The 144,179-nt window shown below is 35.7% G+C and overlaps 6 protein-coding genes and 2 long non-coding RNA genes across 17 annotated transcripts; 4 read left to right on the top strand and 4 right to left on the bottom strand.

Annotated features, from left to right (window-relative positions):
• Nucleotides 1-58,815: 58,815 nt before the first annotated feature.
• On the top strand, nt 58,816-61,073 carry LOC120628276 (adenosine deaminase 2-like). The gene has a single exon (XM_039896569.1). It carries the CDS (start codon nt 58,899-58,901, stop codon nt 60,408-60,410), a length of 1,512 nt encoding a protein of 503 aa, XP_039752503.1. The 5' UTR covers nt 58,816-58,898; the 3' UTR covers nt 60,411-61,073.
• Nucleotides 61,074-66,409: 5,336 nt separating this feature from the next.
• LOC120628127 (adenosine deaminase 2-like) lies at nt 66,410-68,445 on the bottom strand. The gene has a single exon (XM_039896352.1). It carries the CDS (start codon nt 68,373-68,375, stop codon nt 66,861-66,863), a length of 1,515 nt encoding a protein of 504 aa, XP_039752286.1. The 5' UTR covers nt 68,376-68,445; the 3' UTR covers nt 66,410-66,860.
• A 4,130-nt stretch (nt 68,446-72,575) lies between these two features.
• On the top strand, nt 72,576-74,297 carry LOC120628336 (adenosine deaminase 2-like). Its single transcript, XM_039896659.1, has one exon. It carries the CDS (start codon nt 72,617-72,619, stop codon nt 74,114-74,116), a length of 1,500 nt encoding a protein of 499 aa, XP_039752593.1. The 5' UTR covers nt 72,576-72,616; the 3' UTR covers nt 74,117-74,297.
• A 10,377-nt stretch (nt 74,298-84,674) lies between these two features.
• On the bottom strand, nt 84,675-87,227 carry LOC120628425 (trafficking protein particle complex subunit 3). Its single transcript, XM_039896787.1, has 4 exons — nt 87,016-87,227; nt 86,719-86,924; nt 86,014-86,212; nt 84,675-85,508 (listed from the first exon to the last, which is right to left on the bottom strand). Exons 1-4 carry the CDS (start codon nt 87,052-87,054, stop codon nt 85,422-85,424), a joined length of 531 nt encoding a protein of 176 aa, XP_039752721.1. The 5' UTR covers nt 87,055-87,227; the 3' UTR covers nt 84,675-85,421.
• A 143-nt stretch (nt 87,228-87,370) lies between these two features.
• On the top strand, nt 87,371-97,019 carry LOC120627979. 2 transcript variants are annotated; one of them, XR_005658946.1, is made up of 6 exons: nt 87,371-87,787; nt 89,003-89,126; nt 89,327-93,707; nt 93,795-93,895; nt 94,978-95,111; nt 96,459-96,537. XR_005658946.1 is itself a non-coding variant. In XM_039896129.1 (6 exons), the coding sequence occupies exons 1-6, from the start codon at nt 87,485-87,487 to the stop codon at nt 96,844-96,846; spliced, it is 5,160 nt and encodes a 1,719-aa protein (XP_039752063.1). In that variant the 5' UTR covers nt 87,371-87,484; the 3' UTR covers nt 96,847-97,019. The 2 variants fall into 2 exon arrangements, 1 of the variants encoding a protein (XP_039752063.1); XM_039896129.1 differs by lacking the exon at nt 93,795-93,895 and adding an exon at nt 96,778-97,019 and having other exon boundaries at nt 96,459-96,607.
• Nucleotides 97,020-97,939: 920 nt separating this feature from the next.
• Nucleotides 97,940-143,781, top strand: LOC120627836 (phosphatidylinositol 4-kinase alpha). 9 transcript variants are annotated; one of them, XM_039895911.1, is made up of 40 exons: nt 97,940-98,102; nt 99,428-99,638; nt 110,499-111,220; nt 111,546-111,659; nt 112,000-112,017; nt 114,633-114,810; nt 115,432-115,485; nt 115,956-116,056; nt 116,860-117,010; nt 117,521-117,716; nt 118,109-118,219; nt 118,580-118,753; nt 119,145-119,355; nt 119,801-119,912; nt 120,698-120,709; nt 122,324-122,597; nt 123,544-123,645; nt 124,164-124,365; nt 125,158-125,295; nt 125,461-125,565; nt 126,384-126,575; nt 127,859-128,069; nt 128,693-128,893; nt 129,574-129,706; nt 129,835-129,909; nt 130,445-130,674; nt 131,210-131,337; nt 131,913-132,059; nt 132,582-132,763; nt 133,275-133,404; nt 133,907-134,086; nt 134,694-134,814; nt 135,369-135,556; nt 136,066-136,132; nt 136,911-137,032; nt 138,831-139,019; nt 139,577-139,699; nt 140,631-140,754; nt 142,611-142,770; nt 143,052-143,781. In XM_039895911.1, the coding sequence occupies exons 1-40, from the start codon at nt 98,019-98,021 to the stop codon at nt 143,275-143,277; spliced, it is 6,399 nt and encodes a 2,132-aa protein (XP_039751845.1). In that variant the 5' UTR covers nt 97,940-98,018; the 3' UTR covers nt 143,278-143,781. The 9 variants fall into 9 exon arrangements, with proteins under 9 accessions (XP_039751845.1, XP_039751846.1, XP_039751849.1 ...); XM_039895912.1 differs by having other exon boundaries at nt 117,527-117,716; nt 143,052-143,277; XM_039895915.1 differs by lacking the exon at nt 112,000-112,017 and having other exon boundaries at nt 117,527-117,716; nt 143,052-143,277.
• LOC120627838 lies at nt 101,403-102,452 on the bottom strand. The gene is made up of 2 exons (XR_005658944.1): nt 102,369-102,452; nt 101,403-101,509 (listed from the first exon to the last, which is right to left on the bottom strand). It is a non-coding gene; the product is annotated as an uncharacterized LOC120627838 (long non-coding RNA).
• On the bottom strand, nt 104,362-108,403 carry LOC120627837. The gene is made up of 5 exons (XR_005658943.1): nt 108,326-108,403; nt 107,476-107,503; nt 105,459-105,482; nt 105,314-105,334; nt 104,362-104,398 (listed from the first exon to the last, which is right to left on the bottom strand). It is a non-coding gene; the product is annotated as an uncharacterized LOC120627837 (long non-coding RNA).
• Nucleotides 143,782-144,179: the final 398 nt, after the last annotated feature.

Below are 144,179 nucleotides of genomic sequence, written 5' to 3'. Positions count from 1 at the left end.
ACCACCAGGTCAAATTACAATAAATTGTAATGGCATAATTGATAAAAAACATGAATATTCACAGATCTTGTATGCCTTCTGAGGGCACTTGCTAGAAGGATTGATTGTCCGTACCTGTGCCATTACTGCATGGTACATTTGCTTTCCAATCGGGCATGCCAGAAGGGTTTTATATAAACTATTTCCTTAGGCTTAGTTTACTAACATTATCTTAGTATTTTACTAACCAATTATATCCAAGTCGGTAGAAATAAATGTTTTTTTTTTTTTTTTTTAAACAGGAGTCAAAATTCATAATGTTCGTATATTTTAGTAAATATTTCATTGCCATAGACAAATATATGAATAAAAAAAAACAGTTGAAAAACCAGTTACCAATATTGCTCAACAAGGAAGTAGCAAAGCTAAAGAAGCAATACGTAATGGGTGGGACCAATAGCTCGGATAATTGTGACCCCGAACCAGTAAACACAGCGTTGGTAGACCCAAACTAGGTATACGGACCACATCAAACGCTTCGCTTGGACTTGCTAGACGCCAGCGGCACAAAAACCGTGTAAATTGGAACTTCTATCAAAAACCCCATACGAAGCAGTGAACGTCCATCAATTGATACGATCAAGAGACCTCAGTATACCGCAGTCTCATTACTTTACCTATCGTGTAGAATTCTAACTTAGCCTACGTGCAATGACACTTCTTTTTTACAAAACCACATGACTTATTCATAAAACGCGTTGTACTGGTCGGATGCTGGGCAAAAACTCGCGTTTATCGTATTAAACTCTTGATTCAGTGCCTTGCAATTATCTCGTGAGAGATTCAGGTTGAGATAAGCCTGTTAGGAGCGGAGCTAATGCGTTTAACGAGACTTTAAAACGACAGGATTTACACTACATATTAAATTGCCCAGCGGGGCTCCCAGTTAGTAATTATCCATTATTATTATATAATAAGAATTATAACAGTTATTTAATACAAAATACTTATTATGAATACATAAGTGTGTTTGTTTACTCATCCACTACTCATGTAAACTACGCTTAGCCTATAGAGACGTTATAAGATAATTAGTTTTACTGAAATTCTCGTCTAATCTCATAGAAATAGAAGGAAACATTTTTATATTAAATTATTTTTTGGCATGCATGTTAGCCTACTGGAGTATAGAATATTCTTATCCCGGTATCATCGTTATAAAACCATTCCGGCGAACAGACCATTGGTCTCCTCTCAGAATAGGAAGAGTTTAGGCCACCACGCTGGCCAAGTAGACTTCACGCGCCTTTGCAAAATTTATGAAGAACTCTCACGAGTGTAGGCTTCCAGAAATTTATATTTAATTGCAATAAATGTAAAACGCACATATCTCTGAAAAGATAGACGTGCGGAAAATAATTTAATATAAAAATGTTTCCTTCTATTTCTATGAGATTAGACGAGAATTTCAGTAAAACTAATTATCTCATAACGTCTTGGCACTATACGCTAAGCGTAGTTTACATGAGTAGTGGATGAGTAAACAAACATACTTATGTATTCATTATCGAACTCGATTCCTATCACCGATTATTCGGAATCAATCAGGAATTAAAACACGAAAAATTTGATTTCATATCTATGAACAACTAAATTTATTCAGACGATGCTTTACATTGAGATAAATCCATCTGGAGAAGCATACATAGCATATTTTTCATCTGGAAAATGAAACGGTTGCCTCGAGAGCCATTTAAAATGAAAAAAGCGAACAAAGTGGCGGGAACGGCTCGTAGATACTATACCCACCTATAAAAAGCTGTCACTGTATTGAGTCACTAGAAGGTATCTAGATGGGCTATGTGACATGCCGTACTAAGTTTTTATTGGATTATTTTAATGAATTCTCTGGCCAGGTGGATTTAATGCATACACGTTTTATTATTTTTCAGACACATAGTAAACTACAATTTACATAAACTGTCATTTATTATTTTTTTCTTATTTTCGCATTCATGCCTAAACATAGTCAGTCACGGTGAAGCAATATAGAAAGTTTAACCCCTCAAACTTCCAATTTACTCATATATGTCAATAATTGTTGATGGTTAAAATAAATGTACAAGTCTAGAGTCAACATCATATCGACCCATTACCGGCCCACTACAGGGCACGGGTCTCCTCCCACAATGAGAAGGGGTAAAGGCTGTAGTCCACCACGCTGGCCCAGTGCGGATTGGTGGACTCCACATACCTTTGAGAACATTATGTAGAACTCTCAGGCAAGCAGGTTTCCTCACGATGTATCCCTTCGCTTTTTAATTACTTAAAACGCACGGAACTTAGAAAAGTTAGAGGTGCGTGCTGGGATTCGAACTCAGCCCCCCCGAAAGTAAAGTCGAGCTCTTACCCACTTCGCTATCATCGTTTCTAGTCGCTATTAAAATATAGTCAAGTTTATGAGCCCAAATTAATTATAATAATACATAATTGTTTAGTCAATTGGTATGTACAATATTATGAATTAGATGAAAAAATTAAGACCGAAGCGACATGATACTTAATAGGGCTTCAAAAAAGATTGAATACTTCCCTACTAATATTATAAATGTCAATGTAAGTTTGTTTTTTAAATATGAACTCTTCGCTAGGGTTTAAGGCTTTTATAAGCTTTTGAGGTCACTGTGTGGTAGGTCTACTGTGCAATTATTAAATTTCTAAATAACTAGGTTGCTTGGAAACAGTAGAGTCCCCTTTCATCTCTTGCACTTAGAAGATAGAATAACGATTGATAAATTGTGAAATGTTAATGGCAAAGAGCAACTGATTTTCTTGTCATCTTCTTTTTCAGTAAAATCGGACGCGTTTTGGACGCTTGACACTATTACCCTGCACCACTGGTAATGTAAAAGGTATCCATAACTCCTTAACACTACTAAGATAATTCACGGTCACTAAAACCAACCAGACATGACGTTTCAATTAAAATATTTATAAAGAATCATTAGCATACAATATCAATGAACTTCCACCTTTTTACGTAGGTTTTTTGTACCGAGAGTTCCGAATTCCATTGTTTAGTGCATACATCGCTCCTTGATGCGTCTCATTGATGGAAGCTCAGCATTCATTAGTCCTTAGAGCTATGTGCGACTTGTGTTAGGCTTTTGACTTCTCTCTACATAAATGCAGTCAGGTTACTGCAAACGGATTGCTGCCCAAGATTTTTCCAAATCAAGCATTAATAAGTATACATTGCTGATAATAGCTTCAAAACCTTCGTTCATAAAAATGTGCCTTTCAAATATGATAACTAAAATCTTAATGCAAATATATTATATATATGTTTGTTTATATGTACCACCTATCTCTCTTCTTTAGCTGTGTTTTACGCCACTGGTTGCCTGGAAGAGATGGCTACGTAGTGATAAGACCGCCAAGTTGTATACTGTTCTGTGTACTGTTTCAATTTTTCTATACGTTTATGTAGTGTACAATAAAAGTGTATTCAATAATTCATTCATCTTATTTTGTAGAACTAAATAAAGGTGGGTGATTCGCTGTTTTAAGGGACCGCTCCGGAAAACTCAGTGTTTGTAGTCACAAACACTGAGTTTTCCGGCGCAGGTTCACCATTCCAGCACCTTGGGACCCCAGCTTCCGTTGGTTCTGAAATATATCACCATCCATGTTCACTTTAGCTTCGCAACTTGTTGATCTATGTCGGTACTTCCACGGAAAGCGTTTTAACTTAAAACGAATTTCAATTTGAACGCGAAATTCCTAAATATCTGTGGCAGTCCCATAACTCAAGTCCCAGTGATAATTACGCGCCAAACCAGTCTCGTGGGTGGCATGATGCATAATCTATCGGTACCGATGTCGATGACTATCAAATTGCCAACTCGTGACCGCGCTCTCTAAGATAATGTCTCTCTTTGGAACTTGCGCAACTCTCCGACTGTGCTGTGATGGGATCATAGCCTTTAGATTAGATCTGTGTACCTATTTGATTATGTGGAATTACAGATGCAAAATCTATTAGCTTATAAAAAGTGTCATAGCTAAAAGGTTAAATTTTTTTTTTTAATTTTAATAAATCTAGAGTAACGCCAACGAAGTAGTCATGCCTTTTTGCCGGAAAACGGCCGGAAGAACGATACTGATAAAGTACAGCTTCCCCGCGAACTTAACCTCGAGGCTCGCAGTCGCAGGACAGGAGACATTTTTCCCCACGGAGAAAGGACACTTTTTACGAAAATTGCGCGTACGTAGACGTATGAAATTTGCTACACTTGTAGTTTATATAGAGCTCAGCACACATTTTTTTTTAAACATACATTAAAAAATATATAAATCCATAAAAAAGTCATTACAGATAAACCCGTATTTACTGTTATAAATAAAGGTTTTTCTTATTGATGGGCTTTGGTAATTGGACTTGTGGATTGTTTTTAGCAAGGACATAACTTTAAACGCGAGACTTCACATAGTTTTTTAGAGGCGTATTCGAATTTAGATTTTATATTAGGTATATGAAAATTATACATATTTTTTCGTCCAATAATAGAAAAAACATTTTAATAAAACTTTAAAATTTTATAAATGCGAAAGTGTGTTTGTTTATTTGTTTGTCTCTCCTTTACGTCCTAACTAAGATCTTAAGAAGACTTGCTTTTTGGCGTAGAGTTAGTTCAAAAGAAGGAGAGTAACTTAGGCTACCCTATATTTCATAAAAAGAAACTTAAGATAAAAAAAAACCGAAATAAACGCTAGTAATACTATAAATAAGTAACAACTGCTGATAAAGAGAGGATAATTGCTTAAGTACGGTCTAAGCTAAGTATTGAGCCAGCAATGAGCAATACTGTAATGACTAATAGTCGTGTAATTTGTGCATATAAATCACGAACACTTAGACGTAAGCGTTGATAGACGGTGCTCGCAGTAGTGGCTTAAGGCGATCAGACATTATCACCTTGGCTAAGAACAGAAAAGGAATGGCGCTGATCATACTGCAAAACTTACTGACTTTAACTTTAGACACTTTGTGAAAACGGAAACACTCGCCGCGGCAACTATTCTACGACCTGATTTATTTTTCGTTTCTTCCAAAGACGTCCTTTTCCCAAGTGGTGGGTCCAGTGGCACTCTCAATGTCACATATGGGAATACTTTCAAAAGGGCTCTAATCGCTGGTCTATCATAGTCTATGTGAATTTCACGAAGTATCATTTTGGGTATTTGAGTCTTAATCATGTAAACAAATAGGAATTTTAACTTTGTTACTGCAGATTCATACATATATGGGCACAGCACTACGGTCACATGATACAGTGGTATCGTTTAACTTTAAAATATCTTCTGTACCACTAGATGTACAGCCAGGGGTAAGGTTTGCAGTACAGACGAAATTACAGGACTCTATTATTAACGACGTCGTTAAACTAACTACATCAATTGATCTAAAAATTTTGGATTGGATTGATAATTATTTTCTTAAGTCAATTTCTCTATTTGAATTTCTATAAGTCGCAAGTTCTGCCAACTTATACTTTAGTGGGTTTATACTGCAAAGCTTATATTTAAAAGAATTTGCTATATTTAGCATGTTACAGCGAACTTTCCAAAAAATAGTAACGAGGATTCGTTGTAAGCCTTTCAGTGTAATATTATTGAAGTCTTAGAAAAAAATAGAGAAAAAGGGGAAACGTTTTCCCTTTTTGACTTTTTAAATAAAAACTAATATTTAAATTATTAGATAAAATTACATCTCCACTACTCTGTTCCACTAAACAAACTCTCGTTCGTGACTCCAATTCGGTCTCATTATCGGGTTGGGTCCGATTTAAAAAGTATAAATAATGCTCGGGCCGCGGCAAATTGACGTATAATCATAGTGTTATGGTGATTAGCCGTAAATATAGATATTATGTGTCGAGAGGGCACCGTGGGTGGCGTAATGGACCCGATGACACACTTGTTTGGATATAAGATATTACAGGTTTCGGCGGTTGAATTAGATTCTGGATTAGTGTATCCCATTTTTTTTCCTTGGCTCATTATTGTTTTTTTTTTTTTGGGCCCGTTTAATGGTTCATTCACACGAACATTTTTTTTTATTCCAGTTAGCCTTTAACTGCGATCTGGTGGTAAGTAATGATGCTGTCCAACAATGGTAACGGGCTAACCTGATAGGGTCAGTGGCGTGCATAGGGGGTATGTACAGGGTATGCAGATGACATAAAATTAGGAAAATCTCCAGTACGAGTTATAAATACTTAGGGGAAGCCTTTTTATAACTCTTACAATGCCTATCGTTAAGTTTTCTATAACTCGGACTGAAGATTTTCTTCATTTTGTATCATCTGCATACCTTGTGCGTATCCTCTATGCACGCCACTGGTTAGGGGGTACGGAAGCTAAACTAAACCTATATCCCTAATCGGTTTCTATGCAACATAGTTTCAGAACGCTACATCGCTTGTTGGCACGTCGTTGTCAATAGTGTGATAACTAGCCATGGCCAAAGCTAAGGCCAGACTAAAGAAAATTTATACATCATGTATTTCGTAATATCCCTGCTGAAGATCAAAAAGCTTACCGATGCGCTATAGAGATCGTTAGGACGATGGTATAGCTAGGACAAAATTGATGAATAGGTATTTGAAAGAACGAATGACTTAAAACTATTGCCGTCGCGTTGAGCCTGTTTTCTCCCCGTGAAGTGCGATTAAATGATTATACAGCCGATTTGATTATTTTTGAATTCTAAGAAAGATCATTCCTTCCATATTATTTCCTTGTTATTTTTGTTTTTATAGTCCTCTGAACATGGTGGAATAAAAGTGATCAATTGGTTATTTTATAGGGTCTGTATTTCAAAAGTATTTACTTGGCATGGCATGGCATGTCTACACTACACTACAGTGAATTGAAGTTATAAATTTACTGTGACTAGACATTGATTTGATGAAAAGTGTCATTGCTCTTGAAGATCTTGAAAGGAAATATTCAATACATATATATGTAATAAAATACGTTTGTATAGAGAATTCCGCCTATATGATTCTCCGCAGAAAATCCTCATTCGGCGATCATTGCATGCAGTGCATTGTGTCCAAAACAGATAAGATGCCGAGCACGTTTCACTTCACACACGGAATGTTGCTAGCTCACAAACTTTTCCCATTTTTCTCATTTTATGGTAAACGTTTAGAACATTAGAGTTTTGTTTAGTTAGAGAGAATTAAGTGTCTAACCGCAAAAAAAAATAGCATGAATTTATTGAATACGTTTGTAGGTAAATAATTATGTATTGGTAACGTCTCACGACGAGGTTTGGGGTGAAAAGAATTGTTCGTACCTACCATCCACCACGCATCGTGACCGGACCATTAGACGGCTACTGTGTGAGTAGGTACTGTACGCAAAAAAAAATATTATATGTAAGTATTTATTTTGTTTTATTTTTAAAATCCATTAAATTATTCCCTAGAATCCCTGGTCTGAATATAAATATACTATATTGGAAAAATCAACACACGCCCCAAAGTAAGCGTAGTTGGTGTTATGGGTAATAACACCAACTGACTGATGAATATTTTAATGAATAATATAGGTTACATATAAATATCCAGACATTAAGAAACATTCATGTTCACCACACAAACATTTTCTAGTTGTGGAAATAGAACCCACGGCCTTTGACTCAAAATTCAGGGTCGCTGCCCACTGCGCCAATTTACCAGCAAAATTTTAGTCAAGACTGAAATAAAACAAAACAAATAAAGAACTTTATTTACCATATCAAATAATACCTACTTGTAGGTACTACTTCATTAGCCGATTGTTTGACTTTTCCGTTTTTTTTTCATCTGTTTTTATCATATATGTATATTGTTAAATATGTTTCATTAATAGGTAATATTATATTGTATAAAGCAAATAGTTTAGGAATCTGAAATTTTACCACGTACGACTGCCAAACTTGGACTTTCGATTTTAAAGCGAGAAATAAAATCCAAACTACCAGAAGAGAATGGAAAGAAGTTGCCTAGGTATAAAATTAAAGGACAAAATTACACACAGGACAGGATATTCGCAAGAAAATAAAGGTATCAGATGCACTAACTTTTTCGCTACAAAGGAAATGGAAATGGGCAGGTCACGTGGCTAAATATAACCATGATGGATGGACAATAAGGTCAGTTACTTGGTCCGGACCAAGAGGTACTAGAGCGAGAGGCCGGCCAGGCCGGCCGGGAGATGGGTTGATGAAATAGTAGCGATAGCGGGTCGGAGATGGCTAGAATAATGACCAGTGGAATGCCTTGGAGGAGACGTTTACCCGAAGGGGGTCCATACAAGAATAACAAATAACAAATATAATACATGAAACAATTTTATCTCCAATCATAATAATTTAATAGATTCTCATTATTGTTAGTTTTAATGATCTTCAATCACTTTGTATGGATTTAAATCTAGCTTATTATTATTATTATTATATTGTAATTGGCATTTAATTCATCGTTTGTAATCCCTTTTTTAATTTTGAGCATTAAGTATAGAGTTTATCTATTTTTATGCAAACGCTACCAAACAATCGCCGCCTATTTTCACTTACATTAGTTTAGCGTAGGATAGTATAAATGAAATATGTGGACGCTCGCGTGATGTCTCCATCCCTTTGGCCACCCCACTTAGGTGATTGGATTTTTTTTATAAATTCTACTAGATGCACGCTCAGCTTGCAAACTTTGATGTTCGGAACTGCATTTCCTTTGTAACTGCTACATCTCTGTACCTTTAGCATGAGTTCTTTAGCGATATTGTAGTACTTTCGAAATCGAAACACTTTTTCACTTATTAATAAACGTTAGTATTTTGGCACAATCTAACATTTGTAAGTTAAAAAAACACTACAAGACATGGGTCTCGTCTTAGAATGAGAATACTTAAGGCCATAGTCCACCACGCCGCCAAGTGCGAATAGGTACTTAGAGATCTCACGCCTTAGAGACCATTATGGAGATCTCTCACACATGCAGGTTTCCTCACGATGTCCTCCTTCATCATCTAGCAGAAAAACCAGGCTGGCGGTACAATAAATATCTCTTTTAAATTTTGCTTGACTATTCCGAAATGCAATTAAAAATATAATTAACACTTGATAGCAATGATGAAATAAACACAATATTTTAATTTTTGCTCAATTATGTAACAACAATGAATATACAATCACTACGTTAGCAACCGGCTGATAGAATGACTTATTGATGACAAATTTACTTTGCTCTATGGACGGCTGTACGGTGATACCTTAGCATTTTTCGTATCTGAAGAATAAAGATGAAAGCGCCGAAATTTCAGATTACTTAAATCGTGGTGTTATTCAAAGATTCGTTTTTCTTGTCTGTCATTTAGCACAACCAGAATGGTAACTTTTGAAGGTCATGACGAGTCAAATTAGTCCTTTAGGTAAGAGAATGCTACTGGAAAATATCTCACTATTATGTTTTTACAGCAAATGTCAGAGACTCATTGGTACTTCATGGACTGCGTCTCTAGTAAGCAGATTTGTAAACGTAGGTAAAGTTATCTACAAAATTTCCAAAACAATTTTCTTTTCATGTTACTTATTACAAACGTTTTCGTTCCCACAACTGTCGTCACTTATTATTTCATTTGTCAAATTGTCCCATCAACGAAGTCTCCCAACACATCTCCGTTTGTGTAGCATAGCTTCCCTTCTAAACAAATCTATTTAAATAAAATTTATTTCGTGTCGTCCAAATATTTATTGTATTTCACGTAACCTACCGATCTCTGAAAGGGTGTCTTGACACGTGCATGGAAAGTTAGGGTGGCGAACTACCATTTCAATAAGACCCTTCCCCTCCCCCTGGCTCCTATAAATCATGGGATAAAGCGGAGGTAATAAAAGAGCATAAGGAGTCCTAGATAAATTTGCCAAGTTACAGTAACAAAGGATCCGATTTAATACGTTTAAAATTTATTATATTTACTTCTGTTTATTTGTGGGTCAAATTTGATTTGGGATGTTATGAAGTGGTCTTTTATATTCAAGTGATAAAGTTTATGATGCCATTAATGGTCATAAACTTAGAACTATCATTATTTCTAAAACACAAAATGAGATTAGATTAGCGAAGAGAAAATCGAAGTAGCCATAAAATACGTATAATTTTAATGATTGAATTTATTGGAAGAAACCGTAGCTACCTTACCTATAAATTCAAGTATTTAGAGTATATCCAATTTTATCACTTTTTATCAGTTAGACGGCTGATTGGCGCAGTGCGAAGCGACCCTGCTCTCTGAGTCAAGGTTGTGGGTTCGATTCACGCGTAGAAAATGTTTGTGTTATGAACACGATTGTTTCCAGTGTCTGGGTGTTTATCTGTATATTATAAGTATTTATGTATATTATCCCATAACACAAGCTATGCTTACTGAAGTCTTTTGTGAGGATATCCTAATTGGACGCCATTATGCCTTCGATCAGGGACTCTTTTGATATCATCTGTGCGGTTTGGGGTAGGTATATTATTTATTTATTTATTTATACTCTTTATTTGAAAACCACATAATTCGGAAAAACAAAAAAAAAAAAAACACTTCCAGAATGTAATAGGATACCAAAGGTGTCCTTAGCGCTAAGTAGCGATCTCTGCCAGGCAACTTTAGGATTAGGAAAACTAAAAAGGAAAAAGAGAAGGTCGGGCACACTGTTTAAAACATACATACGAATAACTACATAGGTACTCATACACTCTAAAAAAAGAAAGCCAACTAAGAGAGATTTTCTCTTAGTTGACGTTATATAAATTATAAAAATTATGATAATAAACATAACAACAAAAGCTGATTAGTTATAGCAGCAAGTTCATTATAGGTTGAGCTAACAATGTAGGTATGTTCATTGATTCTAACAAATAAATACGTTGTTTCTATTATTATTTACTTCTTTGTATGATTAAATCATTTTTAATTATTTAGCTTAAACAAGTACGTAAATTGAATCAGTTAAGAATATGCCTTAGTTAAGTAACAATAATAGGAGCAATACAGTTGCCCAGTCCATTGAATTATGATAAACAATCATTATCATCTTATTTGATGTATCTATGTTCTTGTTAGGCTCGTATGGAATCAAGATGCTTGATCACAACAATCACTATCTTGTTAGGAATAACCAATTTTTTTTTAGAGTGTACATAAAGGTATTATTCTGCGGGAAAACCATTCCAGCTGCTCGAGACCCAAGCTTTGAGCAGCTGGCAGCACAAGTACCTTGTGAGCAAAGCGCGTTGTCATAATAATACATACTTAGATAAATACGTTTATATCGTTATTTACATAGTAAATGATAAATGTTGTGGAGCTCCAAGTAAGCATCAAAATACAGGAGGCCACACTTTCTATAGCAACAAAAGACAAGATAAAAAAACAAAAAAAAAAACAATTCAGTAGTGCGTTTTGGTGTGTACCTATAGTATGTTTTAGATAGCTATATATAACTTTTGCACCCATTTGGCAAAGCGGTAAACTGACTTGGACAGGTATATTTAGGTAAAGGTTTTGACCCTAGCGCAAAGCTCGGTCTTTGCTTATCTGTGCAACTCATTTTGTTACATTGATTTCGACATAGACCTCCACTTTATTCCAATATTCATGTCCTCGTCGAGTTCATAGTGGGTCAGGATAAGAATGAGATACAAAATTAAGTGAGTGACAGGTAGTGGGCTTTTCAAGTACGGAAAAAATATAGGCCCTCATTCCAAATTTTGTTGTCGAAAATCATTAACAAACTTAATAGATCTTCACAATAATTCAAGATTCAGATTTAAGTAAATCTACGTGTGTTTAAAAAGTAAAACCTATCTATACCTTGTATTATTTCCGTGCAGGTACCTATTTATTTTAACATTTACTCATGTTAATGCTCACGCAAATATCCCCTTAAAACCTCGTTGTTCAAGCAATTCGAACCAAAAATCAAAACTTTACGTTCTTCATAATTTTATCAAACAAATTTTGTGCAAACCGAAATTATTTTATTGTCGCCAAATGCAAAGGGTCTCACCCTCTTTTGCGAAGACAAATTATTAATTTCATAACATCATCCCGACTATTACAAGTCGGCAACGACGCGTGTCCCTAGACTATTAGAGGACGCATTTTATGATTTTGCCAGTTTTTTTCTGCGCGTCCTTCTATCTCCATTGTCAAAGATCGACTGGGGATATCGGAAGTTGTAAAGTAGTGATTTGTAACGCACGCGCCGCAACGGCCGACGTCACTTCCGCCTAGCGCCATAATGACGTAGAGCAGGGTTGTGGAACACTTTTTTTAATAAATCTTTTTCTATAATCTTCAGACAAGACTTGAGGTGCTTTTTAACATAATAATGATGTTTCTTTGAAACGGGTTTCATTACCATAACAAACTTAGTGCACACAAACATCAAAATATACATAGGTAAAATAAAAGAATATGAAAATTGTAGGCATGCAAAGGCGGCCTTATGGTCTTATAGGCAACCTCTGGCAGTAAGGACCAGCTGCAAAAGAGCGGGATAGTGCAAATATATGTGCATACATATATATTTGAAAATATATAAACGTATATAAACATAAATATAAATTTTAATAAAAAACTGACTCACTGACTAATTCAAACTGACACAGCAATGGATTTTTATTATAACTGAAAAGGCTTTTCCCATTTTATAGCATCTACTTACTGAAATGATGATGCAGTTTAAGATGGCAGCGGCTTAACTGTTAGGGAGTATAGTAGTCATACCCCTAATTGGTTTCTACGCGTCATCGCACCGGAACATTAAATCGCTTAGCGGGACGTCTTTGTCTGTATGGTGGTAACTAGCCACGGCCAAGCCTCTCAACAGACCAGGCCAGAGAAAATTCAGAAGTAATAAATTCCCATATTACCTCTTCCCGGCAGGGGTAATATGGGAATTTATTAAAACCCGGGACGTCTTACTTAAATTCTTAGCGCTCACCGTTGTGCCACTGACGTCGTCTTTACTTCGTCTGACGATTAAAATATGATGACGAGTTAATGATCCTATTAACATTTAGTATAAATATTTTTGAGATAAATCTAGACATCTGTTTATTTACAAAGATTCGCCACCCCTGAAAGAGATATTTGGCACAGCTATTCTTGCTTCCCCTCTTTTATTGTATAATCGTACGGCCGAGCTTTTACTTTTATGCTCTGTTTACCTAAATTTCTCTCTCCATTTAATTACACTGGGCCCTTTTAATGCACTCGACAAATGTCAGTGATAAGGTAGCCGGTAGGTCATATACTTTTGGCTTTTAGTTTGTATAGGATGCATAGACTATAGAGGAAATTCGAGGTCACACCGTCGGATTAAGCTTCACGCTATAATCTGTGTCTTATAGTAATTGTAAATGTCAGTAGAGCCAAACTCAAATCGGTCAATGTTTCATTGATTTGAGTCAATGATTGACTTACAATGCCAATTTCCTCGCAATTCATACAAAAACAAACCGTCCATCTTAGTATAATCCATTAAACTCTTTCTAAAATCCATTTCAATCAGGCTTGCGCCAGCGCCACCACACTAGCTATCATAAATAAGATGCACTCGGTAGGCGGATAAATACGTCCCATTCCCATATCAATTTTACATTCAAAGTCATGTCGAGATTTCGCATTCCAGCTTTGCTCCTTTTTTATCGACGAGGTTTGCGCTGGACTACGATCTTCGCTGAATTATACAGTAGGTAAAGGAAACCAAAATTACTAACTTATAAACATTTACTAAACGAATAAATTTATGAATTGCCAGCATTCTGAATATAGACTTTTTAACCTGCAAAACCACCTCTTTCCTGTCCACCCTTATGCAACATTTTTTAAATAAATAAATAAATACGACAATACACACATTGCAATCCAGTTCCAAAGAAAGCGTAGCTTGTGTTATGGGTACTAATATAACTGATGAATAATTTTATGAATAATATACCTACATATATACTTATAACTAAAAAATTTGTTGATATTTAATTTGATTTTTAAAAAAAGCAGTAAAATGTCTGTAGAATCAATCTCAAATCGGTCAATGCTTCTTGTTGACTTACAATACCAATTTCCTCGCACTTCATACAAAAACAAACCATCCTCTCATCCATCTTAGAGTTATCCATTAAACTCTTTCTAAAATCCAGGCATTTTTTCATTTATAATATTGATATTTCCTCCAAGTTTAGGTAAAAACACTTATAAAATTATTCAACTCTTGTGCCGCGTGATCGACCACAAGAGTAGAACCAACGTATGTGGTTTTTAAACTAGCAACCCGTGATCCGTAGTTAAACACACAAAATACTAGACCAACGAGGCAGTTGTTTATATATCGGTGACATAAAATCGTCAAGTAGCCAACACCGAGCCAGGTTGCTTTTGGATGTGTAGACTCTTTTATCATCATCATCATATCAATCCATTACCGGTCCACTACAGCACGGGTTTCCTCCCACAATGAGAAAGGGTTAAGGCCCTAGTCCACCACGCTGGCCAGTTGGTGGACTCCACATACCTTTGAGAACATTATGTAGAACTGTCTGGCATGCAGGTTTCCTCACGATGTTTTCCTTCACCATATTATTATTCATAACTTAGAAAAGTAAGAGGTGTGTGATGGGATTCGAACTCTGCCCCCCGAAAGTGAAGTCGAGCTCCTACCTACTGCGCCTTCACAGCTTGTTCACTTTTTGCACTATGAATAAGTATTTAATGCTTACCTTTTATTTTAAATTCAATGCTTCGCCCATTAACCTTTACACACTATTATAAAGTTGAGTTTAATCAGACCCAATGAAGTGGTATTCAGAAATGCCTCTACTACGATCAATCTCCTTCCAAATATAGATCGACTTTTATAAAACGTTTAATTTGAACCCTATTTCTTGAGGAATTAGCGCACACATATAACGAGGGTTTTCCAATTATATTGAAGCTCATAACTTCTTAGTAGGCTGAAAGACTGAGTAGGTAGTTAAGTTAAAAACATCTACGTAAAAATATGCATCAAAATTTATCGAATAACAGTTTCTTTTTACCGTAGCCTTTACCCTGTACACTGTACACTGTACCCTGTAGTAGGTGCAAAAGGTAAGAATTTTAATCGTAATCAAAACATGTAAGACTCCGTCTATAAACAGTTCCCCAAAGAAACCATTTTGCTTTTGAAAACCGTATTGGATAGAAGCAGGCGTTACTTTGCGGAATTCCGTGAAATTAAGCTTAATTTGCAATACTCCGCGAAAAGCAGGAGAATCTATATGGTGTTATTTATAATTTCTTCAATACTGATACTCCACACCAAACAGATCCTATATTGAAATCTATATTTGAAAACCGTTTCAAAAAGGTTTCACATCAAAAAAAATTTTCAACGAGCTGAGGGAAACTACTCATCTGACTCTTTTTTTTATATGCCTACTTGTACCTAATGTGACATTTAGAAGGACAATCTAGAATGTACCACAGTTCAAAAGAGAGAAATAGTTGGAAACGAAGCCATTAGCGTGCAATGCGTAAAGGCCTTCCGTTGAAAGGACCTGAATTACCCCACTTTACGGCGGGGGTAAACGCGGGCAATGGGAAATCTTTTAAATGTAGGGTAAAACGGGTAAAAGAGTATGCAGCCTGCATCTACCATGCATGTGATTCATCCTTTACATAGTTTAGAAACATTAGCAGAGACTTTAATAATGAAGCACCTAATTAGGTACTTAGGATTACTTAGTAAACAAGCAATAATTTGTCTGACGGTCACTATGTCTGATTGTTAGTCCGTGTGTTCGTCCATACACCCATTAGACTGATGAAGGTCTGTCTGTCCGTCTGACTATCTGTTCACCCGTCCGTCCATTCCTTGGTCTGTTTTCAACCTCTCTGGCGCAATGGTGAGCGTTGTTGTCTTATAAGGGGAAGTCCCGGGGTTGATTCTCAACAGGAGTCAATTTGGGGATTTAAACTTTCTGAATTTTCTCTGCAAGCAGGATTTGGCCGTGGCTAGTTACAAAGAAGAATGGTTTAGCTTTCTGGTGCTATGCCACGAAGATACCGATTAGGGATATGGATTTAACATTGCATTCGCCATACCTACGCCTCACAGGTCAACGCACTACCATTTAAGACTGCATCACAACTTACCACCAGGTGAGTTCGCAGTCAAGGGCTAACTTGTGGTTAAAAAAATGCTCATCTGAGAAAATTTTAATCATAACTGGCTCTAACGGTGATAACAAAAAAATAAATTTACCCGGCTAAGTTTGTTGTGGGCTCTTCTTAGACCAGGGCGCGTTTGGAACCCTCGTAGCTTTAGATTTAAGTTGGCGAACGAAGTTATCACCATCCCGTTACAATTATGTAAACAAATATGTATGAACGCTTCATAAGTGCCTGTGATAGGCCTACATGAATAAAGAAATTTTGAATTTGAATTTTGAATTTAACGATGCCTCTATGTTAAAGACTCATCATCATCATCACATAAATCCATTTCCGGCCGACTACAGGATGGGAGTCATCTCCTACAATGAGAAGGAGGTTTAGGCCATAATACGCCACGCTGGCTTATGCAGATTGGTACACTCCATACGCCTTTTAGAACATTATTGAGAACTCTCAGGCACGCAGATTTCCTCACGATCTTTTCCATTACCATTGAAGCAACTGATATTTTTAATTGCTTAAAACACACATAACTTAGACAAGTAAGAGGTGCGTGTTGGGATTCGAACTCGGCCCCAAAAAGTGAAGCCGAAGTAAGCAGTTATAGCCTAATGTTCAGGACCATTAATTGAGCACTGCTCATACAAGTTTTTGTCCCGAGTTTCGAGAACAAATACACGTATTATGGCAAATTGAATAGAATACAATAATATCATAGGAGGGATAAAAGAAAAAAAGGCGCCCGCATCGACCGCATAAACATCTTAAGTAACAATCGCAAACAGTAGGGTTGCCCCAGTGTTTGCACACGAAACATATCTGTTGGCTCAGTTGATTGCTATCGAAACTTTACAACTGACCACTCGGAATCGGATTACCGGTTCGTTACGATCCAACATTTTTGTTTGTTTGACCGCTAACAACGCAAACAATACGGACAGTTTGGGGTAGCGTGTTTGCTCAACCCTGATATAGTTCTGTTTGCGTTGCAATTTGCGAACACAACTTTTAATTACACATATCGCAACACTGTTTCAACTGCGTTGGGAATTTGCGATTTATTGTTTGAAAGTGTAAAATTAGCTTTTTTCCCTACCGTACATCCGCCCATCTATGATTTACGTGCATTATGTAATCATAGATTAAATATGCGAAAGTGGAGTTGTCGATTAGTTCTTTTTCCTCTTGATTTTTCATAGAAGTTTAATTAAAGAGCCATAGAATGGAACAAATAACTATGTCCCAGGAAAACACATTTAAAACTAAAACAACTAAAAAATATGAAAAACACACGACGAAATTAAACTTTTGAAGCTTCTCTTTTTCGTTTATATTTATATATCTATCTAAGAACAAGCTTATGTCTTTTTTATTTATTAAAAACCACAATAAAATCTTAAATTTTCAGGAAAATAATGACATAGAAAGTACACGAAGGTATATTCCGTTGACCGTTTCCAACTTTACCGCCGGCTCATGGGAAAAATAGAAGAATAGCGAGGGGATTTATAGAAAAAGAAAAATAAAACACAAATTTCATATTACAGAATGTGTTTATTGCTTGTAGTCTTTGTCCATAATAAATAACAATGCCACTAATATTACAGTCGCAACTTCAATACTCTAACAGAGATTTCTGCTACTAGACCCAGATAGAAGGTTGAACAACGTTACGCTTTAAAACTAGGTGGAGAAGTCCCATTCTACTCTGATGTTACAGTGATTCGATACTTGAAAACGTCTCAAAGATAGCGAGCGTTGAAATATTATACATAAAGATAAGGCCAAACGAACGTGTCCACTTTAGCGTACAAATTAACGGCGAAAAGAAAGAATAAAGAGTTTCTAGATTTACCGCAAGTAAACTCGTCACTTCAAACGGTTGCTGTTTACGTTCTTTTGGTCATGCATACCGGGCTTGTCTTAGGCAACCAGCTGTTAACACTTAGCTGAGATAAGAGGTTTAACACTTGGTAACCAAAAGTTTTACTCTATTGGAGACAGGAAAGACTTTAGTCTTTAGGAAGACGCTCCTGCAGAATTTGCGGAAACTGCCAAACAAGGCTTAAAAGATTTAAAGATCTCCTATGCCTTGATGACGCGTCGACCAATCTGGTTCACAGTATATTCAATCACAAAAAATTAAAAATAAAGAGGTTCAAAACCGACCACAATACGGCAGCCGATTGACGTATCTCCGTACCTACCCACCATTAATAAAAAACAGTGACGCGTGTCCCATTGCAAATATATTCAACAAAAATCCCTATTAACTATTCATCGGAGATGGCAGCGGTACACCAAACGATCCCACGCAAAAACCAAAGAGATTGATATATCCGCCTAATTTGCCTATAATAAAATATGTCATATCATATGGCTTTTGAGCCTTGCAACGGAGACTAAAAACAGCCTTTTCAAAGAACACCGTATATCCGGTTGGGATTCATCGGACAAAAAAAAGGAAATTGGTCTTTAAGGATCCTTCCAATTAAATAAAGAGAAAGGCTTAAGTGATGGGGGCCTGGAGAGGCATAAATCAGTTTAGTGGATTTTAATTATGGTAATCAGGATGTCCTTTTCTCTTTTACTTCTTTGGCCCTTTGTTGTCCAATTTGTGTGCACTGAATATTGCGGCAATTGAAATCTAAACTCTGCTTTTTATTGGACATGCGCGGGTTCTCTTATTGTTGGGAATTCTTATGCTTTATTTTTATTTAGTGACTAGCTATGCCCGTGGCATCCTTTGCATGGATAACTACCTCTTTAATACAATAAAGAGTTAGAGTTAGTAGGCATGTGTTTTACTTATAGGTATGTTAACAGTAGCGTGCACAGGTTTCTTGAACGAAGCCTTCGAAAGAAGGAACTGTTATTGTGCATGGTTTAAGAGCGTGATCTTAGCAATGTATCATAAACTTTAACAAATGAACTGTAAAAAAAACGATTGTGTCAGCAATGTCATCCAACATAGATAGGGGGGAGAGAGGAGAGAGTACATTGTGCTAATATCATCATATTGGTAAGTTAGATCCATGCAGTGATTAGCATAGTTAATATTCTTAGATGCAGTGAGATGTTATGGGTAGCTCCAAGTCTGCTCTCTCCGTTATTTAACACAAATAAGGTTAAATCAGTGTAACAAAGTCCTGAATACTAGCCTAGGATGATAAGGGTGACTTATTAAAAGAATAGACCCCTAATGCAACCTGTGTGGTTGGATATTATGTCAACTTTTTAAACAGTTTTTCTTTGGTTCCTTCTTTTACTTTAAGTGCCAACGAAACATCTGGTGATGGTCTTAGCATGACTGTCGTCGCTCATCTCTCGACTCATCGACGCTAGCCCGGTGAGGGCTGAGACTAATCCTTACGCCACTGAGAACGTATTATTCGATCAGGAGATTTTTTGTTACCAGATGTATCGTGCTTACACCTCTAAAGGAAATGAAACATCTCGGACATTTTATTGTTTTCTTTTTCTACGCTCCAACTTTCAGACCGGAATACAGCATTGCAACAATGCTGCTTAGCGGCAGAAATAAGCATGGATAGTATCTACTCCCCGGACGAGCTCTGTCACAAAAAGCTCTACTACTAGGTACCAAGTATCAATTTCCTCCTTTTTTCTAAAAGCCCATTTATTAAACCTGGTTGGTGGATGAATAATTTAATACAAATTACTTCGCTTCCTGGTTTCTAGATTGAGTCTTTGACTGTTTTTCTAGAAGACGCATCTGTCGAGTTTTCCCTCCACTTGGATCAAAAGTGAATGGGCTAGGAAGTGATAATATAAAGCTGCATTATAACGTTAATTCTTCTTGATGTGGCTGTATAAAGTGCAAGTCAATTCACAATATTTAGAGCATCTAAATCTTAAATTATACGCTTAAAATATATTTCATATTATAGATGTTCTACGTCCGTAACAATAAAGATTATAATCAATAGAAATTAGCCGAAAGCCTGTAATTATCATCAAGTTAGCACTAAAGGAATTAATAATCTAACATTATAGCATCATTAGGGATAATTTGCTTTTGTTTTTCTAGCGATAAATTATCTACTACAGTCTGCGCTTCCACACGGAACTAATTTATTTACTCTGTGCGCGGCGTTCTTTATCTGTGGCACTTATGCTGTGGCAACAGAGTACAAAATACGAGCGATTATTCAAATTACGTTACAGTCAAAGACAAGCAGGTGACTATTATTGCTTATAAATGAATATATTATAGCTTTCACATGAGTTTTTTCAACGCATTTTCTTTAGAAGTGGGGCCATTTCAATGAATTAACTGCCCGCGTTGGGCAATTTTTCTTCGAAACGTGTTAAAATGGTCTTGTAATTGGATGATAGGTATGAATAATGGATACTAAGTGGTTTTCAGTACGCTTCAATAACCCTGGCCTTAACTTTGAATAGGTATTGGTATACTTATTGGTAGATATGTCAAGATATGCTCATTGCTCATCTTATCTATATCCATAGAAACACCATGAATACAATAATGTTATAAATTCGAAAGTAACTCTTTTTGTCAGTTACCTTTTTACGCCTACACCACTGAACAGATTTTGATAAACTTCTGGCGAAAAGAACTTTGCAAGAACTTATAACGTAATACTTTTAAGCACGATACAATAAGAATAGTTCTTTTTATACTATTAATGAATATTTAAAATGACATTTGTTAGTAATTATTAATTTATTTGTATTCTTTGACACGTGCCCATATAAACTTAATTGTAATTTATTATTTTATTAATTGTATTATGTTATTATAAGCATTGTAATTGCCAATATCTTAATTGTACTTAGTAGTAACAAATTAAAATTTTTAACACTACTCTGAAAACAATTTGCATGTCAATTTGGCGTGGTCCAGTTAAGATCGGCATATATTTTTTTCCTGTAACACCTATTTACCTGTATCAGCAAATAAATAAAATTGAATTGAATTGAAGAAAATCTATACATAAAGCTTCAAAAAGCCAAGATACCTATACTGAAATGCTAATATGCTACACTAGTTCTTCTAATACTTCTTACCATATACCTAATAAGTTGTGTGAAGATGTGAGTTTGTCTGTGAATTACTAATTTATCGATTGATATAATATAAATATAAATATATAAATAAATATAAATATACTACGACAATACACACATCGCCATCTAGTCCCAAAGTAAGCGTAGCTTGTGTTATGGGTACTAAGATGACTGATGAATATTTTTATGAATAATATACATAAATACTTATAATATACAGATAAACACCCAGACACTGAAAAACATTCATGTTCATCACACAAACATGTTCCAGTTGTGGGAATCGAACCCACGGCCATGGACTCAGAAAGCAGGGTCGCTGCCCACTGCGCCAGTCGGTCGTCAAATGTCATAATGATACGTTCTTCAGCCGTCTACCCATTATGACCAAAGACTATACACGTCATAGAGTTCTGAATAACAACCGTAGAATAATAAAATAGGTAATATGCAATAATCAAGACAATCAGGGGAGTAATCAGATCGGACCAGCATACGATTACCCATAGATTGATGTTGCCGCGTCAATCTTAATTCCCCGTCATAAGCACAATATTATTAATATTCTTTGTATTTAGTAATAGAGGGCGCGATGAGTCCATAATTATTTCGATCAGCTAATACATGATGAACATATTTTACTTTATTCATATAATAGAGTCTGTTCGTTTGTTTATTTGGTATCGGAACTCGGCTCAGACAGCTCGATCTTGATGAAATTTGGCACCTTTTGGATATATAGTTTACGTAAATACTTTTGTTACTTATGGCGGCCAGTAAGTTTTATTGTGTAATAATACTTAGGTATAACTAGTTTGGTATACCTCGCATGCAATTTACTAGTGTCTTTTATGAAAGATGCATTTGCTGTATATTCTGTATGCTTTGCTAGGAAGCAGCAAATGTCTTTAATTCAAAAATTCAAATTCAAATTCAAAATTCATTTATTTCAAGTAGGCCTTTTGACAAGCACTTTTGAAAGGTCAAGTCTGTCTGTTTGTATTGACTCAGCAAGAAACTCAGCAGTTGCTCTTTTCCAACATCAAAAATTTACATTTTACATTTTAACATTCATTTTTCTATCTTGTGAGAGCTGAAAGCGGAGCCGGATGCTTCCAAGCAACCTTGTCATTAAGAAATTCGTCAATTGTATAGTAACCTCGCTGTAATAAATGTGTTTTAACAAATTCCTTAAACTGATGCATTGGCAGGTCCAAAATCACCTTAGGAGGGATCATATTAAAAAAACGTATACTCAATCCCACAAATGACTTCTGTACCTTTCGCAGACTATATGCAGATGACACTAATTTATGACCATTTCTTGTAAAGTAATATTTAAAACAATTCCAGTAATTAACTAGTGACCTTTATGCAGGTACCTACTGTATGCTTCGTTTGGTAGAAGCAAATTCATTTTATACAAGTTTTGTGTGCTTGGAATCGGGAGAGTTCCCATAAGTTAAATATATTTTGCTTTGGAGTAACAAGTGTCTTTTATGCAAGATTGGTATGTCTCGCATGCGTGCAACAAGTGTTTTATATGCAAGTATGGTATGTCTCGCATAAAATCGCTAGTAACTTTTTTTCAAGTTCTGTATGTTTAGCTTGGAATTAAGAAGTGTCTTTCACTGTCTTTCAGTGTATTTTATGCAAGTTTTGTTTGCCTCGTTTGTGATTAGCAAGTGTCTTTTTATGCAAGTTTTCCATGCTTAGTCTAAAAATTGCTCGAGTCATTTATGCATGTTCTATATACGTCACTTTTGAGTAGCAATTGACTAGTGTCGTTTATGCAATTTCTGTATGCTTCGCTTGGGAGAAGCAAATGACTTTTATGCAAGTTCGGTATGCCTCGCACGACAGTAGAAAGTGGATTGTATGCAAGTATTAAATGGCTCGCGTGGGAGTAGCAAGTGTTTTTATGCAAGTTTTGCTTCCTCGCTTGAAAGTAGCAATTCACTTTTATGCAAGTTTTGTATGCTTTACCTACTTGCGAATCGCAAGTATATTTTATGCTTTTCTTTTGAGATACAACTATAGGCCAAGATTCAGAAGAACTACCTAATAGCTAGACCTTGGATTATTGGACACAAATAAATAACTAGAAAACCATGTTGCGAGTCAGTATCTAATAGGAAAAGCCAATTCGTTGCGTGGGAAATCTTCTAAGCCCGAATGACTATACAAATGCAAACAATAAGCAGCATCCCTCGCTATAATTTATACGAGAAATCACCCTCGGCGTCACATCCTATCCCACCGGAAGTTCGCAGCCGCCATTTTGGACGCACGCGGCAGGAAGTGAGCGCACGCGCAACGCAACGTCACTTCCGGTTTGGTTGTCGCCAGGACGCTTTAGAGAAAATATTTTGTAGGATTTCGTGATTTCAAACGCTTGATTTGGTGTTGAAATTTATTGCGCTTTGAAGTTAGGGGTTAGCTTTGAAGTGTCACAATGTTGGGGCATTTTGATGTATTACAAAGGTTCTTTTTTTTCTACTACAAATTAGCCCTTAACTGCAATATCACCTGATGGTAAGTGGTGATGCAGTCTTAGATCGTAACGGGCTAACGTCCTAGGGATATGGCAGTTATATTAAACCCATACACCTAATCGGTTTCTACGTGAAAGCAAACCGCAACGCTAAATTAAATAAATAAAATTTCCAAAAAAAAGTTACACGTCACATAAACCGTAATATCCATTAAAGAGTTTAAAAGTTTTCATAATGAAATAACCGGCGGTAAGTTTACCTAAAGAAACGGATATTTTCATAATTAATACCTATTCAAAAATGGACTTCATTTTTGTAAAAGCCACTTTATATAGGTATTTTATTGAAAGCCATATTCTAATCCCTAACGTGCTATAGAAACCCAATCCCATAATATCTACTTAATACTGTTATCGTAAAAATATAATTTGTGGAAGCGGCGACGCTTAGTGAGTCTACTCTTTGATATTAACTTTAGTGTTTTAATAAAGTAGGTTGGTAGTTTTGAGGAAAATTTAATGCTTTGACACACTTTAATTCAATTTTAGAATACATATTTATAGAGTATTTTCAATTATGTTAACTTATTAGAACGAATTTTTTTTACTAGGTATACAACCAAACCAAAAACCAAAAGAGAAAACGTGCCCCCTTCTGAGCATGCATTGTTATAACTATTGAGTTGTCCAAATTATTGTTAATGCGTGAAGTGTCGAGCTCTGCGAAATTCATTGCCCAAAATCAGGACATTGAACAGACTAATAGCGTGACGATATGTTAATAATTTTACAAAAAGGTCAATTTTTAAGAAATTCTTCACGTAACTTTTTCTTATCAGTATTGTAAATATTAAATATTAAAAGCTTTAAGACTGCATACACCTTAGCCTTACCGATACATCTTTCGATTGTATCCGATTTGATCGGATGTGTGCGGAGCTCATTAGTTTCTAATCTGCCCATTATAAATTAGATTTACAAACCTAACTTGGTACTAATAAATACTCCTTATCTACTATAAATATGCTACATAGTAAAAACCCTAGTCATTGCCTATGTAAAACATGCGTGAAACCTCTTTTCAAATGCGCTATTTTATCTGTGCACATACACACAAAACCTCCATTCAAACACGGTAGTTTATCTGTATCTATATCCACAAATTGCCGCGCAATAGCACCGGCCGTCGATATAAATCTTCTATTGAAACAGGCCTCTCTCAACCATTCACGAGGATCTTTTCAACGCGGAAAAACAGACAGACGCGGTACTAAACAAACACTCCTGCGGGCCAGAGATCAAAGAGCGATATGATACATACGCGGTTTAATTTGGCGCCAACTGAACTGACAGGACGCCATTTTGTAAGTTTTCGCGGTATTGAGTCGCTTTTTCCAGTGAACACCTAGGGATGTGAACTATTGGCTTTTGTAGTAATTTTTTAGGTGCTATGATGAAATAAACCTAACATAATCTCATGCCAATAAATCGTTTATCATCACAGATTGGCTGTCTAGTTTTCCTTAGTGGTGCTAGGTACCGGACCAAATAAAGGCTTTCTCACTAGCGTATATTAATGCTGTAGCTGCGCTGGCTATCCTTATACAAATGATAGCTTAAATTTTGTCTACAATTAAAGCTCCTATACCGAATACCTAAATGTATCTACTTTTCAGGCAGTTCCTATCCCGCTTGTTAGTATATAAGTATTATAGAACAAAGAGAACATTCAGTTTTAGTTTACCCGTGTTAGGTTGTGGGATTCTTCTTAGACAGGGAAAGTTTGGAATCATTTTATTCTTATTGTACAGAGTTTAATCATATATTTAAAAAAACAGATTACAGCGCCTTCTCTTTTCGTCCATTCACATCTCTATCATTCCCCGCCGAGTTCCTTTTTCAAATACATATTCTATCAAAACCAACTCGTACCAATATTCCGGTTTTTCTTTTTTATTAATACACTTTACATCTAGATTCCTGACATTTTAAATTCCTACTCGAACGTTTGTAATATAGATCACAGACTATATAATTCTTCAGACTATTCAGAAATAAGATCTAATTTGTTTATATAAACACTAGATATGCCATGCGGCTTCGCCCGCGTAAATTTCGAATGCAGCGTACTGCTACATCGTCATCGTAATACATGAGATTTTTGACAAACATTTTTTTATCTTTCGTAATAAATATATATTTTTTATAAAAAGTATCACAATTAAAAAAAAACAGTATTATTATTCGCCAATAGATGTCAGGAAGTCATATTTTTCTGTTTAAATTGGGACTACCCAAACGCCACCTTTTTGTTATTTTTCTTCCAATGAAAAGAACACAAATAAAATGACATTTTCTAAAAATGAATCCTAGCTAGATCGATTTATCGCCCCCGAAACCCCCTGTATATTAAATTTCATGAAAATCGTTGGAGATTCCAATTATATATATATATATATATATATATATTATATAGCAATTCTTGTATATATATATATATATATATATATATACAAGAATTGCTCGTTTAAAGATATAAGATACCGACAGGCAAAGGTATCTAGCTAAACTAGGTTTTGTACGAAACGTAGACTTATCGATGTTTAACCCTGCAATGGGGTGCAACCTTTCGAGTTACACGGTCTTACTCGAGTTGGTAGAGTGTTTATGAGGTTTCATTATTCATGCACTGCAACGGGGCGCATTCTCGGGGGCTGTAAATACGTGTCCGAGATGTGGACTGTTTATTTATTTAGGACTTTTCACGCACGGTTTTTACACGCGCAGCAAAACGAGGGTTACGAGGGTTTAAAAAAGTCGGTTTTTTGATGACTATTTCAGTTATTCAGTAGACAGAGATTCAAAAGCTCAACAAGTACAAATGTATACATTATCTAGAACTGCCGAAACTTACGGGAAATTTATTAAGTTTTTTGTATCAGTTTCTCTTACCGACCGACATTAATTCCCTAACATGTCATACCAAAAATGATTATATTAAGAAATCCCGAAAAATCTCTAACACTTGGTGATAACTTTCCCCCTGTTTGTCATAGTTGCCAAGTTTTTAGGAGTGATTCTCTATTGACATGTTCACGAATCTTTTAGAAAAAAAAAACAAGAAATCAGTCTTCCGAAATAAGCCGTTTTCACATAATTATTGACATTGTTGATTATGAATTAGGTTCACTACCTATTCCGATCACTGTTAATCATTAACAGATAGACAAGTTACCAAAATTAGGGTCTGTGACAGAAATGATTTGACGGTAGAAAAAAGGGACGTGATGCAATATTTCTACTAATACCGACTTTCAGATTTATAAAAGGTAGGTTATAATTCTATATACTTATATAAAAGAGAAAGTGTGTGGGTATGTTACGTGTAGGCTCCGAAACGGCTGGACCGATTCCAATGAAACTTTCAGGGAATCTCCGGATTGACTTGTTGAGTAATCCTGTAAAGTTTGGTGACGAGCACTCCTATTTTTGAACTGTCAAACTGTCAAATACAGCTTTTATTAAAAATTTAATGATGTAAGTTCATTGTTTAAATGAAATAAAGTAAAATCTAGCACGGCAAAGCGGGCTGGGTACGCTAGTATATATATATATATATACATATGAATATAACTCACAAATAATAATCGCAAGTATGTAATATTTCGTATGAATGATTACTGAATATGTATGTGCTGTGCTGTAGTATGAATGATTGGTTATATTTATAAAATATCCATATTTAGGCTCTATGAACATTAACTGGAGGTGTAGGTTTTGGGCCTCATGTGCATGTAACTTGCACCGGCACCCAGACTGGAACACATCTACGCTGATTGGCGGCAGAAATAAGCATGGTAGTACTACCGCCGGACGAGCTATCACAAAGAGCTGTCAAACTACTTACTACCTACTTCCTTTCTAAAGGTAAAAGTTGTATATAGTCAATAGTCATCCCTACTAATGTTATAAATGTCAATGTAAGTTTGTTTGTTACGCTTTCACGCAAAAACTTCTCAACCGATCCTCATGAAACTTTGTACACATATTCTTGGAAGTGTTAGAAGTAATATAGGATACTTTTTATCCCGACATTATTCTCGGTTCCTTGGGAGAGTGGATGAAAGTGTTTGACGATTTTACACCATAACTTCTACAAATTATAACCGATTTAAATAATTATTTTTGTACTATAGAGGTTGTAATATGTGTTTAATTTTGCCCAATCTTTGTGTTTATCTGATGATTGTGGTTGGATATAGAGTACAGAACTCCTCAGCGGACCGCAGCAAACCACTCATTAAAGGCTTAGCGATACTGAATCCTTTAAATTATTTTAGAACTACAACTAAATTGAATGCCACATCAAAAAACAAAATAAAACGCAGACGAAGTCGCGGGCAACAGCTAGTTTATTCATAAATGTTAATATTATACGTCACATAGTAATTATTAAATAAAAAATTATAACATGCAAATGTATATGAATTCATTTATATATAATAATAACAAATAAGTAAAGTCAATCTTCACAATATTTTAATTACCAAGAATTCATTATAACTGTAGAAAGCCTTCTCGACAAGCCAAGTCTTCAGTTTTTTTCTGAATAAATTAAATTAAACTATTTATTCAGAATCACTCAGCGGGCGATGGAAAGAGCAATGTCGGGAGTATCTCTACGTGATCAAATCAGAAATGAGGAGATCCGTAGAAGAACCAGAGTTACCTACATAGCTCAGCGAGTTGCTAAGCTGAAGTGGAAATGGGCGGGCATATAGCTCGGAGAATCGATGGACTTTGGGGTTCCAAGGTGTTGGAATGGCGACTCCGCACAGGTAAACTCAGTGTTGGTCGGCCCCCAACAAGGTGGACAGACGACATCAAACGAGTCGCTCGGAGCCGCTGGAAACAAGCGGCCCAGGACCGTGGATTTTGGAATTCTCTACAAAAGACCTATGTCCAGCAGTGGACTCGGTTGAAGTGATGAATCTATTTATGATATACACATGAATATATTTTTGGTTATATACCTGGTTACATAAAACAAGTTGAAATTTGTAACCTAGTGTAATTAATAAGGCCTACCAACTTTTTCTTGATATTTCGTACACCATATAAATTGTGTCAGGCATTTCCACAGATACATAATATTTTATAGCCGTTTAAAGTACCTGCTTAATGCATCGACTTACGACTTTAATGGTGGGTAATGGCACTAATTGCGTGTTGCAGGAATGTTCACAAGCCTGGGTGTGCGAGGTGTGTGGCATAGGACCTACATTGGGAGAACCCCTACTATTATTCGTCTATGATACAGGATAAAATACCAAGTAAACAAGGCAAGGAAATGTTCTGTGACTTTTGTAACGGAATAAAAATCATAGACACATAGATGCAATTACTATTTTATATACGCGAGAACGAGACAAATATGGTGTGATTTATAATTAATTTATTGTATTAAAGAAGCAGCGTATTGTATGATTGTATTTATTCAAACATGATCATAAATTAATTAATCATAAAGATCTTCTAAATTAATAGCAATTAAGAGTTTTAACCTTTCTAAAGTTTTTTTCGTTGTGACGTAAAGATCTGGGGACTTACTATACCATCGCTTAAAGCATTAATATTTATTTACAGTCTTTATTTGTAAACCACATCATTCAGAAAAACAAAAAAAGAACACAACACTTCAAGAATGTAACTTCTTGTATACTTCTAAGTAGCGATTAATAATATTAATCAGATCGATAATATATTAATTTTATTGACGGAGTTGTTTCAGAAATAATTCTTATTTTAAAGGAAATAACGCTGTTATTTTAGTACAATACTGCTTAAAGCCAAGATAGTAAGCGTCCTGAGGAAAGGAGAGCGCAGGTATGTAGAGAGCGTATTGTATAAAGATATGGAATGGTAATGCATACAAATAATAAATAAATTAGAAATAAGATCTGTAGGACTGTCGAAGATTATAGCAATTTAAACTATATTATTCATAGTAAGAGAAATTAATAAAGGGGGTAAGTAGTGATTATATATAAGGTAGAATTTGGTACAACGCGATTTAATTAACAAGACAAACATATAAGGGCAGTAGGTAGGTACGCTCACGTAAAAGGACAGCAAAGTCACCGTGACTTTTTTTGTATTTTCCTACGTATTTTTACAGCAGTTAGGTACATACGTAAATATCCAATTAATAAATGGTGCAAGGTAATGCTTTGATTTGGCTTTTATTATAAGGGTGATAGAGTTGGTTATATAATTGATATTTGATGATAAATGATGTATGACGCCCACCAGCGCTTTCTAGATGTTCTTGGAAAAGTTTTTGCCGATTTCCGAGCGAGAACGAGTTTTCGTAGTAGGAGGGGTTTATTCCCAAATTAATTATGGCGTCAGGAATCAGAAAACTGGAACCTTTTGTGGGCCAAGTTAAGTAGCTACAAGTTGAGAAGCGGTGATAGCGTAGTGGGTAAGGCTTTAGCCTCACTTTCGGGTGTACTGAGTTCGAATCCCGGCACGCACCTGTAACGTTTTGGAGTTAATCATCATCAACACATCAGCCGATTACCGGCCCACTACACGGGTCTCCTCCCACAATGAGAAGGGGTTAAGGCCGTAGTCCACCACGCTGGCCCAGTGCGGATTGGTGGATTCCACACACCTTTGAGTACATTACCGAGAACTCTTAGGCACGCAGGTTTCCTCACGATGTTTTCCTTCACCGGTGAAACAAGTGATATTTTCATGCTTAAAACGCACTGCAAGAAAAGTAACAGGGCGCTGGGATCCAAACTCGGGCCTTCGAAAATGAAGTCGAACTCCTACCCACTGGGCTATCATCGCTTCTTTTTCAAAGTTATGTGCGTTATAATATCACTTGCTAGGAAATCATCGTAAGGTTACCTGCATGCCTGAGAGATAGATAGATAAATACGCTTTATTGCACAAAAATTCGTCAAAAACAATACAATAATAAATTTACACAAACATTGGTATGCAAAGGCGGATTTATTGCTCGAGCAATATCTTCCAGACACCCTTTGAGGAAGTAATCTAAGATTGTTTAGGGTGCAGAGTTCTCTATAATGTTCTCAAAGGCTTGTAAAGTCTACTAATCCGCATTTGGTCAGCGCGTTGGACTACGGCGTAAACCCTTCTCATTCATTTGTGACACGTGCCCTGTAGTGGGCCTTTAATGATGTTGATAACATAGATAGGTATAAACTGCACAGTCATTAGGAACTTTTCTCATTTTCGTGTTCAATGCTTTGCTTTGCTTTACGACAGGTCTCACTATTCTATAGAAGGAAAAAAAGAAAAATATCTTTAATAATAAATTATGCCTCAAATTATAATTTGCAATACCTTGCGTGCTCATTAGTTAAATGACATTAGTGCCAGACGCTTCTATTACATAAATAACAGAAGCGCCAGGATTACGTTTGTCATATGTTGAACAACGTCTATCTCTCTCTATGCAGACGGCTTGCGATTCTAAAGCTTTGACGTCACTAACCAAATACAGGTAACGTACCCACAGAGACTCTTAGTCCCAACCTGGAGTAAGATAATTAGAATCGTGCGATGAAGTGGGACCTTTTTCAGTAAGGCATGTACCTACGCAATTAGGAGGGCCAAACAAAACGAACGAAAAAAAAATGTTATTGTAGATGGTAACATGTTATATTACTGCACTGCACAAGTTTTACCTACTCCATTTGAATAAAGAATGTTTTAAAAGTAATGATAAAGAATTATAATAAGGAGGACCTGATATAAAGTCAATAAATTACAGGTTGTTATCTTAGGGATGTATCTAAAAAATATGATAGTTTGTATTAAGTGAAAGCTAAAAGAAAAGTCCTATTATAGTTCAAAGGATTACGTAAAAGCTTGGGTGTGCTCTAACCAGGTTGATTCTTAAATATTTTCAAATGACAATGTGAGAAGGTGATAACAAATAAACACCGGGCTAAGTTTGTTGAGGGAACCTTTTTAGACAGGGTGCGTTTGGAACCCTCGTAGCTTTAGTTTTAAGTAGTTGAGACTTTACGTACGACGTAGTAGTTTTAAGAATGTAGTTATCGCCATCACTACTCACTACTACGTACACATTGTGTATGTAATCAACGCATCAAAAGTGCTATCTATGGGCCTATTTGAATAAATAAATATTTGACTTTGACTTTGATTTGAATACTAACGACCTACAACTACCTCCGATCTATACCTAGTCGAAGACAGATTTACTATTTTAGCTCGGAAGAAAAATAAAAGGAACATAATAGAAAAAAAGACTTATAAAGACGGTTACTGGTTTGTCTCTATGATTCTTTTATAGCTGAAAGAAAGAATATGAGTCGGTCAACGATATATAAACCTTGTCATTTATAAAGCGGTTTAAAAAAGCGCGATGTTTTATGGCTGTAAGGATTAGCTTGCGTGCGTGTAACGCCTACTTTTGATAAGGCAAGAACATAAATAATATTCCTACCCCACCCAGGGCGGGCGCAAACAGCTCTGAGTATACTGATTATACATTAGATTACCTAATTATACCTAATTATGAAGTAAAATATCCCTGATAAGAGGCACTTCGACAGTAAACTCTAGATAAAGACTCCTTAGGAAAAGAATGATATATTTTTCTAGAGATACTATAGCTTTATAAACATTGTAACATTTCAAGAATAGAAAGTTCATCAACTTATTAGGTAGGTATCTTATATTCTTTGTTAATGAATGGACTAAATAAGTATTATTTTTTATGTTCGTTGCCCGCTGAAAAATAGGCAGAGATACTTCGTAAAATAATAAGATAAGTAACCTAAATAATCCACTCCTTTTACACGAATAACCTGTGAAAAAGGAGTGGTTTATAAGATGACGGCTGGTAGAAGTGAATGGAAGAAAAGAAGAAGATATGATATGAAGAATAAGAATAAGGAACTTCAATATAAACTAAACAAGACCTTAATATTAATAATGTAAAAGAAATTTACTAGGAAGATGCAAATTACTTTGATGAGCGAGTTTTTGGGATACTGGCAACATAAGCATAAAAGGTGAAAAGGGAACAAGGTGGGAAAAGAAAAAACATGCGGGTTAGCACACAATACACATATAGCTTTTGTTTTCCTTAGAAGTGCTCAACGCGCTCCCTATCACTAGAAAAATCACAAGACATACCGATGTCGATAACAAAAAGGAAATGCCGATAACCACGTCCTTAATTTTAACCAAATTAGACACATTCAACGGAAGCATTTATAAAGGCAAAGCAAACCACAGGCTTTTGATACCGACAATGACGCCAGATTGCAAACGGGAGCTCCTACAGATTAATTTTATTTAATACAACAATTTTAATCCACTGTTAATATCGTTTCAATCGTACTTACACTGTGGTGATAAAGTTCAGTATTGGGTTTTGAGAGCGCAATATTAACTTGGTGTCTTCTCTTAAGATGCGGTTACAAATCATCACATATTAATATGAGCGGTTTCCTGTCAAGAACATGTCATGTTGTATGAGGAATGAAAAAGTCCTATAAAAGTTAAACCAATTTCGAAAGTTGCTTAAAATTAAGTGTATTTTTATTACTCATATAATGTGCGCCTATCTCGAGAGTTTTATAAATCTGATTAAGATTGTGCTATTAAGGCAGATCAATACCTGCGCACGCGCACGAACCTACATGCGTCTTATTCTACGATATCCACTTTTCCCGCGGAGTCTGTGACCGTCTCCAGAAACCAAAACAAAAAGCACATGAAACAAATTACTTAAATTTTACGTATTTATATTTACGTAAAAAATATCTTGACCATTTTGAATTTTAACCCTATTAAACCCTTCTCATTGTGGGAGGAGAACCCTGCTCTGTAGTGGGCTGGTAATGGGTTTATATGATTAGGGTAGTATTTTTAATATAGCTTAGCTTAGCTTATACTATCACTTCAAACAAAAGCCCAAATACCAAGTTTCATGGACATTAATTTGTAAAATGTTACACATATATCTTCCAACTTTGTAATTTTACTTAGGGCAATATAAAAAAATCTTCTTTATAGCTCAAAGGATTTTCGTTTATAATTTCATATATATCAAATCGTTTTCATATATACCAACGTTTAGCCGTTTCGGCTGTAAGTGTAAAGACTGTAAGAAGATAGTCAGAAACTTCTATAGCCTTCCATATAGTTATTGAAGAAACACCCTATATTATTTATTTTAAAGATGAAAGTCTGTCACACATTAAGGCAGAGTGCGTGTGCGATTACGACAAAAGACGATCCCACTTCTGACGTGACGAAACAATGATCACGAAAGGATACCACTTCCTCTCGAACACTAATGACACGTTTTAGAGTTACGTCATGAGGCAAGCTGTCAAAGTAAATAAGAAATATAAATAGCTAAGTGTTTTCAGCGGCTTCATGTGTGTTTGTTTCGGTTTTTAATAATCCCGCAAGAGCAGATAGTTTTATTGGGCTGAAAAGCTATATATATGCAAAATAAAATCAAGATCGTTTTAGCTGTTCCCGTATATAATACAAAGGTCAAAATAAAAACCTATTTTATTGATTCAGCGAGTAGACAAAGGACAAAATAAAAATGAATTTTTTACTTCAGCGAGTAGGCCATATACAAATTCTCAATCTATAGTTTACAAGCTATAGGTGCGTCAAATATCATCAAGATTGATGGAGTGGTTGAACCGAATATAATTAACACATAGACACATAAACACGAAAGTTTTAAAGAGACAAATTTACTTAAGGTTTACATGGGCGTAGTTACGGGAAACCTTCCTATTTTAATAAAGATTCAATACAATTGACGAATTTCTTAGTTACACGGTCGCTGGTCAGCTCCAGTTTTGTCGTCCACGAGATAGTAATTTTCTTTTCTTCCATAAAATAACAATCTAGCCTTAACACTAATTAGAGGTAATTTTTTAACCTAAACTTATACGAGTACCTACATGAGTAAAAATCTAAGAACTAGGTCGAATGACTTATCTTCGGTGTTCTTAACATGGGAGACACTTTGTTCTTGAGATCTTAAAATTGCACTAGCACTACCCTTACACTACACTACACTACACTAGCTCAAAAGGTTTATATTTTTCATTTTTTTTTTTTTAGTCTTCTCACTATGTCCGTATTGTCGAGGAGAGTTGACATGATGAGGAAGTCTATGTTCGTGGGCATCGTCATATATTGCCTACGAAGTATTAATAACAATATCTACGAAGTCCATTCTATAATAGATTTTCATGGAAAACAGCATCTGATAAGTTTCTTGGCGGCTTCGTCTCGGTAAAATCTGTTTTTCTGAACCCGTGGAAGCGTCACTACAAACGGACAGACTAAATATTCAAAAGTCCTTATAAAGTAACATCTACGAGGAAAAAGTATTATGAAATTTTTGTTTACGTACTTTCATTCTTAATAAATATGGCATAAAGTTGAATTAGTTTAATACAGTTTTTTATCACACTGCAACTGAAAGCCTCATTCAAATGTATAAGCGAAAAACACTTAAATAAGGAATTATGCTAGTTTTCAGTAAACCTAGGTATGGCCTAAATGGAATGCCTAATGATTTAGGCAATGTCTTTAAGAAGAACTCTTAGGTAATAACTATTGGTGAGCGGTGGATGTATGCTTCGGAATCCATAAGTGTTTAAAGAAACGTAATGAAACCAAAAAATTCAAAATTTTTCTTACTTTTTATAAATCTAGTCTTTTTGTTTGTTCTCTCTGCTTAGACTTTAATAAGGTACAATGAACTCTGAATAATTATTTTTCTCGAGTTCTTTGCTAGGTAGGTACCTAAAAGATGATAACTAAGCCTTTAACCTAAATCCGATAAACGTAGCTAACAATCTGTTATATCCTTATACAAATCCACATTGAATACGTCAGTTCTGTTTTTCACGTACAATTTGATGAATTGTACGTACGCCAAACACAAACTTGCCAACAAACTAAACTCAAGTCTATTTTCGGTCAAATAGAGTTGATTTTTACTTGGAGGTTTGTGAGATTAAAGTGATTTGGCGGGCTTTATTAAATAGTCTGATTCGTGCAAACCGAATTTATCCGCACACCTAATTCATAGTCAAAATTTTCTCATTTAAGTAGACCTATAGAAGGGCAATCCGTAGATGGAGAGACGATATTGTAGAATATGCAGGCCCCTTTTGGCACAAAACTGCTCAAGATTCTAAAACTTGGAAGAGACTAGAGGAGGCCTTTTCCCGGGATGAGAAGGGTTATTGCTTATTTACACTGTAACTATGCTTATGATAAAAATAATTTCACTGTAGTAGGTATATTCGTAAGGTAGATAGAGCCGACTAATCCGCACTGGGCCAGCGTGGTGGACTACGGCCTTAACACATTCTCATTTTAGGAGGAGACCCGTGCTCCAAAGTGGGTTTATATGATGAGGTATATTCCTTAACATACGAGTAAAACTATAGCTACCAAGTTTCCGAATGCGCTCTGTTTTGAAGAAGTCTTTAATAGGCAGAAGAATTAACATGTGTTTAGAAAGTACACCTAACTATCTCGAATGGAATGTATTGCTAGGTAGTAAAGTTTGAAGTCTCTGATACAAAGACCTTTCAATTCGATATTTATATAATTTCCGAGTTATTACTGATCTGGGGGCCACAATCATCAGTTAAAGCAAAGTTATGATGATATTGCTGACGTTTTGTTATACAATTTGACGTAATGAAACGAAAACTACCTATCCAACGCACATTAATTTAAATTTCATTTTATTCAGCAGAATACATTGTTACATTTAAAATACAATACATAAAATAAATTTAGTTATAGGTACATATAATGAAACGTATGTACTTACACCCTGTTTACGGCGCAGCCATTTTGAAAATAAAATAATTCCATGAATTTAAGCTTAATCTGAAGTTTGAAAACCGTTAGGGTCTCACATTACATTTAATTTTAGATATCAGATTTTTATTTTTTTTTTGTTTTCATGTTTATTAATTTCATAATTTTAGATTTTGTTTATTACCTCTTTGATGATTTTGTATTTGTCGATGTAAATAAGCTTGTGTTAATGTAAAAAATATCTTTTGTTTGTTTATATATTTTATTCTATGTTATTGTCCTACTTTATGATTATTTTGTTATTGTTTAGTCGCGAGGATTCAGTGACGACGAAGATAATGGGGCTGGATGAAAACCAGTGCTGCGCGTTTTAGTATGAAGCTATACTGATCCAGCTCCTTTGTCACACATTTTTTTTTTATACTTTAACAATTTTATGACACAAATGTGTGACAATAAATACGATTTTTCTTTCTTTCTTTACAAATCAATGTGGCATAACGCAATAGCACCTTTAATATCTTACGATCAGTGAGATTTTTGCATTTACCACTATTCATTACGTTTGTTGTAGTTCACGACGATATCAAAACAGCGGCATCTAGTTTAAGTACGGTTTCCCAGCATTATAACTAGAATGCGCTCCTTTTATAACCAAATATATTGTTTACGACCTGCCTGACGCAACGGTGAGTGCTCTGAATTTAAGCGAGGTCCCGGGTTCGCACCGGTTCTATCTCACACTTAGAACTCAGTGAAAAAACACTGCATATTGCATATTAGATTCCCATAATTGGAAAATGTTTGTATGACGAACATGAATGTTTTTCAGTGTCTGGGTGTTTATATGGATAGTTTAAGTATTTATGTATATTATTCATAAAAATATTCATCAGGCATCTTAGTACATATAACATAACACAAGGTACGCTTACTTTGGGGCTAGACGACGATGTGTGTATTGACGGATAAAAAAGGGCGTCGTTACCAGTGTTTTTGCAGGCGTAATTGTATTACATCCATACGCCAATATCTTGCTGTGAAGAACTATATATAGTTTGTTGATTGTTTGTGTAATAGTTTAAGTTCTTCGAACGTCAATTGCCAGCACAAAGCAACTTAATCGGTACCTAAACAGTAAGTCGATTGTAGTAAGTATATTTATTTATTATTATTATTTATTCGCATATATTATTTCGGATGAGGATCGTTACCGAATTAAGCGACGTTGTATTTTACGATGTATTTTTCTGTTTGTAACAGACATCTCGATTACAGCTAATAGCCACAGCAAACAGCTTAATCCGCACAAATAAAATATACCCCAGCCAACAACAAAACCCAATCACGGCTGATTCGCTTGATTACAATCAGCCCCATTCGATACACGACGTGAGTTGAAAGAATTAACTCATTTGCGAGTGTATTCTATCCATCATTTTTACTCGATTTTATCCAAAATATATGCTAACTATGGACGTGTCGTTTTGTTGTAGTAGAGCCAGGGGGGGGGGAGCTTTTTACATTTAACATGTTACACTAATGTTAGTTATGATGTTAACTACATTCGATAAGTTAAAACTAAAAGCTAGGAGGGTTCCAAACTCGCCCTGGTCTAAGAGCCCACAACAAACTTTGCCAGGTTTTTTTTTGTTATCACCATCTCACAGTCTACTTAATGCTGAGCTATGAAGTAAGAGCAATTCATACCCAAGATTTTTTATCATACATGTAATCCTTAATATTATAATTGGATTTTTATACAAGCTTACGTTTTATATAAACTTTGAACTTATTAAGAGCCATCTCAAGGATTTCATCTGGTAATTTGTTATAAATAGATTACCCTTAAATAGATTACCCTTAAATGAATTATTAATTTTATGCCTAGTAAACTGCACGACAAGTTTATTTTTACTTCTAATATTAATATTACAGTTCACTTTCTTTTTAAAATTTGTTATATTTTTATGTACCTACATAAATTAAATTTTCAAATATGTATTGATAATGCATCGTCATTATTTTAGCTGCTTTAAATTTATCTCTGAAAGACTCTCTTGGGCCCATTTTATATTTTGCTCGAACAGCCCTCTTCTGCAGTACAAAAATAGAATCAATATCAGCAGCATTACCCCATGATAATATGCCGTAGGACATAATGCTGTGAAAGTAACTAAAATACACAAAAATTCAAAAATTCAAAATTCATTTATTTCAAGTAGGCCTAATATAAGCACTTTTGAAACGTCAAGTCTGTTTGTGTGTAGTGACTCTACCACCGGTTCGGAAGACAGATTCTACCGAGAAGAAGCCGGCAAGAAACTCAGCAGTTGCTCTTTTCCAACATTAACAATTTACATTTTACATTTCAAAATTCATTTTTCTATCATGTGAGAGATGAAAGCGTAGCCGGACCATCCGGGCAGTTTCTACATCTTTCATACTACGTATCTTTTTAACTGCTCTAAGTAGTACAATGCTTATTTCTGCCGCTAAGCAATGCAATGCTGTGTTCAGGTCTAAGCATCTAAGGTTTTGACGGCCAATTGGCACAGAGGCCAGCGACCTGGGTTCGATTCCCACAACAGGAAAATGTTTGTGTGATTAACTTGAATGATTTTCAGTGTCTGGGCGTTTATATGTATATTATAAGTATTTATGTATATTTTTCATAAAAAAAACCCAAGCTACGCTTACTTTGGGGCTAGATGGCGATGTGTGTATTGTCGTATAGAAGCTGAAACTAAACAGTAAGTTTATTTTTTTATTCCTTTACAAATTAGCTCTTGATTGCAGTCTCACCTGGTGGTAAGTGATGATACAGTCTAAGATGGTAGCGGGCTGACCATGTTAGGGAGTATGGTAGTCATACCCATAATCGGTTTCCATGCGACATCGCACCGGAACACTAAATTACTTAGCGGTATGTCTTCAGACCAAAGAAAATTCAATAATTATAAATTTTCAAATTGCCCCAGCAAGGAATCGAACCAGGGACCTCCTACTAAAATTCACAGCGCCTACCGTTGCGCCAGGGAGGCCATCAAAAAGTGTTTCAATAACTCAACTTTTTACTTATAGATAATAGGAGCAATAAAAAAAATGTCATCTGTCCCACATCGTTAAGGGCAATTTTCCCTATTAATTCTTTAATAACAATAAATTAGGGGTGTCCTTTTTTTCAAGACAACAATAATTGAATTCGCAACTGTCTTCCGATCATATGTCGTCATTGACAATAAGAGGACAGTAATTACTGATATCGCTTTGTGTTATGAGACTGCCATTCTTTTATTTTGCATTATGGGGGGTAGGAACTTGACCTCGATTAAACACATGTGAACCAATTCTGAACGTTCATTTTAATTAAGACAACCCCTCTGAAGTTTTTTTATTTGTATTTTGTGTAGGTCACTACCATACTTCCATATTAATGATAATACTTCCATATTCATTAGCGATTAAGTTATATTATTGTTTACAAATAAATAAAATAATTTAATAAATACTTAATATTATAAATGCGAAGTATGTCAGTATATTTGTTTGTTACATATGTTCGGCTCAACCACTCTATCAATCTTGATGAAGTTTTACGCAACTATAGCTCATAAGAAAGTTCAGAGTTACTCCGCGGGCGATGGAGAGAGCTATTTTGAGAGAATATGTAAGTGATCAAATTAGACCTTGTTTCTAGAGATTCGTCGAAGAGCCAGAGTTACAAACATAGCTCAGCTAGTCGCAAAGCTAAGTGGAACTGGGCGGGGCACATAGCTCGGAGAACCGATGGACGTTGGGGTTCCAAGATGCTGGAACGGCGACCCCGCACCACGTTTACGTTAACGTTACGCTTACGTTGACGTTTCAAAAACGCTTTTATTTTAAATTTGGTTATGTCCCACCTTATGATTCCATTAGTCACTAGGTATATTTAAAAAAAAAAAAATTCTTAACTATTACATTGTAAAGTCAACATCTCCTGAGGATGCTCCGGTTTCGGAGTGAAACGTGCGTAGAGGGTACATTGCCGTAAATCAGTTTGGTGTGGAGTATAAGGATTGAAGAAATTATAAATTACACCATACAGATTCTCCTGCTTTTCGCGAAATACAGCAAATTAAGCTTAATTTCTATTTTACGTACATTTTACATTTTACAAGTTTCTTACCAGGAAATTTGCATAAATGGCAAAAATCCTCCTCCTACAAGAGTTATTATATAAATTTTAGGGTAAGCAGTGCTTTTATGCATGTATGAAGTGCACGCCACTGAATATATCATGGAATTCCGGAAAGTAACGCCTGCTTCTCTATCCAATGAATAAAGAAGCATTTAGTGACACCATTCGTACTAAGGAAAGAACAACTAAATTGATCCTAATTTTTTACACCATTTAAATGGAACAGGATGCGCAAGCGCCTCTTTTGAAAAACCTAATCCATCAATATGCAAAAAACGTAACACGCGAGCCGGAATTAGTGGTAAAAAGTGCGAGTCGATCTCGGTAGTAAGTGTTCCGTAGGTGTAAAATTATTATCCTATTTGGATAATAAGTTTTACACCTACGGAATACTGTTTTGATGCCTACTTAGTAGCCCTAGTCGATCAGTTTATCTTTTGTGTCTGAAGAAGAAAATATCTTTGAACGTCGCGTAATACTAGCGATTTTTTCTTAAATAGCTAAATTGCTGTTGTGTAAAACGTGTACAATTCAGTATTGAACTGAAACTCAAGCATCTATTGTCTACATGCTTTAAGCATCATAATTGCGGAGACGATGGTGAAAATTTTAGAATGGCAGTGCTTTTCTGCTTGTATGAAGTGCGTGAGACATAATATTCTGATCATGATTATTATTATTATTTAACTCTTTATTAGTATACAACAACATTAACACATACTTACACAAATATAATAAAAAAAGAAACATTAAGAAAGACGTAGAATACAAGAGGCGAGATCAGCGAGCGGCCCTTTTATATCCAATGAAAGTTGTCTCTTTTTAACGGATTAGGTTTACTTAACTTAGCTTTACTTAAATAACAAATACCTACTTATTACTTACTATCAAAACTAAGATCTTATCTGGACATTGTTTTTTAAGATTTATATTTGTGATCTGTGGACTTAATCTTTGGTACGATAATATACTTTTGTGATTATCTGTGTTACGTGGGATAGAGATTTTATGTTTACAGTTTACACATAGTATAAAAGTGCTAGTAGAGCATTGTATAAAGGTAGAAAGTCTTTATTGCACATACAGAAAAAAACCGGTTTTCGAACACAGCGTAGGTCGGCCCCCAACTAGGTGAACAGTCTGACATCAGGCGAGTAACTGGGAGCCGCTGGAGGCAAGCGGCCAAGGACCGTGTATTGTGGAACTCCCTAAAAAAGACCTATGTCCAGCAGTGGACGTCCATTGGTTGAGGTGATGATGAGAAGGTAAATAAATATAAGAGCGCAAAGGCGGCCTTATCGCTTGAAGAAATCTCTTCCAGACAACCTATGGTTGATGAAGCTTATTGTGACAGAGCTAGTCCGAGAAAGTACCCGGATGCTGCCGCCATGGTTATTTCTGCGGCCAAACAATATTCCGTAGTTTGAAGACCTTGGTTGCCGGTTCTATTACAGGTTGATGGGCACAGAAAGGCACTTTGTAGAACGTTTTCTTTGCATGCAATGCGACGTTTTGCTCTGGTTATAGGAAATGTTTATCCACTATTATTAAAGGTAGGTAGGTAGTAGCTTCTTTTTAGTTTTCCTAATTCTAAGGTTGCCTGGAAGAGATCGCTACTTAGCGATAAGGCCGTCATTTGTTACTAACTACATTCTTGAAGTGTTTGTTCTTTTTTTTTGTTTTTCCAAATTATGTGGTGTACAAATAAGGAGTATAAATAAAAGAAATATAAAATCAAGTAGGCCATGCTTGGTCAATCAATTACAACAAAAAAAATATATAAGCACACACGAATGTCGCTTGCGAAAACGGAACGATCCCCAAAATGTTAACCTCAAAGTATATTGTTGCGGAATCCTAAAAAACCAAAAAAAAATAACAAAAACCTCTTGGGGTGAGGTGTTTTTGTGTGTAATGAGGAATAATTAGTGGAACGTCGCTGCGGTTAGGTTCTGCATACGCATTGCGGTTTCGGTGCCATTAGTGAAACATATGGTGTCTAACGGCGCAAGGAATATTTTAAATATTATAACAATACACAAGCATCCGACATTAAAGTAGCAAAATCAAAGTTTGTTATCTAAAAATTTCTTTGTCTCACACCTGATGGTAAGTGGAAAACCGTTGCCTATAAACAGAGCAACACTTAGCAGGGTATGTAAGTAACACGTTTTACGAATTATCGCCCTGTGTCCACCAACCTGCGGCGTAGTTTTTTTTTTTATTTACAAGTGGAAAAAATATAAATCATAAAACTACTATTAACTACTGTTTCCTTGCAATCAGCAGCAGCAGCAATCTCACCTGGTGGTAAGTGATGATGCGGTCTAAGATGGTAGCGGGCTAACCTGTTAGGGAGTATGGTAGTCATACTCCTAGTAGGTTTCTACGTGCTGCCGGAACACTTAATCGCTTAGCTGCACGTCTTTGTCGCTAAGCTAAGGTGGTAACCAGCAACGGCCGAAGCCACCCACCAGACCAGACCGAAGAATACTCAGAAATAATAAATTCCCTAAATCCCTCTGCCAGTTATCGAACCGTGGACCTCATACTTAAATTCAAAGGGCTCACCGTTGCGTCAGGGAGTTCGTTTTTAGCAAATATAAGTACATTGATGACGTGGTACGGGCAAAAAAAGACAGCTTCCATGCTATTTCCATTATAGGATCTCTTATATCTCTTGAACAGTATAAGAACAAAGTGAATTGATAACTTATTTATTAATTTTTACAGAGCTTTAGGAAATTACGTGTCACCATTGTGAGAGCTGAAGTAGTCAAAAAAAAAATATATAAACTTTGACAATACACACATCGCCATCTAGCCCCAAAGTAAGCGTAGCTTGTGTTATGAGTACTAAGATAGCTGATGAATATTTTTATGAATATAATACACATAAATACTTATAATATACATATAAACACCCTGACACTGAAAAACAATCATGTTCATCACACAAACATTTTCCAGTTGTGGGAATCGAACCCACGGCCTGGGACTCAGAAAGCAGGGTCGCTGCCCACTGCGCCAGTCGGCCGTCAAACATTATTCGAATACTAGACATTATGGTTGTACATAGATACAGAATATAATTAAAATTACCAATTACGTAGATAACGATGAAGAGAAGAAAAGAAACCGATAGAAAAGTAACATCATCAAACCATTATCAGTCACTAAAAAGCACAATGTTCTCAAAAGGAAAATGTTTGTGTGATTAGCACGAACGTTTTTCGGTGTCTGGGTGTTTATATGTATAATATAAGTATTTATGTATATCTATATATATAAAAGAGAAAGTGTGTGGGCATGTTCCGTATGGGCTTCGAAATGGCTGGACCAATTTCAATGAAACTTTCAGGGAATCTCCGGATTGACCTGGCGAGTAATCCTGTAAAGTTTGGTGACGATCGTAGCATTCCAATTTTTGGATTGTCAAACTGTCAAATAGAGCTTTTATTTACTATGATGATATACTATTGTTGGGTGTACATGGGTGTAGTGTATCTTCACCCGCTCGAGAATAGAATAGAAGAGAATGAATACGGAGAGAAATAAATGATTTAATATATTATGAGATTTAAATTAAAAATTTAATGATGTTAGTTTATTGTTTACATAAAATAAAGCAAAATCTAGCCCGGCGAAGCGGGCTGGGTACGCTAGTTATTCATAAAAATTTTCATCAATCATCTTAGTACCCGTAACACAAGCTACTTTGGGGCTAGATGGCGATGTGTGTATGGTAGTAATATATTTATTTATTTATTTAAAGGTATGTGGAGTCCACCAATCCGCACTGGGACAGCGTGGTGGATTAAGGCCTTTACCCATTCTCACTGTGGGAGTAAACCCGTGCCCTGTAGCTGGCCGGTAATGGGTTGAGATGATGATGTTGACAGGCCATAGGTCTCCTCCGGTGGCGTGCATAGAGGGTATTCACCGGCATGCGATCTCCATAATGTTCTATTCAAATTCATTTATTTCAAGTAGGCCTACTTTATAAGCACTTTTGAAACGTCAAGCGTTCTCAACAGTGACTACGGCCTTACGGCCTAAACTCTTCTCGTTATGAGAGGAGACCAGTGGCGTACATAGAGGGTATGCAGATGATATAAAATGAAGAAAATCTCCAAAAGTGAAGTGAAAAGTGTGTATGTGTGTACGAATAAAGTGTACACTTTATTTATACACACATACACACTTTTTATATGTATTTTTTTTTTTAAATTACTGTTTACTCTGTGTGTGTATAATTTATATGTAAAGCTACCCAGTGCTACCAGAACGGGTTATTTAGCTTCCCAGCAAGTGTTTGCAAAATACTGTTGCTACCATCAACTACTTATCCGTGGAAGTAGTTCCCTTCCGATATTTAAGAGGCGTCTGAAGGACTACTACCTCTCTTTGAGTGATGGAATTTGAAGCAGATTATTTAAATTGTATGTTAAAATCTACTTATATATATTATGTATATTTAATATTTATATATTACGTATATTTATTCAAATTATATATGTATTTGTATCTTTACATTTTGTATTTATGTATATCTATTAATACTCTTGGCACTATCCCGTTCGCTGTAAGTCCTATCTACAAAGGTTGCCTGTAAGAGATTGCTTGCAGCAATAAGGCCGCCTTTGCGTGTCTACATTGTGTACCGTATACTCCTTACTGTTTCTTTTCCTGTATGGTATACGTGCAATAAAGTGTTTCTTCTTCTTCTTGTACTTATCGGTAATCTATACGTGAAAAAAAATGTATAAATTTAGTCATAGTTTTAGGAACAACATGAAATATATGTAAGCTTTTAAGCCAAGGCCAGCCAACGAGAATCCTCGACGAGCAACGTTGAGAACACATTGTGTTGAACTAGGTTATTCTACATTGTAAAGGCTATTTTTTATACTTGTAGAAAAAATATCATAACAAATACTGACATGGTTTTTGTTTTGATATTTTTATAGACTTTTACAAGCCTTTTGAATATACGAATGGATATTATCACTAAGAGTACTAGTAGTATAAGAAGTCGATATCTTTAATGAGAGCAAAAACCTGTTTTGAATGGATTTGTCGGGTCGCATCATATTACTTAGGTAATTAAGTGCGCGGTAAATACCGGACTATATTAACCGATTGAAAAAATTTACGTTCATTTTGAATGACCGTCCATTTTTTCAATCCAAGTTAAATATTTCTTAATGAAATAGGCCCCCTAGAGCGCACAAACACCCCCACTTACCAGTAGTATAAGAAACCGATGTCGTTGGTCCAGACTCTACGTATACAAGTAGGTCAATAATCATATTCCTAACCCGGTGGACGTCCACTGCTGGACAGGTAGATATAGGTCTTTCGTATTTTTCAATAAAAAATTTCTGGACAGATAAACTCAACTACGCTCTAACCAGCTTGCTCTCCTAATCATTTTAATGTGAGATGGTGCTAACAAAAAAACGCCCGGCTACGGCGTTGTAGGCTTCTTATGTCCGTTTTGTGCCTAAGTAAGTAACGTCTAATCAAAAAACAATCCTAGGCATAGGTTAACCTTAATCAATCGATTTTCACCAGACAACTTGTATTATAACCTAACTTGTTTATGATTCATGTTACAAGATGTTATATTTTAAGTTTGTATTAGGTACATCATATTTTTCATCGTATGGATAGAAAGGAAATTAAGGTTATTACAAAAGGACGAAATCTATCATCTGTCAAGTTTAAGATGTTCCCTAAATGCACAGCCAAATCGGTATAGATTTACTTAAATAGATTTAAGTAAATCTATACCGATTTGGCTAACTTTACAATTATAACAAAAATATATATTATGCATCTAATACCGCTTCGACTGTAAAATACAATGTTGCAAAACTATATTCATAATCTACTAAAAATCAACTTTTAACGGTTAATAAGATATTGAAAGTTCGAGTGTGAAAAATTAAACATATCAAAGTCAAATATTTCTTCATTCAAATAGGCATACATATGGCACTTTTGATGTGTACATTAGGTACATGTAAAATATAACATAAAAGTGAGTTGAAGGCGATAACTAAATTCATCAACTTAAAACTAAAGCTACGAGGGTTCCAAACGCGCCCTGGTCTAAGAAGAAGCCCACAAGAAACTTAGCCGGTTGTTATTTTTTTTTGTTACCATCTCACATTGTCATTTAAAACTATCAAAGAAGCAACCTGGTTACAACAATTAATTAACATCCAAGCTTATCGTAGTCGTAGTCCTTAATACTGTCATAGGTTTAAGGACTCAGAAATTGTACTTGTGTCTTTATACTTACTAATATTATTAATGTAAAAGTGTGTTTGTTTGTTTGTTTATTTGTCCTTGCTTCACACCTTAACCAAGCAACCGATCTACTTTTGGCACAGAGTTAGTTGAAAGGACGAACAGTAACATAGGCTACTTTTTATCCAAAAGGTTCCCAAGGGACTACTTAAAAAACCGTGATAAAAGCGAACTATGAAAACAGCTATAAAAACTAGTATAATAATATACGGATTCGCTATGGTAAAAAGAACATGTCACAACCTAAGTACCAACATACAGACAAGATACAAGATAAACATCTTCGAAAACGAATTAACAGACGTACAAATAAGAAATAACATCTCAATCGTCACAATACATTAAGCGGCTCTTAATATGCAAATACAACCCCCTCCCAAAAGGGGGGGAAGGAGAGCGGGGCGCACAATCGTGGCGGCGTCTTTTGAAGTCGTCGACACCAGCCCATGATAGATTTAAGACCGGGTCCCGTATTGTCCCAGGTTGCATCCGTCTTTAATGAGAGCAAAAACCCGCTTTGAATGGATTTGTTCGAACGCATTATATTACTTAGGTAATTAAGTGCGCGGTAAATACCGGACTATATTAACCGATTGGGAAAATGAACGTTCATTCAAAGTCCAAGTTAAATATTTATTTATGAAAATAGGCCTAGAAGCACACATAACCACTTACGAATACATACATACACCCACACACACACACACACACACACACACACACAGTGGCGTGCATAGAGGGTATGCAGATGATATAAAATGGACAAAAACTCCAGTACGATTTATAAAAAACTTAAATATAGGCATTGTAGGAGTTATAAAAAGTAAGATAAGAGTATTACAACTAAAAGCAGTATTACAAATAAAAATTACAATTCATTATCTGCTGTGTGCGTTAGTCAAAGTCAAAGTCAAAAATATCTTTATTCAAGTAGGCCCACAGGTGGCACTTTTGATGCGTACATAAGAACCACACGGTAGTGAGATGATGGCGATAACCACATTCGTAAACTTAAAACTAAAGCTACGAGGGTTCCAAACGCGTCCTGGTCTAAGAAGAAGCCCACAACAAACTTAGCCGGGTGATTTTTTTTTTTTTTGTTATCACCATCTCACAATGTCATTTTAAATTATTAGAAGAGCAACCTGGTTAGAGCAATAATTTACACCCAAGCTTTTTTATCGTTTACGTAGTCCTTTATACTATAATAGGACTTTTCTATAAGCTTACGTTTAATACAAACTTTGAACTTTTTAAGAGACATCTCCGTTAAGTGAGTGTCCTGATTATTCTAGTGTAACGCGCAACCTTCGTCCATTATCATTATTTTAGCATTTTAGCACGCACACTTTACTGCTCCTCCCACGCAAGTAAAGAAGTTTTATGCGTGTTGGTGGGCTATAAAGATTATCCTTTGATATCTAGTATCAAATGGGTGATATTAACAAGGATCGAGGGCTAAGCTTGCTCTTTGAGGCACGTGAGTCGACATCGTAAATATTCTTATTTTATTTATTTATTTATTACATAAAGTTTCCAAAAAAAATAAAAAATACTTATAGCTAGCATCAGAAAACCACGCAGGTTTGTAATATATGCTAACAGAGAATTAAATCTAGGTACGTTACTACAGAAAATTATTGCCAGTTTACCATGTTGTGTATAAAAATGATCACAAGTTACTTAAAAAGAAGGACTTCAGTTTTTTCTTAATATTACGAGGATTAATATTGTCTCGTACATCAGTGGGTAATTCATTAATAAGGCGAGGAACTAGGTAAACGTTCGTGCGCTCGCCATACCTATTGAACGCGCCCGAAGTGCATAGCCGGCCTCGACTGACGTATTACTCCGGTTATTGAGAATTTAAGTAGGTAACCTACCTCTCCGGATATATACAGCGTCTGCATTATACTTAAACATTTTGAGGTTACATATTTGATATCTCTGATATAATTATATCAACATAATAATAGAAGCAGAATACAAAAGGCAGCCTTATCGCTTAGTGGTGATCTCTGCCGGGCAACCTTAGTTTTCTAAAATACATACATGTATGAATGACTAAATAATAATACATAAACTAATATAGAAAAATTCATCTAATATACTTTATATAGTAAATATTTAAAAGAAACCCTAATAATATAACCACATAATAAATACTTAGATAACAGTTAATATACTCGTATATTAAACATCGTCTTCAGTTGGACATAAAATAAAACATAACCGCATTTTAAAATATCGCCAGTGATTTTGACTGCCGTATGCTCATAGGAAGCGCATTCCACAATAAGATGGCCTGTACGGTAAATGAATGTTAGATGCATGTTTGTATGCGCAATCGCTTAAAAAGACATTGCCACTCAAAATGCCTCGCAATGCACAAACCGTTCATCAAGTGCTCAAAAGTTAAAGCTAGCCCCAAAAACTAGGTTCTCCAAATGCCCCAAAGACAATAATTGCCCCACGTTTCCACATGTCGCCCGCTCCCTACAATCATCCGGTCAATTTGACAATACGGGCCCCTGTTTTGAAAATATTTGCCGGACCGGACCAGGCAATTCCATGAGTGGGTCCCCCGAAAAATATTTTCAATTGAATAATGCATCCTGTTACGGCCATTATCGTTAATGCGTGGCGTTTCTCAATGTGTTTCAATCTTTTGTTCCAGATTTTGGGCTCTAATACTTGTTTTTGAATTGCGTGTTCCTTTAGAATTGGAGTGTCGTTAATTTAATATCATCACAACATTTATCTACGCTCATTTATTCAGAATCTTTAGTATGAATTCAAAAGAGTAAGTTAGGTGAAATATTATTTATTAAGAATCATTTGTATGAGTTTAAAAGAGTAAGGTGACTATATATTTCATTGAATTATCATCATCATATTAACCCATTACCGGCCTTCTAAAGGGTACGGGTCTCGGGTTTTTTTTTAAAAACCCTGAGAACTGTTTGTTTACCGAGGAATAAAAAGTTATATGTTACTCTCCGGCTTTACTACTACTAACTCTATGCCAAAAATCTAGTTAGAAATTTAAAATAGTAGTGACATACACGAGTAAATAAATAGAAATATATTGCGACAATACACACATCGCCATCTAGCTCCAAAGTAAGCGTATCTTGTGTTATGGGTACTAAGATACCTGATGAATATTTTTTTATGAATATAATACACATGAATACTTATAATATATAGATAAACACACAGACAGATTCAGTAGTAAGTGACATATTTTATTTATTTATTTATTAGCTTTTCAGGGGAAGCAAACAGTAGGTACTATTACAATAAGAGTGATGCCGTATTTTTATATCACATAAACCTATGAAGTTTCCACAACTTAGTTATACATAAAGGAAAACATAAGCCACAATTGATTTACGAAGCGATAATTATACATTTCATATACTTTATAATGCTTATTTTGCCACAATTATTTTCCTAAAAATGCCAATTTTGACGTGAAAAAAATTATTGACTCACGCAATTACTATACCAATTCGAAAAAAGTCATACTTAAGTAAGTAACATATAACAGTGCAATGATCTCATAACCAACTCTTTTTTTTTATGAATGCATCATTAAGCATGTTATGTAATTAAAAAAAAACAAAATATGGCAATACACAAAGGAGGTTATTATGAAAAATAAAAGCGAAAACGGTAGAAAAGAATTGAAGTGCTTTTTCTATGAGATTAATGTGTGATCATAAACCAACTTCGACAGGACCTCCGTCGGTTTAACAAGTTGGTAATGATTTTAATAAATAATAATAATTTACTACTACGACAATACACACATCGCCATCTAGCCCCAAAGTAAGCGTCGCTTGTGTTATGGGTACTAAAATGACTGATTGTTATAAATAATTTAGATACATACATACTTATAAAGTACAGTTAAACAGCCAGGTACTGAAAAACATGTTGATCACAGAAATATTTTCCATTTGTGGGAATCGAACCCACGGCCTTGGAATCAAAAAGCAGGGTCACTGCGCCAATAGGCCGACAGTTGAATACAATTCAGATTGAACTGCAAATCAGTGTAAGCATTTGTATAAGTAAGTATAGAGGTACTAACATCAAACTCTCCACAAACTTTATCTGTATCAAAAACTCTCCGCTCTATAAAGATAAGTAACTCTAAATCACACGAAATAAAACCCTTAGTCACGTCGTTCGTATCACCACGGTCTCACCCATAGATAATCAAAACTCTTAACACCATTATGGTCTCTATAACTGAGTGAAAGAATTCAAATTCCTTTAACATGGAATAAAAAACGACGCATTTGCGTAATGGCATGTCATCATCACGATTTGCCCTTAGGTTACTTTTAGGGTTCCGCACCTTATAATGGAGAAATATATTTAACTTTAACAGGATTACCTTGTTTACAGGCAGGTGCGATGTGCATATCTGGCTGCAAATGAAATCGATATATAAATTTTAGCTCTAATCCAGATACTGTCATAAAAATTTGTGTTTTGAAACAATAAAAAGGGGTTTTTTGATAGCAACTAAACTTTTTACTCCTTGATTGATAATCAAAACCTATTTAAGAGCGCTTTTTGTTTATCTACAAACTTGGCATTTTGCACGAATTATTTCAATAGTCTAGAAAAAAATTGTACCTAAGCCATTCGTTTAAAATCCCATGAGGTATGTGTACAACATAAACAAAACCAAACAAATTTCCTACTTACCAATTAATTATTGTACTAAGCATGGATGTATTTACAGTCTCGAATGAAGAATATTGACATTATCCATGGGAGATATCATGCCTGTTATCTCTTTGCAATCACAGACACACATGGAAAATATCGGTGTCTGCTATTTCGACGTTCTGTACGTGTGTCTACATCGTTCATCTATGATTTTATTTCTTCTTCTCAGTCGGTTCGCTTTTGTCAGAGCGGTTGACTATCCGTCGCCACTCCTCTCTGGCAGCTGCTTTCCTTGTACACTCATTTAGGTCACGTCACAACACTACAGTTTATTTGGTTGGCCAATCTAATGGACGATCGACGAACGACGTTTCAAAAGTGCTTAAATTAGGCCTACTTGAAATAAAGGAATTTTGAATTTTGATCTCCGGGTGGTCCTCGATTGTCTCTTGGACAACTAGACGTTTAATGGTGTCATTGTCTGTTCTTGTTACGTGACCAAAGAAAGTGAGAATACGAGCCTGTACAATGGAGGTTAGACGTTGGGTGATGCCGAGTTCTTCAAGACTGGACTTGTTGGTCTGGAATGCATTCCAAGTTACTGATTGTATTTGCGGATCGATTAAGATCACCATCATCATAGTTATTAACCCACTACAGAGCCGGTTCTCCACTCAAAATTATAAGGTGTTAGCCCGTAGACCATCCGCGCTGCGGATTGGTGGATTGCACACGCCTTTGAGAACATTATATGCACTCTCAAGCATGCAGAGGTCCTGGCGATGTTTTCCTTCAACGTTTAAGCAAGTGATATTAATTGCGTACAACGCATAAGTTAAAGGGCATAGCTTCGAAAAGTTAAAGGTCGGGGATCGAACTCAGTACCCTCGAAAGTAAGAACGAAGTCATAACCATTAGTCTATCACCATCCTAAAGATTGATTGGTGTCGTGTTAATTTGCTTACTGGGTACTGTGACACGATAGTATAAGACTTTGTCACTTGTCATTATTTTATCATACAATATGGTACAGAACCCTCTAAGCTTCGAGGCCTACTCGTACTGTACCATGTTTTATTGAGTACTTCGCTTGGTTTTCAGCGTGGCTTTCCTCTTCTTTAATAATTAGCTTGTTTTGAGTTTCATGTGTGCCCGAGCTTCTATTTTTACCACTGAAGAATGGATAAGAGGGTAGATAAATAAACACGTTAAATTATTAGTTTACATAGTCACTTTAATTTTTTACAAGTTACCCCTTGACTGCAAGGTCACTTGATGATAAGTGATGATGCAGTAAGATGGTAGCGGGCTAACCTGTTATGAAGTACCCTAATTGGTTTCTACGCGACATTACACTTTGCGGCACGCCTTTGACGGTAGGGTGGTAACTAGCCACGGCCAAACCCGCTCACTAGACGTCTGGTCAAAGAAAATTCAAGAATAATAAATTCTGAACCAGGGACCTACTATTTAAATTCATAGTGCACACCGTTGCGCCATCGAGGTCGTCAAAATATAATGAAAAATGAATAGTAATATTGTACCTAGACCTTTACATATAATGGGTTTGGACACTAATTATTCTGAAATGACATGTAGGTACACGACGTCCAGGGTTCCATGCCCGGTTCGACACAACAAGTGTTTAGCATTGAACTCAAAACCAGGTCAAATTTACCGGATAATTTAAGTTAATGACCGGTTAAAGTACCTACTGGTTTTTATTTTACCGGTTAATTGATATAACGATTTCTAAAATACAGAAATAATTCTTAAAGAACTGTATAAAAAAATGTGTGATATATTTCATTGTGTATTCAGTATTACAAAACCGAAACCTAAACCTAAATAATGACTAAGTATACAAAGATTTATGATCGAAAACGAATTCAAATTTGCACCACGACTGGAAACCACGGTTTCGCTATCAAGAAATTCTCCAAGCCAGCAAGTTTTACAAAATTGTGACCCAGGACAGGAGAGTATGTGAACAAGTTAGAGAGCCAAACGCTCCAAAATTTCTAATACTTCTGTGACAAATTAGGCCTCTATCCAGCTGATAATGGTGAACATAACAAGGTAAAGGTAGATTTATTTTGCATAGGTAACAGGATTCACCTAACAGTTACGGTACGCCCCGAAAAGTCACGTGTTTGTCTTTTTAAATTGTTAGGTTAAGTTAGCTATAAGGTTTTAACAAGCGGTGATAGCCTGTGTAGGACTCAGACTCTCCTGCGAGGGAACCGAGTTGGAATCACGGTACGTACCTCTAACTTTTCGGAGCTATGTGCGATTTAAGCAATTAAATATCCCGTACTTCAATGGTGAAGAAAAAAAAAGTGAGGACACCTGCATGCCCGAGAGTTCTTCATAGTTTACAGTTATCAAAGGCGTGTTAATTTAACTAATACGCACTTAGCCGGCGTGGTGGACTACGGCCGAAGTCCTTTCCATTATAACAGCAGACCCGTGTTCTGAAATGGGCCAGTAATCGCTTGCTGATGGTGATAAATAAATAAATAAATAAAAATAAACTACGACAATACACACATCGCCATCTAGCCCCAAAGTAAGCGTTAGCTTGAGTTATGGGTACTGAGATGACTGATGAATATTTTTATAAATAATATAAATAATTACTTAGAATATAAATATAAACACCCAGACACTGGAAAACATTCATGCTCATCACATAAACATTTTCCATTAGTAGGAATCGAACCCACGGCCTTGGACTCAGAAAGCAGGGTCGCTGCCCACTGCGCCAATCGGCCGTCAATATATTGAATAGATATTATATAGATATAGATATATTGATAGCTACCAACCTGATTCAGTCATCGTTGCATGCAGTGTATTTTGTTAAAATACAGTGAAAACGCCCAGCGCACATCTCACTTCACACCCGCGGAATGAAGCTAGCTAGCTCACAAACTTTCCATTTTCTCCATTTTATGGTAAACGTAGAACACGTGGTAGAACATTAGAGATAAAATAAGTAGGTACTGGCTAAATGGAATGAAATGACTAGCCGCCTGTTCGAGAAAGACTATTAAACTGGAGTCGCACGAGTTTCACGATACAAACTTATTGTGCTTAGGTCCGCATCACGAACAAGAGTAAATTGATATAGGTATCTCAAGCAATAATTGGAGAATATTTACAAAATAACAAATAAACTAGTGCTTGTGTTTGTGTATTTTTTTATCTCAAGCAAGTGCCAGAGATAACATCGTGCTGTATTAACAGGGAAGAGTAGATCAGAGTAGAGTCTAAACGGTCCAGTTTCACAGTCATCCCGACAGCTTTTATGGCACGCTTTTTAAACGATAAAAAATGAATTCAATAAAACATTCAATTTTAGATACATATATTTCAATACAAAATGGAAGTTTAGTGATTGGGCTACAGTAGTCATATACAAAAGTAGGTATAGGCTCAATGAGTTATATGAGAAAAAACAGTATAATAAGACGCCAACTGTCCTTGAACGCCTCATAACTTACTCTAAAATATTTAAAAAGGTTTGTGTCCACGCAAACTCTCTATATATAATAGATAAAATAATGAAATAGATACAATTTGAATTTGAAATTCTAAGTGCTTTTTTTATCTTTTATCGTTTAATTCCACTATATAAATTAGACTTTGACTGCAATCTCACCTGTACGTTAAAGTTGCAGTCATGTTAAAGGACAGTTGTATAGAAAACACAGACAGACAGTTAAATTTTTTATGGATAGGTTGAGCTGTAAACTCTATATATGACGGCATGGTATGGTTCGTGACTGGAACGACAGCAGATTTTAAAATAGCTTTTTTCTTGGAAGCTAAGTTCGTCGTGTAACAATGTTTTACAGACATTTTGTGTCAAGTTCACAATACCTAATTTTTATCGGGATAGATTACTCAGTACCTACCTACCTACATCATTCTAAAAAATTCCGGACGATTACAGGCCACCGTTGGCTTCGCACACCTTTGAGAACATTGAAAATACACTTTATTGTACACCTAACAGAAATTAAATTATAAACAACAACACTAAATAAAACACAGGTACAATTACACTGTGGAGAACATTATGGAGAACTCTCAGGCATGCAGGTTTTCTCACGATTTTTCCTTCACCGTTAAAGCAAGTGATGTTTCTTTGCTTACTCCCATAGCTATCACCGCTGCACATACTTACCTTTTTTAACTACCCGTGCCCAGGAACTACTTATTTGATCCGATAATATTTCTGATATACCTAATGATGATTATTGATGTTGATATATTGACGATGATGCAGCAGCATATAATGCAGCTGCGGTGTATTGTCGGGAACTAACTAGAATTCGTTAACGCAGACTAAGTCGCGGGAAACAGATGGGGGGATATTATAAAATAAATAAATCATTGTTATTAAAACTTGAAGTGATATCTATCAACTACAAGATGGCGTATATAATTAAGGACATTTTATATAGTAGCGCCATCTAGTGGTCAATAGCGCGAAAAAAAAGTAGCCTAATATAATGAATGTATTAAATTAACAACATTTTTTGAATTACATAAGGACGATAATTAGGTAATACATACATGAGAAAAGTGCTCTATTAATCTGAAAATAATGTCTACTTATTATTACTTAGATACCTATACCTGCCTACCGACTTTATTTTATTATTCACGAAATCTTGATACTAAATCATGGACTTGCAATGAAAAGAAATAGTAAAATAAAAAAGAATCTTCGAAATCGATTTAGATTTCACGAAGATATGAAATATGAATGCCAAAGTCGCGCCTGTTTTTTTTTGTGTTTTTATTTACCTACTTATAACTTCTATTATAAATGTTGTAATTTTTTCCACTTTTCGAATAAGATAATATTTATTAAAATATAGTTCAATCTCCAATAAATACGTGTGTCAACTTAATTAGAATATTGAAACATTATGGCTGGATTTGAATGCAAGTTTACCCGTATAAATTATATATACGATTATAGTTATACTGGTTAATATTAGTTTCATAATGATTATGTTTTATTTTTTGCTCCTATCTGAAATGTTCGCGAGGGCTTATACTGATGACTTTTTTGCCATCAGAAGAAAACGAATAGCATCCTTGAGGAAAAGAACGTGGGTAAGCAGTAACGGCATTCTGAAAGCATTAATAAATCGTTACAAGCTGTATATTATGTCTGGACGCAGAAACTCTAATTTGTAACTTTTTGTATATTGCATATTAGGTATATTATAATATTTAATGTAAGTTTTTTTTTTTTATTTAGTTTAGTTTTTAATTATTCTGTTATGTTATAGTATAGATGGATCATAGTTACCAAATAAAAATAAATAAATACATAAAAAGTACCTATCTATTGAAACTAGCTAGATCCGGGCGCGGGCGCAGCGCCGTGATGAATTTCTGAACATCTGACCTAGACCCCCTGGCCTAACCCATATAAAAACGTCATGTTTGCACGCTAGCGCCGTATAGTATGTAACTTTAGAACTTCATAATGCCTGCATGCGCACACGCCTACCATTACGCTTCTGTAACACTGCAACGCAGTACGTAAGGTTTCTACTAGATGGCGCTGTAGGAATATTGTATGTATAAAACCACTCAAGGTTCTCGTCTTTCTAAAGCAAACTGTGAGTCAACTGAAAATTAAACTGAGTTTTTGAATTCATTAAATTATTTCAAGTATATTAGCAAAGATATTATAAAAAAAAACTACTTAAAAATGCATAGAATGGAGCGTTACAATATGTTTGTCAGTTCCAAAAATGTCATTATCATGATAAGTCGTTGCGATGTGTGGTGACGCGCATTCGGAAAGTTGGCTAGGCTACGTCAAGCAGTGGATGCTTGAAGCTGCTGATGATGATGATGATGAAGATAACGATTATAATTTTCTATCTAATTAATTTCTCACTGGCACAGGATGGTTCGTTGGATGAAGCATGATGAAATTATATGCCTAAGGTATATACTGGACTTTGATGACAGAAAATCTACTTTTGATGCGATACCGGAAACAACTTCTTCTTCCTTTCTTTCTTCTTTCCTTACGTCAATGGTTGTCTGGAAGAGAACGCTTTAGCGATAAGACCCAACCCAACGCCCTTCTTCTTCATCTTCTTCTGTCCCTGGGCCTTTTCCGCACTTGGTTGGTCTGGGACCGTCCGTTGTCCCAACAACAACCCAACGCCCTATTTTCTATTCTAATTGTCTTCTGTATATTTGTTTACTTTGCATAAAATGTGTGTGTGCTAAAAAGTTTTCAAACTAACAAAACCAAAAACCTCATGATTTGTAGTCAAATATGTTAAAAATTTAAATAACGAGGCCTCTACTTACAGGGTCACGATATTTTCATTATTTCTTATCTATAATTATTATGGAAGATACCTTTTTTTTATTACTCATATGCCTTTAAAAATTTCGCCAAATGCTCCCTTCAGACCTGAACACGCAGTACCTACTGCTTGGTGGCTGAAATGAGCATTGCGGTTATACTTCCCCGAACGAGCTCTGTCACAAAAAGTTCTACGTCTAATAAAATGTGAATCGTCCACCACTTCTATGTACACGTTTTTATACCAATCCGGATATGTATACGGTACATTTAGTGATCTATTACGACCCATCTTTGTATAGGCGCTTGAAACATTTCAACATTTCAATACACTACCTTAAAATAATTAGACATATTGTTGATTTTGAAAATTTGGAATTTCTTATTTCTAGCAGATAAATAATGTAAATTCATATTATTATAGTGACTTCACTAATACTAATTAAGATATATGCAAAAAATTATAAAATGATGCAATGAAAATAAGATTATAATAGGATTCAATTAATTTTTGTATCATATACTTATTAATAAACAAAAGGCCCAAGTGTGTACATTGCATTGAAGGTCTATATAAACAAATGATGTCCGCTCTGCCAGCTCAGTCGTCCGAAACAGTGACCGTAGAATGTCACTGAGTGACCCGAGATATCAGTCAGATAATAAGAAATATGAACTGCGTTATAGCGAGTGCCCTTATTCTACTCTGTGGACACAATGTCGGGGCCAAGACGGAATCCGATTATACAATAGTGCGGGGAAATTTACTGGCGGAGGAGTCCGAACTGCAAGTGGGTGGCAATGTTAGACTCACTGACGAAGAAATCAAGGCAAATGATATTCTAATGCGTTACAAGAACGAAGAAGTGGACGAATCCTTCCTCAATCCTGGAAAATTCAATTTCTCGAGACACTATTTCACATATAAAAATGATATCATCAATTCCAAAGTGTATCAGATGATAAGACGAATGCCCAAAGGAGCGGCTCTACACGTTCACAGCTCGTTAATGCTAAGTACAGATCGCTTACTCGAGCTGACGTATATGGACCACTTATACGCATGTATCGCGGACAGTGATTTAAATTTATACTTCTCTGACCACGTCCCCCAGCGACCTTGTAAATTTAGATGGCAACTGCTCAGTGAACTGAGAAACAATTCCGAAAATGTTCAAGAATTCGATGACAACTTAAAAAGGCACTTCACCATGTGCTCTGATGATGAAAAAGAATACATGGGAGATGTCAATTACGTCTGGAAAAGGTTTAACAAAGTAGCGGAAGTGATCAGAGAATTGATAGCTTACAGGCCAGCCCGGGAAAAGTTCTTCTACGAGGCTTTACGAGAGTTTTACCAGGACAATATTATGTACATCGAAGTCAGAAGTGGATTGAAAATTTTGTACGAACTGAATGGTACGCAACACGACCAGACGTATCTACCTCGACTGTATAACAAGGTAGCGAAGCAATTCAAGGCAGATCATCCAGATTTTATGGGCATCAAATTCATTGTTACAAAATATCGCGGCACAGGAATTGAGAAAATCATCAATAGCATTAATTTAGCTCGGCGAATAAAAGAAGAAGTCCCGGAAGTGTTCGCTGGTTTCGATTTAGTGGGTCAGGAAGACTTGGGGAAACCATTGCTCGACTTCCTCCCGATCCTCTCTGAGGCGAAGAAGGATATGAATTTTTATTTCCATGGCGGAGAAACGAACTGGTTTGGAACTGTTTCAGATGAGAACTTGGTGGATGCAATTCTTTTAGGATCTAAAAGGATAGGTCACGGATATGCACTTATTAAACATCCATCGCTTATGGCTGCAGTGAGGAATAGAGATATAGCGATTGAAGTGAATGTGGTGTCAAATGTTGTGTTGTCTTTAGTTTGTGATGTAAGGAACCATCCGTTAGCTACGTACTTAGCTCTCGGAATGCCTATTGTTATATCAAGTGACGATCCTGGAGCCTGGGGGGCGGATCCACTATCTACGGACTATTACATCGCATTTGTTGGTATTGCCAGCAAGAAAGCTGATTTACGTATGTTAAAACAATTAGTAATAAACTCTATTAGATATAGTGCATTAGATAATAAAGATAAATTAGACATGTTTAGACAGTTATATAGGAATTGGAATGTTTTTGTTAAGGATATAATTAGATTGTATGGTTGATGGACACTTAATTGTAATTTAACTTTATTAGAATCTGGTTGTGTATTAATGCCAAAGAATACAATCAAATTTTATTGCATACGTATCTTGCTCCATTTTTTCAAACGGCACATCATATAGGAGACTCAAATGTATCCGCGGATTATATCCCCCTGACAAGGGATAAAATGAACGTATCCACCTGCGTAAATACGGTAATAGGAGTTTACCTGGGTTTATACTTCCACTTCAAAAGCTCGGAAAGTTGATAAAGCTGTGGGAGAAGTTACATTTTTTCCTTTCTCCGGGGAGAATAATGTCTCCTGCCAACGGATATAAGCGGTTCAGGCGTAATAAGGTAACAGACGGTCAGATATATAGATTTGTTTTTGATATACATATATGTACACTGGAAGCACAGATTTGATGGAAGAGATTTGTTTACAAAAGATTAACACCACTGTTCCAATTCAATGATTAAAAGGAAGATTATGATTTAAGTCAGCACGTTTTCTATCAAGTTACGTTAGTTGCATTAAGTTACACGTATTTATAATAAATAATCAAGTTGAGAAAATCCGTATTATTTCTTCAGTTTTAAGACTATGGATTCGTTTGAGACCTAGATTACGATGTAGAATATAAATAACTTTGTATTAAATAAAATATTTATTTATTGTTCAATATGCTTTTATTTTATACTTGTACAAAGAATTCTGAAAGACTTTAATTCTAAAATAAATTGATGACTAAAAGAAAGAGAACTGGCAGTGAAACGCAAGGGAAAAACAACATAATTCAAATTAAATGCTCCCAAAGACTATCCTAAGTTACTCGTATATCAGTTCAAAGCGACTTGTTGGAAAAAATAGGAATTTGGTACACGCTTACCTCCCTACCTTTTATCCTGCAGAGTATGTTTTAACATAAACGCTTTGCTTTTCTAACATTGGTGGGGAAATAGTACAGCGGACGAAGCCGCCTGCACTTTTGTATAGAATAAGTGATTTTTTAGTATTCTTTAAGATGCATTTAGTTTCGCCATTAATCACATCATTGGAATCAACAAACTATTGGATATTGTTATTATTTTACTTGGCTGTTTTTGGGCCCAGGGCACTGAATCTTAAAACACGCCACTGATGATGCAACTATCGCGAACTTCAACAGATTGCTTAGATATCAACAAACTATTGGATATTATTTTTTTATTTTTTTTGCTCTTTTGTGGCGGTCTATCTTACCGGACGGGCCCAGGGCACTGAATCTTTAAAAAACGCCACAGAACTATCGCGAATTTCAGCAGATTGCTGAGTGTTTTCACTCGTAAATCCAGTTAAACGTCCCTGTCGCCAGTTTCTGCAAACAACTAATGAGCGTTGACAATTTGCCGGTTCGCACATCTTAATTAGCTCATGACTCAGTGTAGGCTAAAACCGTGCATGTAAAGTCAGTAACACATCCATCACCTCACCCGACTCCAACGTGTCTATACACCGCTACGTAACACCCTGCATCGGGATCCTCTTGTTTCCTAACTCCAAGGTGGCCTGGCAGATTGCTATCAAGCGATAAGGCCGACTTTTGTATTCTACTCCTTTCTTCATGTTTCTGCTTTTTTTAAATATATTAATAATGTGGTGTTCATATAAGGCATAATAGTAATAAGGTATAATGTGGAAATTCAAATTCAATAAATATGAAGGCCTGCTTTTTGGCAGAGCCATCGTCTTTGTTGTTTCTTCGTCGTGGTTGCCGGTGTAATTACAGACACGTGAGGCTACCCACCAGTGGCGTGCATAGAGGGTATGCACAGGGTATGCAGATGATATAAAATGAAGAAAATCTTCAGTACGAGTTATAAAAAGCTTAAGAAAAGGCATTGTAGGAGTTATAATAAGCCTACCCTTAAGTATTTATAACTCGTACTGGAGATTTTCTTCATTTTATATCATCTGCATACCCTGTGCATACCCTCTTTGCACGGCACTGCTGCCCTCCTACTATTGTGAGACTGCATCTCAAATATTTTATTCAGTAATTTTCACTATTCCACAGATCGAAGAAAATTAGGAAATTGTAATTTCACAAATTGTTTTGGCCGGGGATCGAAACCGGGACCTTCCACTTAAAACCGATTGAGGTTTGCGTCAATGAGGTTTTCAAATCAGCATTTAGAGACCAGTTTACGTCTAGGTAATTAATATAGTTACATTCTACCCCCTAGTTCTGTAAAAACTTCGATTAGAAACTCAAAAAGCATTCCTCGATGCATTTAACCTATTCGATTCGATATTTATGGATTCCTATTCAGTACTTATACCTAAAATATACTTAGCTTTGACCATAAATTTCTCCAATGGTGCCCACATTATGTATTTTAGTGTGGAAGTGACATCCGAGACTTGTAAATAATACATGTTATTTCATAGATATCGATTGTCTTAACGATTCTAAACCATCTGAAAGCACGGCCAAGGTTTGAAAAGTCACCGTATATGTATCCTGCGAGTGCATACATTACATTTGAAAGCATATAAGTAGACGGTGATAACCTAGTGGTTAAAGCTTCAGCCTGCTTTTCAGGGGGACCAATTTCGATACCCGCATGGACTTCTAACTTTTCGGAGTTATGTGCGTTTTTAATTTAATGAATTAAAATATTGCAAGAAGAAGAAGTCTTTTATGGCGGCCTTATCGCTTGAAGCGATCTCCTCCAGACAACCTTTGCTTGAAGAAACGAATCTATTACATGAAACGGGATAGTGCAACACCCAAATTTGCTAATGATATACATTACAATTACTATACATACTAATACTACATATATATAGTTAAAGAAAATATATATTTATATATGTATTTTATATAAATATCTAAGCTAAATACATATTACCATTTAAAAATACATAAAAAATTACAAAGATATTTTACAACATAATAGAGAGGAAATGGTCTTTACAATTGCTGGAACGGTGAAGAAAAACAACGTGAGGAAACCTGGCTTGCCAGTTCGCCATAATGTGCTCATAGGTGTGCGAAGCCTCCTGGCGTGGTGGGTTCCGGTTCTCGTTCTTAGAATGAGTAAAACCGTGCTCTACAGCGGGTTGTTAATGGTAATGATGATGTTGTATCATTTAATTATTTAATGTGTATTTAAAATACAGAAAATAGAAATACATGTATAGCACAAAGCCAAACAATTTGCCGGATTTATCGCTGCATAGCAATCGCTTCCAGGGAACCAATGGCGTAAAAGAATAAACATCATAAACAAGTCAAGAGATAGTTAATGATAACCTTTGGCTTTGGTACATTATTGAGCAGCGTGATGTCTCTTATTATATTTTAAAGGTACCTACGGATAAATTATTAAAGTCTAAAAATGGGCATCTCCGGGAATCAAACCTGGGATTTCTCCCGCGTTTGTGTACTCTTTCGAATTCGTCTGCACACCTGACTGATAATTTGGAAAGCCGGTTGGCCAGCGACCCTGCTTTCTGCGTCCAAGGCCGTGGGTTCGATTCCCACACTGGAAACATCACATAAATAGTGTGTGATGAACATTAATGTTTTTCAGTGTCTGGGTGTTTATCTGTATTTTATAAGTATTCATTTTTATTTTATTTTTATTTAAACAACTTTATTGCGTAATATATATAGGAATCACACACAGGAAAACTTAAACATAATTAAGTGCAAAAGGCGGCCTTATCACTAAAAGTGAGTATTCATGTGTACCTATTATATTCATATTAATATTCATCAGCAATCTTAGTACCCAATTCACAAGCCACGCTTACTTTGGGGCTAGATGGCGATGTTTTTACTGTCGTAGTATATTCATAACTCCACTACAAGCTTACTAGCTAGCGATTGAATGCAGTTTCATCCGTTACTGAGTGACGACTGATAATGCAGTCAATATGTAGATGAATCGTAACGAATGGCATAAATGCGAGAATGTGTTTGTTTGTTTGTCATTCCTTCGCGCCCTACCTAAGCAACCTATCAACTTGATTTTTAGCAAAGCATTGTTTAATCATAATGCCTTAAAGATTGAATTCATTGAGTTCGCGTCACGTGAGGATTCCACTCTGAAGTATTTTGCGAACTGTGGTATGCAGCAAAATAATTTTACAACCAAAATAACAGCGCATGCGCAGCTGGTATAAGTACCTACACTTGTATAAATAAACAACACTAATAAAGTTATAATACCTCAGGTTAATGGACACTGGGTTGCAGTTAGTAAGTATTTCTCTGTTTATAGGCGATGATATTCCATTTACCATCAGCTTGGTCAATTATTACGCGAGATCGTACCGGAATGCTAAATCGCTTGGCTGCACGTCTTTTCGGTGTCACATGGCGATGAAGCGAAGCATTTTGAATACTTATACGTAACGCTGCCAAAGTAGGCGTGCTGATATGCATTTGTCAATTCACGACGTTTGATACAAAGAAAAAAAGTCTATGAAAATATAATACGCCACAAAATAGAACATAAAACACCTTAGATTTTAATTAGATTACAATAATGCTGTGTATGAAGAAGCGTTGATAACCCGATCGGTCGCCATCGGGGAGCAGAGCACACCTCTAACTTTTACAAGGTATGTGGTTTTTTTAATTAATTTAAATATCACTTGCTTCAACGGTGAAGGACAACATCGTGACGAAACCTGCGTGCCTGAGAGTTCCCGATAATGTTCTCAAAAGTGTGGAGTCCACCAATCCGCACTGGGCCAGCGTGACTATGGCCTTAACCCCTTCTCACTGACAGAGGAGACCAATGCCCTGTAGTGGGCCGGTAACGGACGTAACCTGGGCATAAATAACAGAAGCCCTGGATAACGCATGTCACGTGTGACACAACCTCATGAGAGGTTCCAGCTCAGCATGCATGCCCTACCAAGCATTAAACACCGTTCCAATTGACGCGGACACCACTGTCATATGAAATAACAGATTACGTCAACGCCTACGGGATTGACGAACACTGCTGGACATAGGTTTTTTGCAGGGAGTTCCAAAATGCATGGCCCTAAGCCGCTTCCACTCTCCGGCGGCTCCTGAGCGATTCGCATAATATCGTATTTGCACCTCGTTGACCAAGGCTGCGTTTACCGGCGCGGCCGCTATTCCAGCACCTTGGGACGCCAATGTAACGTTTGATTACTTCAAAACATACACTGATTAATAACTAAACAGCATGACATTCTAATGTGGATCCGTCTTTAATTATTTCGAGTGCTCCTAATTAAACTTCCACAATTTGTAAAGGCGCCTGGTCGTCACCCAACATTGACTGTTGCAGTCAATTCGTCACCCGAAGCGTAGCGTAGCATGTCTATGAAGCGAAACGCTTAAACCGAGCGATGAACGACGATTAGTGCATTAATTAGTGTAATATGGATGAACACCGACGTTAGTGGTGATATCGGAAGCAACAGGTGTCTCTTTCATACACATAAACTTCTTTTATGGTAATTTTTTTATAAATATACCCATTCTTTTCTTTCTGTAATGTCATCATCGTCATTCAACCGATTGAAGTCTACTCCTGGACATAGGTATCTTGTAGCTGATCAAGAGTGGTGGTCCCTTCTCATGCTGAGAGCAGACACTTGAGAGCAGACACAGTGGGTCGTTAATGGGTTAGTGGACAGTATCTCCGCCAATATACCCGATAGCATCGATTTCAATGACTGTTATTTTAAAGAGTGTGCAGTATACTTGGTACTTATTCAATATTTTTAGTATGGGTAAAGATTTTTTTAGATGGACAGACGGAACTTCACGACTCTTTTACAACTTAAGTCATTTTATCAGAAAAGAAAGATACGAGAATCTTCACTTAAAAGGTATATTTTAATTGTAATCTTATCTTTGCAATTAATAAGTTTTAGGTATAATACCGTTATCTTCGTTGAATTAAATACATTTTTAGTACCATTATAGGAAACAAAATGAAAAACGATGTCGAACATTCCGAAAAACCATGTAATTTTAAGAGCCAAACAGGCATAAAAATATTTCTAAAAATAAATAATTAAGGTAAAGGTCCATTTCTTATAACATAAAACACACGGCATTGACAGACTCGTGTTAAAATAAGTATATCCATATGTCCACACTATTGGACGAAGAGGAGTTAAAAATAGTGACCTCAAGACAGTTTCTGGAGGCTTTAGTGATTACTTACTCAAAATTTCAAATAAGAAGGGTGAATGAGAGGACAGATGAGATCTGCGAAAGTACCGCGAAAGTACACACGAATACAACGGAGTAAAGAGTATTTTGGAAAGTTTGCCGGTACTTGTTTGTTTCCTAGTTTAGCAAAGGCGTCAAGGCCTTCAGTGCCGTATATTGGTACACGTACATATATCTATGCATGTACATCTATACTTCATGTTTGTAGGTATACAATGCATCAAGAACAGTAACACGTATAATAGCGAGGAAAGTTTACCATTGAGTTTTAACAATCGATTCTATGAATCGTGTCCACTTGATCTCGAATTCGTGTACAATTTGATCTTTATTAGAATACTCACTATAATATAAAGAATTAAGAGCCAATTTCTTAAGGAGTCGCAAATCAGCACGACGACTAGCAACACCCACAAACGTGACATAAAAATCATGAGTCAGTGGTTCAGACTCCCATACACCCGGATCATCACTAGAAATCACTACTGGTAAATTGGTAGCTAGAAACGCAGCTAAAGGATGGTTTCTAATATCACCAACTAATTCTAAAACGGCATTCGATATAACATTCACCTCTAACGCTATATTTCTTTTCTTTACCTCCTCAATCAGTAGAGGGTGCTTTATGATTGCATATCCATGACCTATACGCCGAGTGTTAAGAACTATTGCGTCCACTAAATTTTCATCAGTAGTCATTCCATGCCAATTAGTTTCTCCTGCGTGGAAGAAGTAATTTAAGTCGTCTCCAGTTTCATAAAGAACTTCCAAAAAATCTTTAATAGGCGATCCTAAGTCTTCCTGTCCAACCAAATCAAATCCTGCAAAAAAGTCAGGAAAGTTTTCTTTCAATTTCCTTGCAATGCTGATATATTCCTTGACAGTTTCAATATCCACAGCTCTCAAAGGAGCGTAAATCAGCTTGGCCCCAAAGAAATCGGGATAATCTTTCACAAATTCTTCGCTTACTTTTTTGTATGATGCAGCTGTGTCCAGTATATCATACTCGTTCCCATATAAATCATACAGATCAGGGAGTACACTTCGCATTTCCACATACATGACGTTGTCTTCTCTGAATGCCAGTAGGGAATCGTAAAAGTACTTTTCCCAAACTGGCTTATAAGTGAAAAGGCCTGTTGTTGCAATAAAGTATTGTTGGAACTCTGACCAAACAGCGTTGACATTTGTATAGACTTCGTGTGGGTTGTCGATAACTATAGAGAAATGTTTTTTAAGATTAGCATCAAATTTTTCTACGTTGCCTGATGAGTACCGAGCGTCTCTCATTAATTGCCATGCTGTATTACATGGAGAAGTTGGGGTTTCCAAGGAAAACAAAAATTGGATATTGTTTTCCTCAAAGCACACAAACAAATTATCCAAGTATGTTAGTGATACGACATAATCAGGACTCAAAATGCCTGTGTCGTGAGCGTGAAGTACAGCGCCCTTAGGCATTTTCTGGATTATTTTAAAAAGCTCCGATTTCTTCACTTGTTCTTTATATTCGAAAAAGTGGTTTGAAAAATTATAATATTGAGGGTTTACAAATCCATAGTCAATTTCTTTTTCCTTTAGCTCCATTATTATTTTATTTGCCTTTTCTTCGTTGTCACTTAAAACGATTTCACTGCCCAACATAAGGTCGAGCCCTTTTTGTATGAGATAGTTTCTCTCTTCTAGAACCTTTTCGAAATCATGGCTCGTAATAACTGAGCTCACCAGATAAATCAAAGTGCACAGTACCGTTGTCCACATTTTCACCATAATTGAAATTGCAACACCAGTCTCACAAGTTATAAATAAATCACTTTTATCTAGCACAAGGTTATTATGCAAAGAACTAGTAATGAATTGATACAAAAAATAACGTACCTACCTTGTAATTTTATTTATTAACTACACACAACAGCAAACTATTGTCATTAATTTAATTGTTGCGGTTGTTAAAATATATCCCGACCAACGTTATACATACGTGTAATATACTATCTTTAACATTCGCGGTGTTCCTTTATCACGAGATACTAATCTCGGATACACTGATTATAATAATATACAACATATAGATTTGTAACGCGATTGGTAATGCATATCTGATATAAGATAAACTATTCCGGTGCTACCAATGTATTGTTGCTATCGAAAATTACACAAAAGTCTCACTAAGTTATATGCAAAACCTTCGTTTAAAGGAAGAAATTGAAGGAATTCTTAATGAATAAAAGTTACTATGCAATTAATGACCATCTCATAGATAAGGTGTGACATTGATTTGACATGGTTTTTACTATTATACCAACATGATTTGTATGCTGTTAAGCTGAATTTGGTTAAGAGCTAACCATAATATGGCACAGACCGGTGTCGGGCAGCAGCGACGCCGGGGCGATCAGTCTAGCCCTGCGATGACCAACCCGCCTGCCCAGCGTGGTCATTATCGGGCATATCTTTAATGGGAAGGAGAAAAAAACCACAGCCCCTAGTTCCCGGCGGCCCCGCTATTCCTGGCTCTGGCAGCGGTTATGGTAACGGCGGGGCAAGGGGTGTTAAGAATCTCCGGCAGAGATTCCGCTGCCAACCCCGACGACTTGACCTGGCAACATACAACGCACGCACGTTGAGGACCGATGGAAAGGTGATTGAGCTGGAAGAAGTGGTGAGCAAGTTGCGCTGGGATATTATAGGATTGTCTGAAGTCCGGTTATAATATTTAAAACCTGTATACTAACCCAAATTTGCAAATAAATAAATAAATATTTAAATAAAATAAACCTTTAAATGTAACTAAATGCACGGGTGTAAAAATTGTGAACCTTTTTTTCTGTACTAAGAAGACTTGTTTACAAGCTATTATCAAGCGTTCTTTACTATTTCCCGTCCCTTGATTATACCGAATATAATTTAGTTTCTAAACCAGCTTATCTCAAAATCCAATGCCTCATCTAAGTATTACAAATAATTAGTCAGGTATATTGACTTTATTTTCACTTTCAGTATCAGTTATTTCATTTGATACTTAAAGATACAAGAATGTCTGCAGCCTCCTATCTGAAAACTTATACAAAAATGTTTACTATACAAATCTGAGCTTTATTTCTGTGAAATATTCTGTTAATTTCAGGATTAGGGTCAGGATCTAATAGGTACAGCATTTTATGAACGACAGTAAAACCTACCTAGTATTTTATCTCCGAATCGAATGCTAATTAGGTAATACGATTTCCGATAATAAATTAAGATGATAAGATTAACATATATCCTAAAATCTTACAAACAACTTGTAAAGCATATTGAATTTATTTTGACTTTCAGTAGGTGTAATTTTTTTCACCTCCAAGAATGTCTGCAGTCTCTTGCTATTTGAGATAATATTTACAATAGAAATATGGGCTTCATTAATTCTCCGAAATATTCTATATATCTCAAAGGAGATTTAATACCTATAGTATTTTATGGACGACAGTACCTAAAATAACCAAGGCACCCTCGCATTTAGAACGTATCTAAACGTGTAAGTATCTATATTTACAAACACGGAGACATTGCATGCCCTTTGTTCCCGGATGATTTCAGAAAGTGTCATCTACAGACTCTGGTGCAGTAATTAGAAGATTAAAGGAGAGGTGGCAAGTGCACCGAAACATCTCAATATCATGCATGTCGTAGCAACGGCCATATTTTTTTCTTCCTTTTGCGAAAGTGTGTATCGCGGGGCGGTACCGTACTAAAGTGCCACTTAAAACGTTCCCCAACCCTTTAGCTGCATAAAATCAGCATGGCGGATGAGACTGCCTTTATTTCTTTTCAGATTAATTTTTTTTTAGTTTCTTTAAAGCGCTGCTTTGAAAATGAACCCTTTAGGAGGCCGCTGGCTGTAATTTACACCAGCGCGGAGTGAGGTTTAGTAAATTTTATCGTTTAAAAAAGTCTATACAAATCGCGGCTTATGCGAGATCGTTTCGGTGCTTTGCAAGTTGTTTTTCGGCTCCTTATTATGTGGGTAGGTTGGCATTTTTGTCTTTTTTCTTTTAGAGCAATAATGTAAGCTAGTTGTTGGAAATTAAGAACATAAAGTTATTTTTGCTTAGTGCAACGTTTTCCTTACTTAAGTACTGTACCAAAGTTGCCTTCTTCAAGACCAGGTAATTCCGGCTTTTGCTGTTCGTTAAGGGGTCCATGTAAGGGCAATCCATGGCTTAGCTATCCATTTTAGCAAATGGTAGATCGTACCTAATTGTACATCTAAATACCTACATCCAGTACTAATAAATCAATGCTGATCTCCCCATGTGGAGCATTTCCACCTTCAATACTCGCGTAAGTCTCGCCCATCATTAGTTTCGGGACCTACTGAAATGTTCTTTTTCACTAGAAGCTTGGCTTTTGCCATCACCCAATGAATTGCTCTCAGAAGAGATGTAATTCCCCCATTCACAATCCATGGCAGCGATCGATCACTTCGAAACTTCCTTCCACACACATGCAATCCGACGTTGCATATAAACATACATATTATAATATACACATAAACACCCAGACATTGAAAACCGATCGAACCCACAGTCTTGGACTCAGAAAGCAGGGTCGCTGCCACTGCTCCAATCGGTCGTAAAGCTTAGAACACTCGAAAAAACAAAATCAAAATCGGTTCATCCGTTCGTGAAACACGATACCACAGACACACACAGTCACACACACACACAGACCCGTCAAACTTATAACACTCCGTCGGTTTGAAACAACGACAACAGACAATGTTAAATCAGCAAAACCTAAGTAGGCTATTTTAAGAACATACGTGTCATTTATACATAACATTCGATACCAGGATGTCAAACGCACACGTGTTCAGTAAATAATGTAGCAGCTAACCCACTATCATCGTCAACGTTAGCCTGTTAAAGTCCCATTGCTGGGAAACCTCCTCTTTCATAGGAGAGACTAGAGAGGTTTCTAGAAGCGTCCAGCCGCTGGGCAGAAGCCTCATAGAAGGATTTTGGAGCCTAGACACTTAAATGCGGATGAATAGCATACGTGTATAAGTTACTCTGACGGATTTTGGCCAGGGTGGTCAATTTCCAGAGAGGTTTTCCAACTACGCGGAAGATATTATACGGCACGAGTGCATGCGCAAACACAGGTGCACTGTCTATTCCCTCAGTCTCAGTTCAATGGGACGGCAGCTCTGAGACAACCGGAGAGAGATCATCGCCTAACGTGCTCTCCGAGACCCACGGTTGAATCAACGCTAAGTTCCAAACTCTGGACTGCTACTAAGAATTTCTTGATGGAAAAATCCTATACTTTTCATTCAAATTAAAATTCCAAAAGGTTTTATGTAGACCTATTACAGGCACTTATCAAGCGTTCATACATATATCATTATTAATATTGGGTGGTGATGGGGATAACTACATTCGTTAACTTAAAACTATATCGAGGCGGTTTTCCAACGTGCCCTGGTCAAGAAGAGCCCACAAGAAATTTAGCCGGGGGTTTTTTTTATTACCATCACGCTTTAAAATATTATGAAAGGATTATTCTATAAGCTTATGTTTTACATAAACTATGAACTTTTTGAAAAATTTATGTCATAGATTTCTTCCGGTAATTTGTTATAATATAAAATACAATTTCCCTTGAATGAATTATTACTACATTATTACTAATTTTATGTAGCCCAGTAAACATATTTAAAAGTTTAATTTTATTTCTGATGTTTAAATAAGTAAGTAGTTACAGTCAACTTTCTTTTAAATTTTGTTATAAGTATTTCTATTACTTACTGAATTGAACTGAACTGAACTGTTACTTAAATATAACATGGAATTTCGCAAAGTAACGTCTGCTTCTATCCAATATTCAAACTATTGTGTTACTCATAAAAACAATGTTTATAAAATCGCTGCGTCAGGTCATTCGCCCGATCCGATGTTTTCGCCACGGCCAGTCTGTTATCGGAGTTCGTTCGCGCAACACGAAGCGCGTCAATACAGCTTCAAAACATGCGTTCTATACTTCCCTATCTATTAATACTTGCCGCTTGCAACGCCTCAATTGACGATTACAAAGCACAGAGAGCAAAGATCGTACGAGATGAAGCCCTCTTATCTGTTGGGGGAAACTCGACGCTCACAGATAAAGAATCAGACGTCAACAACTGTCTAATGCAACGCAAGTTTCGCGAAGTGGACTACGGTTTCAACAATCCGCAATCGTATGAATTCTCCCGACATTTCTTCTCGTACAAGAACAGCATCCGCCATTCAAAAGTTTACCAAATTATCAAAGAACTACCTAAAGGGGCAGCGTTACACATTCACGATATGGGAATCGCTGGGCCGGATTATGTTTTAAACTTAACATACACCGACAGTCTTTACATGTGTTACGATAAAGATGACGTACTGTTTAAGTTTTCTGATAAAACACCGTCAATATCCTGCACAAATAAATGGAATTTAATCAGTGACGTCAGACGGTCATCGAATAACACGGCCGCCTTTGACGCCAAGTTACGCAAATATTTCACGATGTATGTAGACAACCCCGACGTTGTATACCCAAGCATTAAAGAGTCTTGGGGCACTTTTATGAAATATTTTGGAAGAGTTAACCCAATTATAACATACAGACCGATATGGGAACAATATTGTTATGAGGTCCTCAGAAAATTTCGGGAAGACAATGTAATGTACGTGGAATTCAGGAGTATACTTCCAAGTTTGTATGAGTTGGATGGGACGGTTTATAATCCTTTAATAACTGCAAAATCCTACAAAAAGACATTTGATAAATTCAAAAAAGACTATCCCGACTTTATAGGAGCGAAGCTTATTTACGCTCCGGCAAGGGGAATCAACAGAGACAAGTTGGATGAATATTTGCGATTAGCTCGAGCCATAAAAGCTGATATGCCGGAGGTATTTGCAGGATTTGATCTGGTTGGTCAAGAGGATTTGGGCAACCCTCTAATAGACTTTATACCACAGCTGCTTGCTGCTTCCAAAGATTTGGATTATTTCTTTCATGCCGGAGAAACTGATTGGTATGGAACAACTACAGATGAAAACTTAATTGATGCCATTCTTTTGGGAGCGAAAAGATTGGGTCACGCTTACGCCTTGCCTAAACATCCATTGCTGATGAAAAAAGTTATTGAGAAAGGAATAGGCGTGGAAGTGAACGTTATATCTAATAATGTGTTATCTTTGGTAAAAGATGTACGTAATCATCCGTTGAGTAGTTTCTTGGCTAACGGTATGCCAGTAGTGCTGTCAAGTGATGATCCGGGTATTTGGGAAGCTGATCCGTTGTCCGATGACTTTTATGTGGCTTTTGTCGGTGTCGCTAGTCGCCTAGCTGATTTGAGATTGCTAAAACAACTTGCGTTTAATTCTATAAAGTATAGTGCTTTGAAGGGTAGTGCTAAAATGAACGCAATACATAAATTTACACAACGTTGGGATACATTTATAGATAATTTCAACTGTTCCAAGTACTGAGTATATATATATAAATATTTTTAGAGCAAGAAGTGTGTTATTTCTTCTTTGACATATCGCTTATTTGTGATATTGATGACTTGCATACATTCCAAAACAAAAAGGACTGCACAAAACGTCACATTTTCTTTCCTTCCCTTAGGTTTCATATATTTTCAATAAACGTCCTCATTTTGTTTCATTAATAAGGTTTATGGGTAGCTAAAAAATCTTATTTTTTGTAACATGCCATCCTTGTCGCGTAAAAGTGGCAATCGATATAAACATGTTTTAGGTAGGTATGTATTTCTATTCTGTTCTACGTAAAAACTTTGGAAACAGGTCAGCTTGCAAACTCCGGAAGTTTTTGATATTGTCCACTACTAAGCAGATTATATGAAATAGGTTACGTGCATGCAATAGGAAACATAAGTAGTTTCCTTGTATATTGCACCTACTTAATATATACCTATCGCTGGAGTAAACAAAAGTATAGGAATGTAACTCAAATAGAATCTATATAAAATATATACCATGAAATATATAGAATATTGTTTGTCTATCTAACCTACCTGCTATATTTTTAATCTATACTACGCGTAAATGAAAACCGAATTATTATTCAGATTCTTTAAAGGTACATTATTTACTGTCTCTGAGACTTATCTGCGAAACCGAAGCGCTAATAGTTTTTGAGTTAACCATTGCCATAGTTTTTACTTAAAAAAATCAGATAAAACCCTAACATCAAATGCAAAAGTAAAATCAAGTACTCCACTTTATTAGGTTCGCGTCGCGTTGCGTAGGTACTATGCACGTGTCGGTATTTTATCTTCAATAGGGTTGTCAGTTTACAAACTAATTTAAACCGTTCTAAGTGTTTACTTATACACTTAGAACGGTTTAAATTAGTTTGTATGAAAAAATATATAATTAGCAACTTTTTATCCCGAAATTGTAATAGCAGTATTGTATGAAAGCGTTAAACAACGCCTAATATTTACTCAAAATGGTGACTATAAATGATGAATAATTAAATTTCGCGACATGATGCTGGTGATAAGTAGGTATTAGCAAATATTAGTAGGCTAGTAGTAGGTAAGTATCCAAGGGTAGTTGGAAAGGGTAGGCATGAAGCAGGAAGATGGCATAAAATGGAAAAATACCCCTCCTCTAAGAGTTACATAATTTTTAGTTTAAGTTGGACACCACGTATAAGGATAAATTAATTAATCTAAAAAAAATTACACTAGCACTTAGTGTATTTTTTTTTGATTTTACATTAACACGTGTATGGGTGTGCGTGTGAACGGGCGAGTGTCCTGTAATAGTGTCCTCATTTGACCTATTTGTGCATGTATAAAGCATACGCCACTGTCTACTTGGACACCACGTACTCGTATAAAGAGGATTTACAAAAACTATTTTAATATCAATTAATCTAAAAAAAATTACACTTAGTGTAATGATTTGACATTACATTAACACGTGTATGGGTGTGAGTGTGAACGGACGAGTGAATTTAATATTATCGTTAACTAAGGATATGCTCTTTTGCAATAGTACTCCGGTCCTCATTTGACTTTATAAGTAAAAAAGTAAATATACTATGACAATACACAGATCGCCATTTAGCCCCAAAGTAAGCGTAGCTTGTGTTATAGTACTAAGATAGCTGATGAATATTTTTATGAATATAACACACATAAATACTTATAATATAAAGATAAACACCCAGACACTGAAAAACATTAATGTTCATTACACAAACATTTATCCAGATGTGGGCATCGAACCCACGGCCTTGGGCACAGAAAACAGGGTCGCTGCCCACTGTGCCAATCGGCTGTCTAAATGTACATAAAGCCGATGTTATGGTTATAAATGTGATTTTTTGTGACGATGTATACTTAGTTATTTGTTTAAGAGTATTTATTCACTATAGGAAAACATCGTGGAGCAAATGTTTTTCATTATTAAAAACTAGCTGTTGCCTGGACCAAAGGCTGTTATTAACAAGCCGCGTTTATTAAAGTGTTTTACCAATCCCGTGGGAACTGTTGGTTATCCTGGAATTAAGTTGCCTAGCCCAAAATCAAGTTAATTGATTGCTTAATTACGACGTGAAGGAAGGACAATCAAAGACTTTCGCATTTATTTATATTTATATATTATTATATATATTTAGAATATCCTTATCCTTACTTTCTTACTAATATTATACCTAAATGTCAATGGAAGTTTGTTTGTTACGCTTTCACGCAAAAACTACTTAACCGATCCTCATGAAACTTTGTACACATATTTTTGGAAGTGTTAGAAGTAATATAGGATACTTTTTATCCTGACATTAAGCTCGGTTCCTTTGTGAGAGAGGATGAGTGTTTGACGATTTTACACCAGAAATCCGACAATATATAACCGATTTAAATAATTATTTTTGTACTATAGAGGTCATATGTGTTTAATTTTGCCTAAACTCTGGTTGGAGATAGAGGACAGAACTCCTCAGCAGACAGCAGCAAACCCCTCATTTAAGGCTTAGCGATACTGAATATTTTTTTTAGATCAACAACTAAATTTAATGCCACATCAAAAAACAAAATCAAACGCAGACGAAGTCGCGGGCAACAGCTAGTAATATTATAAATGTGAATGTAAGTTTGTTTGTTACGCTTTCACGCAAAAACTACTTAACCGATTTTCATAAAACTTTGTACACATATTCTTGGAACTGTGGAAGTAATATAGTACACTGCTTATCCCGACATTAGGATCGGTTCCTTTGGGTGAGGAGATGAGTGTTAGACGATTTTACACCATAACTCCCTTAAATTATAACCGATTTAAGAGGTTATAATATGTGTTTAATTATGCCCAAACTGTGGTTGGAGATAGAGGACAGAACTCCTCAGCAGAAAGCAGCAAACCCCTCATTAAAGGCTTAGCGATACTGAATATGTTAAATTTTGTTTAAGATCTACAACTATATTTAATGCCACATCAAAAAACAAAATCAAACGCAGACGAAGTCGCGGGCAACAGCTAGTTTAAAATATTACAAGCTATTACCCACGTTTATTAGGGTTTTTTGCAAATCCCGTGAGAAATGTTTGTTTTCCTGGGTTAAAAAGTAGAATATGTCACTCCCCGTTCTCTCAACTAACTCTATGCCAATAATCAAGTCAATTAAATAAATAATAAATAAATATACCACAACAATACACACATCGCCATCTAGACCCAAAGTAAGGGTAGCTTGTGTTATAGGTACTAAGATGACTGATGAATATTTTTATGAATAATATACATAAATACTTATAAAATACAGAGAAACACCCAGACAACGAAGAACATTTGTGTTCACACACAAGCATTTTCCAGTTGTGGGAATCGAACCCACGGCATTGACTTCGGAAAGCTAAAGGGGGTATACCCAAACTAAGAACCACCACGGCATGTCCCTCTTGTTTGCTTTGCTAGACGCCCGGGCCACGAGGAGACCGGTGCTCTATAGTGGGTCGATAATGAGTCGATAATTATGAACTTTCGTGCCCCGGAGAGCAAGTAAAGTAATTATAACTTGATTGTTAAACTAGTCTTTGAAGCCCACCAACCCGCATTGGAGCAGCGTGGTGGGTCTATGCTCTAAAATCTGCTCAGCTGTAGCACGTTAATAGGCTGCTGATGACTATGATGGTGACGACTACTAATATTATACAACTAAGTAATTTAATAAAATTATCTTAACGAAAATACCCAGTCTGCAAGTTAAGTATAGATTCTTCAGTAACGTAGGTGTGTGGACCAAGTAAATATCTAAGTATTTAAAAAACTACGAGATACGTGTAAACCGTATTTTGAGAAAATGAAAATACTAACTTGTCCTTGTTTGTATATTTATGAAGTTCTGATATTTATCAAAAAAAACAATCACTTGTTTACATATAGTGATAGCGAACGCAGGAAAAATAAATTATTGTATAAGCCACATTCCACAGCGTTATTTGGGAATAGTATTTTCATTATGGCGCCTAAAATATACAACAAATTGCCAGCGTCACTAGCCAACAGAAACATAAATCTTGTAGATTTTAAAGATAAGATAAAAAAATTACTTATTGGGAAATGTTATTATACCATCCAAGAATATTTAACAGACACAATATTATAGGTTTGACATTTACAGTGATTATAATTTGACATGAATAATAATATTTGTACTTTTGATATCACTCTTAAATTTTATTCTTATTTTAATAATATCGATTGATTTAAGATAGTATTATTATTGTATAATTATTGTACGATCATATATATTTTTTGCATGCCATCTAAGGCGGATTGTTTGTCCCTATGTTTTGTGTACCTACCAACAATGTAATACCAATCTGCAAATAAACGATTTGATTTGATTTGATTTGATTTGAACTTATTTACCATGTAACCTTCTCAAGTTCTTAATACTTATGCATGCACACGTCATGTGCTTTATAAAAACTTTCATACATTTATATACGTATACTTTAAACTTATCCATCTGGATTCTGGTAACCCCCTCATCTCGTTGAAGATTGAAATTCATTCTATACATTTTAAACCTTAAGCCCTTGTGTTAAGGTTATTTAAAGCATGTACGCTAAAGAGACGAACGCCGAGTCTACGCACTTGTAGAATGACACTCTACGGGAAGAGTTCCTTCACTAACGAGTCCATTGTCTATTTAGCTTCATTTGTTTTGTATATATACACCGATGCCACCGGAGAAATGTAGGTAGGTACTTTGTGTACAAATATAGGGAGGTATGTACTTAGCATAAGAGTTAAATACTAGATCCTTATACTGCCCTAATAACTTGATCCTAAAGCATATGAATTGTTAAGCTTAAAATTGTAATAGTACATTATGATACTAATGTGCTAAATTGATCACTACCTTACTGCGAGATTATCAGATCAAGCCGCAAGCGAGCGCTATTTCCTAGCTGAGCTTGCAAATACAGCTGCGATAAAATCTCGTAACAGACATAAATTTTCATTATTGTAATAATTTTAAGTGAAAGTGTAAAAAAATATCTCTAGTGTTTTTAAATGTTTGTAGCTTCGACAGTAACTTTCTTAGTGCAATTTTTTTATTAATTAAGTTAAAGGAGGCACAATTTATTTATTCTCCAAAATGTGTTACCTACCTACTGTTATAAGTCACACAAAAAAACTTATTGGAAAAAAAAAATTAAAATGGTCTGTTTCGCCTTTTAATTAAAAGTCAAAGTCAAATATTTCTTTATTCGCAAATAGGCACATAGATGGCACTTTTGATGCGTTGATTATATACAAAATGTGTACATAGCAGTGAGTAGTGATGGCGATAACTACAATCGTAAACTTAACTAAAGCTACGAGGGTTCCAAACGCGCCCTGGTCTAAGAAGACTACCTACGAGAAAATTGGACTACATACGAGTACGTATAATTTGCAGTCAGATACAATCTCAATGAATTAAGAACCAAGTTATGAGTGTGTTGAAAAAGTTTAAAACCGTCGTTTAGAACCGTGAGCAATCTATCGGTTTATTTTTTATATATATGAATAGCGGGCAAACGAGCAAGTGGGTCACCTGATGATAAGTGATCACCGCCGCCCATAAACATCTGCAGCACCAGAGGAGCCACCAATGCGTTGCCGGTTTTTAAGGAATTTGTTTATCCGCCCCTTGAATAACCCTAGTTTGTATTTTTGAGAAAACACATCAGATGGGAGATTGTTCCATAATTTGCAAGTGCGCTGTAGAAATGATCTTACACTTTTTTTTAATCTACTACTGTGACGCTTTGCTTACACGCAAAGCGTAACAGTAGTAGATTTTCTTTGTTTACGTTCCTTCAGGTTTTATTGTTTTCGTAGTACCTGCCTGCCTGTTTCATTTTATTGTTTTCTATTTTAATAATCACGATATTCGACGACTGAAATGATTCATGAATGCTAAAATCTATCAATGAATAGCTCAAAACTGGAATACCGTGTACAAAACAAGCGAACTCGAGTCAATTTCGATCATTAGAGAATGAATTCAATTGAGGCTCGCCCGCCATTGTTGTCTATTCAAACTGAATGCTAATTGAACAGTTATCAATGCTTAACTGTAGTCTATTGCCACTCGATAACTAAGTACTCGATGCAATTGTATGGACTCCTATTGTGTAGATGCTTATTCCTTTTGTGTTTTGGAGAGACCTCGTAGAATGTTTTTTTTTTTTTTTTTAATTAAACTGGCTCTTCATTAGTTTCTCACCGCTGGCCTTATTAGGCTTGTTGGTTAGAAGCAGGCGTTACTTTGCGGAATTCCACGATATATATTGAAAATTCAGCTTAATTTGCTGTACACCTAACAGATCTTCGGCAATGTACACTCTACTAAACAATTATTTATTGTAAAGTCAACATCTCCTGAGGATGCCAAGGTTTTGGAGCGAAACGTGCGTAGTACATTGCCGAAGATCTGTTTTTTTATTTTTTTTATTCCACTACAAGTTAGCCCTTGACTGCAAGCTCACCTGGTAGTAAGTGCTGATGCAGTCTACGATGGTAGCGGGCTAATCTGTTAGGGAGTACGGTAGTGATACCCCGGTGTCTACGCGACATCACAACGGAACGCTAAATCGCTAAGCGGCACGTCTTTGTCGGTAGAGTAGTAACTTGCCACGGCCAAAGCCAGACAAAAATTGTTTGGTGTGGAGTATAAGCACTGAAATAAATTATAGATTACACCATACAGACCTCATTCCAGTAGGCACTAGCCGCTATTGATTTAAGTTGGAAAAAGCCCCTTTTCAATTGCATCAAGTAAGTAGGTAGGTACCTACCTACTTATTTATCGAGTGTATTATTTATTCGTTAACTTACTCTTTGGTTTTAAACTTTAATGCACACATATAAATGATACAGAGGAAGAAGAAAAAAATAACAGTAAAAAACTAAACAAAAACATTTTGCATGCAAAGGCGGTCTTATCGCTAAGGCGATTTTTTCCCAGACAACCTTTGAACCTTAAATAATATGTACTGATAAGGGTGCCACTAACTTAGACATACTTACTTGGATTTAGTTTAGAATTGTGTGTACCTACCTACCTAAGTATAACGAAAACGGCACCATAGGGTTTTATATCAACAGCATCATCTCGGAGTTATGAAGATGATGATGACCCAGATCAGCGCCTTTCGATCGCGATCTCAAGGTTAATGCCGGCATCAATGTATAATATCAGATTTTTATCTGTAGTCTTAGTATAAGATTGGCTCGCTCGCAATCGAGAAGTCATTGCCTACAATTCTTAAGGTCGGACTTTTGACACGTTTGAAAAACCAAACTCAGGCTGGCGACTCCTAAACTCTAATTACACTCGGTAATTAGTTCCATTTTACTTTGACGATAGGTACAGAGTTTGATATACGAAAACGACCCCGCGATTGCAACAGAGCAAAACTTGTACAAAGGCCACTAGCAGTGGCGTGTATACAGGGTAGGGTAGGTATGTACAGGTTATACACTAAGTTGGCAGATGATATAGAATGTAAAAAATCTCCAGCACCAGTTATAAAATACTTGAGAGTAGGCATTGTAAGAGTAATAAAAAGCCTAAGCTAAGTTTTTTTAACTCGTACCGACGATTCTTTTCATTTAATATCATCTGCATACCCTGTGCATACCCGCAATGAACGCCACTAGCCACTGGACTTAGTGCCAGTTGTGAGTTTCTAAATAAAATAAATAATATATGTACTACGACAATACACACATCGCCATCTAGCCCCAAAGTGAGCGTAGCTTGTGTCATGGGTACTAAGATATTTTCTATAAATAATATACTTACATAAATACTCATAAAATACAGACAAACACCCAGACACTGAAACACATTAATGTTCATCAACAAACATTTTCCAGTTGTGGAAATCGAACCCACGGCCTTGGACTCAGAAAGTACACTGCGCCGATCTGCTGTCAAATAGTTTTACTTATTCGATCTAGCGGTAGTTAAATACTAGAGACAGTACGGTTTTCCAGTATATAAAACGTAGTTTACTTTTACGTGATCGAATAATTAAACGTAGGTAGAAAACCTCACAATTGGCATTCAGGTCTGGCTTTGCTGTAGCTAGTTAACACCCTACCGACAAGGAGGTGCCGCCAAGCGATCTAGCGTTCCGGTATGATTTGCGTAGAAACGTTACGATACGTTAGGTTAGGTTGTAGGTATATCTGCCATACTCCTAACAAGTTAGCCTGCTTCCATCTTGGACTTCTTTATAACTTTACCCCAGATAAGACTGCAGTCAAGGTCTCACTTGTAATGGAATAAAAAAAACATCGGCACAAGTCTTTGAGGATTCCCAATATAAGTAAAAACTAAATCTATGTATATATAGGTATACACTCGTATTTGAATTTATAGAGGTGTGAAAAGATCTACAACTGCGTTTCTTGTGAGTGGGTGGGTGACTGAAAAGTGAAAACGAGTTGTGCGCAGGCCCTAAGGACTCCTTTATATAGTTTATTGGGTTAATAGTTAAAGGGTTGAACTTAGAGCGATCGATATAATAATTTTTGGCGATTACCTCCAAAAGAAAAGTTAAAGTTTTAAGGTTACGATAGACAGTTTAAATACTATCTAGTTGCCTACCAGTGAATAAGTATCTATTAAGTTGCGGCAGCTGAGTTAAAACCTATCGCCCAAGATCGCAGCTTTTTGGCGTAATAGGTGGCAGAGATATTTTGCATCGGAGACGGATCTTATTGTTGTACGTACCTTTTGCCTCTGAGACAGATATTATAAATACGAGAGTTCCTAAGTGGTCGTAAAGTTTCTAAGAGGATGGCAGATATTATAACAAAATGTTTTGTATAAATACAATTTGACCAAGAAATAATGTCTGTTTGTTTATAAATAGGAAGTACCACTGCATGAAAAGCTTTGTTAGGTACGTTTATATAAACCGATCTCAGAATACTTTATAAGGGGGCGTCCATAAATTACGTGAGGTGTTTAAGGGGGGGAGGGGGTCGAGTCAAATCTCATCTAATCTTACGTTGGAGAGAGGGGGGTCTCGGCAAATATCACGCAATTTTTTTTCTGATTGAAACAAAATAAATTATACTATTTTGGTCCATTTAATCCAGATTGTACATGCTTAAGATTTTATCTTAAGCGTAATCGTAATACGATTAAGATCATTTATTAATTCGTTCGAAAGAAAATAATTTCATTCATACTTCGACGTTATACATTTACTCACTGTCAAACCACCATATTTGTTTTATACCAAATAGCTCAATTTAATCTGAATTTACGGTACAGTGTAACCCGTCCTTTGTTTTCTTCTTATTACAATAACAATCCAACGCGTTTACGTAAGAAACTCACATTTTGAAAAATCTCACGTGAGATTGGGGGATGGGGGAGGGGGTTGAATGAAATCTCACGACATCTCACCAGGGGGGGAGGGAGGGGCAGAAAATTTAAAAAAACACCTCACGTAATTTATGGACGCCCCCTAATTCTCATCCTGGAAATAGTACTGGAAGTCGCGATCAGCAGCTATAAACTCAATGTATAGGTACAACTTATATTCATCATATTAACCGATAGACGTCCACTGCTGGACATGTCTTTTGTAGGGAGATCCAAATTACAAGGTTTCGTGCTGCTTCGATCCAGCGGCTACCAGATCCGACGCTTTTAATGTCGAATTGGCTAGGCTAAACAAATGGCACAGACCGGTGTCGGGCAGCAGCGACGCCGCAGCGATCAGTCTAGCCCTGCGATGACCAACACACATGCCCAGCGTGGTCATTATCGGGAATAACTTTAATGGGATGGTGGAAATAAACCACAGCAACTTATATTACAAAATAAAAACACCAATTAATATAACCATTTTAATAACTTGACATGCCTATATTTTATAAATAACGTAACTTAATCATAAAAGAAATGGAATTTAAGGATTAACTTATGACATAACAGTGTTCCAATAGATGACTTTCCTTGCGTCTTCCAAGGTGACCCAGTTTATGTGTCCTATATATTATATAGTGTATTAATCAAAGTAAAAAAAATTTAAAAGAAATTTCAAGTAGTTACGTAAAGTCAAATAATAATTCGGCGTTTAAGAAACGCCCTATAGAGAGTGCCAGCGACGAGGCGCTGGTGCATATCACTGACACGTGACTTTTAGGGATCCCTCGTACGGATTGCTAGTTTATATGCTAGCTGCATATAAACTATCTACTAGTATAAGCGACGGAAGTATGAATTATGTCTAGTTCAACATTAAATACGAAGAGTTTGGATAGAAGCAGGCGTTATTTGCGGAAATCCATGATATATTATGAAAATTAAGCTTTATTTGCTATACTCCGCGAAAAGCAGCAGAATCTGAAGGGTGTAATTTATAATTTCTTCAACCCTTGCACTCCACACCAAACAGATCTTCGGCTTTTTTAATTTCTTCAACGGTGAAGGAAAACATCGTGAGGAAACCTGCATGTCTAAGAGTTTTCGATGTTCTCAAAGGTGTGTGGAGTCCACCAATCCGCACTGGGCCAGCGTGGTGGAACTTTAGCCCTTTCTCATTGTGGGAGTAAACCCGTGCCCTGTAGTGGACCGGTAATGGGTTTATATGATGGTAGTACTTCCTGGAAAAGCTTGGTTATAAAAAGCTCTAATACGACTGTACACATAAAATAATAATTTAAAAAGTTGCTTTATTTGCAATACAGGGTGGCCGATCAGTTGACGTCATAAAAAAATTTAAAATGTTGAAAATTTTAGTTAAAATTCTAACTTAAATTTTTACCTTAGACCAACATTTTCATAAATTTTATCAAAGCTACGAATGCTGATTATTTTATGCATAAATACAACTCATGAGAAATCAGTTGCAAAAAAAACTCTAAAAAAGTATTTTGCTTATTTTTAGAATTTTTTTAAGATGGTCATGTCGAAATTCCTCAAAAAATCGAAAAAAAAATCATAATTCCAAAACTATACAAAATGGCGGAACAAACATGGGGGTGATTCGAATAGTCCCCAACGTACCGGACCTACATTTTTTTTTGTGACATCATTTGACCGGCCACCCTGTATATTACTTGGCGAGAATTGGTTGAAGTTGGTTCTCCAGGACATTATCGATTGTACAAAGTCTCTTGAATCTCTTGGTTCTTGTATTTGTCGCTTGAAACTTGTTGCTTACTTCAGTCTGGCCAAGTTAGATTGCGCATACTATTAGGTAATAATAATTACTATGCTTGTTGTAATTATTTAATCTTCACCGGCCGGCACAGCATCCTCTAATCTCTTTATGTATTTTACTCTGAGTTCAGTCACAGCATCACCTTTAAGTTGATCCTGAAAACAAAATGTAAATTTTTATAAATAGTGTATATAACTTCTAACTCCATATAACGTAACTCGATTTAACAACAAACTCCCATCGAAATTGCTCGGCTTTGGTTGGTTTAGCTTGTATTCTATACATTGTTTTGATACACTTCTTATAACATTACACCAACTCTCAATAACAACAACAATAAATATAAAAAGTACTTTTTAAATTGCCAAAATAAATAAAAACTGTGCAGCTGTGTATGTTACTATTTCGCTTTATTATCCTAGCCTGTAATAAATTCAACTGCCAGCATCATACATTCTAAGAATTCTCGATTTTACAACAACTCTCTATAATGTCAAAATAAGCAGTCCCTTGAGTGTTGTTACAAAGAGTTTACATTGTATTTATTATCATCATTGCCCACCACTCATACTTCACACAAATAAATTAAGAAAAGATTGTTTACACAAAATCATTAAAGACGTTGATGACACTAGTACTGTAAACAACAGTGAACTATACCTGCACAAACCAGCACTGCACATCAAGTTGTACCATCTGCAGAGCTCCGCGTATAGCTCCAGGTATAAGTGTACAATATTTAAGACCATTATTTGGCATTTCAACCCACTCACTGAGCGGACACTGATCCCAGACCAGCGAGAACTCATCACCAGAGCTACTCCAGCTTGTTACTGTGGGCTGCATGTTTAGGTATAATCTGTAATAATATTTAACAGAATTCTGACAAGTGATAACTGACACTAATATTCAACATGAGGAATCATCCACCTGGAAGCCAAGTTGCAAGGCTGATTTGAATTGGCATACACATTGGCACAAGAGAAAGCATAATGAATCTCTGTAAGAGATCCCTTTGAGCCACCTACCTACCTATTATACCTACTAAGATTTAGAAAAAAAAATACAGATTTACATAATATCAAAATACATAAGAACATATATGAATATATATACATCAGGAGACAAAAAGGGGAGGTTCTCCAGTCTACACATATTTTGTTTTAGATTGAAGTCAGTTTTTACAAATACTAAATGTTGGTAATGAACCGCGGGCCGAGTCATCACTCAAATAGGAGTTAGTTAGTTAGTAATTATTAGTTCTTATCCCTTGCCTCCCACTTAATCCACAAAGCACACTTGCGCCACAAAAACAGCATGATTATTAACTACAATTTAAATGTGAAATAATAAAAGTGCGCTTACCTGAAAGCCTGCTGTATTTTATCGGCGGTTTCCCTCATTTCCAAACACCGAGTTGACGTAGTTCTCGCCAAGAAATCTTCGATGAGCCTCACGCCCATATTGTATCCAATTCGTTCCAACTGCTTGTTTACGTCCTCTGGATTTTCAATTTCTTTGAGCATTTGAGAAACCAAAGCCCCATACGTAAGTGTAAGTAGCTCCGAATTCTATAAAAAAAAAAATACTTTCATCGGAGAGTCCACGTAAATAAACCAGCAAATTCCAAACCAATTTCCAGGAAAAAAAAACTTGTCTTACCACTTTTTTTGCATCAAGACGGGAAGTTTGCCGAGACATATTAAGATTAATTATTTAATCAATAATTTTAGTTGCATGAAACATATAAGAAGGTACTATAATATCAACTTATTTTACAATTTTATTTGTACGGGCATGTATTTTGTTGATTTTAATTGATGAATTTGACGCAGAGGCTTGACTATTGACACACGTTTGACACCCAAAATTTTGAATACACAGACTAGACACCCTAGAGTAAAGTAATATAATTAACTAGACACGGACAAATAAACTTGAATCTGAACCTTCGTGTGATAGCCTCGCATAAACTACAGAAGCAAACATGTAAAAATTGTTTTGTTTACAAAAATGTCGTTAGCTAAACGTCAAAAGAGGCCTTCATAAAATTTTGTTTTCTGACTTTACTAAGAGGAAATTATCCGCGATGTTTACTTCGTTTTATATTAAAAAGGTTTATCGATAAGCAATGGAAATTGAAGAAACGGAAGCTAACGAAGTTTCGGATTGCGAAGAATCTCACACTGCATGCTCCGCAGTTAACAATTTAATTTTGGATTATTATAAAAAGTTCGGAAGGAAAAGAGACTTAGAGCAGTTTTTCTCTTTATCGACAGCTCAAAGTGAAGTGAGAGATCCGTGTAGTTTATTTTGGAGAAGAATGAAATCGCAGGACGAGTCTTCGGATTCTTGTGGCAAGAAGAGTGAATCTTCTACTGAACTTTGCAGGATTTCCATCAAATGCTCTATTCCAGAGCAATCTTCTTCGCAGGTTTGTGATATATAAGAGTTTCATTTCATCATTATATCTAGTCAATCGAAATTTTGTATTAGATTGTATGAACTACTTCTTGCAGCTAATATCGATATACCAACTGCACTATTATTGTCAGCATTACCAGCCTTTCAAATTATCTCACTGCTGGGTGCTGGACACAGGTAACGCAATAGAAGAGAGATTAGACTTGTACTACTTAGTTGACTTGTAGAGCCTTAGTTAAGTGGGTCTGAACTGAGGCAACCATTATTATCAGTTGTTACTGTTACAGAGATTGACTGAAGAAATTATTGAAGTTACTTATTTTTTGCATTTGTACTTAAGAGATTCATTAAGACTTCTCAATTAATTGTAATTGAGAAGCCTGAAATATTATTTTTTTAAGATCTCATAAATCCTCTTAGAATGAACAAGATCCAATAGCTTAGCTTAAAATATCACTTCTGCTAACATTTATTTTATACACAAAAATAGCACAAGCTTACCTTGTTCTACGCCCTGGTAATTTGAAGACTTTGTAAATGTAAAGAGAATTCCAGCATATGTTGCAGCTTAACTAAGTTATTTGCATAGTTGAAATTATGTAGAAAGCAAATTGTCTCAATATTAATTTGATCCTTATTATGGTAAAGTTTCCAAGTAATCAATGTATAATTTTTAGTATGTTTAGTTAAGGTATTCTTAACAATATAAGGAACTTCAAAATCTTGTTTCTCTATTGCCATTATACCACAAATCAGCAAGATGCTGTGGCAGCATTATGTGGTTCACATGATTCTTATACAAGCCATTTATGTATAAAAACATCTTTCCAGCATGTTTCCTACCATTTATTCACATATAACATACAGTAACTGTATACAACTAATATATAAGTATCAAAAACCATTCCACTTTAGTAGTGTTTCTTAAACAGGCTTAGTCACTTCATCCCATTTAGCAATTGACAGTTATGATTTTATCTCTCATGTTCTACACATTTACCATTTATGTGAAAATGAAAAAAAGTTTGTGAGCTAACAACATTCTGCTGGTGTGAAGTCAGATGTGCGCGGGGCGTTTTCACTGTTTTTGGACACAATGCACTTTATGCAATAATAGCCGGAAGAGGGCTCTGTATATTTTTAGTTCTATGCTTAACTATTTTATATTAAAAAAAAATCTTAATAATCTGAGTTTAATGAAGCCTTACTTAATTACTATTTACAGGTTGAACATTCACGGATAAAAAGTGACTCTGAATCTCCTCCTATAATTAGTGAGGAGGTCATCTCAGAGCCTAGAAATTCTGACAATGAGTCTGTAAAATCTGATGATGTACAATCTCAGAAATGTAAGTAATGTTGGAATATAGACTGAATTGTATGCCGGGACTACAGGTTGTAGCAATGCTTACTTTATGATGTCACAGCATCTATTAGTACCTTGCTCATTAGAGAATGTTTTGTCATAGCCTGCTGCAACCCTTAGATTGGAACCATAGAAGCTTGTGTGTTTTGCAATGCTAATCTTTAAACATCCTTTTGATTTCAGCTATTGATGGTACATTAGACACTTCAACAAATAAGCCCAATTCACCAACAAGCAGTATAACTTCTCAACGCAAGCTTGAATGGGACTCCTTAGCAGATGTAGGTTATGCTAATGAAAGTGACCGAAAGAACTCTGCATCTAGCTTAAGCACTTTGGAAAGAATGGCTTTGCAGCAGCAATATTCGTATAATGACACGAAAAATATTGAAATAGGACCACCTACTGCACAATCAACTCCGTTGGAGCCAAATGAAGCTAAGCCGAAAAATAAAAAAGGTGCTATAAAAAAAACAACCAAAATATATCAAAAAGATATTGATTCAGTTAAACTGTCTATTCCACAAAACCCTGATAATAAACCACAACCTATTAATTTGAATTTGACTAAGCACATATCTTTTAATGTTGATGAAAATGGCAGTGTCCACATTGAAAATATGACAAAAAACCTTTCTTTAAGTCCTGAAAAGGGATCCTTGGAAGATATAAAAGTGACACCACTAATTAAAATAGATAAAGAGATTCAGACTACATTGAATAGAAGTAAAGACAAATCTTGTAGCTCTGGCGAAAAAGCACAGCATGCAGTACCTAAAGTTAAAAGACACCCTGTGCTGATTAGTCTCAACACTTTAAAGAAAAAAACTAAAAAAAAGAAAGTGAGAAGAATTAAAAGACCGCAGAGTAAGAAGAAACTGATTGCTAATAAAGAAAACGTTCCACTGGAGAAAAGTGGGGACCAGTTGTCAGAAGCTGAAAGTTTTGAATATATGCCAGGGCATATTTATAATCAAAACCACATGAATTATAATCAACGCAAGAATAATGTTGCTGATAACAAATCAAGTCTAGAATCTAGTGGACTAACTACAGATTCAAGCAAAACCACAAAATATTCATTTACCAAAGACTTAGAAAAGAGCATAGATATTCTTAAATCTGCTATTGATCGTAAATATGAAGATGCCAACTTAAGGAAGTATCTCATTAAAGACATAGTTCAGAGACTAGTTGAATCAAAATACAAAAGTGACAAGAGCTCTACCGAATTTTTATCAGGGTTGAGCTTCGACAGTAAGAGACTAGGATTAAGAGATCACAACTACACTACTACAAGTACCTCTGATACAAATAATACTGCCAATGAAATCAAGCAATCTAAACCAAAGAAATCTATTTTACGCATAGAAAAGTTTAATACAAATCCTATAGCCTCAACATCTCAAAGTGTTCCTAATATACCAATTTTCACGAATAATGAAAAGTCCGCAGATCTTTCGAATACTGATTCTGATATTTCAAACAAAAATAAAGCCTTTTCAGATTTAGGTGTGGACAAAACATCTTCAGAGCAATTGTATAAAAAGTATTTAGAAGCATTAAAAAGAGAACAAGTATACAAAAGACATCTAAGAGATAAAGAAATGTTCCTAAAGCATAAGCTAGTTAGTTCAGATGTTGTTCATAATACTGTTCCACAAGTTGACACTAAAACTCAAAATAGAATTAAAGACCTAATGAAAGACTTAATTCGAAATAACTATGATGATGGTTCAGGTGATGCAAGTAAACTTGAAGGCGGGTCAAGTGCTTATAATATAAATGAAAAATGTAATTCATTAAAAAAACAAAGAAGTCATTCTGTATTCACCCTATCGTCAGGCAACTCTGAAAATTGTAGTAAAAATGCACCATTTGCAAACAAGCATCAAATTGAAGCAGGCAGTTCAAGGATTGATTCTAAAGTCGAGAAACATTACTGCTGTTGCCCCCATCATGTGTTACATCCTAAAGTTGGTGTAACAGATAGTTCAGTGCAGGTTAACATTCAATCTTGTAGGGATCATGAATTTCCTTATCAGAAAGCAACAGAATGTATGTGCCAGAAATTAAAGATACCTGAAACTGAAACATCTAAATGTTTTAAATGTAAAAGCCCAAGAAATAAAACACACATTTTCACTGATGGTGTAACAGATGATTTTAAATATGTTTGCCTGTGTACTGATGAAGGAGTTATGTCCAAAGAAATGCCTGAAAAATTCTTAATATACAAATGTTCTAGATTGCCTAGCAAAAATCTAAAATTAGAGGATATAGTATCAAAAGCGGTAAATACTGTAAGTGAAAGTTCTAGTAATTTCACATCACCTCGACAAAAGATATCTTCATTCAAAGGCAAAGATTGTGAGAGTAAATGTTTAATTATAAAGGATAGTAGTAGCTCCAATAATCATACATCAAAATCATCACAAACTAACCTTAATTTGCCAATTCTTCTCCCGCAAACAACAAGTCAACAAAGCGTAGGCTCCTCTACTATAGAATGTAGAGAAAATGTGGCAGATACATTAGGACGTCAAAATACAAAAGGAACATATTTATATGAAGCTACAAGATGCATGCAAACTGAAATCAGTATCGATCCAAAAAAATCAGATCCTTCGCTATCTGATATAAATATAGTTAATGACGAAAATTGTGTGGCACTGATAAGTGAACAATATAAAAAAGTTACAAAACCTACTTCAGAAAAAAATATCTACACTTTTGATAAAAATTGTGTCCAAATTCAAAGTAGCGAAAGTAGTTTACCAGAAAGTAAACATAATTTTCAAACAGAATTTGATAAATGTATTAGTACAAGTGCCGAAGAAGAATTTACTACAATTTTTCCAAAAGTTGACAAAGAAGTTCAACATATTCCCGATAAAATAGTTAATTACTATACAAACACAGTTGAAGATAAACAATGTTCAAACAATTTTACTATACCAATACAAGGTACCAATATGACGCTTAAAGTTAGTTTAGGTTCTGGGACCAAGACACCGCCAACTAAAACAAATTCCAAAAACAATACATCTTTCACGTCTCAAGGAACAGAGACAACAAAACCCTGTGTTGTTGAAAACGCTACATCGTTGCAAGAAGAATGCTCCAAAGCTGTACAGTCTGGAAATACAAAAATTTTTGAAGATTTTTTTCAAAAGTCACCAAGAAGCTCTGTAAGTCGAAAAACATACAGCGATAATTTTGATTCCCAAGCTAAGATAAATGGCAAAACGAATGTCCCGACTGATAGTTGCTATATTGAAGGCAAATACAATACGTATCCAACTCAGGATCAAATGCATATTCAAAAACCCCTACTTCGTTCCAATACCGACCCTAGTAAAATTGAGAAAGCTTTTCACGTTACATTTCATCAACAAACGTTGAAAGACAAAGCGGACCCACCAGATGGTACTAGAACACCTATAACACAATCGGAAGCTGCCACAAAAGCGCAAGAAAAAACTGCTTCTTGTTACTCAGATTCGTCATCAAAATCCACAGAGATAAATAATTCTAAAACTAAAGAAAGCTCGGATACAGATATACAGTTTAAATCATCTGGCAGTGAAACTAATGGTAACACAAAGGTGCAGACATTTAACGACCCTTTGTTAAATGTTATACAAGATATAACGAAACGTTATTCGAAAAAAGATTTCGAAAAGAGCAAAAGAAAGAAATGCTTTAAAGAAATTATTAATGTTCTTGGTTATCTATTAGATACTGAAGAAAGTACAGACCATGATCAAAACAAAGCATCTAGCTCATTTGCTGGCGATGATGTTTCCGACTCACGGAAAAATATACCTGTAAAAGAAAATACTGATTCCATTCCAGCCAAGATTTTAGTAGATAAAGCAGTACAGTTATCCACTAAAAAGTCTACATTGCTTAAAACGTGCACTGAGTCGTCAGATTTCCCTATATCGACGGATTTTCCAAGTACATCGTCTGACGCTGCCACGTGCAAAGTTTTAAACAAAATTAAAAGGGAATGCGATAAATATTACCAAAAACGGTGCAAATTACATATGGGTGGTAAAAAATGTGAAGACACAAGTAGTACTTCAGTTAATTGCGATCAATGCAGACGCGTCCACTATTGTTCTTGTAGAGGACACAAATGCAAAGGTCACAGAACAAAAACCACTGTCGAAAAAACAAAAAAAAAATGTGTAGCTTACAATTTGATCATCCAAACATCAGATAGCGTAGTTAGCGAGGAGATAAACTGCGGAAGCAATCGGCGTCAGCTGCAGAATATAATTGTCAAAGTTCCTTCCAAGCGAAAAGTTGATAATATACCTTTTAAGGAAATGGCTTCTAGAATTGAGAAAGACATGTCTCATTGCAGCCCTCGATGCAACACGCGGGGTCATCGATCAAAAAGTTTGCCCAATGACAGCGAAATTTCAAGCACAGACGAAATCATTAAGAAGGATCAAGATTATACTGTGCGTGAATTTTTAGAAAAGAATCGACCTGACTTTGTAGAGAAATGCTCTAATCGGCAAGACTGCTTGAAATTGATCAATAAAACCAGGTAACTCTTCCGTATTTATTACAATTCTTTAAGTTTGTTTCCTTGATTTTTATTTTCCAAGGTCCTCACCAATCTTTCTTACTTTAGGCTGAGAGATGGCTGCACTTCCGGTTTGAATATGATTGTGGTTCATCCTCCCACATGCAATGTTAATTCTTGTTTGGAAACTTGCAATATGTCTTATAGAGGTATTTTACTTTTCAATAAAAAAAGTTGTATTTCATGTGAATAAAAAAAAAAAGTTAATATAAGAGACTAATATTTCTAGGTATTCCAAGTAATAACTGTAATGCTTGTGCATATAATAGTATCCATTGTGTTCAGAATGAAGTAACTAAAGTTGGTGAGTCTACTAGTTTCTTATAAATGTTGGAAAGTGTAAAATATAGCATGGACCAGTTGGGTAGTCCAACTTGGAGTAGAGCTTTAGTTTATAATGATTTGTTTCCATTTCCCACTTTGACATCCTTCCCAATGTGATAATCCCTTGCAAGAATTTAGTTTTAGCAAGATAACTAAAATAAAGATAAAGATAACCAAGATAATTTACATAACATGATTACAAACTTTGATGATCCAAATTATTATTTGTTTTTATTTTAACATTTGAAGAATAAAATTGGAAGAAATTACTTAATAATCTTCCTTGTAATCAATTAATTTGATTTTCATTATTACATATGCAATATTTTATGTGCTTTTACCTTTTGCTATTTACGCGTTAATTATGGGCCGCAACATAACGTTACGTTTTGAAGGCCAGTGGGTAGGACTACGACTTCACTTTGGGGGGGGCCGAGTCCGAATCCCAGCGCGCCTCTAACTTTTCTAAGTTATCATTTGCTTCAACGGTTAAGGAAAACATCGTGAGGAAACCTACATGCCTGAAAGTTCTCCATAATGTTTTCATAGGTGTGTGGATTGTCACAATCACCAATCCACCACCGCAGTGGTGGAATCCACAGGTGGTGGACTACACTCTTAACCGCTTCTCATTGTGGAAGGAGATCCGTGCCCTGTAGTGGGTCGATATGATGATGATGATGAAGCTATGCTTACAAATAACTTGCTATAAAGGGCTTGGCTTCATCGTTTTATGATTGTCTTGATAAAATAAATATTTGTTACCTTGTGGGGTACATTAAGATTTAATAGAAGAACAAGAAAGAACAAGAACTTACGAGGGTACACTCAATACACTAAGTATATTGAGTGTACCCTCAACCCTTACCCTTGTAAATTCTTGTTTCACAGTTACCTTTTTTTTCAGAGCAAACGAACGCGCTACCAAACGTCAACTGTTGTCATTGCAGCTGGAACGCCAACAAGAATTGAATGCTCTTAGCGAATCAGATTTAAGAGTTTTTGCTAGAGCACTTGGTGAGGAAATGAGAAGAAAGAAAGGTTAAAATTATTTATTAATAGAATCTTAACAAATATATTATACAACTGTTTCGTTTCACATGCAATCGAATGCCCAAAAAAACCTTACTCTTAGAATTATAAGGGTCAAGGGATTTGAATTGACATACTCTAGACGCTTCATTCAAAAAACTACACTGATTATAGTCGTAAAAAAGTAATAGGCCCGTTTTGACATTTGTCATCGCGACGTAACTAGTTATGGAACCATAAGACTCGTAAAGATACTCACGATAAATCAATTCAAGTTTGTATCAGTACTTGATTGATATTATTATGTATTGTAAAGTGTTCGTTCGTTCAAAGTATTCCTTTAACTTCACAACCAATTCGCGTGACTGGCTGTTGATTATGCATCCACTTTTCAACATGTTGAAACAGAGTTAGTACCATATAACAACAAACACAAAAATCGAGTCAAATCACTATGTTTAAATTAATGTCCAAAATAGAAGAGCCATAGTTAACGTAATAGTAAACAATATATTTCAAACTTAAACGAGCGCACAGTCAACTTTACAAGATGAGGAACGAAGAACTGCGCAGTGCGCGCGGAGACGCTTCAATCATGTGCCGTTTGGTCAGATACATCAACTCAGACTCTTTATTTAGAACCCATTTTGAGAACCGAGCTCATTCTTTGCAGAAAAGATTACTACACAAAAAAATGGTTACAGCTCTAGTATAAAAATAAAAAAGACTGAGAACGTAACTTTTACGGAACGTTTCGCAACAATTATAAATTGCATGCTACTATAAAGTAAGCGCAAAAAGAATACTCGCGATATATTCTTTCATATTATTTAACGTCCTAAAAAAAATACGTATTTTTTAAAACACCGTATGTAATTGATTTTTATTTTATTGTTTCTATCAGTTTCGTTCCAAGTTACATTCTATGGTCTTGCACAAATGTCAAAACGGGCCTATTACATTTTTACGACTATAGTAATAGTTAGTAGTGTGTCAAAACACTGCATGACTATTCCGCCGTTATGTCACATTTTATGTCACAAGGCCCTTAAAGTATTTGTAGGTCAATTCGAATTCCTTGGGTAACAATATTTGAAACCACCATTTAATTCAATGTCTGTTTTACTTGGATCTGCCTTGACGCGCGCGGAAGTGGTTTTATGATAAGCAATTGATTCCTAGAACATTAAATCATTCTGGCATAATTTATCCTATCGTATTACACCTTATATAAAAATGGCGTGACAGTTTAAATATAACAGAATTCATTAGACGTCGTTATATATTTACCCGGTTATACCAGGAAGGAAATCCTATAATTTATTGTGTGTGATCCTAAATTGTTTTTTTTTTCAGGTGCACCAAAATTTATAAGTGAGCGCGAAATGAAGAAACACTCTGAGAAAATGTACAAATCGCTTCCCGAGATTGTACAGAAAAAAGAAGAAATCAAAAAGGAGAATATTAAGAAAACTAATTTACTAATGGCTAACATATTTAAAAAGGTATCTTTTCATAATTTCACGTGGCAAATGATGGTTATGGTACTGATCGGTCCTTAAGCTTATGAAAATGAAAAACAATCCTCTCGACAAGTAAAACAATGAAAGGGACTATTTTTAGATTTGTCAATTTATTTTACTTATGTTTTAATTACGATATTTTATTGTTCCAGAATCTCCAAAAGAAAACCCTTCGCGGTGCTATTAACATATCAAATTACAGTTCAGTTATAAAGATTTGACGAAAACGGACTAAAGATTTGACCACTGAATTTAGTTTAATTATTATGAAATTATCATATCCAAGAAAGACATGTGTTCAAAGATTGTTAATCAGTTTTATGTTATTTGTTGTTATATTGATGGTATGAAATTGTATAATGCCTTTGTTTGGATTTAATGTATTCTATTTAAACTATTATTATGATACCTAATAAAATATTTTTATAAATGTTTGTTTTTTCTACTATACACTCTTTAGAAAGCAGAACAATACAAGAGACCTTGGATGGCGAATCAAAACTACATGCCAGCCGAAACAATAAGCGAACCTGAGGTTACCACCAAGGTAACCATTTACAAAGTAATAGCCGAGTAATAGCCAACTGTGTCGCGCATACTACAGCTACATGGTAAAACCTGCTGATTTACTAGTATCAAATAATAAATTGTTCTATAATATTATAACCTGTATAAAAATATTTAAAGCGACATTTTATGTTATAAATCGCAAGCAGTAACCAGCAAAAAGTTTTCAGTGATAGTCGCCTGAAAATCGTGTTTAGTCAGTTTTCAGAGAAGACTTAAAATATCATAATATCGACCCACAATAAAGTCCACAACGCTGGCCCAGTGCGGATTGGTAGACTCCACATACCTTAGAGAGAGCGTTATGTTAAACTCTCAGGCGGATTTCCTCACGATGTTTTCTTTCACCATCGAAGCAAGTGATATTTTTAACTACTTAACTGCTGCTGGAGTTCAAACTCGGCCACTCGAAAGTTAAGTCGAGCTCCTGCCCACTGCGCTATCACCGCTTCTAATAATATTGCAAATATTCATAAAAACGATCTTACGTGTCTAATATATTGAAATCCTTTGAAATTGGATGGCGTAATTATTTTTATAGTTGATGTTCTTTTATTATCAATATTTGTATACAATTTAAATGTTTTTACTGGAAAGAAGAAAATAAATTGTATACAATTAAAAATAATGTATTATCCTGGTTCATGTACAGTCTATGCAGGTTTATGGTCTATATCAAGCTGGAACGTCAATGTCATCTGTCAGTAATATTTTATTGACAAATTGTCAATGTTGGTGAAATGTGAATGTTCTCGGGACGATTCAATGTTTTTCTAATTTCGCAAATAGAAAAATGATACTACATTGAAAGGAAACCAGCCGAAAAATGGACGAGAACGACTTTTTCAGGCAGACCGTCCAGCATTTGGCACGATGTCTGTCCTGTATTCACCCTACACCATGGGAAAAGGTAGGTTGCAAAACATCGATTGTAATCCTGTTTATTATTTTGTTGTTACGAAATGTTTCTCGTAACTTGAAGTTTTTAAGAAACCACTTATATACTTATCCATTTAGTTGCAGTTATAATTACATACTTACGTTTCCAATCTGAGAAGTTCCCTAAAAGTTTTTTCGATTTGAATATGATATCATCAAAATATGACATAAGCTGTTATCGTCATTTCCATGGTTCAGGGTCAGTTTACTTACTTGCTCCTTTCCTGATGACAAAGCATTTAACCTTAATTTCCAAAGTTTAGTAAGTAGGTATTTGAAAAAGAATCATACCTTAAAAGAAGTTCCCTTCAGGGAAATAGGAAAGGGTTCCTATCATCAGCATCTCAAGCAGTAAAAGTTTACTGCTGTACATAAGTTATTTTGAAGGGATTTCTAAATGCCTTAGGGCACCCAAGAGTTGGTGATAATAGATATATAATTGAAACTATATAAATAAATTATATTCGTAATCATCACATTTGTTCTTCTGGAACAAATGTGATGATTACGAATATAATTGATGTAAAAAAAGGAAGAGGATGACAGGGTCTGGATTAATTGGGACAAACAAAAAAAAAAGGTTTGGGTGTGTGTTAAAAGAAGTGAAAGATGGGCACAGTTGTAGAGGGCAGTTCACAGTTACAGTAGCCTTTTTTTAAATTAAGAGCTAATTTAAAAAAAGGGCACCTAATTGCCCTCATGTTTATCTAAAATTTGCTTTAAATATACTTTTAAAACAAAACCAGTTTTGTAGCATTTGTTTTACTGTTAATACAAAATAAGGTATTAAGTTTAAAAAAAAAATCCTTGTCTTTATTTACTCTTGATTTATGCTAATTTGTGACTGAGTAAAGCTGCAACCAAAAAGGTTAACCAAGCAGGTATTTGTCACTAGTTGGTGACCAGGGCTTCAGCCTTGCCAATTACACAGAATGATTTGTTTGAGATGTTATTTCCGAGGTATTTTGAAATTTCCCAGTCCTTGCTGCTTATGACTCACTTGCTTGCTGCACTCTTACAAGTTTTCATATTTGTCACGGTTCCCAAGTTTTAACATAGCTAGTTAAAATAGATAGGTAGATACTGGTTCTAGTAGCCCGAAAATGTGATGGCTGAGCTTAGTGATCTCGACAAATTTTTCAAAGCTTGCTTGTCCCACACAAGCTGCAAGTACACAGAATTTTTTGAAGTAAAGAAGTACACAGAATTTTTTGAAGGAAGTTCTTAATTTCTATGGCTCTCAGATTGGGAAGCCCTGGCTTAGTCTTATTTTCATTCACTCATCTCTCATTTCAGGTGAACACATTATTCATGCTATGCCCGCAAGTCAGTTCAAGCTTTGTTGTCACACCACGCAGTCAAGAAGCCAGCATATCCCTAGGACTCTACTTCCTGCAAAGTGGTCTCCAGCATCAGGATAAACTGTTACCCTACTTCCTGAAAGTACTGAAGTGTCTTACCAATGCCCAGTTTGAAGAACCTATGTATAGAGTAAAGAATGGCGATCGTGAGTATGACTTCTCTTTAGATTATGAAATTATCTTATAGGAGAATATAGATGTGTGATACTAAACAATTTATTGGAATTGTAGTATGTATTTTGTTTTAAAGAACTATTCAACTCACTACCTCTGTTACCATCAAATGTGACATCAAATAAAACGTAATTGATTTTCCATAGCCGATCCGTCTGATCAGAAAAGAGCTCAGCCTTTTGAGCTACCGTTTTCCCTACCACAATAACATGGTATGGTATTGATATCAAAACCAAAATGGTATGCAGGATGTCTTGTACCATGAAGTCACAATTACACTTTATGGTAACTGCTTTAAATAAATAAAAACAAATGCATGTTATACTATCCACATCACCATGGAATTTAAAGTTTTAAATATTGGATAGAAGCAGGCATCACTTTGCAGAAATCCATGGAGAATCCAGGAGATATTGACTTTACAATGAATAATTGTTAATTCATCATAACTTGCTTCTTTTTCTTAAGAATTATTCATAGTAAACTCAACATCTCCTAAGGATGCTCCGGTTTAGGAACAAACATGCGTAGAGGCTACATTGCTGAAGATCTGGTGTCGGGAATAAGGAATTATAAATCACAGTAAACAGATTCTCCTGCTTTTCTCAGAGTATAGCAAATAAAGCTTAGTTTTCATAATATTTAAAGATTTTACTATACTTAATTCAAATTGGGTGTATAAAAGTGCCTTATTAGATCTATTTTGTGAAACCTCACTCTTGCGAGTATAACTTAAAATTTAGGTTAGGTGGAAGGAACCTTTCCTTTTTGTTTTTACCATCACCGTAACTTAAATTAATTAGCAATCTAGCTAAAAGTAAAACAGTGTTTTTCAAACTTCTCTACACTTGTTATAGAAACTAAACTATGTTTATAAATGTCTTTCTAAAAAGACCTATATTTATTAAAATTAAAAAAAAATTATGTGTTCTGTATGAAGAGAAAACATGAATATTCAGAACTCATTGTTACCTAACTATGTGAACTTACATTCGCTTCAAAGGCGGATATAAAAACTAAAATGAGAAACATACTTCAAATAGAAAATGATTTGATTTATCAACGTTTTAAAAGTAACAGTAAATACTTCTCTTTTATTTCGTTTGACCACATTCCCCGAAGTATTTGCGACTTACAGCTTAAAGAACACTTAGCTACTATAATAATTTGATATGCTTTTTTATTGTTATGATAGAGATAGATAGAATAAAGATACAAGCATATAAACTTGTATGCATGTATCTTTTTCCTTTAGTTTATACGCAGTAACTAAGGGCCCTCTCCTTCCTCGATAAACCGCTATATAGCACAAAAGTTTTTTAATCACGCTTTTAGTTCCAGACTATTAATTGTAGCATTGTATGATATTAGAAACGGTGATAGCTCGACTTCACCTAGTTCGAATCCCAGCACGCACCTTTAACTTTTCTAAGTTATGTGCGTTTTTTAAGTAATTAAAACATCGGTTGCTTCAACGGTGAAGGAAAACATCGTGAGAAAACCTGCATGCCTGAGAGTTCTCGATAATGTTCTCAAAGGTGTGTGGAGTCCACCAATCCAAGGCCTTAACTCCTTCTCATTGTGGGAGGAGACCCGTGCCTTGTAGTTGGCCTGTAATGGGCTGATGATGAGTATGATATTGCCTTGCCATACATTTATTACGAATGAATATGACATAGTCTACATAGTTAAGTAAAGGTGAATAAAGTGGTCAACAGAAAAAAAAGAGATTTTGCCAGGTTTAATGAAAGATTTTATTTTCTATGTTACAAAATTCGAGAAAGGAAATGAAAAGTCCAATTCTGTTTCTAAATCCAAGCGCGGTTTGGGGTGTATGATGAGCCTGTAAAAAGGGAATCTGTGTGATTAAAACTGTTTATTCTTCAAACTTTTTCTACTTCTAATATACTAGCCGCCCACGCGACTACGCCCGTTTTCAGCTTCTATGCCATACAAACTTTCAGTTTACGACGCTGCATAGCCTGACCGTCCGATTCCTAAAGGTCGTATCTTCTTATATCGGTTGTTGCTTTTGTATAGGCTGGGGCTTTCAAATGAATAAAAAAACTATATAAACGCGTTCAAACAAAAGACAAACTAACAAAAAAAATATAAAATTTTAAATTTGATATTTCCTTAAAGATAAAAAAACACACAAAAGAACAAAAATGATACAACTAAAAAAAAAAAAAAAAACTGGATCTTTATTACTAGTATCGACTATCGCCTTATACCACGAAAAGAAAATCTTAATTTAACGCTCACAGTGCGTCGTCACGCCAACAAGCTCGACGGCCGATAGGCGCAGAGGGCAGCGACACTGCCTCGCGACCTTTCTGAGTCCAAGGGTTCGATTCCCACCATTGCAAAATGTTTGTGTGATGAACTTGAATGTTTTGCAATGTCTGGGTGTAAGCTATATATTATTAGTATTTATGTAACCTAGTCATAAAAATATTCATCAGTCATCTTAGTACCGATAACACAAGAAAAAAACGGTTCGCGAAACGGTTGTTCGCGAAAGTGCTTTTGTTTATTTGTCTTTACTGCACGCCATAACCAAGGAACCAATCGACTTGATTTTTGGCACAGAGTTATATTTAAAAAACCGTGATAAACGCGAACAAAGAACGCGGGCAACAGCTATATAGTGTTTGAATTTTCTCATAAAAAAGAGTAAAAAGAAGGTCAAAAATACTTACTTGGAGTCATTCTGCAAAATAATATTGTTTTTTAATAATTCAGCATTATTATTTTCCTGCACCACCACCAGCTTGCCCACCTGCTCCAGCTAAAAGAAACACATTTAAGCACGTTTTTAATTTTTTTAGAGTTGTTTTTTTAATTTATATTAATGACTAGGTAAAGCGATTGGCCGACCATGTCCTCAAATATATTTGCTACTAAATTTAACTAATTACATGTTTACGACCAACCGTTACATGACAACCGTTGCAACCTATCGGTTCCTAGCTATAGCTAACTATTTAAGTGAGAGGTAAAAAAAAAAATCGCTACCGTAAATGTAGATAAAATAGTGAACGCACACCGGATTTTTTAAAAATAGTTTCAAATATAACTCCTCTCGAGAATCATAGATAACACTAATTATGATAATGTAAAATGATTTTCAGCATAGATCAAAAGCTGAACGTATAAGACTATTTAGTGGAGTACATTTTTTTTTAAATGTTTATAGATGAGCGCTTGACAGCAATCACACTTGTTGGTAAGCGATGAAGCAGCCTAAGGTGGAGCGGGCTTGCCTAGAAGATGCCTATACACTCTTGATTTGAAGGTACTCATATTGAAGGTACTTGAAGTACATATACCTGAATCGTGTTTAAACCGTTTGCGGACCTAATTCATGAACTAGTTCGCGTAACGTTTCCCATAGTTATAAAGCGACCTGTTAAAAAAGGACCCAGAGTATTTTGGAAATGGCTATACTCAACAGAAATTTTCTATAACCTAAAATTATCAATCTTTGTGTAAAATAAGGTCCAGTCGCTGTCAAATTGCCCAATTAATTCTGCTCATTGGTAGTAATAAATTAAATGAAAAAATAATATAAATGATGAATAAGAAGCACTGTATAGGCAGTGCGAGCGGTGCGGTGCGATTTCAGTCGCAGATCCAATCATTCGCTATATATAGCGTTAATATATTCGATTTAATACCTAAAGCGACAAGCATTCAATATTTTAATTTTTAACTGAATGGGATTGCCGGAAGGCGAACAAGAAGTCGCCGCGTATAATAATGGTATTGTTGAAGTTATGATTATTATATTAAATAGCCCTTTAAATAGCTCAATAAATATAAAAAAAAACTATTACCACCCATACTGAAACCGGCTGCAGCTTCACCACCCGCTGCAAAAAAAAAATTATAATTAAATATTTTCTGTAAGCTTATAATGAAAAAACTTGCTAATTAAAAATATATGCCTATTATCTGTTCTCTAATAATTGTAAAGCAAACGAAGACTTTTTGACTTGATTTTCTACATGTGATGTAGGTACGTAAAATCGCTACAGAGCTGCTTTATTTACGTGCTCTGACTAAATGGAACGGCATAGTAATATGTACTATGTACTATGTTCTATGTACCTACGACCAAAATGTTGGACAAGCGGGAGTCTATGACAAGTTGGATAGTTGGATAGTTAACCTGAAAAAAAAGGGAGCTCCTATTTAAAAAAAATATTTTAGCTATAATGGCGTGCGGCCTTTAGATGAATGTCTATATTCAATCTGTGGTTTCCGACCCGTTTTCGTCATCCGTTATCTGTGTAGGTGTTACCAATAGACTTGCAAACTTTATTTAATGTTTGTAGTGTCTCTACTAATATAATGACTGCAAAAGTGTGTTTCTTTGTTTGTCCTTCCTATACGCCCTAACTACATAATGTTCTCAAAGGTATGTGGAGTCCACCAATCCGCACTGAGCCGGCGTCGTGGACTACGGTCTTAGCCCCGTCCCATTGTGGGAGTAGACCCTTAAATAAACTTGATTTTTGGCATAGAGTTGTTAGAAGGACGGAGAGTAACAAAGGCTACAAGGTTAAGGTTTATCCAAAGAAAACATACGGTTCCGGATTTGTAAAAAATCGTAATAAAAGCGGACAAGGAACGCGGGCAACAGCAAGTTATTCATATTTACCAGTACCTCCAGCCCCACCACTCCCACCACTCCCACCACCTTGTCCACCAGCTCCCATGCCAGCACCTGAAAAAGTATAAACTAGATATTAGCTATATATGTATAACTATGAAAGAACTTCACTTAGGTAGGTTCGTTTTATCATCAAATAAAGTCAAAGTCAATTATATATTCAATAAAATGGACTCGTAGCACTTTTGATGCGTACAATACATAGTGCCAATGTGAGCCATAGCAGCATTACCCCATAGCAAAATACCATAGGGCATTAAAGCTGTCAAAGTAACTAAACTCCATTTTGTCTTTCTTTTCTTATAAAGTAAATAACTTTACATTATTTTGGTATGGTTCAAAAATATAAAAATAGCTAGTGCTATGAAATAAATAAAAACAAACAAAATAAAAAGAGATTTTATTTACGGAAGTGTGTTTTTATTATTATCTTAATAATTTTAAAATAAACTTTACAATCAAAAGTAATAAAGATTGTTTGTATTATGAAACAGGTAAGACTTTAAAATAGACCAGCCTAGGAATTTCTACGTCTGTCAAATAGCGTAACTTTTTTCAAAGGAATATTTATCGATACACCATTCTATCCACCTCATATACTACTAAGTATTACAAAAGCTGAATCATTTAACTTAAATAAGCTTATCATAGAAATTAATTACAGGTTCTATAATAATAAAATTATTATCATGTCATTGACCCCATTACTGTAATTTTTCGTAATTTTGAAACCTTTACGGTTCCTGTCTCCAAAAAACGTTTAAACGTAGAGTTTTGTTTCAAGTACATTGTTACATCAATGATAATTAGGTGAAATACTTATGTGTGAAATGCTCCGACCAATAAGTAGTACTTGGTTTTAAGTGATATGGTGATAGCAAAAATAATAACCATCGCATTATTTTGTAGGCCTATTTTAATAAAAAAAAGCTTGTCTTTGTTACAATATTGAATGTTTTCTATACATACCCATGCTAAAACCGGCGCCACCTGTAAAAAAAACTATAACTGAATAAACAACATAATATTGTAACTATTGCAATGTAGTTTGTGTTTTAGTGATAACGTTATACAAAGGAAAGTTTTTTTGTAATCTAGAAAAAAAGTATCTTACCGCCAACACCTCCTCCTGCGCCACCTGAGAATTAAAAATAAATTATAATGAGTACACAGAATTAAGATCATACAGAACCTTCATTCAGCCATTATTGCATTCAGTGCATTGTGTCCAAAAACAGTAAAACGCTCTGCCCACGTCTCACTATTATTAAATATATATATATATTATGGTAAACGTGGTAAACCACCCACCGACAAAGACGTGCCGCTGATCGTTTCATTGTTCCGGTGCGATGTCGCGTAGAAACCGATTAGGGGTATAACTACCATACCACTCAACAGGTTAGCCCGCTACCATCTTAGACTGCATCATAACTTACCTCCGGGTTATCACCAGATATTGCAGTCAAGGGCAAACTTGAATTGGAATAAAAATAAACGTTTAGAACTTTAGAGGTAAAATGATTACTGTCAACTGCTAAATGGTATAAAATAACCTGTTCGAGAAACACTACTAAAGTAGAGGGCTTTTTGAATATTAATCGTGTACGCGGTTTCTGTATGTCCATAATTCTGTGAGTACCTAAGTAACATAGAGTAGGGTGTGTCTTAAAATTTTTATGTAAAGTGTTCTCTCTAGCGATTGTGTCAGGTCCAGGTATTGTGGTAAACTGTACATTTACAATGAAGATCTAGGCAGACAAGGGTTTAAAAACATAAATAATCCCTATCCATATCCCTACTAATATTATAAATGTGAACGTAAGTTTGTTTGTTACGCTTTCACGCAATAACTACTAAACCGATCATCGTGAAACTTTGGAAACATATTCTTGGAGGAAATAGAAGTAATATAGGATACTTTTTATCCCGAAATAAAGCTCAGTTCCTTTGTAAGAGGTGATGAAAAGTTTGTCGATTTTACACAAGGACTATATAAAAAATGATTACTATTTATTGTAAATGATAGGAGCTGAGACTGGTCAGACAGTTGTTTTCAGATATTGTTAATGCGAATAGATTTTTTTTTATAAGTATACACAACTTAAAAAATTCAGTACAACTAAACCTAAATTTAATGTCCATGTGTCTCAAAAAACAAACGCAGTCGATGTCGCGGGCAACAGCTAGTTGAACTATAAAGGTGTATTTTTTACAAAAGTAATTGTTTATGGAGAATTTGTAAGGACATGTAATCGCAACAATAATGTGTTTGTCTATTCTATAACAATGGTCTATTTGAGTATCCAAACCCTTTCGTTACCTACTCATCTTCGTAAAATTTAACGAGTAAAATCGTGAACTACCTATCCCTCGATCACCATTCAATTTTGTGATTTAACGAATAAAACTATACCACTTACAATACGTTAGTTTCGTCATAACCGTAATAATTTGACAAAAGACAAACATTTCATCCCTCCCGACTTAGAAATCCATATTAATAATATAAACGCGAAAAGTACGATGGATAGTTGTTATAAATCACGCCAGAACGGCATAAGTAAAGAAAGAATATATATACTGAATTAGCACGAAGGCTATTTTTATACTGGAAGATAATGTACAGTCTGAGTGCGATACATTTGTTTTCATTTCACAGAGCAAGAGATCGACATGATGCTTTTGCATAGTGGGGTACAGAATAACATAAACATACACACAAAAATTTCCACCCGAAAAAAGTTGCGGGCTAGAACTAGTATTTTAATAAATGAAAGACAATTTTAATAGTATTTAATAAGTGTTTTAGGTATTTAAAAAGATAAATAAATAAATATGCGGCTAGATGGCGATGTGTGCATTGTCGTAGAACAATGCACACATCGCCATCTAGCCGCAAAGTAAGCGTAGCTTGTGTTATGGGTACTAAGATGACTGTTGAATATTTTTTTATGAATAATATACATAAATAAATATAATATACAGAACACCCAGACACTGAAAAACATTCATGTTCATCACACAAACATTTTCCAGTTGTGGGAATCGAACCCACGGACTCAGAAAGCAGGGTGTCTGCCCACTGTGCCATTCGGCCGTCACTTCGAACAACGATTAAAAACTCTTACTGTCTGCTTGAGCGGCAGCGTGTTCAATCTGAAACAAAACTTGTATTATTATAATTAATATTACATGTGTTACGTAAATTTGACGTCGGTCTCATGACCCCTTATGGCTCGAAACTAGTTGCCTTAGTACGAGATAGCTTGCTCGCAACCGAAGAGCCGTTTTCGAATTTCACTATACCGTCAAAGTAAAATGGGCCTATTTTATAGTTTAGAGGCGCAAATCAGGTATTTCCGATTTTTTTTTGCAAACTGTCGGTTCAATCCCCTAAGTGGGAGATCAGTGTCCGGGAGGTTTATAACGCGTTCCCCGGGCGTCTAATCATGCCAACAAAAGGGAGATACCCCCTTTAGAGGGAGGAGTCCCCGATAACCTCCGTCCTGCCCGAGGATCGGAGGTAGAAAAGCTTTTCCGTAGAAATAAGCTTAATAAGATCCTAAGATTTAACTCTGATGTTAAATTATTTCAATACTCGAAAACGACACCTCGATTGCGAGCGAGACAATCTTGTAATAAGGGTACAAGGCAATCTCCGAAAAAATTCACGCGAGTTCAGCCATTAATAAGTTTAAGTCATAAAATATTTCAATTTATTTTAATTATTATTAAAAAATTGTCTCCAAAATGAAAAGTAAAGACAGATTATTAAATTTTATAAATTTAAAATACATATAAAGATTTTTCGTAAAAGACAGGATTTGAACCTGCGACTCTCTGGCAATCGCGGCTTTAGGTACTAGCGATAGGTTGCCAGAGAGTTGCAGGTTCATATCCTGTCGGCTCCGAAAAATTATAAAATTATAAGTTTACTAAATATCATAAGCACATAGAAATGTTATTATAGAAACTCACACTTCCAATGAACATTAGTGCTAAAATCGTTAAAGTAAACATTTTAAACATTTTCACAGTTTAATCACAAGGTTCTCTACTCGTACACACGCTATGAAAACAATGACATATCTCTGCAATCTTGGACAATATAAACACATTGAAATAGTGGAGGGGGGGTTTACATTTATTTCCGTTTACACGGGAATTTATGTGTTCTCTAGAATGTTGTAATGTATCCTATAATGACATGGTTAGTTAAACATTTTTATAAATTGTTAGCAGATGCACGCAGCTTTGTTTGTATGAGTTTCGATGTTAATGTACGCCTCGCTGTCAATGTTTAGTATTCATTATAGCCCGCTAACCGACATTCGAGCAACGTGGTGGGTCTATACACTAAAATCCTCTGTGCTTGAGGAGGCCGATAGCAAGTATAGTATACGATGATACCTTTACTAATCAACAATATTGGACGGCCGATTGACGCAGTTTGCAGCGATCCTGCTTTCCGAGTCCAAGGCCGTGGGTTCGATTCCCACAACTGGAAAATGTTTGTGTGATGAGCATGAATGTTTATAAGTATATTATAAGTATTTATATATATTATTCATAAAAATATTCACAGTCATCTCAGTACCCATAACACAAGCTACGCTTACTTTGGGGCTAGATGGCGATGTGTGCGTTGTCGTAGTATATAAATTATAAAAAAAAAAAAAATGACCAAGCTAATTGAGACAACTCCCTGATTCAGAATTTAAGTAGAACTCTATAATTGCATTCTGAACCAAGGAACGTAGTAATTTCCATTAAATATTACGAAAAATATACTTATTTAACAGCAAATACTAAAATCAATCAATTTACAAATATAATTCGCCGATAATAGTACGTTTGGTCTTCGTAAATTGTCTCCTTTGTACACAGTTACAATATGATTCGATAGATGGCGTTACACTTGGCGTACAAGGTAAAATTTAGTTTTGCCTCACAGCGCGAGGTTTTGGTTCGGAGTAAACCAATGTAAATTGAAGACTGCGCAGAGCTACTTAAATCTATCCGGCTCGAAGGACTATATAAAATGCAAACGGGAAGCTCTTGGTTTTGGAAATGGCGTATAGTTGTAGCCCTTTTTATACCATCAACTTCAATCACTAGTGTAACCTGGTCTCCACCTAGATAAATGCTTGTCAAACGAAGTTCTTATATAACATGCAGGCAAAGGTCATACAGCCTATTCAGTCTGATTTTATAGAGTGCTGTTTTTCTCTAGGTGTTAATCATGACATTTCCAGTCATTATTGACTTTCAATGATAAAGTAATCAACATTGAATTTCAATAACAAATACATGAAGTCTAATGATATCCTACCAGTTAATTACACTTTAACCTGTGAGGTCAGTCTAATTTTAGCTTTCTTGAAAAATAATTTATTTCTTCTTCACCAACAATAAAGCTCATTTGAACGAACAAATAATCATGGAAAGCAGGTATTAAACGGCGCTATTAGGTATATAAAATAAAAAAGAATTTATTCGAATTGAAAATCTTCTACTTTCAGAAGTTAATATTAAAACCTAAGATGAACCACATGTTATATAACCACAGACTTACTACTTAGTTGTGATAAACAATTATTTGTCCTATTTAGATGTTATTTATGTAAAGATAATTTTTTTGTGTCATTAACACCAAATGAGTTAGTTCCGTCCTAAGTTATGACGAGTCTACAGCAATTATTTACGTTTCGTACTTAGTTTTATGTAAACAGTTTATTTCATTTTCAAGTTTAAATGCTGGAAAATTTTGACCTTTTTGTATTTTGCTTCAAATTGTTGCGAAAAAATATTTAGAGCTATTTATTCCAAGCATCAAAAAGATCCAAATTGCTGGATTGTAAATTTTGGGAAACTACAGAAAGCTCATGTGTGTTTTGGGTATTTTATTAATCAGACCTTGGAGAAATTATACACATACAGATAAACTTATCAACTAAACGTATTATGGATGAATGTCGTTTTAACACTGTCAGATTGTAATTGTTTGTAATTTTATCGGACTTTAGATCTGTTAAGTACATAGTTATCAAGTCCCATTGTATTTTATAAAAATAGTTTATCAAGGTGATTAGGATCCATGATTTTATTGTAATATGTATAATGGATGGAATTAATATTATTTTAATTTCAGGAATTCCTATGTCGGAGAAATTCAGCTTTTGCCTCAACACGCTGCTCTCTGACGTTGCGAAGAAACAGCCTAACCTTCGGGAAGAAATCATCACAGCACAAATTGAACTTATGTCGAACTTAACAAAAGTCATCAACAACTGCCACGAAAGCAAAGATTACCTCGCATTATCCAAACTCCAATTATGCAAGAGCACACTGCCAATTTTGATAGGTCTAGCAAGGTCTATGGGACGGTATGCGACTGTTGAACCTCCTTTATTGTGCCGGTTATTCCCACAACCGAGCAGTCCAGTTAAAACGAAGGATCCAGAGCCTAGCTTCGAGTACTCCACTTTAGACAAGAAGAGGAAGTTTAATCAGTTTCGGCCCATCATACCCAGATCTTTATCAGGAAATCTTAACCCAAATAATGAGATTATAGTAGAAAATGGTAACGACACAGTAGACAGTACTGGTGGAACTCTAAAACGCAGTTCCTTCCATAGTTATAACTCCGTTCCGTACGATCCGACAACTTACTTCTTCCACAAATTCGGGTCAAGTTTTAATCAGTTTCCGTATATGCGATACTCGGAGTCACCTGAGAAAAGGATAAGTGTACAATTTTACGTTACGTATCTCCAGTCGATTCTCTCGCTGGCGAAGAAATTATTGACCAAAGATCTACTGGCATTTTTGGATGAGGAAGCCGAAGATATTTTTGCTTCTGGTCAGATTCAGGTATATATTTGTTGCTGAGTTTTCATAGATGGAGGTTACGTGTTAAGGACAAGATTTTACAGAAGTAAGGCCTCAGTTTAGTATATGACCTTGAATATAATACCACTGATTGTACAACTCATTCTACGATTTCTGATTCTATCATTTTAAGGAGTTTGTCAGTATTATTTATCACACTGCCCAATATAACGTAATTGTGAAACAAACTATGAATTGAATGAACGCCAAACATATCATGTAACTTCCGCCAAACATTGACACCATCAGTTCGCATATAATAATTTTCAAAGGAAAATAATTTAATGTTGATTGGTTTAATTTTCAGGTTTTTCCATACAAATCGTTTTCTGAGACGCTCAATTTAGTTATGGTAACTCTTTTACGAGATATATTACAGCATCAAAAAGATTTGCCTGGACCATTTACGAAGGATGTGCAAGTAAGTTGCTCATTATTTCACCCTGTTGATGCAAAGTTTCTTGTCTGTATTAACGTTGTGTGCATGAAATAAAGTAACGGGAAGAATACTTTATTGAATTTAGTCATACTTTTATTTAGGAAAGGTTGAATTCACTTATTTTACTGTAAACTCCTGCAACTAACTATCTATGTTCCATTAAAAACTTTCATGTTTATTTTATAATTTTACTTATTTTTATTATATTATGTTCATAGTTTTATATATTATAGTTTATTATTTATAACCCATCAGTTCCTGTTCGTACTTTAAAAAATAAAATATGTTGTTTTTTCCAATTTTATTATACAATCAACTTGAGGGGGCAAAACTAGTTCAGGTAAAAGCAGAATTACTATGCCAAGTATGTATAATTACTTTTGTTTCTAGTATAGACATTGTTTAGAATATCCCACGTAGTTAATGTCTTTTTAATATTAAACCCACTTTGTTCGTCTTTAAGTAGTAGTGTTTTGTATAAAATGTTGTTTAATTTAAAATGGTTACCTTAAAAAAACACGCTATGGCAATTTACTAAAGTTTTTATCTCAAGTTATTATCAAGCTAAATGTGATGTCGTATTATTATTACTGAGTGTTTTTAAGTAATCTAGTATATGCAACATACACTAAAATAAATAAGATTTAACTTTAATAAGATTTTTAGTGAAATTTTGATAACCTCCTTCCAATCACTTATAATTCTTAAAGGGCTTTTGTTTAGGTTTTTAGATTTCAAATCGTTCGGATATTTTTGGAAGAGTGTTATTGTACAAACTAGTTTTGTTAAAAAATTTAGTATCAACTAAGCTGTTTTTACCAGATCGCTTAAAACTGTAAATCTTTTTTGCGTAACAGTTTTTGAGAATCGCTTTCAGCAAATTTTCTAGTCTTTGTTTTTATTCAGTTATTGTTCTAAATAGAGTATCGGGGAATACAGATTCAGAGAAATAGTGTAATATATGCGGGAATTTATGTATATGGTTTATTAATCAAAAATTTTCCAAAAACAAAAAAGAGTATATAAATAAATTTACAAAAAATAATTAAAATAGGAAATTGGCTTATAAAACGATACCCTCACATCTTTTTCCTCATAATGTTACTTAAAACATTCCATTCAAAATAAATTATAATTTCATAAACAGAGAATTATACAAATTTATTCAGAATACTCAAACATCACACAGAAAAAGTATCTCTAATTCAAGTATTTTTCAGATATCATTAAAAGTCACAGTTGTGCAATTCATTGGGGGAATAGAACCTTTCACAACATACCACAACCTTAATATTATATTCTGCTCATATTCTATGCATTAAGTATAAATTGTCTAGGATTTCCATTGAAAATCAAGCCAGATAGAACTATACGGTGCCATTTATAACTTTGACTTAGCAAGAAAGTATTTAACTGGGGTTCTTTTAGCATATTAAACAAACCACAAATATTTTTTTTAACCTTACAATATGTTTATTTAAGTATTTTAGATAATGAACAATTAATGAAAATTGAAATTAATAAAAATACCGATTAAACGCTATCTTTGGGATAACATGACATGCAATGACGTCGCAAGTTATTCGAAATGTAAAAACTTTTTTTGATTTTATTTTTTCACAAAAGAGGAAAGTTCTAATAATTTGTAGTACATTCCGATAAACCCATTTGTTGTACCTACACATTCTATCTCTCTTACAAATTGTTATCTGGCTATCAGACGATAGACACCTGTGTAGAGCATAGTTTAAGAGGCGTGTAAAGAATCAAGAAGTTATCAATTAAAACGTGCAGCTTTATCTAATTGTTGTAGATTTCAGGAAATAAATAAATTAATGATAATCATTGTTTAGAAAAGTGGAGCATTAATTTACCCTTACATGTTTAGTTGACACAGTCATGTAGCCAGTTTACCCTATTGGCTATTTTGTCTACGTTATTTAAAGTGTAGTCAATGCTCCTTATTTGCGGCTTCAGTGTTCGTGGGACAGAATGATTATTAAAAATTTAACCAAATTATCTATATAACACCTTAACCTTTCCTTATGTTTTTAAATTGTTATACTTTTTTGGAATGTTTTCAATAGGACCTTTTACACAACACAGAACTAAAATCCGCCATGAAGTATCGTATCAGTCGGATATTGGTTATGTGTTTCAGTCTGATTTTATTGATTTGTCTCAATATGCGTGGCTTCGCTGGAGTGGTGTGATCAGTGGCACACACAGGCAGTCGACTAGGATAGGATTAATGGGCAGATGATATAGAATCAAAAATCTACAGCCCTCCATCCTGTTCTATCCTCGGCCTTTTTGACCTTTTTGATAGCTTCTGTAAACTTTATGGTGGTTTAAAATAAAATTTTGGGTCAGTAGTCATTTTGGAGTTTCCGTCACTTTGGGGAAGGAGCTTCGGCTTTTTTTTGGAGTTCACGAAAATATCTCTGTTTCTCGTCTTATCAGACGGATGTTCTTATTGTTGAGGCATTATATTATGAGGCTAATTTGCCGCGATCATCACCGATCGACAGAAACCATAATCTGGGTTAGTCACGCCAGAATTGTGGTTTGAGTACTTTGCTACGATGTTGAAGGCTTTAATGGATAGCGTTTCAGGTTGAGCTTCCATTGTTTATGTTTTAGTTTACAAACAGTTGGGTATAGAAACTATTTTTAAGCAGTTCATATAGTTCCACCTCAATGCATCAAAACACCGAGATCGAAAAATTGTACTGTCCTTTTTATCAAGTTTGCTTGCTTGTCAATTTGAATAACCATAGAGATACATGTACAACAGAACTGGCGTCATTGCCTTTCCAAAAGTTATTTTCTGCCCTCCTTATCTAGTCGACGCCCTGTACATGCCTTTAATAAGCCGTGTTGCATATTTGCTCGTGCTGCAATGAGTGTGGACTCTATTCCACATAATGTCCTGAATAAATTAAATGTTGGTAGGAATTCGTGAAATGCCTATTCCTGAGTGGCCAGACAGAGTTACAAAGTCGGCACCACGACGCATCAGAAAAAGAGGACAGGGAAAGCAACTTCGCAACTGTCAACAAGTTCAAGGTCAACGTAATGGCGAATTCAGCTTGTGTCGATCTTCTGGTATGGGCGATTGGTGATGAGACAGGTAATTTAATGATTCCACAACTATTCTACATTACAGTCTTATGACTAGCATATTCGACTATGGATCTAAGGATCAGGTATATAAGGATTATATTAAAAATGTAAGGTAATAGGGAATATTAGGTGTAAAGACATGCCGCCTTTTCCGACATACCAGTCAGAACGCAACTCAAACGGGATTACGAAATACCTTTTGCCGGCCTTTCTGTAAAAAAGTTAAAACTATGGCTCTCTCAAGACCTGTTAACTTCGATGTTCGTTATTTTTACAAAGAGAAAAAGAAAAGAAAAGGATTCTCCTTGTATTAATATAGAGGAAAAGCTATTCTATATATATGAAACTGCTGGTCTGCATCTGATTATTACTTACTTATTGTGCTTGATAGGTATGGCTTATTGCATTTTTCTTCTTCTGCTTATATTGTCGATACAGTTCAATTTTATTGTAAAAACTATTGAAACTGGTCAGCGAATATATCAAGGACTTTATCAATGATTCTTGCAACTGAAGTCCTAAGTTATAAAGTCTTAAAAAAATAATAATGACCTTCTTTCCCAATTAAAATAAATTGTGTACTATTTATTGATATTTTATATTAAGTAGTGTTTATAATGATTTCCAGTGTACGACGATTATGACGTGCCAGCTCTATTAAACGCTTTAACTATATTAATAGGTATTTTTCACGTAAGGTTTGAGGGTTACCCCTTGTTACTAACAGCACAGCACGATCGAAGTGACCATGTAATATGTCCTTAAAATCGACTTTACCAACGTTTTAGGTGTTCGATTGGGAATACTATTTCGTAGGGGTTTTTTTTACGATATCGCTTAATTAAGTAGCATTATTTAGATTTTAATATATTGACTAACTTCATGAGGTTTTACTGTGTTTCACTAATATTTTATCCATTTCTAAATCGTCTCGTTACACCTACATATAATGGATATTCTATATACCTCGCGTAAATTGTGCGTGGCTTACAAGTGCGTAAGGATTATTGCATATTAAACAATCCAAAACATTTTTCCTTTCATGAGAGTTTTTGCGTTGTTATTGTTCGAAGAATTAATTTGCAAAGAGCATGTGTGCTAAGAATTAACTTATAATTTGAATATTTATTTAAAAAAAATGTTTTTTCGTAGGTGCAGATTCTCTTTGCGGAAGATTGACGGAGAAAATTAACTCTAATCACAATCACAAATTGATATTGGCTCATATGCCGTTACTGATGGTCTGTCTTGAAGTGAGTGTCCAGTATATTTTTTCGACTAGAAAAATCGACTTTATTTCACACCACCAAAACTTTTACCCCGTCACCTTTATTTATTATAAAACCACACTATGAACAAGTTTATTAAACAAGATTCAGTTGTTTTTATTTTTTTAAGGTAGGTTCGCAGTGGGCAGCGACCCTGCTTGCTGAGTCCAAGGTCGTGGGTTCGATTCCCACAACTGGACAATGTTTGTGTGATGAACACGAATGTTTTTCAGAGTCTGGGTGTATCTATATATTATAAGTATTTATGTATATTATTCATAAAATTATTCCTCAGTTATCTTAGTACTCATAACATAAGCTACGCTTACTTTGGGACTGGATGGCTATGTGTGTATTGTCATAGTAGTTTTTATTAGTATGTTTATTTATTTACCTAGATTCAGTAGAAAATTTCGCGGAATGTCGTCTTTATGTCACAGCACCTGAAACCATTATTTATTATAATACCACTTTATGAACATGTTCATCAAACAAGTTTCAGTAGTTTTTATTTCAATATATTTAAAATTGATAATATTTTTAATTTGTATAGAAGCAGGCGTTAATTTGCGGCATTACAGGATATACAATGAATATTAAGATTAATAAAAAAAAATATAGCAACAAAGAACATTATCAGTGGTATTATATATTTTTTAATTTCATGTCACAAATGTCTTTGCAAATGAATAGAATGATGATTTGGTAGGCAATGGAACTCCAAACTCCTGTCATGAAATTATAAACTTGGCTATCCTAAATTCAACATAAAGGAAATCTTCTTTCAGGGTCTTGGAAAATTAGCAACAAAATTCCCAACAATAGCGAACACTTCAATATATTGTTTGCGAGATTTCTTAGTTACACCTTCACCTATACTTTTTAAATTGCACAAACTTGAACTCGAAAAAACTGGAAAAGAACATATGAAAGCCTCACGTAAGTTATTATATATTTATTTATAATCAAACTTTTTAAACGGTCTAAAGGATATTATTTTATTAACATAAAATTAGAAATTATATCGTGAAGGCCATACAATTTGATACCATAGGCAAACCCTCAATAAAATCCTGGATTGCTCACCAATACAAGTACATACACAGTTAACATCGACTCATATATCAACATTTCCCAAAAAAAAAGGAAATCCCTCGACAAAAAAATGTAATACGCCATTTTGTGGTAGCGGCCATCTTGAATTGGAATTTAGTCCATAATATTCTACTACTCAAGTTCTTTCATTCGATACTGATATCGAGAGGTATAAAAAGGAATGTGACCCGCCAAATATGTAACATTGCTAAGGATACTACAATCAAAATCGGTTTATCCAGCTACGATGCCACAAACACACACACACACACACACACACTTAAATGCGCACACATACACACTCCCTTTTGGTTCGGGGGTTAAATTATGAAAGAAAAAATTAATAACTTTAAGTTCAAGGCAAGGAACATCAGAATCTGACGGAAACGGGGGCTCCAGTCAAATCGAGTCCGTTCGAAAAACTTCGCGACGCTGCTATAGAGAACCTCTGCGTCGCCCTGGAAGCGGCGCTTACCGTGGACCCATTCTGCGTACCTGCCTTAGTTGGATCCGTTAGTAATAGACTGTTTACTGCCGAGACTAGTGACAGGTAAGATATCATTTATCATCATCACATCACTATCAACCAATTATGGCCCTCAAGAGGGCACGCGTCTCCTCTCGAAAGAGATTTTAAGCCATAGTCCACCACGTGGCCAAAGGATTTCATCGTCCACAACGTGGCATGCAGGTTTCCGCACGATGTTTTTACCGTTGAATAAGTGATGTTTAATTACTTTATAAACGCAAATAATTTCAATTGCAGGCCTTACGTAAGGCCCTGAGCACCTCTCCCAAAAAGCCAAACTTAATAAACAGTCCCAACTTTGTTAAACTTTCGATACCTGTCAAATTTATATGTTACTACTATTTAGAAGTGTTAAGGTATTATAAGGTATTTTCAATATGTTTTACATGCTCTCTGTAATATTATTATTCCAGCGAGTCGTCATTGATCAGCACAAACATAGTGATAATGTTGGGACACGTGGCCGTTGCTCTCAAGGACACACCAAAAACAACAGACACCATACTGCAGTTCTTCCAACAGAGGTATTATTTTATAATCTCTTATAGTGCCAGTCATTTTTATAGTTTTACAACTTGGTGTTTATATTTTATATATTACGACGTGCTCTCTCCTTATTTTCTAAACTGTTTGTTAACAATAATTATTCTTCCTCACCCAATTTTTGAGCACTAAAATTCTAAAAGTTGTATTTCCTTATTTCTTGTTCGTTTTCTACCTTTCGAGGTTTATATCGATATTATCCTATCATGAAAAAAAGTGTCTTGACAGACAGACGAACTGACAATGAAGTGACTGACGTGAAGAGAAGACTATGATGATATATGGGTTCGTTTTTCAATTTGAGTTGAGGAACCATCAAAGAATTCATTGTTATTTTCAAGGTTGTGCCGTTCTCCATCCTCGCTAGACACCCTCATCGTAGATCAACTAGGCTGCATGGCGTTGGCTAGCCCTGAAGGGCCGGCTCATGATGAAATCATGCGCATGTTTACCGTCATCACTGTGGAAGCCGCCAGTGCTGCGTACCAGCATACTGATGACAGGAAGCAGTATCGGTGAGTTGTTTATGTTTATTGTAGTTATTTTATGATTTCCAAAAAAAAATTAATAATAATAACTAAAAGATCTACAATATATAATCTATTAAGTATTTAGAAAGATAAAAAGGAGTGGTCTTTCTTGTTGGAGATCTGTTGAAGATGGGTATACGCAATATATTCGATCTGATCATCATTTGAGAGAACTATTAGTTCGTTAAATGGACGTTTTAAAATGCCAGATTGTTTTTAATAATGTGTCATGGAAGTGATATTAAATCGGCTGGCTTTTTTTCTGTTAAATCTTTATACGTTTTTGCCTAAAAATGTTGTCAGTTATTCTGTAACAAAAGATATAGATATATCTCTGCTATTCAGATTGTATCTTAACTTTTTTTTCGTTACTTAGGCACGTATCCGGCGCAGTCCTTAACGCTCTAGCCAACATAGCAGCAAACGTTCGAGGGACCGTCGCTCGACTCGATTTGCTCACTCGTTTGCTCGAACTGTTCGTGCAACTTGGTCTAGGGGGAGAACGGGCCACCGATCGGTCACCGGCTCCAGTGTTGAAGGCATCGGGCAGTGCTGGAAATTTGGGCGTACTTATACCTGTTATTGCGGTGAGTAAAGAGATTGATATGGTTTAAGTAGAATAGCTTCATTTATAAATTATCATCATAATCATTACAACCAGTTGAAATGGTCCGTCCACACTTCAATGTATGAATTTAGAAATTAGTTTACAACTGACACTGCAACTTTTATATGGCTTCTTGAATTAGTATTTAAACGGTGTAAGTCAACGAGTCACAAAGCTGAAGTGGTTATAGGCAGGGCTCATAGCTCCAAAAACCAATGGACTTATGGGCCCAAGGTGCTAGAATGGTGACATCGCACCAGTAAGCCCCCGACGACGTGGACAGGTGACTGGACAGGGTTGCAGAAAGCCGCTGGACCCAAGCGACACGAGACCCTGCTTTTTGGAACTCCTAACTACAGACCTATGTCCAGCAGTGTAGCACCAGATGGTTTTTTTAATAATAATCTATTATTTTTTATCTACAGGTACTAGTCAAAAGGTTACCTCCAATAAAAAACCCAAAACCTCGTCTCCACAAACTCTTTAAGGATTTTTGGTTGTACTGCGTCGTCATGGGATTCACCGCTGCCGAATCAGGTAAATATCTCGCTACCTCCATTATATTTCCATCATGCTCTTATATAAATGTACCCACAATTTTGAACCTCTCAATAATTATCAACTATGATTCCATTGTTTTTAAATTCAATTTAGCACCCTTTGTGTATTCCTCGTGTATTTTATACTTATAAGGGGCCATCTATTAATTACGTTATATAAATCAAATCAAATCTATATTGAATCCTTTTATGCTTTTCTGGAGCTGTATGTGAGTCTAATAAGATCTCATATTTTTATCGAATCTGATCCCACTTCTGTAGTGATCTAAACAGATTTAAAATGATAAGGCTTGAATGCGTGGAGGTATTGTTACTAAAAATGGCAAAAAAACCCGTTCCGCGTCGCGGTACATATAAAATAGAACGAGGTATAAACAAGTAGCGCAAACTCCAATTTATTGGTGCCAAAACGTTGTATTGCCGATTTGAGAGTAGGATTTAACTGAATACTAAAATTTATCATTTGTTGTGTTAAATATCGTCGTATATTGTTACGTCGGCTAAACGAAAATATTTTATTCACAATCCGTAGTTTTAGTGATCTAAGAGATACTGGTTTATTTAGTGGTTGAATTGGTGAAAGATATTTGCTCGCAGATACGGGTATCTATCTATTAATTTGACATGTCGATGCTCCTAATATTATTTGTGGATGGATTGAAATAATGCGTAATCTATTGATGGCCCGTCCTGTGCTATTACATTAATATTCTATATTATTTAAACATCTTATTGTCTCTTCTTCTATGGCCACGCCTGTAGCAATGCGAAAGCGTGAGTAAAGATGCTTATAGAAAATTCTTAGATGTATGTCGTTTGGTTTTTATATTTCCGAAAGGTTTTATGTGTTTCTTTTATATAACGATATATACAATTTTTCGTAACATTTTATACTTTTAATAACATTAAATTAGTAGTAACTATAGATTTTTTCAATCTTTAGACATAGTCATAAGTAGAAAAAATATATTCCTTCTTCTCTATATCAATAACATTTTTAATCTGTAATTTAAATTGTAGAACAGAAAAGTTCGTTAGATTGGATGTCTAATGAAATAAAACCGCGGGCCACATCAGCTGAGCATACTATACTTGTGTATATGTCATTATATGAAAAACATTTTGTATACCGAATTAGATGGGGAGGGATGGGTTTTTTTTAAAGTACATCAGTGTTTTAAAAAAAATGTAGTGTGTTTTGATTTTGAATATATCAGTGTTTTCGGTTTTTCTCGATTTTTGAATGCGTTGTTAGAGATTATAATTTCAGATTTGTTATGTAGGAGTGGATACGATTGGTTTTTGCTTTTTAAAGCGAGTATTAAGTGTTAAGATATATATATATAATGTTGGTGATGCTGAAATAGTTTTTTTTTAAATTGCGCTGTGTTTGTATTTAAATAATCAATACCAAATGTACGTTTGGACTTTCTGCTCTGTTTGGATTTTGTGTGATTCAAATATAAAATATAAATTCAACGGATAACGACGGAATAGTTATGAGTGTATTGTTACACTTAAACATACTACACCTTTCACATATATTCAAAGCGGAAAAAGACACTGGATATCTATTCCGTCGTTATACCACAAATAATTGATACCTCAATGTGGGTTGTATCCTTTTTGTTTAAAAAAGTCCAATTAGTCTTTATATTCCATTTAAAGGGGTCTAACCAGAGATGTGGGAGACATACTAGATTACCAGTTAAAAAAAAAACAATGAGAAAATGCGGTTTTTTTTATTCAGTTATTGCACAACCAAAAAAAAGGTTTACAAAAGGCGGACTTAATGCTTAAGCATTTTCTACCAGCCAACCTTGCGAGAAAAACGAGTGGGAGGTTTTTGCCCAATCACAATAAAAGAAGATAATGTTATAAAATAATCCAAGTGCGGATTATCTACCTACGTCTATCCATTCGACCGCGTTAAAGTTACCTACGATTTGGATGGCATCGATAGAGCGCCATCTAGTTATACAATTTTGGAAAACAGTATTTTCACTAGGTGGCGCTCTTCGTAGCGATTTCACGAGAATTGGTAGAAAATCTCACGCTAAGCACAATATGTTGTCTACTCCTCTCACTCTACTTATTTGTTAATATTGTTGACTTAATTTAACTACGGCGACAACTTCAAGCGATCCTATTGTGGAAGTCATCGTCAGTATTAGTTTTGCATTCTCGCATATCTCTGGCAGAAAGGTAGCCTTAATTTCACTTAAAAAGCTGTTTTTAATAACTTTCACAAAGTACAAGCTTAAAAAGAATCAATGTTTTTAATACCCTAACTGAACACAATAGTAATAATATTGTGACATATTAAAGAAAAACAATAATTATAATCTCATATTAAACAGCCAATAATCACTGCAAAACTTTCTCTAGGATTATGGCCCCAGGAATGGTATGCGGGTGTAAAAGAGATAGCCGTTAAATCGCCCTTCCTTGTCTCTCAAACTTCTTTACGCTCAGAAATGAGAGAGTTACAGTACACGTCAGCAGTTAGGAACGACTCTGTATCGATAAACGAACTGCAGGAGCTAAAGACACAGATACTGAATTTATTGGATCACCAGCCAGATGTGACTCCGATAGTAAATAAACTCACGTTTGCACCGTGTATGTATCTGCTGAGCGTTTATTGGCTGGAGACTTTGAGGTAAGTCACATTCAGAGGCCCAACTAAAATTGTGGCGTATATTAAAGAATCGCATGTCGATTTGTTCCTTATGGTCTCTATATAACAATGATATGATTATCCCCACCTCATCGTAGCGGAGTACTAAGACATCAACTCTAAACAATGTGAATCTAGAAATCTCACTAGCGATTTTCTCGTAACTACGCTCGGTCGGGCGCGGCGTTGAATCTTTAATTATTATAAGATGTTTAAAATAAATACGTGACAATTTAAAAACAAACGTGAATTGATTGATTAATTCATTAGCTGTAAAACTAAAGATGCCAAGGTCCCAATCGAGCTCTGGTCTGAGGAGAAGTTCAAAACACGCAAAAAACTCAGCCGTGTGTTGGTGCCAGATCAGAATACAGTTGTTCCCACCCCTCGTCCTCCCGCGGGTGTCCTACGAAGGGCATCAGCTTCCCCTGTGTTGTCCACCTTCTACTGCGACCTCAACCGTGTTGCCCAGCTGATTATTTTTAAATTCCGCGGGTAACTTATACCAGCAGCTTTTTTGGAATAAATATTATCCCATGCCCATCTCGTGGATGCACGCTACATAATAACGTTTTCATCAAGATTATACGATTGCGTAATAAACAAACACACACCCCTATATTATAGTAGTTTGGATTTGCCCCATTAGCTTTAAAATTAAGAGCAAACTACTGAGTTCCTTGCCGGCTGTTTTCGATAGAATCTGCCTTACGAACTGGTCGTAAATGCACTACAGACAGACTGACGTTACAAAAGTGCTTTAGTCAATAGAAATTATTTTAGTCTCAGTGTCCTAATTAGTATTAATTTAATTAAACATGTATTTCGCGATTTAATATCACTATTAATAGCTCCTCAAGTTAAGTCCCAACTGATTATGATATATATTAAATATTTTTCATTTGTCTCTGTTACTATTTGTTACCAGGGTGTGCAATTCACCAGAGCCAAGTTTACAACACATAATAGAGTATTTAAGTGACACGGCGCTGCAGAAAGATAAGAGTGGTATGTGGCAATGTGTTGCCAGGTGAGTAATTTAATAAATTTTTACTTTCATCTTACAAATAATTGTGCTAGTAAAAGCTGTTTGTGGAACAGCTCGTCCGGGGAAGTACTACGGTAATGCTTATTTCTGCTGCCAATCAGCATTGCTGTGTTTTGATTGGAAGAGTGTGGTTGCCAGTATGCCTCAGGTTTATGGACACAAAGAGGCACTTTTTTTAACGCGTTCCTTACATGCCCTGCGAGGTCTTGCTCTGTTTATATGCAATTGTCTATTAAACTATAATTTTTAAAATAATACTGGTTTGGTATTTAATCATCTGATTAAAAAAAAATAGTAGTATATAATATTTGATGTTTTTATGATAAACGAAGAAATATTTTTACAACAATATTATCGTATGTGCTTCCAAAAATAATAATATGTACATGGTCCTAAAATATTTTTTAAAACTACGTTTGGGTAAAACGTGATCATTTTACTTATGAAAGTGTGTTCTAACTTATTCTAATTCTGTGTTGTTCATGTAAATCCATCAACAGTGTCGGCGATAAAGTATTCCAAAAGTTCCTCGATGTAATGTCGGAAAAACTGAAGGATGAATGCCGAGAACGGGAATTAGAAGGTCACGCTCAATTCTTGCTAGTTAATTTCAACCATATCCACAAGCAGATCAGACGCGTTGCCGATAAATGGCTTGCTGGGCTGGTTGATCGGTTTCCTCATCTTTTGTGGAATTGTCGGGTAAGCAAGATTGTGTTTTATGGGACACCTCTTGTCTTGTTCATTATCTATAAGTATTATGTTTAATGATTAACGCCCTTCTAATCTAGTCTGTCAAAGCTACTAGACTAGAATTTTTGGATTAGTTCAAACAGGCACTATATCAGCTACACTAATTTTCAAAGCACAGTGTTATTATCATCATCATCATCCCATTACCGGCAGACTACAGAGCCCGCGTCTCACCCACTCTCACACCCACCCACGTCCCTCCCACAATGAGAAAGGACTGAGGCCGTAGTCCACCACACTGGATCCACCAGTGTGGATTGGTAGTTTACACACATTTTTGAGGACGTGATCTCTCAGGGATGCAGGTTTCCTCACGATGTTTACCTTCACCGTTCAAGCAAGTGATAATATGTAGTATTATTTAAAACGCACATAACTTAGAAAGTTAGAGGTGCATGCTGGGATTCGAAGTCGGTCCCGGAAAGTGAAGTCTAACACAATGCTAAGTTCTTTAGTCAATCTTTAGTTTTCCAATTCTTTTCAAGCTGTCACGTACCTTTAGAACCATTATAGCATTAATATTACTAATCATTACTTCTTACTGTGATCTCGCCAATATTTGATTCTGATTGATTTCTAAGGGTGATCCATAGCATTTCTTCTGGATACGAAAACTAAATGAGTGAGAAAAATAAGAAACAAAATATACAGTGGTAAAATGTTGATTTATTTAAAAAAATCACTTTTGCCTAATAGAAAGCAAATATTGATGAATGGTAAAAAAATACATTTTTATTTTAGGTGCTCTGGTCAATGCTAGATATTCTCCAAGTGTTGAGCTTCAGTTTAGAATTGGACGCAAATCAAGAGACACCGCTGTTAAAAGTGCCGGGGACCGATTTTACTTTACAGCTTCAAGACACTTTAGAAGGTCGAGAGGTAAGGACATTTTGGAAAACTCCCTTTGAGTTTATCAAGTCGCAATTCCATAAAATTCTTAAATCCATGAAAATTGTGTTGATACTTTGATACGAAATACTTGGAAGTGTCTAAAGTTCCCAGAAGAAATTAAAACTTAAGTTATTATTTATATTGTTTTCGCAGGGCATAGTCAAAGATTTCGCAGATCGTTGTCACGGAATTGTACAGGAAGCCATGAAGTGGGCTCCCCAGTCTACACGGTCACATTTACAAGAATATCTCAACCAGGTAACTACAAAACCGAAAAAAGCTAAAACAAATTTTCGAAATGTTTTCAATTTCATCAATTGGTATCTCTCTAATGTACACTCTTAGCATTAAAATTAACTGATAATTTACTGATTATGGCTGTTGCAAATCTATTGTTTTATTAAACATTCTACTGACTTCAAAAACAAGTATCAATTCAACTTCCTCGGTCGGGAAAAATTCCCGACCGAGGAAGTGAATGCTCCATGTTTGTAGCATTTCTGGATGTGTTATTTAATTGAAAAGGTCCGATCTAAAATCTTGAGACCATAAATTTTTTATTATTACTTTTTACATCCGCAATCTTTTTTATAAACTTTTGTCTAATTCGACCAACAAGTATGACGACGGACATATTTTGGAATACCAATGAGCGGACATTTAATGAACGACGTAGTATTTTTGCCTTTTGCCATTAAATTATACAGTATAACCTTGTTGAACAGGCTATATAAAAATACTTACTATTAGAGGGGGAAACCTCTACAATCATGTCGACAATACAAGGTTATCTCGTGCGCTCGATTGTCGGTGCCATTTATTTTCCACAGTGATCTTTATTAACGTGGGTATATCCTCATGGATACCTCCTGCCATTTGGGGGCGAAGAGGTTATGTTGAACTGTTCCGACTCATTACCTGCTGACTGCAACAGGTGATGAGTCGGAACAGTTAGGGGAATGCTTTCGCACACAGCCACAATTGTCTGTATAAAGACCTGATCAATACTGAGTAATCTAATAGTAGTAATAATCTTATGTCTGCAACTCTAATCCTGCTTATATATTATTTCAAAGGTACCGAACTCAACACTCTGGCACCATTGCGGTTTGGCCCTCGCAACTGGAGCCTTATTAGGAGCTGCTGGTTTGAATCGCATGTCGGCTCCACTACCAAAATCCGCTCTTGACAAGCGACCGCCCTGTGTCACTCAAGATTCTGCTGCTTTGTTGGCTGTGGTATCCCAAAGAAGTCGTTATGCTGGGGAAGTAAGTAAGGGATCATTATGAATCTCTGTAATAGATCTATCAGATGGTTCTCCGGGCATAACATCGCTTTGCACACAAATAAAAATACAAAAAAAGAATAAAAGAAAACACAGACAGAAGAAGTATACAAAAGGCGGCCTTATCGCTTTGTAGCGATCTCTTCCAGGCAACCTTAGGATAAGGAAAACAAAAGGATAACATACTGCAGGTTGTGCATATTAAAAAAAATACATACTAATAACTACAAACTAATACTTAAACTAGATTACACAAATAAAATAATACATAATAAATTAAATATTAAAAAATAAAAAATAATAATAAACTAATATATACTATAACATATCATAAATACATTAACAACAGTAAATACTATTACAAGTCGTCTTCAATGCAAACTATAGTGGTTTTTGACAGCTTTCTTAAAAATACAAAGTGTCTTAGACTGCCTTATGTCTATTGGGAGCGCATTCCATAGTTGCTTTCTTGCTCACTTGCTTGAATTTTTCTTAATAAAAATGTGAGATAAAAAGTAGCCCATGTAACTTGTTATTCAAGGACAAACAAACAAAAACAAACAAACAGTTGAATAAACAATAGTTGAGATGAGCTACTTTTGGTCCTGAAAACACATCTAAATCACATAAGGTTGGTTAAAAGGAGCATTAAAAAAAACATGAAAAATCGTCCTTCATTCGCGTCCTAACAAAGTATCCAAACGACTTTATTTTTGACGTAAAAATAGTTAAAAGGATGCAGAATAAAGAAGACACAAGCGTCGTGAAATAGTGCACTGTTATGTTCGGTGTCCTACCCCTCCTAGCAAAGTTTTTCAAATTACCACGCGAGCGAAGCCGCGGGTAAACTAGTAAATAAGTAATAATAATTCGTAACGAAACATAACAAACTACGAGAGTGAGTTTTGAAAATCACTTGGCATGCACGATTAGGTAATAATTTTGGCTACAAAACACAATAACATAACGCAACAAATTTCGTCGGCCTAGCCTCTAATATTAAGTCCTTCACATGGTGCTGGTATACTGTTGTAAAATCATCCTAGGTAGGTAAAATACAAACATAAGTAATGTCTAGTGGTTAACCATAAACTCATCTTTCTATAACTGTATCCTTACACCATTGCGTGTGTGGAAGACATCGCTTTAAGTCTGCCTAAAACTGTTTACAATGGTTTTCTTTTCATGTCTATTCTGAACACAAAAACAATTAATTAGTTAATTAAACGTTCATTCATTCATTAATTCAATATAATTTTATCATAGGTAGCGGGAGCGGTGAACGCAGACGGCGGCGGAGAAGGAGCAATATGGCGAGTGGGATTACGTCTTCATACAGCGCTTCGAGACGCTTGCGCTAGTGGCAGCGAAACCGCCCATCGAGCGGCTTTATGGCGATGCACTGCGCTTTTAGTCCACGCGAGGTCCACTACATCGGGAACTTCGCCTACGGCTCGAGCTGTTCTCCACAGTATTGGTAAGTGACGCAACCAATTACCAGATTATAAACAGAATCTTATTGGTTCCAGTGACCTTGAAGTTAGTAACATGAAATTCAAAACGCATAAGTTTTCCGTATTTCAAAATTATTGGTAGCGAAATAGCTGAAAAAAAAAAATGTACCCGAGCGTTACAAAAAAGGCTTGAGCTTTAGAAATCTAAACAGTAATTGTATTTCATGGTCCAAACTAAAATAAATTTGAATAAATATCAAATACGATCGAATTCATTTTATCCTAACTTGATCGGTCTTATTTCCCTAACCTCGCCCTAAAGTGCAGGCCTCGGTATTTCTTCTCTACATCTATAGGAAACCTGTTTTCCATATATTTGATTGAATCAGGCAAGCACGTAAACACCTAGATTACAGGTCTTTCCCAACGTGAGGGTTTGCGCATAATCATCACGCTGGGCAGACGAGTTACTGATCTTGATAGATAGTAGTAGTACAGAAGACGCTGCTGTTGCGTTATGTTCCCTCGATTCTTACGACACTCTTGGGGAGAGGGGGTTGGTGACTACTGTGTCTGCCGTCACTACACGGCATGTAAGCACAATACACCTAAAAATGGACATGAGTTTCACCATTTCCTTTCACAGCGTGGTCCCAAGTGGACATATTCACGGAGGACGCAGTAACTACTGCAGTTGAGTGTTGGCAATGGCTCAGCACGGCGCGGCCCGACTTAGAACTTCGACTGTTGCAAGAGATCTTTATGGCCTGGCAATGCACTGTGGATAGAAAGATGGGATTATTCTCCAAACAGACTGACGAAATCAGCCCTTTGGCGGCATACGAAGGTATTTCCTGAACTATAATTGTCTTTGCTTAAACCATGGTAAATTCTATTAATAATTAATAAACAATTTCTTCATCATCATCATCATCAACCCATTATGGAAAACTCTTAGGCATACAGGTTTCCTGACGATGTTACACTTTACCGTTGAAGTAAATTTATTTGCTAAAAACGCACATGACTCCGAAAAATTTGAGGTAAGTCCTCCATTCGAACTCGGTCCCCCGACGGAGAGTTCGAAGTCCTAGACACTACGCTATCACCGAGAATTTGGCATAAAACTGAATTTTTCAAAGCCTGGACGTGTCAGGAACAGCTTAAGTCTCACTCAAGATTTTTTCCAGAAGCCTCCGATTATGTTAGTGAGAATTTTCGGATTTCAATCAATTAATGTCTCATATCACTTTTAATTCGCCCAATGGCTGTCTGCCTATCATTTAAAGCCAGCGTATTAGGCTTCTTTAAGATCGTAAACTTTTGAGAAAGTTATTCGTTTTAAATAAATGTATAAACAGTGAAAGATAAATGCGTTTTCATCAGATTATGCCCCCTATCTTCTTCCTATTCATGAGTTATAATACACTATCCCAATCTTTATTGTATTGCAGCGCGGTCCTTACTTATAATACCTGTAAAATAAAGCCAATACCTGTGAAAATATAAATAAGTAAATCTTTTTAGGTGCCAAGTTAGAACCTAAGCCACCTTTTGTGGCTCCACACGCAGTATGGATAAGATACTTATGTGAAGTTGCCGAAACCGCCAAATACAACAGTTTGGAAAAGGTCGAAATGTTAGCCAGTTTAATGCATAGGTAAGTAAAGTAACGTCGCACATTCTATTTCACTCTGACGTTCTACAATATCGAAAGTAAAAAACGACATTCTATCAGGAACGTACAAATTTGCTAGATATATTAACCTGCTTTTACAATTATTTCAGGTCGCTCCCCGTAACAGTGGGTGACGTACGTGATCATATCAACAGACATGTGGAAGCCGCGGGCGTCAGATTTAGGTGGGTTTAAAGAACTGCCTACTATATCTTGTTTTCAATTAGAAGATCTTTGAATGCGTTTTTATTAATCACATAAATTAAGCATAGAAAAATATACTTAAACATATAATTGAACTAATTCTCATGAATTAAATTCTACTTCAGAGGATCCTGAGATATATATGTAAGAATTGGAGACCGCGGTTCAATAAAACTTTCACTATTGTTATCACTCATCACTATTTTATTATATATCAACAATCAAAATTAATCAAAATAAACAAAAAAGTAAATTAATTAGAGATGTTGTCACTTTAGTGTCCGTAGACCGAATGTGTCTCCACTCCACTGTACAACTCTGCTTATAAATACTCGCGTAGCGGTGGGGTTCGGCAGTTCGAAAACAACAATGTTGCGTCATTAATTGATATTTATGAATCAACACTTTTTGGTTTGCGCCGATATATATATATATATATATATATATATATATATATACTATATACATAATATTACGCTATGAAATTTACTATTTTGGTATATATTTCTTACACAGACTACTCTCTTGCGGCCTATCTCTCCTCCAAGGGGATATACTACCGCGATCTCTAGCTCGCAACATTCTACGAGAGCGTGTGTACAGTGCGTGTCTAGATTACTTCTGTAGAGGTCTTCAATGCCCTGCTAAGATGTCAGGTGCTTTGAGAGAGGATATAATGTCTTTGATAAAATTCTGGCAACTGATGCATTCGGATAAGAAGTATTTGAAGAGCAGCGATATAGGCGGTAAGTAATAAAGTTTTTGACATTTTAGACACAATGGTGCTGTTGTTTTTCTCTTCTGCTATAAGTTTACCCTTGACTTCAATCTCACCTGGTTATAGGAGATGACGCAGTATAAGATAGTAGCGTGCATCCTGTTAGGGGTATAACAGTTATAATAAAGCCACGCGGCGTCTTTCTAGAAAGCTGAGTTGGTGGAGTGCTGCGGCCACTCGTCAGACAAAAAAAAAAACTCGAAATAATTACATTTCAACAATTAATACCGTCTTTTTCTACATGTTCCTTGCGCAAAAAAAGCGGTTTCGCCATCCCGTTTTATTTGGTTCCATTATTTGTGTCTAGATTTGATAAAATAATTGATCTAGGTGATAAATATCCAGCAATTGATGCGGTTGAAAAAGTATCTCAAGGCCAATATTACTATATTTCTCTTTTGTGAACGAAATTTTATGCGTAACACCTGTGTCTAGATGATTTTATGGTCTTAGTCAAGTGTACCATTAACGTCCTGAATTGTATGCTAATGCGTTACATATAGCGGAGTTTGAGCTAATGGGCCCGAGCAGTAACCAAAGCATCTACACCGCAAACTCGCCGACAGACAATCGTTCTTCAGTCAACAGCAGTGACATTGGAAATCGGCAAACTACGGGTTGGATTAATACGGTGAGTAAATGCTCCATTTGTGTTTCCCAAATCGTAACAGTTCGTGATTAAATTACTGTACAGTTTTAATAGCATTGCCTTTTTAAACTATTTTCCTTTTTTTTGTCAAACCAAAATTTTGTAACATAATTCAAGCACAAATGTTTTACAGCGTCTGTACATTCTACCTTCTACCTACCTGTTTCTCATTTTCTCATTGTGTCCAGGGTTTTATTATATTATATAACTTTTGTTTTGCGCTAGAAAATTTATTGCAAGGATCGTGTCATTCCATTGAATCGCAATCGTGATTGGTAATACAAATTTTCGGGATGGGTATTTAAAATCAATAAATAAATCAATAAACCTTATTCAGAGTCAGAAAGCTAATTGGTCGATTTGGCTTCCAATGTTATTTTGGTATAGCGTAAGCTTGCTTACACACTACCATCCCTTACAGTAGTATTATATATACATATATATATATCTAGCCAAGGTGTGTGAAATAAACTGTTATTTTAAAATAATATTTCTTCAAACGATGGTAGGAAGCTCCCTGTAAGAAATGAAAAAGTATAACTTTTTTTAATTTCTAGGTACCAATGTCAACAACAACTTTATCCAGTGGAGCGGGTAGTGTTGCGGGCAAGAGATCAATTCGCAGCATCAAACCGCCAGCAAAATCGCAAGATCCTTTCGTCAAAGATTACGTGCGTAAAAGGAATCTGATACTGGAGCTCATGGTAATTTTGAGATTTTAATGAATAATTATTACTTTATATTCGGAAAGCGAGCAAATGATTTATTGTCATCACAATCATGTCAACCAATGTCAAGGACGTCCACTTGTGAACATACGAGTACATCTTTTGTAGGTAAATAATTGCATAGCAATAATTTTAAAATTAGATTAAATGACAAACTTTTAGATTTTTATATTCTAACAAAATCGTTACCATCGTAAAAATAAAAAACGTTAACATCTGGGTTGGACGACACTAAAGTGTGAACAGACATATTGTCAAAATTTGTCTTTGTAAATCCATCTTTGCCTAATACGTACATGTACGTTCAGTATAGATCAGGTGATCTCGCAAAAGGTTTTTCTAAAGGTAAAAATATGTACAATATAAGTTTCTACAACTTATATCGACATCTTTATTGTGCATTGCATGTTGTTCTGTCCAAGTTACAAACATACAGAAAGAACGCAAACAAAAAAAAACTTATTTAGGGTTTATTTAAAAAAAATTACATTTATACAGGCAGTAGAAATAGAATTCCTGGTAACCTGGCACAATCCACACAGTAGGCCTGAGCAAGCGGTACCGGGCGAAGACAACATAGCGACTTGGAGATCGAAACCAAATACGGAAAGAACTTGGCGTGATTACACAAAACTGGCTTGGGACATAAGCCCGACGTTGGCTGTGTTTTTACCAGAAAGGTAGGTTCTAAAAATGATCTTAACCAAACATGCCTGCGATATCAGTCTTTACGTACCCTTTTGAAAGACAAAGTATATTCAATATCCGTAAGACCTTAATTAATGATTTTATAGCTCTGTAGTGTTAAATATCTTGCATAGGCGGATGCAAGATATTCCACACTATATATCACCTACATTAGAAAATAAATAAATACTACACATTTTAAATATTATGTATTAATTTTTGTTTCTTATTTATTAATTATCTTTTAGTATAAAAATTTGAGTCTTGATTCCATAATTATTATTATATTTTCTTTTTATTCTTCTATCATTTATTGATTTTCAATATTTTTTTAATTCTTAACAATGATCGTTCGTTATTCGTCACTTACAACCAAATCAGATTGCAAAAGGGCTAACTTGTAATGAAATAAACAAATACATTCATTCAAAATGTATTAAAGAGATATCTTAAACTTTGAAGATTTTATAATATACTTATAATTCTGTTATTCACTTTTCGCAGGTTAAAGAACGAAGGTATTATAGCCGAGATCAAGAGAAAAGTGCAAATGCATCCGACATCCGTTTGTCATGTACCTCAGGCGTTGAAATATCTAGTCACGACCGAAACACTACTCAATGATGCACATGAGGTAAGTACAACTCGGCTGAGTTAATTGAGAACCTGGAATGCGATACAACCTTGCGATTTCACCAATGATCTAGAGGAATGCTGTTCTGGAAGGCGATATCGATTTATTTTCCCCATTTCGTTTTCTGACCATGAATAATTTAAAATCAGTTGTTTTCTCGCAAAATTCTTCCGCATGTATCAGTTGACTTTGCTTTAAAATTAGATAATCTAAACAATAACACATCCACTGTAATCGGTATTTTGTTATAACCACAATCTACATACCCAACCTATACCGGTTGCCATAGACCAGCAGCACTTTCTTTGCTAGTTGTTTAGAATCCTCTGGGTAATCTTTTCCAGACCACACACACAGTTTGCAGCGGTGTTACCATCGCCTCTCGACATAGACTCATATATCTGCATCCTGGAGGGTTTAAGTTATATATGTGTTAATTATGTTCATTCCATATCCTGGATTTCAGCAAATTAACGCCCGATTCTATTCATTATCTTTTTAGTTGGTCCACATGGTGACCTGGACGCGCGTGACTCCTATGGAAGCGTTATCGTACTTCAGTCGACAGTACCCTCCGCACCCCTTGTCGGCTCAGGCAGCGGTCGCCACTTTAACTTCGTACCCATCTTCTGCTGTGTTGCTCTATATCCCGCAACTTGTTCAGGCGCTGCGTCACGACACTGTAAGTAAATCATTATCACATTTTATTGTTGATTTTTCGGCACAGGTTTCTTTCGCATAAGAGATAAGGATTTCGAGGCTAGCTACTCCATGCTGCACCAATATGAGATATCTGGATTTAAAAGTGACCGATGGCTAAATGTGCTATCGAGGCATGGGGTTCCAATTTCGTTACTCTGCGTTCTGGTTTGAAAGTTTAATGGAAGAAAAACATAATATTTATCAATTTTAAGGGTAGGGAAAATATAATATGTTTAATGATAAACTTTATTAAAATGTTCAAAAGATAGATAAAACAAAAGAAGGAGGGCTGCTTGTGTATTTATCTTAAAGGTTAAACTTAAATTCAGTAGGTAACTTGTATAGATACTTATTGAAACAAAAAGTTAGTAAGTAGTACTTACTTTACTACAATAAATTATTGTTACGTGATTTTTTTTTATCTAAAGTAATATTTTTGAGATTATTTGTCGTCCGTATTACTTTTGCACGGTTGGATACTTGATGTCTTACCACAAAAATTCTAATAGATGAGGTTTTAAAACAGATCACAGTAGTAGTGTCACGCTAGCCTATAGTCTCATTTAAAAAAAACCATAACTTTACAGATGGGCTACGTTGCAGAACTTATAAAGTCTCTGGCTAAGAAATCACAGGTTGTGGCTCATCAATTGATCTGGAACATGCATACCAATATGTACACCGATGAAGAGATGCATAATAAAGACAGTAAGTAATTGTGATATCAGGAGTTATTGTATATTTCCTCTAACTTAAATTTTTCCGAACTCGTATCACTTTATACTAACAATAATTATTGGTGTCATAATATGGGATTACATAGAGTGATGCTGTAACGACCCGATTTAAGCGGTTCTGGTGGAAAGGGCTAAAAAAGCAGTTACACCAGTGATTTAATTTATGATCATTTGAAACGCAAGATAACTTTATTATTACCGTGAGATTAAGTATACAATTGATGATTTTTTAATGACGAGGTTATCTGCGTAGTCTCATATCCTGCAAGATACAAAAGTTCTAAAATGTTGATGTTTGAAAAGAGCAACTTTTGAGTTTCTTGCCAAAAGAGTTTGGCAAGAAAGTCAAAAGTTTGATTTACTAGAAACGGACAGACTTGACGTTTATAAAGTGCTTCTAACGTAGGCCTACTTAAAATAAAAGATTTTTTGTATTTTGATTTTCTTGACTAAGTGACTTCAATGACGGCTGCGCCATCAAATATAAAAGATAAAAGTGATTGCCCGGAGTATTATTTTCAGCGGCACTGTTCGACATATTGGAAAACCTAACAAAGAGTATCGTGGACACGCTCTCTGGACCGGCGAAGGCGTTTTACGAGCGGGAGTTTGACTTCTTCGGCCAAATAACCAATATCAGTGGTATAATCCGACCGTTCCCGAAAGGAGCCGAACGGAAACGCGCGTGTTTGGAAGCTCTAAAGGGTGTTAAGGTACTTATAGCAATACATCGAATAGGAGAAGGCAGGAAAGAAGAATAATGGCTATGTTGTTAACAATTACCCTACCGACAAATACGTGCCGCCAAGCGATTCCGGTACGATGTCGTGTAGAAACCAAATATATCTGCCACATGTTAGCTCACTACCATTTCAGATTGTATCATCACAAGATCAAGTAAGATTGCAGTCAAGTCAAGTCAAGTCAAGTCACAGGAGCATTTTTTTTTATTCAATTACAAGTTAGCACTAACTTGTAATTTAATAAAAAAAATGCTCCTGTGTCCGGGCGAAAGGTGCGTACACCTTAGAACATTTTGGACTATGGTGTATAAAGATTTAAAGAAATTATAAATTGCACCGGAAATACTTGTCTGGTATTAATTAAACGTTTTCACAGCTGCATCCATTCCGTATTTCAATGATTAAGTCCACATATTATTTATTAATATGTGGACTTAATCATTGTGGATATTTACTTCATTCTAATGTTCGTATTACAGGTGCAACCTGGATGTTACTTACCTTCAAATCCGGATTCAATGGTCATTGACATAGATTATAAAAGTGGTAAGTTTAAATATTTATCGGCCGATTCGGCTTTCCAAGTCCAAGGCCGTGGGTTCGATACCCAGAACTAGACAGTGTTTGTGTGATGAACATGATTTTTTTTCAGTGTCTGAGTGTTGGGCTATAAATTATTAGTATCTATGTATATTATTCATAAAAAAATATTCATCAGTTATCTTAGAACCCATAACACAAGCTACGCTTACTTTGGGACTAGATGGCGATGTGTGTATTGTCGTTGTATTTATTTATTTATTATTATTAAACAGTGTAGAGTGAGACGTAAAAATATAAACATCTATATACTAGACCCCAGCGTCCCCATAGTCCTTTGAAGTTTTAAATAATGTTAAAATTACCTGACAACCAAAGCACGTCCACAAATAGACATAGGTCTTTTGGAGGCATTTTCACACGCTGAGGTTTTGTGCCACTTGTTTTCAGCATGTCTTGCAACTCGTTTTATGTCACTGGGAAGAGTAGTGTTGGAACAATGTGGAGACAACTTGTTCCAACACTGCGCTTTCCAGTGCGAGGTCGCCACACCAGTACCTTGGGACCCCTACGTCCATGGGTTTTCCGAGCAATATGTACGTCATGAAATTTTCTTCTACTAAGATTTCAATATCATAATCAGACTAATCCAGACTAAGGTTATTAATAAACGTCAAGCGAGAGATAATCTTATCACTATAACCAAAGTTTTTAAATTCTTTCAAAAATCTTCTGCTATTTCATCAAAACGATAAGAATCATTCATACGTCATTTCCATTACAGGGACGCCTATGCAGAGTGCAGCAAAAGCGCCGTATCTGGCTCGTTTTCGAGTCAGGAAATATGGTATTTCTGAAATGGAAAGCGTTGCTATGGCAATCGCGTCTGGGGAGGAACTACCTACAGTAAGTACCATCACAAGTAAGAATAATCATACGGAGTTCCCATGAAGCCGTCAAGATATAGCAATCTTGCGGTAAGTCCGAGGAGGATGGGGCCCTTAGGAACAGACAAACCCGGAAATATTTACTGGCTCTATTGAAAATTTGACTACCTTGCCATCATCATCATCAAAAGCCTAAAACAGTCCACTGCTGGACAAAAGGCCTCTCGCAAATCCTCCCAGCGACTAGCTCGAACCCTTTCTCCGGTAGCGTCCTCCAGGATGCTTGAGGTTTAACCCAAAGCAGGAGCTGGAAGTTTTTTAAACTTTTGGTTACCATAGAAATGGGCGTTTGAATGGAGCACCTCCACCATGTGTCCTTATTTATATATATATATATATATATGTATATGTATATATATATATATACATATACACTAGCTGTCACGGCGAACTTCGTACCGCGGATCATTATTTTTTTTTTGTTATATTTTTATACTTACTATCCTATTCCGGTCTAAGAGGAATCCGAAAAATCAAATATCATAAAAATTGGTCCAGCCGTTCTTGAGTTATAAATGGTGTAACTAACACAACTTTCTTTTATATATATAAGATATATATATGTATAAGGATACTAAGGGACTAAACAATACCTTACTCCAATGGTCCGCGTTCCAAAGTCGATGTTCCCGAGCAAAAGTTAACCTGTTTCGACGATGATTTACCTCGAGCCTTGGAGCCTTGGCGGGCACAAATGAACCCAAACCAGCTTCTTCGAACCTTCTTCGTATCGTAGGCTCACTTGCGGTTACACCGTCTCCATTAACCGTTGGATACTGCGATGGATCGTTTCTTCGCATTTCGAGTGCCCTGGCAATCTCCGTTGGGGCTAAGTCAGGCATAATTCAGTCCTCAACTCCAAAAAGATACGCGATTACTAAATATATAAATAAATATTCGAAGTTCGCTCCGGATAAGTGTATTTGAATAAAATTAAAACAATTGCATAAAATGTGATGTCGTCGTTTTCTTAATTTAAAAATATGTCTTTTTAAATACAATGATGTATAAACCAGCCAGCAACCTTATATGGTACTGATCTGCAACCTTTTTTTTGTGTTCCGCTAAATATTTCAATGTTGTGTATAGTGTAAGTGATAACTGTACTCGGATAATAAACTATAATGTAAAATGATTAATGATAATACAGTGTATCGTTGGTATATCTAATGAAATATATAAATAAATAAATATGCCGGTGTATATATATTTATTTATTTATTAACTAATACAATTTAGTAATAATTTATGGCTGTAATTGTAATATATAATATATTTTTTTTTTATATTTTAATATGCCGATATATATATATATATATATATATATATATATATATATATATATATATATATTATATTTATATATATATATATATATATATATATATATATTTTACAGTCATAAATTATTACTATAAAAAATAAAATGGTCAGTCAAACATTACTAATAATTGACGATTTCCTACCAGATAGTAGGTGGAAAATCATCGCCTATAAACAAAGCAACACTTCAAAGGGCATGCAAGGAGCACATCCTCTAACATGCCGCCCTGTGTCCATAAACGTGAGGCGTAGGTGTTAAGCCTCATGCGCCAGAAATTACACCGGCAACAACGCCCTTCACACCGGAACACAGCAATGCAACAATGCTGTTTAGCGGCAGAAAGCGTGGCGATAGCACTTCCCCGGACGAGCTCTGTCACTAAAAGGTTCTGCTACTAACGTGTTACTCAGACCGCAAAATCTTTTTTTAATAGGAAGAAGGTAAAGACCGCTACACGTCCATAGCGGCGGAAACGTGGCAGGCGGCCATCTTTAAAGTGGGCGACGACGTGCGCCAAGATATGCTCGCGTTACAAGTGATCTCGCTGTTCAAGAACGTGTTCCAACAAGTCGGACTGGATCTTTATTTGTTTCCATACAAAGTTGTCGCCACTGCACCTGGGGTAAGTGTTTTTTACAATGCATCGGGGTAAGTTTTTCTTAAGGGGTTTTTTTAAGGAATAAATGTTTGTTTGTTCATTTGACTCCTTTCCTACGCTGTAACGTGCTAAATTCATTACGAATCCGATGTATGGTTTGTTTGAAAGAGGATATGCGTGTAAAAGGCGTGGATAGTGAGATGACGGCTAATAGTGTGTGTGTTTTTTGTATTCCATTACAAGTTAGTCCGGTACTTCTGTAACTGATAAAGATATGTAAATGATATTATGATATGTAAATGATATAATGACATGTAAATGACATTTTGATATGTCAATGATGTAATGATGTTGATAATGACGACAAGCCGAGCAACCACTCAACGTGATTTTTGGCATATAGTAAGTTAATAGGACGGAGAGTAACATGGGCTTCTTTTTATTCCAGGAGAACTAACTGCTTCCATGGGTTTAGTAAATAACTAAACATATCACAATATTTAGCTGTAGACTACCAAGAATAAATCAGCAGTAGTTATTCATTAAAGTTTGTTTTTTAATTATTATTTTTTTTTTTGCAGTGTGGCGTTATAGAATGCGTGCCGAACGCAAAGTCTCGAGATCAGTTGGGCAGACAGACTGACATCGGCATGTACGAGTATTTCATCAAAAAGTATGGTGACGAAACTACTAGAGAGTTCCAGGTATTTTTCACTTTCCAAGAGTAATGTGCGTTTTTTATTAAATTAAAGCAATTGAATATCACTTGCTTCAACGGTTAAGGAAAATATAACATAGATGAGGAAACCTGCATGCCTAAGAGTTCTCCATAATGTTCTCAAAAGCGTGTCGAGTCCACCACTCCGCACTGGGCCAGTGTGGTGGTGAACTATGGCCTAAACCCTTCTCATTATCAAAGAAGACTTGTACCCTGTAGTGCCGTTAATGGGTTATTATGATGACTACGGAATTGTAATATTCATCATCATCAACATATCAAGCGATAGACGTCCACTGCTGGACATAGATCTTTTGAAGGGAGTTCCAAATTCAACGGTTTTGTGCCGCTAGGGTCCAGCGGCTCCCTGCGATCGGCTTTATGTCGTCAGTCGCCCAACGCTGCGCTTACCAACGTCCCCTTGGGGGTGGGGTCCTGGGACCCCAACGTCCGTTCGTGCTCTGAGCTATGTGCTATTTATATGGGGCGGTTTTGAGTAATTAACATTATTTTGCCGACCTCCCTGGCGCAACGGTGAACGCTGTGAATTTAAGTAGGAGGTCCCAGGTTCGATTCCCGGCTGGGGCAGTCTGGTCTGGTGGGAGGCTTTGGCCGTGGCTAGTAACCACCCTACCGACAAAAACGTACCGCTAAGCGATTTAATGTTCCGGTGCGATATAACATAGAACCCGAGGGTATGATTACTCCCCTAACTGGTTAGCCCGCTACCGTCTTAGACTGCATCATCACTTACCATCAGGTGAGATTGCTGTCAAGGGCTATCTTGAAGTGGAATAGAAAGGAAATAAAATAATTGTAATATGAAACTCAAAACTGCCCCACGTTAGTATCTATTTTGCATCCGTGCGGAGTCGGGGAGAACGCTAGTGAGCTAAAAACTCTAAACTAATTTTCAGGCTGCAAGAAGGTGTTTCGTCACATCAATGGCCGCCTACAGCGTTATTGGGTTCCTGTTGCAAATCAAGGATCGACACAACGGCAATATAATGTTGGACACCGATGGTCATATCATACATATAGGTAAAATATTTAGAATGGTCGAAATAATAATAAAAATCTTACTACATTCACCGATTCTGATGGAAAATCGCACTTTGTTAGCTTGCATTCTAAAAATACCATCAACACGTACGAAGCGTTTTGCTTTTTCCTTTCTGTTCCGCACCGTAAAGTCCTGGAATTCCGTCTTCCCCGATACCTATAATCGGGGTACCTTCAAATCAAGTGTGAATAGGCATCTTCTAGGCAAGCGCGCTTCATCTTCACTTACTTAGGTGTGATTGCAGCCAAGCACAAGCAAAATAAACATTGCCTTTTTCACATTCGCACGGCTCCTAAAGCTCCTAAACTGTGATCATTGTAGACTGTCATCAGGTGTGATAAGGTTAGATTCAAAACGATAATCTCTCATTTTTCAAGGACCAATCGTCATAATTTGATTATGGAAGTTATTCCAATACAATTTAGCCCTTGCCTGCGATCTCACCTGGTAGTAAGTGATGATGCAGTATAAGATGGTAGCGGGCTAACCTATTAGGGAATATGGTAGTCAACCGGCCGGCAACCACGTACTTAGACCGCCACAAAGCAATGCTGGTTGCCGGCAGAAATAACCACGGCAGCACTTGCCCATCGAGCTCTCTCGCAAAAAGCTCGACTACTATTACCTACTTCAAGTCAAAGTCAAAACTTTCTATATTCGTTATATATCTATAGGCGACACCGTTAATCCGTATATAGTTACCTAAATAAATTAATCAATCGGTTACTTCGCAACATCGCACTTGAACACTAAATTGCTTAGCGGCACGTGTTTGCCGGTAGGATGGTAACTAGCCACGGCTAATGATTAAGCGATGTGCATAGAAATAAAACGTTCCACGGATTTTTGATTGCCAGAAAGTGGCAAACTGTTGGAACTATACCCATTTCCTAAAATAAATAAATATACTACGACAATACACACATCGCCATCTAGCCCCAAAGTAAGCGTAGCTTGTGTTATGGGTACCAAGGTAGCTGATGAATATTTTTATGAATACGATACACATAAATACTTATAATATACAGATAAACACCCAGACACTAAAAAACAATCATGTTCATCACACAAACATTTTCCAGTTGTGGGAGTCGAACCCACGGCCTACGACTCAGAAAGCAGGGTCGCTGCCCACTGCGCCAGTCGGCCGTCAAAAGACTTCCCATGGCTAAAAGATTACAATTGTGAGGGTACAGAGAAAATATTTCATAAGAATATCTAATTTAAATAAAACAAATAACAAATTAAAATTAAAACAAAAATTTACACACAAACACACACGCACACACACGCATACAAACACGCGCACGCCTACAAACAAATCAATTGTACCTACCTACGCTTCAACCTACGCACACGCTTCAAAAATTTATATAATTCTTTTTTTTTTTTTCCTTTATATAATTTTGTTAACAAACGTTTGATAGTAAGACCATAGATATAGGGAAGACACTGCCTCCTGTAACACAGTTTAAACAACCGCAGGAGACAGGGCTTCACACTAATGAAATGTATACGTTTTTCTGATAAAATAAACATATTATTATTATTGTTATTTACAAGTTAAAGAAAAAAAATGTACTCTATTCTATTCTGTCTTTATTGCACATACAAAAAGAAAGCTAGCACAAAACAAACGACAATACAAAATGTATCGTGAAGCAATCTCCTCCAGATAACCTTTGGCTGAAGAAACATAAAATGATAACTATTCGTGAACTTTTGTCGTATGACTAGGAATCTCCTTAGATCTCCTTAATCTCCTTTCTTATTAAGACATTGCCTTGTTCGTCGATCTTTAATCATCTCGAAACCTCGATTATGTTTTTGACAGATTTCGGCTTCATGTTCGAGTCGTCGCCGGGCGGGAATCTAGGCTTCGAACCGGACATCAAGTTGACTGATGAAATGGTGATGGTGATGGGAGGGAAAATGGAGGCGCCACCATTCAGATGGTTCTGCGAATTGTGCGTGCAAGCGTTTTTGGCTGTCAGGTAAGCTATCACGTACCATCAACACGTACGAAGCGTTTTGCTTCTTCCTTTTAGATCCGCGCCGGAAAGGTTTGGAATGCCCTTCCATTTTCCGTCTTCTCTGGGTACCTTCAAATCAAGAGTGAATATTTTAAACATTCATTCATGTTCATCACACAAACTTTTTCCAGTTGTGGGAATCGAACCCACGGGATTGAACTTATTAAAACAGTATCGTGGAATAAAAGATAGAAGATAATTTTCTTTATTTTTAATGCTAAATCATCCTAATTCATTTCCAGGCCATACCAGGAAGCGATAATATCGATGGTATCGCTAATGCTGGATACAGGCTTGCCCTGCTTCCGAGGTCAGACGATACGGCAACTTCGTTCGAGGTTCGCCCCTAACTCTACAGAGAAGGAAGCCGCAGCGTACATGCTCTCAGTTATAAGAAACTCCTTCCTCAACTTTAGAACAAGGACATATGACATGATACAGTATTATCAGAACCAAATTCCGTACTAAAGAAGGCTGGGACTAGTTCGCCCATATCACCAATTGCAACCGGCTATATATTATTGGAAAGCTTCTTATATAAACATTATTTAAAAGACTTTTAAGAAAAAAGTTATAGGAAATTTTGGTGTAGTAAAATTGAAGGACTTTATGTTCTTCCGAATAAAGAACCTTTCATCTAAACGAAATATAAATGATTACATAATTCATATAATTACTTGACTATAATAAATACGAATGATGTATTTATACGTATCATAATTAATTCGACTTTAATAAGCCGGTTTAAAGTTTAATTCAATAATTTATAAACACTCGTGGCGTAAAGGGGTTTTACAACACTATAAATGTAACAGTTGACAAGGGTATGGCATATCTGTAGAGTATGTGGGAAGCGGTGGTAGCGTACTTGACTTCACTTTCGGGGGGCCAAGTTCGAATCCCAACAGCTGTAACTTTTCTAAGTTATGTGCGTTTTAAGTAATTAAAAATATCACTTGCTTCGACGGTGAAGGAAAGCATCGTGATGAAAACTGCATGCCTGAGAGTTCTACATAATGTTCTCAAAGGTATGTGGAGGCCAGCGTGGTGGACTACGGGCCTTAACCCCCTTTTCATTGTGGGAGGAGGTCCGTGCCCTGTAGTGGCCGTAATGGGTCGATATGATGATGTAAAGAGCATATAGTGATTGAACTCGGCTGCGCGATAAGACAGGTTCGGGTTCCAATGTGATTCGTAGTAAGAATTTGACTCACTATACGCTCATTTCACATGGTAATGGTTACCGATAATAAAGGTGTAGGTAGAATACTTGTAATGGTTTTGTAGTATGTTACGTTTCTTTACATGCAATCCTTTGAAATGCACCCCTCGGTTGTTTTCGAGTTTAAAATGTCGACACTATATTAACG

Source organism: Pararge aegeria, chromosome 12 (assembly GCF_905163445.1).
Source record: "Pararge aegeria chromosome 12, ilParAegt1.1, whole genome shotgun sequence".
Classification (NCBI taxonomy): domain Eukaryota; kingdom Metazoa; phylum Arthropoda; class Insecta; order Lepidoptera; family Nymphalidae; genus Pararge; species Pararge aegeria.
Note: the sequence above shows the minus strand (reverse complement) of the source record. Positions and strands in the feature narration are given on the sequence as shown.

Bases quoted from the DNA above. Each gene is read 5' to 3' on its own strand.
- LOC120628425 (XM_039896787.1), bottom strand. From the start codon at position 87,054: ATGTCTCGGCAAACTTCCCGTCTTGATGCAAAAAAAGTG. The intron at 86,925-87,015 runs GTAAGACAAGTT...TTTTTTTTATAG, and splicing joins GTCTTGATGCAAAAAAAGTG to AATTCGGAGCTACTTACACT. The intron at 86,213-86,718 runs GTAAGCGCACTT...ATATTATTACAG, and splicing joins AAAATACAGCAGGCTTTCAG to ATTATACCTAAACATGCAGC.
- LOC120627979 (XM_039896129.1), top strand. From the start codon at position 87,485: ATGGAAATTGAAGAAACGGAAGCTAACGAAGTTTCGGATTGCGAAGAA. The intron at 93,708-94,977 runs GTAACTCTTCCG...CTTTTTTTTCAG, and splicing joins AAATTGATCAATAAAACCAG to AGCAAACGAACGCGCTACCA. The intron at 95,112-96,458 runs GTTAAAATTATT...TTTTTTTTTCAG, and splicing joins GGAAATGAGAAGAAAGAAAG to GTGCACCAAAATTTATAAGT.
- LOC120628276 (XM_039896569.1), top strand. From the start codon at position 58,899: ATGAACTGCGTTATAGCGAGTGCCCTTATTCTACTCTGTGGACACAAT.
- LOC120628336 (XM_039896659.1), top strand. From the start codon at position 72,617: ATGCGTTCTATACTTCCCTATCTATTAATACTTGCCGCTTGCAACGCC.
- LOC120627836 (XM_039895911.1), top strand. From the start codon at position 98,019: ATGGACGAGAACGACTTTTTCAGGCAGACCGTCCAGCATTTGGCACGA. The intron at 129,707-129,834 runs GTAAGTAAAGTA...CAATTATTTCAG, and splicing joins TTAGCCAGTTTAATGCATAG to GTCGCTCCCCGTAACAGTGG. The intron at 140,755-142,610 runs GTAAAATATTTA...TGTTTTTGACAG, and splicing joins TGGTCATATCATACATATAG to ATTTCGGCTTCATGTTCGAG.
- LOC120628127 (XM_039896352.1), bottom strand. From the start codon at position 68,375: ATGGTGAAAATGTGGACAACGGTACTGTGCACTTTGATTTATCTGGTG.